The 141,844-nt window shown below is 40.7% G+C and overlaps 6 protein-coding genes across 13 annotated transcripts; 5 read left to right on the top strand and 1 right to left on the bottom strand.

Annotated features, from left to right (window-relative positions):
* Positions 1 to 15,844: 15,844 nt before the first annotated feature.
* On the top strand, positions 15,845 to 17,120 carry LOC133404277 (myeloid-associated differentiation marker homolog). Its single transcript, XM_061680023.1, has one exon. It carries the CDS (start codon positions 16,076 to 16,078, stop codon positions 16,970 to 16,972), a length of 897 nt encoding a protein of 298 aa, XP_061536007.1. The 5' UTR covers positions 15,845 to 16,075; the 3' UTR covers positions 16,973 to 17,120.
* A 743-nt stretch (positions 17,121 to 17,863) lies between these two features.
* Positions 17,864 to 43,322, top strand: LOC133404266 (testis-expressed protein 2-like). The gene is made up of 13 exons (XM_061679998.1): positions 17,864 to 18,025; positions 18,483 to 18,574; positions 27,423 to 28,926; positions 29,042 to 29,242; positions 29,393 to 29,699; positions 29,885 to 30,108; positions 30,266 to 30,430; positions 30,843 to 30,942; positions 35,324 to 35,441; positions 36,813 to 36,926; positions 38,316 to 38,531; positions 38,724 to 38,844; positions 41,716 to 43,322. The coding sequence occupies exons 2-13, from the start codon at positions 18,507 to 18,509 to the stop codon at positions 41,857 to 41,859; spliced, it is 3,282 nt and encodes a 1,093-aa protein (XP_061535982.1). The 5' UTR covers positions 17,864 to 18,025; positions 18,483 to 18,506; the 3' UTR covers positions 41,860 to 43,322.
* A 1,324-nt stretch (positions 43,323 to 44,646) lies between these two features.
* LOC133404269 (coiled-coil domain-containing protein 40-like) lies at positions 44,647 to 59,195 on the top strand. 7 transcript variants are annotated; one of them, XM_061680002.1, is made up of 19 exons: positions 44,647 to 44,710; positions 44,975 to 45,093; positions 45,203 to 45,290; positions 45,503 to 45,621; positions 45,893 to 45,976; positions 46,169 to 46,388; positions 47,547 to 47,704; positions 47,788 to 47,910; positions 48,569 to 48,690; positions 48,806 to 49,049; positions 49,127 to 49,309; positions 51,633 to 51,878; positions 52,334 to 52,547; positions 52,640 to 52,809; positions 52,894 to 52,985; positions 54,277 to 54,391; positions 57,202 to 57,390; positions 57,458 to 57,616; positions 58,366 to 59,195. In XM_061680002.1, the coding sequence occupies exons 2-19, from the start codon at positions 44,980 to 44,982 to the stop codon at positions 58,624 to 58,626; spliced, it is 2,901 nt and encodes a 966-aa protein (XP_061535986.1). In that variant the 5' UTR covers positions 44,647 to 44,710; positions 44,975 to 44,979; the 3' UTR covers positions 58,627 to 59,195. The 7 variants fall into 7 exon arrangements, with proteins under 7 accessions (XP_061535986.1, XP_061535989.1, XP_061535990.1 ...); XM_061680005.1 differs by having other exon boundaries at positions 44,648 to 44,710; positions 44,986 to 45,093; XM_061680006.1 differs by having other exon boundaries at positions 44,648 to 44,710; positions 44,986 to 45,093; positions 45,207 to 45,290.
* A 596-nt stretch (positions 59,196 to 59,791) lies between these two features.
* On the bottom strand, positions 59,792 to 60,866 carry ribc2 (RIB43A domain with coiled-coils 2). Its single transcript, XM_061680021.1, has one exon. The coding sequence runs from the start codon at positions 60,794 to 60,796 to the stop codon at positions 59,792 to 59,794; it is 1,005 nt and encodes a 334-aa protein (XP_061536005.1). The 5' UTR covers positions 60,797 to 60,866.
* A 7,577-nt stretch (positions 60,867 to 68,443) lies between these two features.
* On the top strand, positions 68,444 to 84,123 carry LOC133403716 (multidrug and toxin extrusion protein 1-like). The gene is made up of 17 exons (XM_061678894.1): positions 68,444 to 68,608; positions 69,258 to 69,395; positions 71,999 to 72,100; positions 75,803 to 75,871; positions 76,093 to 76,241; positions 77,316 to 77,358; positions 77,461 to 77,505; positions 77,599 to 77,696; positions 77,923 to 78,020; positions 78,469 to 78,650; positions 80,578 to 80,686; positions 81,859 to 81,934; positions 82,298 to 82,367; positions 82,448 to 82,580; positions 82,676 to 82,770; positions 82,855 to 82,921; positions 83,747 to 84,123. The coding sequence occupies exons 1-17, from the start codon at positions 68,444 to 68,446 to the stop codon at positions 83,971 to 83,973; spliced, it is 1,866 nt and encodes a 621-aa protein (XP_061534878.1). The 3' UTR covers positions 83,974 to 84,123.
* Positions 84,124 to 118,517: 34,394 nt separating this feature from the next.
* Positions 118,518 to 138,882, top strand: LOC133403578 (high affinity choline transporter 1-like). Of its 2 annotated transcripts, none has more exons than XM_061678551.1 (9): positions 118,518 to 118,898; positions 125,771 to 125,991; positions 126,089 to 126,202; positions 128,697 to 128,852; positions 132,387 to 132,535; positions 134,004 to 134,147; positions 134,353 to 134,506; positions 134,614 to 134,831; positions 136,082 to 138,882. In XM_061678551.1, the coding sequence occupies exons 2-9, from the start codon at positions 125,808 to 125,810 to the stop codon at positions 136,610 to 136,612; spliced, it is 1,650 nt and encodes a 549-aa protein (XP_061534535.1). In that variant the 5' UTR covers positions 118,518 to 118,898; positions 125,771 to 125,807; the 3' UTR covers positions 136,613 to 138,882. The 2 variants fall into 2 exon arrangements, with proteins under 2 accessions (XP_061534535.1, XP_061534536.1); XM_061678552.1 differs by having other exon boundaries at positions 125,795 to 125,991.
* Positions 138,883 to 141,844: the final 2,962 nt, after the last annotated feature.

Consider the following 141,844-nt stretch of genomic DNA (forward strand, 5'->3'; position numbering starts at 1 on the left):
AACCCAGATTAAGAACCACTGAACTAGAGTGATATTCAAAAACTAAAACAACCAAAAAGTTCCAACTCTTCAGGGTGGTCCCACTTATAAAACACGTTGTCATTATTATTACCTCATACAGTAGTCAGGTTAACCACTAATGTGTCATGTTGCATTGTCAAATAAAATAACAATCTTGAACACTCACTTAAGAAAAGTGAAGTAGACACTTCCAGAGGCTTTTGTCACTAATTCATGACAAATATTCTGTATAGTTGGATGATAAGGAGGAGACAGGGTGACTAGATGACAAAAGAAGAACTTACATGTAAATAGTATGAGATTTAATTTGTCTCTCATCTTCCTTCCTCCTCCTCCAGCTTTCAATCATGCGTCCCTCCTGCGTCGTTGCAAAAAAGTTCAGAAAGTCAAAGCATCTGTACTTTCACACAGGATGAGCTCTGTTTCTGCCTCAGCTTCTCAAAGATGAAACACAAATGGTATGTAAATGGAGTCTTTGATTCTGTTTAATGTATCTCAGAGACAAGCTGTAACGAATAAAGGGTTTTTTTTCTCTTCATGCTCGTACCTTTAAAACATTATAGCACCCCGTTACAGGACAGTGGACCCCCCGCTGTGAGAATTATAGGAAGAAATTGTTTTGGAGTGTGATGATGTGATAAGGGGAAAAGTATAATTTTTCAAAGACTTCATCTGGAGCTCATGAGAGAGAAATATTTGAGCGTTAATTAAGGAATTGCTGATTGTGAGTTGTACATCTTTGAAGTTTATTCTTTTCTTAGTAGAGCATGCAAATGAAACGTCAAAGAAGTCATTTTTCGAGCTTTCCGCATTGATTGGGACAGCCCTCAGAAACAAATCTGTAGCAACTTAAACACCGACCATATTTGTTCTCGCGTGTGTCACGATAGCAGCAAGCTCACAACTACCCACGGCCACGCCTCAATTTGCTTGCCAACCTGCTGTCTGATCCCAATCTCCTGATTACTGACCTGCCCAACTATTTCTATACCTCATTCCTTTTAAACCTTTATCCCACTTTGTCCATGAAAGTTTGACTGCAGCGCCACGTCTCCTTGCGTCTTTTCTCTACGTTTCGCCTAATGTTTGTTAATGGATTATTACTCTTTTTGATCCTTTGTCACTCTCAGTATTTTGTGTTGTAATTTTGTTACTTGGAACTTTACTTACCCTTTGTCTGGACTGGATTTTCCGTGAAGTTTATAAGGAACTCTAACTTTATAATTTTAAGGTATGTGTGAATGTCTGAAAAAGTTTGACCCCAGGAATGCCACGCACCCCCCATTTTGAGTTTAGTTAAAGTCATCAAATATGGTGCTTTTGACTGTAAAAGGTTGCCAATGAAAAACTATTTATTGAAAATCCAACTTAAACAACAGTTAATAGCACCAGAAAATCTAATCTTTTCACAGCCAACACTGTATGTTGCATTTACTTTGACGTGTTTTGAAATGTTTAAGATGACTTGTCTTAGGTGCCTTTATGTGAACATTCATAATGTCATCAGTAACTTGACATTTTCCATTGGAATCAGCATATTTCATATATAAATGTATCATTTAGCCACAATTGACCTGTGAGAAGCAATAAGACTTGGTTGACAAGAAATACCCTGGCTAAACACATTATGTTCATCATCCAAGATTGTGGGCATTTGGTTCATTAAAGCACTGTATTGTCTTGAAAACAAAGTGAACTGAGGAGGTGTAATTGGAAGAGAACGTATGCATGCTGAAAAACATGGAGAATCTTATCCTGAAATGCCAAAACTGTCATAAATTGGACAATGTATACCAATTCTCACATACTTTATGGTATTTACCTGGAAATATTCGGATATTTTTCCAGAAAAGAAATGTTAATATTTAGATGAAGAAACTTAAAATGTAAAGTCTGACTCAGACGCAAAAGGTCTCCCGCAAAACACTCGATCACTGCTTTCAAACTGCTTGTTTCGAACCAACAAAGACCGTGTGTCTCCACTGACAGGCCTGATCCAGCTGGGCTTGACAGCAGAGCACACATGAAAGAAAGACATGGAGGAATGGAGTGGTGAGAGCAATAGAAAAAAAGCAAGGGAGGAAGAGAAACACACACTGGGCTCCTGCTGTTCACAGCAGCAGGTGCAAGAGAGAGGAGAGGGAGGGAATTGATGGAGGGGGGTCCAAGCAGTTTTATTCAAAAGAGAAAAAGATTATGCGAGTTGGGTAGTCAGGGGCCAGTGGGTGCAACATATGCGTAGCGTTTACTGAATGAAGTGCCAAAGAGATCAATTCTCAGCATGGGTTTCTATAAATGGGATCCCTGTTTGATTTTGCTATTATGATGAAGCGTTTCATTACGATCCACTGAACTGGGGCTGTCTGATGATGTTTATACTACAAGAGGCCATAAACAGCAGGAAGGCAGACACTGACCTGTCATTTGCCACCACTCTGATGCCTAATAGAGGAAACACCCTGGTAAAAGCTAATGATAGTAAAAGCACAAAAAGAAGTCTTAGTTGATCAAAGTCATGTCTATGAGTATAGCTGCTCATTGGGAGGCTGCCGGTTCTAGGCATGCATACTGTACATGAGGGGGCAGGAAGAAATATGAAGGGGGCATCGTGCACCAACATATTTTTGTTGTTGTTGTTTTGAAGTATTTTCTTTGTGGGATTCAGTTGTTAGCGGTGTTCAACCACCAAGAAAAGGATTACCGTTTGTCAGGACTCTTCCATAAGACCTGCCCAGCTTGCGTGTCCCACATAACAGAGAGAAAGCTCCTGCTGGTATAACTCTTAAGGTCACTGAGGCATGCAAAAACCCCTGACCACAAGAAGACAATCCCTCAAAATATTAATAACGATGAATTAAAATAAGAAAAAGAAGAAACTATGCTTCATTAAAACTTGTAACAACCAACAACATAATTATCTTATTGGACAGCAATAGACAGCAAGTCTATGCAACTCAAATAGATTTTAAACCTAAAAACGATTTTTTTTTTTTTTTTTTTAATAGTACTATAAATCACCATGGATTTTCTCAAACAAACAAAATTAACAAACACAAAAATACAGACCAGGACATTTTATATTTGTTATTGTTTGTTTTTGTTTTGTTTTTTTGTAAAACATGAAACCAGAAGGCAGAACTATAGGCTGGGCGGGGCTTGCTGTATGGATCTGGCACACACGGGTCATTTGTCGTGTAGAAAATGAACGTTCCCAACACTGGTAATTATAGTCTTGTAACAGAAAGCCAGGATTTTAGCAGGTTTCACAAACAATATATATAGTATAAATATACTGTGTATAAAATAAATTTTGGTTTCCGTGTGTTTTAAAAAAAAAAAAAAGAATGTCAAAGAGCCCCCAGGATTTTTAGATATTTTTGTGACACTCGGAGGCAAAACTTTTGACAACCCTTCCGTGATGCTTGATGACCCTTCTAACTTGATAGCCTATTTTACTGTTAAATATATTTTATTATGCTGTTAAATAGGATAGCAGCAGGGCTAACATGTTTGTTTGCACTCCCTTGAGCCAGCATGTGCCTTAACAAAGATTTTTACAACCCCCCCAAGTAAAGCTAAGGCGGGTGGTTGGGGGGCATATCAAATTACAGTACATCAGTCTTGAGGAGAAGCATCTTTCTTGAAGGGTGGGTGTTGACAGACAGCAAGAGAATAGGCAAGGGGGGGATAGGCGCACATTTCTGCGTTTGATGAGACAGAACAATATCCAAATCCCCAACTGTCTCTTATTTAAGTTACTGAGGACTCTAAAAAAGGGAAGTTCTTCCAAAGTCGCTCAGAAGCTTGTACGCTTATAGGTGATGGGAGGGAATGGAGGGAGCAAGAAATAGAGGGGAGGGAGTGAAGAAGATAATGTTTATGCATTAGATTTTCAAAGCCCTTTTCTCTGGAAGGAAATTCAGATTCAAAGGTGTATTTCTTGCAGGAAGATCTAAAGGATTCTTTCTCCCTGTTATTGCGTGAGTGACAAAGTCTCTGTAGCTTATCCAGGACTTTGTATGCACACGGTAACTAACCGTGAGGAGGCCCTACATAGCAACACTTTATCCACTCGGGCAAGTGAGTGGTGTGTAACCGTATATAAAATATTTCATATTTTCGATCCTCAAACTACATATTTGACATCAAAGAGAAGACTAACGCCAAATAGAAACACCTTGGCTGTGCAATCAAATGCTACTTTTAAGCAAGCAACAACTCTGCGCACACAATGGAGTCTGAACTGTGTGTGCCCGTGCTTGTCGCTGCGAATTCAAACACGCTGGAACAATATTAGCTGAGACTTTTTCTAAGAGGAAGTTTGAACTTCACAACTTCAGAGGCAGAGCACTTTGAAAGAGCTGAAGGAGCAGAGATGAGAGTGTTAGGGCGTGGATGTGCGCGCTTGCGTCTAGATAGTTGCTGAGTGCAGCAGTCATACTTACGTGTGATTAAAAATTCAAATGAGTGCCTTTAGAATCAATGCGAGGCTTTGAGGCTTCGTAATGAGGCTGATATATGAAGTTTAAACATTCCCGTCTGCTGAAAGTGCCACCGTGGAAAAAGAGACAGAGAAAGCGAGGGAGGCAAAGAAAGAGGGAAAGATTTGCGGCTTTGATGCCGGGGTTTCACCGTGGGGCATGGCTGCTCGGCTGGCTGTTACCGGGATCCGGAGCCCATCCACTTTGCAACCCTCCCGAAGATACCATTTTGTGTAAATGTTCACCGAAACGCACGCAAAGCAAAGCGGAACAGATGCTGGACTGGAGAGGTGTAGAAGAAAGAGGATAGAACGGGAGCAAAGGGTTGAAGGGGAGATCGCCCAAGTAATGGAGGGGAGAAATGGGCCCTATCAACAACAAATTCTTCCTACTTATGCCTTTTGTAAAAAAAAAATAATAATAATGTGGCATTCGTCCAGTCAATCAAAAGACAAATAATAAAGGCTGAAAATGGTTTCTTAAAGTGGCTGTAATGTACTGCTTCTTCTGTGTATCCGAGTTTTCACAATGAGACATGAACATATTATTCTCAGGGCATTTAACCGATCACAAATTGACTGTTCTGGTTATCGTAGAATACTTTTCACCACTTCAGACTTCATCAGTTCATGCAACAAGACTTAGTTAGGATAGTCTCGTCTGAGTTGGTGTGGAGATACTCAACTATTTATCCCACATCCCAAACCACGGATGGTATAATTCTTTTGGAATGCAAAAAAAAGGACATTATCCCAGGATTTGGTATTCAATGCTGAAATTAGGTCCAGGAATAACATGTGCACATGGATGTTCTTCTCCAGGTGTGAAAGACTCAGGTGACGAGCGGGGGAGATGGCGTGAAGTGAAGTGTTTCATCCAGCAGGCAGACTGGAAGGGGTCGAGCACGGGAGGGAGACTGGAGACTTCACTAGCCTCTCAAAACACTTCATCGCCATTGAAGTTGAAATTTGGAATTAGTAATAAATTGAAGACAAAGAGTGGAATAGTTTTTTGTTAAGTATTAAGATTTTTTTAATTTTAAATAAAAAAAATATCACTCCACTCCGCATCCTCCCCACTTGCGCCTCTGACCAAAGCCACGCCCCTCTCAAACGTCAGCGTGCACTAGACGTGCATTGTACAAACGTTCACAATAAACAAGCCCATCTCAGCCAATGGTAGCAGTTTGATGTTGTATTTTGGGAAATGGACAATCAATTAGAAAGCTTTAGATTTTTCATTCACTTACCTGTTGAGCAGAACCGTAATAATTTCACATCTGTCGTAAAGTACTGGATTGTGTTGATTCTCGCTGCCCGATGCCAGTTCTTTTTTTCGTGATGCATGTTAAAATCCCTTGTTTCCCCTTACCCTTTCCATTTATTTATTCCCCAGAGCTGTCCAATTCCTTCTTTTTAACTTTTGTTACTAACCGGAGGTAACTACTGTAATATGGCCACAAAAACAAGTCTGCGTGAGCTTGCGGCTTGGGCTTTTTTTTTTTTTTTCAATGTGTTCATGTGCATGTGCACATCAATGGTTGAACAGTCTCTTATTGACTATTTTTGTCACGCCGTGCCCAGTTGTTGAATAATTATTCAGATTAAATTAGAGCCATAAAATGGCACCAAACATTTTAATAAAGTTCTACTGTTATAATAACATTCTAGTATCAGGTCATACAGAAAATTGTATATATATATATATATATATATATATAATCTACATAAAATATCCCATAATGGCAAAGTAAAAGCATATTTTCACACAGTTGTTCAAATTTATTGAAAATGTGTGCTTTTGCTTTTCGGGACCTTCAATGCTGCTGAAGTTCTTTTGTATCCTTCCCCAGGTTTGTGCCTTGACACAATCGGGTCTCAGAGGTCTGCAGACAGTTCCTTAGACTTCATTGCTTGGTTTCTGCTCTGATATGCACTGCCAACTATGAGACCTTATATAGACAGGTGTGTACCATTCAAAAGGATGTTTAATCAACTGAATTTACCACAGATGGACATTCAAGTTGTAGAAGCATCTTAAGAATTATCAGTGGAAATCAGATGCACCTGAGCTTACGTTTGAGTGTCATAGCAAAGGGTGTGAAGACTTATATACCTATTATGTTTGAATGTTTATTTTTTTTTATAAATTTACACAAATATCTGAAAATTTGTTTTTACCTTGTCATTATGGTATATTTCTATGCATATTTTTGCAAAGAAAACTATCCTCAAATCAGCTTTACAATAAGTCTGCAACCTGGCTAAATGAGGAAAACGTGAAGGGGTGTGAATACTTTCTGGTGGCACTGTATAAATATCAGCCCCTCTGTGTCTCTAAAGTGATTATTAAAGCTTATTTGCCCCACGGATGTTCACGAGTCACGACCGAAGCCGGGTGTTTGAGAGTTTGCTGCGAGAGAGATGGGTAGGTGAGAACTTAGCTTCAGGTTTGTTTTTTTTTGTTTTTAAATCCCCCCCCCAACTTTTCTAGTTTACAATACGTGACAACAACAACGCATAGTCCTTCTGTGAAGGTGTTGAGTGAACGTGAACCTCAGGGCTGAATCATGAACTAAATGAGGAAGCACTTGAAGGATTCTGTGAAAAAGAATTGAACGATTTGGTGAACGAATCTCTAGAACGAACATCTTGAACGAATCTCTTGAATGAATCTCTTGAACGAATATTGTGAAGAATTTTTTGAACAAACTGATTCTAATGATTCAGTACACTCAAAAGAACTGCCGTTCCAGTCACTAGTAAAGGCTTCTATATATTCGCGCGGGCGGCGACCGCACTGACGTCACTGCGGCTATCCTGTGCGCAGTTTGCCTTTATACTCGAGCGCAACCCACACGCGCAGTTTTGGAAATGTACTGCAGTTCTCCTCCAAGTCGGGAGTGTCGCTACGGCTGGTATTGGCTAGGACGCCAAAGGGTGGAGTTTCCTCTACATTCTTTGACCATTTCCGGAAGCCGTTTTTACTTTCCTTTCCGGAACAAGGAACAAAGCAACAACAGTGGCGACCGTGGAACAGTGTTTGCTAGAACAAATGGACCGAGATGACCACATGATACGTTTATGCTGCAAAATCGATCAAGAAGCCGGCGGCGTAGATGCTATGTAGAACCAAGGGGCACGCTGAGTACGTCATCACAGCATGTGACTAAAACGGACCAATCACGAGAGATGATTCTATGGGCAGCAACAATTTTTGCCAAATGCGCGTCAAGTGACACAGAGGGGCCGCATAGGGGCAGCGCGGGCCAATGCGTCGGTCACGTGATGCAATGCGGGCGTATAAGGAGGCCTTAAGTCTGTGCTGTGTCCTGGTCTAGACGCTCCGCTCCTCTTCTCTGTTCATCCCCCAGGTTTGAATGCATTCCACACATTTATCCTCCTTTTTTAAAATGCACTACATACACTGATTCTCTGGGGGGCTGCGTGGTTAAGGTCAGGAGGGGGCAGGTTGTAGGGCACATGCAGGCAGCATGCGCACACACACACCACACATTCGCACATGCATGTGCACGCACACACACACACACACACACACACACACACACCCTTCTATTGAGGAAACAGTGGGAGTCTTGTGCGACTTTGAACGTACCTACCATTAAAAGCCAGGAGACAGAGTTTTGAAGAGGCCAATTGAAAGGGAACCTGTGCATTTATGATGTAAATGTATTTTTCCAACCCTTTCTTCTTCGAACCCTTTTTTTTTTTTGACAGCCTTTGAAATTTGTCATATGCACATCCAATTTAACAGGCAGACAGACTTCTTTGGCCCCCTTTTTTTCTTTGGCCCCCTTTTTTTTCTTTGCAACGTTGAAATACAATCTAAACTTAAAAGGAAATGGCTGAATATTTGTGCTTGATTTTCTTTAATGGCAGCACGGTGGACGACTGGTTGGATCGTCTGCCTCACAGTTCTGAGGACTGGGGTTCAATTCACGGCCAAGCCTGTGTGGAGTTTGCATGTTCTCGCCGTGCCTACGTGGGTTTTCTCCGGGCTCTCCGGTTTCCTCCCACATCCCAAAAACATGCATGGTAGGCTAATTGAGGACTAAATTGCCCGGAGGTGTGAATGTGAGTGTGAATGTTTGTTTGTTTATATGTGCCCTGCGATTGGCTGACGACCAGTTCAGGGTGTACCCCGCTTCCTGCCCGATGATAGCTGGGATAGGCTCCAGTACTCCGCGACCCTTGTGAGGATAAGCGGCTCAGAGAATGGATGGATGGATGAATTTTCTTTAATATGGTCATCACTGTTCCAACCACACCACATGTTGGACTTTTAGTAAGGTCATTTTCTGTCAGATTTACTCTCATAACCGACTCATCAGAAAGGAAAAACAACCCATCTTGCAAAGTACTCCACAGCAGGTTGGTTTTTGACACCTTTTACTTTGTTGCATTTGGCCCGAAAATTTTCCTCCAGTTCTTTTGCGTTTTACCTGGTCAAAAAGATGTACGTGGTCAATGAAATTTTCAGTTTACATTTGCAGTCACAGCTAAGGTTTATTTTTAAACCAGACTTTACTGTAAATGAAACAGACAGGCATCCTTTGCAGTACCACAGGTCTGCATCCCGACTACTGGCAATGTGCCCTTGAACAAAGCGCCAAAGAACAAAGATGAAAATACTAGAAAATTGTAAATGCAACAAAGATTGAAGTTAAAAAAAGAGAATTGATGATCCTGTGCAGCTCATCCTGAAAAGTATTGTGACTACCAAAGACACATTATTCTATAATTAAATCCCCAAGCCAAAATATGCTTTTGGATTACACCAGCAGGACAAGAAGTTGGCGCAAATGAATGCGGTACTGGCCCAGCAATATCCAGTGTTGGGGAGTAATGTAACAAAATGATGTAATTTAATTACAAAATTGAATGTGTGTGTGTGTGTGTGTGTGTTGGTTGTAGATATCACCACCTGCAGCAGTGCTCTCTATCAGCAGAATACAGTGTGTTGACACTCTCTAACAAGTACATGCCACTTTAAGACATGAGATACTTATTAGAGCTGATGTGTTTTCACTTGCAGACCACCTATAGGTTTAGAGAAGAGAGAGACTTTGTGGTGTATTCACTTGCGCAAACAAGGATGCTGAGTTGTTGTGCCCGTCATTGGCAGTCGAGTCTTAATAAAGCCAAAACCCTGCCGTGCACGCTCTCTCTATTCCACAGCTCCTGCTGGTCATCAGTCTCAACAGTGTCGTAATTTACTGTCAGAAACTCCTCAAACTGGCCACCACACAGAGCGCTGAGGGGGGGACTGCAGACAAGGTAACAAAGATCACAGTCAAAAAGAATGAGTGAAAACATTCTTACTTTCCTCTGCTGGGGAAAAAAAGAATAAAGGCTTAAAAATAATGGAGGAGGAGGATGGAGGAAGAAACTGACTGAAACACAAACAGCAGTTTGCCTAGCTTTGTTTATGTTTGCTTCATTCTCCCCCTGAGAAGTAGAAAAAAAAGGGGGGGCAATTGCAAGGTGGTTGTCAACGGTTGAAGCTACAGCCGCACCTGGTGACGCGCGACTGGTCTTTGATCACTTGTCGAGTGAAATTCCACCAGTGGATTAGAGTGACTGAGGGAGCAGATGCGGGTGGGAGGGTTAGAGGAGTGACAAGGTGGAAACAGATAAGATCTGGTTGAATCATGGCCGAGATCTATTTCTACTAACTCCGTTCAGCCATTCTGGAATACAGAACAAACATTTGGAATGAAATAAGTCACATAAAGAAGTCTACTTATTTAAAAGACAGACCCATACTAGATTCCTTGTTGACAGTTTTGTGGCAATGCTAATCAAAACCAGAATCATCTTTCATGGCCAAGTACAGCAATGTGAAAACACACAATGAATTTGTGTCTACTGCTTCCTACTACTACTATTTTTGCACACAAAAAAAAAGACACTGTGACAAAATAGAAATTTCATACATATACATAAATGTACAAACTTTGTACTATTACTTTTTTTGTTTTTTTTACTTTTGTGTAGAAAGACAGATATCTCCTTGAATGTTCTGGTATACGGTAATTGCGACATTAAACAAAATGTTAACATGGAGCATTAAGTTCTTATTTCAAATGCCTGTTTATTAAATATTTCACACAGATCTCAAATGTTGAGTGCTTGTGGCACACAATTCTGTACTGGCATGAACATATTAAAGCAAGCTAACCAACTCTATTTAGGTGCTTTGTCTTCCTTCTCTTTTTTCCTTTTATGGTTGGCAGTTTAGGTTCTTTCCATGTTATTGACATGTCAGAGATTTTAAAGAAACATATTTTCATATTGTTTGTCCAAGTGTTTTGGGTGTAGGGATGCCTCCATGGTGTGTTATGCCTGGGAGCCCCAGGTCGGCAAACGCCCCTGTTACTCAGTACTGTAGTACAGAGTGATGAAAGTGAGTCGAGAAATACAGTTCAACCTTTTGGCCAGCAGATGACAGCACCAACAACTTTCTTGTCACTGTCTTGACATCAACAGGATCTGAAGACGAGATTCGTGTTGTTGTAGTTTTCAATTTTAATATAAATTGATCACTATGAGTATCTTGTGGAACAAAACTATAACGACCATAGAGGTGTAAATAGGAATAGATAAACATTGCAAATACTTCTACTGTGACATCTTTTCCATGAAATTCAGTAGAAGTACAATTTAGTGATTTATGGATGTAGAAATAAAAGCCAAATGTTATTTATGGATCTGTGGAAATCTGTATTTGTGAGAACTACAGTAATAAAATAGCAATCAATAGCAGGGTGAGACCTGTCAAGATTCTTGTTTCAGAGCATGCACAGGTGTGCCATGGGCTGGTCACAATAACAGGGTATTTAAATTGCCCGGAGGTGTGAATGTGAGTGCGAATGGTTGTTTGTTCGTATGTGCCCTGCGATTGGCTGGCAACCAGTTCAGGGTGTACCCCGCCTCCTGCCCGATAATAGCTGGGATATGCTCCAGCACGCCCTAGTGAGGAGAAGCGGCTCAGAAAATGGATGTATGGTTGGCTATATATGCCCACACACACACACACGTACGCGTACGCATACGCATACGCATGTGTAATGTTGCCATGATGCAGGGGTGTAGTAAACCCCATAAGCCCTCTCCACCTCCCTTGGTTCCATGGGAACCTGCGCGCTGCTAATCCTCCTTTTTGGCTGGAAAGAGCTTCTCCAAACAAATCATCCGGCTCTAAGACCCACTGCTCCTCAAGTGGGTCCTGGCTCTCTTTGCCAAGTCACCAAAAAAAAAACACAAAAAAAAAACCCTCTCTCTTTTCTTCTCGCTTTTCTCATACACCCCGCATAAAACAGCTACCTAGCGTGAGGCAAATCCCCCTCGTCTCTGTCTCTTTTCATCTTTGGGCCAGGGAAGGAGAAATGAATGGGGTGTGGATAAGACACACCAGCAGGTGATTGTCAAGTCGAAGAACTGAGATGACCTGTTTTGGAAAATTGGGCATATCTGAATAATGCTGTTAAAGAGGTCATTGTTTGTTTGCAGTGAAGAGGTAAGTGAGGATAAGAGAGGATGCAACTTATCCAGTACTTCCATTTAATTGCTTCAGTGTGTACACACAGTTATATACTGTATACAATATAAAGATCGAACTGCAGACCAATATTCTTGTATACTTCAACCAGTAAGGCCTCTTGGTCTTCCCTCTGAGTTCCTCTCACTGCCATCCTCCAGTCTTCCTAGTCATTTTTGTCATAGATTTCCAGTTCCCCATTCTACATTACAGTCCTCTCTACACATTATACTAGACTCAGATTGAAGATTACAGCCCCAAATTATATTGACCTTATTCCGGATTCAGACTCAGACTCTGATCTTAATTTCCCTGGTTCCTCACCTGGTGTGTTCTTCGCAACCCTGCCTGTTCCACAACAAAACTGTTCCGGCATCCAGATCCACCATTCTGCTTGACCATGCAGGCGAACAGGACAGAAAGAAAGACAAAAACAAAGACAAAAACAAATGTTACTTTCATAAGCCTGAGATTGGCTGGCAACCAGTCCAGGTTGTACCACGCCTCTCACCCAGAGTCAACTACGATAGACTCCAGCACACCCCTGACCCTAGTCAGGATAAGTGGAATTGAAGACCGATTAATGGACTTCATTAAGCACCGATAAGCAGAGGCACCGCAACAGGGCAGGCAAGGCAGGCAATTGCCTGTGGCCTCGACCTGAAGTGGGTCCGGGGGACAGCTGACATGATACCACATCAATGATAGAGTACTGCTTTAACCCTGCAACGACAATATGGTGCTGTCAGTAACTCCTGCGCAGGGTCTCTCACCGGTGGACCCCACCTCCAACAGATGGCTGGAATTGTTCCATATCAACGACATAACTCAAAACAGTCAGACACTACAATGACACACTGGGAATGGGAGAGCTCTCTAATGGTGTCAGCTAGTAGCAGACTTGTCTGCATTACAATAAGATTCAGTGTGCAAAAAGAAAAAAGACAAAACAAGAGGATGAAGAAAAGGAAAAAGGAGATATTGTTAAGTGTGTATGTGTTTCTGTTACACGAGAAAAGTTGTGATGCCAGTTTGTCCGACTCCCATCGAGCATTAGAGAACTTTACTAGCTTTTTTTTTTTTAAAGTTTATTAACTTTTTAAAAAAGTTTATTAACTAACATTTGTTAAACAGCAGACCTGCTAATAAACAAGATGGGACAAAACAATATACAACTCTTAGAATTTATTAACACAGAACAGGTACAATATATGCCATTGTTAGTTATTAACCATGTTGCAAGAAGTGAGTTTGTGCTGCCTATGATAATTTCTCCTATTATCAGAATAATGCATTTGTTGATGAATGCTAAAATTGATCCCAACCTAAATTCTGCTGTCAGCTTGGTGTCTCCAACCTGATACTAATATGGGTTTAGAGTAGAACGATATTAGATATCTCCTTGAATTTTCTGGTTTCCACTAAATGTGAGATTATACTAAATGTTAACATGAAACATTTAAGCCGTTATTGCAAATGGCTGTTTATTAATTATTCCATACAGATCTCAATTGTTGAGTGCTTTTAGCACACAATTCTATACTTGCATGAACATGTTAAAGCAAACTAACCAAGTATATTCAGGTTATTTCTGTTTGCTTTCAGAGTTGGTAGTTATGCTATTTGTTATTTTATTTTATTTTAAATGTCAATAATTTCATGTCAATGTCAATAATTTACATGTCTTTGCTTATGCATCCCATAGGGCAGTGGCTCTCAAACCTTTTAGGGTCTGGGACCCCCGCAAATTTTTGATTGAGCCTGAGGACCCCCTGAATCCAACATTGCAAATGGGGGTGAGACACTTATTAAAATGCAAAGAATTGCACTTGTGAAACAGATGGAATTCTATTTTTCTTTTTTAAGTCCTGTACACTTTGTAGTTTAGGTAGATAAAGGTCTCAGTCACATTTCAGTAAAATCACCTTATCTCTATAGATGTCATAAGATCTTTCTCAAAAAGGTGTTTTATTTTCTGCGATTGGCTGCCAACCAGTTCAGGTTGTACCCCGCTTCCTGCGCGAAGATAGCTGGGATAGGCTCCGGCTCGCCCGCGACCCTTGTGAGGATAAGCGGCTTGGAAAATGGATAGATGGTGTTTTATTTTCACTGAACCCTTGCAATTACACTGCGGAGCACTAGGGGTCCACGGACACCTGGTTGAGAAACAGTGCCCAAGGGGGTCTAGAAACGCCCCTGCTGATAAGGCATAGAGGAAGGTGAATTTTCTCGCTGGAGACCTGAGCCTCCAAGTCAGTGTAGAGATTTTATTTGCCTGTCCGCCATGTTGGCGGTTGAGATCGGGAGTATTATAAAGACTCAACTAGCAGTGGACAAAACAATGTTTCAACTACCAATATGGCAGTGAGTGATATTGCGGGAAAACTGTCTATTCATCATATGCTATGATTTAATGTAATGTACTATGTAAATAGGGAACTATATCACATTGTCCGATTTGTTGCTGGCATTTAGTCCAGGGTGTACCCCACCTCTCGCCCAATGTTTGCTCACTCGCGAACCTAATAGAAATGCATGGATGGATGCCAGTAAGAAGAAGTGATAAAGATAAACACTGATTGAAACCACTTTCATGTTTGCCACATGAATAACAAGCTCTATAAAATGTATTCCTTAAAGCAGCTCTTTCAAAAATTACATGTTGAAACATACTCCATCCATCTATTTTTAATACGGCTTGTGCTTATTAGGGTCACGGGTGAGCTGGAGCCTACCCCAGCTTAATCTGGGCGAGAGGCAAGGGGCACCCTGGACTGGTTGCCAGCCAATCACAGTTAAGATCATAAAGAAAAGATCAATATAGTGTGTGGTTGAAATAATTGTCTTTCCCAAAGTGTGCTTGTTTCATTTTTTAAGTTTCCTTGACTTTAACTGCTGTCTGAATATGGAAATTGTAGTCAATTATCAATAATTATAAAATATTTCATTGAATTTGTGTTGTTAACCGAACTACCCACATTCCATTCCTTCATAAATATGCAGCCCTTGGCGAGGTCCACCACTCGCTGCTACAATAAAACTTGTACTATATACAATTACCACAGCGGGGCACTAGTGTAGTGCAATTATTTTTTCCCCCAGGATTTTTTAATTGTTTTTATTTTTACAATTCTTTCGACGACTGACGTGATTAAAAAAGATTCATATTCAGGCATAGACATTTCCTAGGATCGCATTATTTTTACACTCTCCAGTATATTCTCAGAGCCTTTGAATCCTGTACCTTAAAAACTGGAAAGTTATAATTGTTAACTTGCCTCATCTTGCAGGTATTCTTTGCAGTATGCTGTACAAAATCCCGACTTCCTCCAGTTAGAGTGAAAACACTTTTTGATGTACAAGTTTGGCATGTAATGTTAAATGGATGGACTGTTCTAGTGACATAGAATAATCTCTTAGTATCCAGCAGATTTGCAGCACTCTTCACAGTGAATCTCAATATGTAAAGAACATTTTAGTGTCTAAAACTGTACCGTATTTTATGGCTGATTAGATTCATACTAGTGATGACAACATGCTCTTTATTGCAGCAATAAAGACGCTGCGGTCACAATGGTTTATTATTTCTATCAGTAAAAACAACAGCATTTTGTGAGAAGCAAGATAGCTTTGTTTGCATTTACCCTTTATTGTGGCCATATGCACCTTCTTTCCGTGAGACCTAGTGCGCACTGCTGAAACCGCAAAAAGGAAGTAGGCGAGGCTTATTTTGACAGACTGTGATGCACAATATATGTACTAACATTCCGTTATGTAAATTGTTGGTCAAACGACATCTTGCAGAGGTGCAATGAACAAAAAGCTTATGCATTTTTAATGAACTTTTTGCAAATTACAAAAATGTATTTCCTTGGTTTTTCTCAAGAGCACAAGTGGATTAACAATTTTGGAATCAATATTTCTTGGTTAACAAGCAAATTTAAGAAATATTTTATGCTACCTAGGAAACAGTAACTCTCAGATGTTGCATATCCATATTTAACTTTGTTGCAATGCCTGTTATTGTACTCGAGGCTAGAGACTTTGCCAGTCCTCTTTTTTTGGTGAGATCATGGGAGGTGCTATCCAGTTGTACTACATTCAGTCTGGTGACCGCACTAGAATCATCAGAGCTGACCAAGAATCTGCTGCATCTTCAACACCTCCACACCATCAGGATCTTTTGCATATTTACCTGGTGCTTCTTCTTCACACTTACCCTGCTGATCCACATTCTGAGCACCATCCAGTTTCACAGCCTCCTTCCGGTATCATGGAAAAACCTGACTGTGACTGTGGCAGTCTTGGGGTCACTGATGTGTCTCAACGCCGCCATATTTTTTCTATGGCTCATCATGGAACACCAGCAGGCCTGGCCACGTCCTGTGGCAGCTGCCATTACATCCGGCTTCACTTTCCTCGCCTATACCTCGGAATGCTTCATCCTGTGCTCCCAAGTCCAGGAGCAAAGAGGTTTTGTGGGCAGTATGCCTGGTCTTCTCAAGATTGTCCAACTGTGGGGTGGTTTTCAGATGATTCCTCTCTTCGTGGAAGCAGACCATGCCCTGGCCAGTGGACTACATCATTGGCAGCTGTGGGTGTCTGGAACGTCATATGGTGTCTGTATCCTCATGTCTGTTATCACACTTTTAGTAATATTGGGTGACTTTGCAGGGCAATGCCATCTGCCTTTTGACAAAGTCATGGTTGTCTTCACTATTAATGGACTGCTGCTATACATGGTAGCTACAGTGATTTGTTTTAACAAGCTAATACAGCTGAGAAATAGTGCTAACAAAAGTTCAGAGCTGCTTATAATGGAGACAGTGGTTACTTGTATCACACTTTTATCTTATACAGTGGACCTTACATTCTCGATTAAAATATTGTGTGACAGGAGTCACACATGAATTCACTCTTTATGCTGAATGTGTGTAGTATGTTTTTCTATGAATGGTAAAAATGTTAACTGAAATACATATTAGCAAGCAATGAATTTAATATTATGATCTTTATGTCAGTATTGTTTATGTGGAAATGTTCACACGAGGCAATAAATCATGAACATACAAAACTGCTGATTATGCTATCAATTTTATTTTGCCAACCTGAAGATTGTATTTACATTTCAAATGTTTATATTTAATGCAACAATATCTATCTATCTATCTATCTATCTATCTATCTATCTATCTATCTATCTATCTATCTATCTAATCAGTCACAAGTACACAAACGTTGAGAGACGTCATTATGTGATTTTACGTAAATGGTTTTGAACGTAAATTGAGTACGTCGATTATTTGAATGTACTACTAAACCATTACACTAGATGGGAGCATTTCCATTGAAGCGAATATCTAAGGCGCCTGCCAAACGTCAATGATGATCTAGAATTTATTTCATTCGTTATTAGGGCAGTTTTACTCGCAACAAGACGGATTTTTGTTTACTGAAATGTCATTTAAAAAAAAAAAAGCAATTGATCTATTTGGTGGCGAATGCAAGGTCATTTTGAAAACAAGATCATTTAGTATTTTTCTTTTGTTCATCGATGAGAGAAAATAACCAAACTTTACACTGTAACGTTTACACTACAATATTTGTATCCCAACTTGAACGACGCAGCATTGTCACATCTGCCTCATCTGTTCTTGACTCTCTAAATCGCTGTTTGAAACGTCGCTCGAATAAGACTCGAGCACACGGTGAGTCTGTGATCATTACTCGATGCTTGACTAGTCTGGCCTTTTCAACGTCCAATCGTTGTTTTTTTTTTTTTTTTTTTCCTATAAGGAATGGAGTCAGTTGTCAACAGGCTAAGCAAGACACCGAACATAGTTGGGCAACAACTGATAACACGCATTTGTACACATCATTGTGGTGCGGAAAGAAATTTGATTATTTTACGGACAGTCAGTTTTGCAAGACGTTTGTGAGGAAAATGAAGTTGCTTTTTCACGGTAAGCTGTTTTTTTTTCTTTTTCTTTTACAAGCCCGTTCTCATAGCACTAGTGTCGATGTAACCATCGACTTGCCAACACCGGATTTGAAGTTGTAGCAAGCTAGCCACTTTCTCTTTCATGCATGCATTGTGTTTGAGCTGAAGAGTTGGCCTAACAATACACGTCTGATTAACTAGTATGATATGTGAGTGTTGGCTGATATTTGTCAAGACTTCGAGGAGACATTTGAAGCACAATTTAGAAGGAAGGCAATTACCTCTCCTTTGAGTTCGAACGCGGATAATAGCTGCCATTGCCTTTTATTGTTTGCAAGAATGCTTGCTGACAACACTAACCAGTCATGAGGCCATTGCTGTGCATTAGTTAAATATTCAAAACAGTACTTTCCCCCAGAGGTGTCTATTTTTTTGTTAGTCCCACGTAATTATCGTTATTTCTGTTGACATTTTTACAGAAGCCGCCTGAGAATCATGAACATATGAAACTTGACTCTGCAGTGGGCCGATGTACGTCCCCTGCTGGATTGAATGGCAATGAGAATACAAGGTAAGCACTTTGCCAGTAAATGCGAACTCATTATCGATCGGTTTCCTGAGCTACAAATGACCTTATGTGAGGACAAAGTCCAGCTAGAGAGCGAAAAGAGGAAGAGTAGGATCAAAATAGACAAAAAGCAAGCCTTTTTTCTTAGAATCCTAGCACGTGTTAGGGGACAAAGTCCATAACATATCAATGTTCATGTTTTATACGTACTCATAAAAGGTTTTATTCAAAGTCATACAACTTTTGCAAGGCTTGAAAGAGAGATGTGCATAAATCTTGTGGAAATATAATAGGCAAATTAGCCCGCAGGAAACCTAGCCTCAAGGTAATTACTCTAAAATGTAGAAAGTTGCAGACCTGTGTGAATAATGACAGGGGGAACCTATCTCTAACAAATGTTTTCAAACAGAGGTCTAAGGTTTCCCCGGAAGCCAACATTTTAAAAGCGTGGATCGTAAACGTCAATAGAAGAAAGGGGTATATTTGCAAGTAACACGCTTTGCAATGTTGCTATCAAGAAGCTCACCCCATACTTGAACTACCAGGTTTTTATTCTCCCATACATGTAGCACGGGTTATGCCGTCACCTTCTGCCCAGACAACCTGGACTACATCGGGCTGATAATTTAGGCCACGGTAGACCTAAACTAAGCCTTGTGATGATTATTGATTGAGCACACTCTTTCGGAAGATAACATACACACGATGATAAGCAACAGAACAACATAATGCAGTCGAGCCTTGGCCAAATGATTTGGCAGTGACTCATATTTTTGCGTTTCTCCAACTATGCTGCTTCACCATTTTTAAAGAAAGATTTCCCTAATGATATGTTTCATTTAAATTTTAAAGCCATTATTGAACATTTTATTGGAAAAGTCAGTATTTACACAGTTGACCCGTATTCTAAATGTCTGCAATTCTGCTCAGGCACGAGAACTTTTTACCACTATTGTCAAAATATATGAAAACAGTTTTTTTTTTATGTTTCACAGACATAATACCTAAAGCCCAAAGTTATGAAACACGAAACTGAAAACTGAATAAGTTTTTTGAACACCAGACATTGCATCCTGAAACACCAGACATTACATCCTGCTTTTGGTACTGTGATCCTTCATTTATTGCAGCAGTTAGGTTGCCAGGCCACACCCCCACGATAAGTGAACTCGCCGATATGGTAGCCTTGTTTTTTTTTTTTTTTTATTAGTATTTATTTATTTTAAATTTTTTTTTACATAATAAAGTTGTATGACATGACTACGTCCTTTGGCTGGCATGGGAACGCCTCTGGATCCTCCCGGAAGAGCTGGATGAAGTGGCTGGGGAGAGGGAAGTCTGGGCGTCCCTGCTAAAGCTACTGCTCCCGTGACCCGACCTCTGATAAGCGGTAGAAAATGGATGGATGGATGGAGTTGTATGAATCTCTCCAGTCCCACATTTATTCTTTCCCACACGCTTATTAACTTCTGGCATACTCTTACAAATATTACCTATACTCGTAAATACGTTTTATACTCTTAAACACTTTTTATACTCATACATAATATTAGCAACAACAAATCTTACCAGGTTACTATACTCCATTGAAGTTGAAGGTGATGCCGATTTCGGATATACTGCACAGCCAGGTAAAGGTTTACTGTACATTATTACCCTTGTATTCTTTTTGTCCTTCTTCATGTACCGGACTGAAGATTCATTTATGCCTTAATGGCTGCCGACAACGGTGAACCTCCCTTCCTTCAATATGTAGAGAAGTTGTCTGTTCAGCTAGTAAGCGGCACCCATCGTTCTCTGCTGCTAACTATATACCGTTTAGAAGGCACAGAAAGTTTGGGCGGCATCGCAGGACTTTAAATAAAATATTCTAGATACAAGATGAGACTCTATTTATCCGACATATCATCTGACGTCGAAAAATAGGATTATGTCTTGAAACGGCAAATCAGATACCTTGCTCGCCTTTGTAATTTATTCGCTTACACAAATTAATATTACTGAAACTTTAGAGCATAAAGCGAAAGAACGCAAGCATGTTTATGTACAAATGTTAGGGCTAGCACTCTCTAACGAGTAATGTTGCCTGTTTGCGAGTCGTATTAAAAGCATGTGACCATTACCTCAAGCGATAATCCAAAATGTCCTCCGAAGCACCCGTGGACAACACCACACCTCTGTGATGCTCAGTGTGTAGCTTTTCTTATCACCATATGGTAGCACTTAGGTTAGCGGATATTCGTTGTTTATTTGTTTTACCTGACAATTTTACAGTAAACTACAGCTGGGAGTGACAAATAAATAACTTGAAGTAAGAACGTTTTGCTTCTTATTTGGAGAAGGTTTTGCGACCCTAAACTATTCACAATGCAATTGTGATTGGTGGAATGATGTGTGCAGTGCATGTTGGGTACCAGAGTTCTTTTCCCCCCTACATCGTCAGGACCTTTTGCGATGTGACTATTGCTTATGCGTACATCGCGATGATGATGATCAAACAATATATCGTGCTGCCCTAGTCAGTACCCTATGCGTTTCCCTGCTACAGATCAGACGGCACCAATATGGTGTGTGCCATCATCTGCGCTGTTAAAAATAGAGGCTTTAGTGTTATCTATTTAAAAAAAAAAAAAAAAAAAAAAGCATAAATCGAAATAGTGGGGGTGGATAATGTTCTGAGCAGCAGGTGAGGTGAGGAGCAATGTCACAGTTTGATGTCTCGAGCCAGTGCAGCCAGTGGCATATTCAAATGATTGAGTGAATCGGGTCTCTAATATCTGTTGATGAAAGCGAGTTAAAAATAAGTGTATGTAGGGTTTGAGTGAATGTGGCAGTTAGTAATGGTCGAATTACCCAAGCAGTTCAGTGATATGCAGTACTAGGTGTGCGGTCTGTTTGAAAGGCAAACAGCTGTGTCTTTGGTTCTTGAAATGCAGTAAAACAGGTAGTGGCAGTTTTGTTTTACTTGGGTTTGTTTTCCTTCTTGTTTGTCAAATGATTTGACAAGTCGGGCTCAGGCAAAACTTTGACCATCTGTGATAAAAATGGAGAGGTTTATTTAGTATTTCAGGTAATTTCTTTGAGCACAAAGCATTCCTTCATTATTTAACTTTTTATGTAAGCACAACACAAGATTTACCCTCCAGACACGCCTTTTTTTTTTTTTTTTTTTTTTTTTTTTTAAAGATGATCTTATGCAATCTTTTAAATCAGGGGTGTCAAACTTATTTTTGTCACGGGCCACATCGCAGTTATGACTTCGGCTACGACTGTGGACCCATATAAATGAAAGATTACCTCATATACTGTAATTACAGTATACACAATACATTGATGAATAACCAGTTTTGAAATCAGAAGGCTATAAAAACACGTTTTTCAACTATTACATTTCTTTTCAAAGGGGGATTGGTAACATAAAATGCTTGCAAATATCTTAATGGTATTACACCAGCTTTCGCAGCCCACATAAAATGATGTGGTGGGCCGGATCTGGCCCCTGAGCCACCAGTTTGACACCTGTGATTTAAATGATTGCATAATTCATCTTTTTTTTTTTTTTTTTAAATGAATTATGCAATCATTTAAATCACAGGTGTCAAACTGGTGGCTCAGGGGCCAGATCCGGCCCACCACATCATTTTATGTGGGCTGCGAAAGCTGGTGTAATACCATTAAGATATTTGCAAGCATTTTATGTTACCAATCCCCCTTTGAAAAGAAATGTAATAGTTGAAAAACGTGTTTTTATAGCCTTCTGATTTCAAAACTGGTTATTCATCAATGTATTGTGTATACTGTAATTACAGTATATGAGGTAATCTTTCATTTATATGGGTCCACAGTCGTAGCCGAAGTCATAACTGCGATGTGGCCCGTGACAAAAATGAGTTTGACACCCCTGATTTAAAAGATTGCATAAGATCATCTTTATAAAAAAAAAAAAAAAAAAAAAAAAAAAAAGGCGTGTCTGGAGGGTAAATCTTGTGTTGCGCTTACATAAAAAGGTGAATAATGAAGGAATGGCTTGGCTCAAAGAAATGACTTAAAAATGACTGAAACCCGCTGTATTTATATTCATTAAGGCATCTCTCTCAATTGTAAATATTTGAAAATAGGAGGGTTTTACAAGACATAATGTTCTAAGCACTAAGACACAACATAAATCATGGGAAACTTACGGTCGAGGGTCCAAATGGGACACTCGTTATTGGTTCGCCGATTTTGTTAGCCCCTTTCGCAACAGTATCGTTGGGATTTATCATCTTGTGCCTTTCGCACGGACACAACACAAAACATGGGACCAGACCAACACCTGTCACGTCCCGACCACATCCGATCACGTCCTTGGTCAAGGCGCCCTTCCATCGGATGATGCTGAGTCATCTTCTTGAAGGCGAGACATCTTTCTTTCTAAAAATTGTCCATCATACTAATGCAAGCTACAATGCAAAATACTAATGCAAGCTAAGCAAATAAATGATAACTTCTAAAATATATCTAACACAGAGTTTGACAGTTACAATATATATGCCTACCTTCTCCAGAATAGTCTTCACTTTCTGAAGTTAATCTGTCTGTATAATGTCAAAGGCAATGTTTTGTTTGAAAGTAATTAGCCTGAACATCAGTACACACTTACATTATACTCTTTCAGTTTACACCCAGAAGGATAGTGCTAGCCTGAACATCAGTAAACACTTACATTATACTATTTCAGTTTACACCCAGAAGGATAGTGCAGCAGTCTACTACAAAATTAAAGTCACTCAGTTAAGAATTTTGAGCAGTCATTCACCATGAGCTAAAGATTAGTTTTTAAAACAATGATATAACACACACCATTTTAGTCTCCCATGGGGTGTGCATTCATTTAATAACAATGTAGGCCTTTGTCGCTCCAGCTTAACTATGAAATGCTTTGCCCAATTACGTTGCCCTGACAACAGTGATGTTTTGTTAAGGTTGATTGGACATGGTCATGTGTGAGCAGTTGTGATATGAAAGGAAAAACCTTTCATACATCCTACTTCTATACAGCCACAACATTTCACTTATATCTCAGCACTGATCTTGTATTTATTTTTTTCCTCTTTAGGAAATAAACGATGCAGAAAAATACAGTAACAATTTGAAGAGTTTATGGCTTCATCTGAAGATCCCGGGAGAGAGAGGGTGTTTAAATGCACTGGGAAGTTTGACTGAGCTAATAAATTGTTTTCATGCTGCACTGAAATTTTCGTTTGCTCGAGTTTGACTAACTATCAAACGCATGTCATTAGCCATGACATCCGCTAGCCAGAGGCTGAGCGGCACTGTATTTGTTTATGAAGTAGACGTGTGACTAGGGCGCGAGGTAGTTAACGTTTGTCCCTTGCCTATTATCTTCGTAGGTGGGACTTGTTACTCCTCTGTACTGCACAGAACAATTTGAAAATGAATATGAATCCGCTGTTAACACCCCTAGTAATAACGTTTCTGATGCATGCCTGTCCAAAAATTTTTTGCAAACTAAAACACATGCCTGTCAAAACATTTTTTGTAAACTAAAACGTAAGTTCCCCTTGGATGCACGTTAAATATTTCACTGGACACAGGGTCCTTGGTTCACGAAGGAGTTCCATTCCTACGCCAGCGATGTGCTGTAACGTGAATTGTGACGCAAGTCGGAACACTCTGTAGTCTATTAATAACCTAAGCTAGTGCAATAATAAAGTTTTAATGATGTTGAAAGTTGCAAGTCAGACAGTGGGTGTCATATTCAGTCTGAAATATGAACGAGCACAATGGATGCAATACAAACTGCAATCTTTTAGTCGAATACCCTGCAGCTCAAAGCAAAAACCATGAAAGTATGACCATTTCTTTGAGGAACAATGCTGTTTTTTTTTCTAACTTGACATCATACTGGTTTGATTACTTATGGTTGTCATTTAAAGGGCATGTCAAATTGTCAAGGGAGAAATTGACAATGTTCCTCAATGTTATGCCACCCTAGTGCAGGAAAGAGCCAAATACAAAATAACATGCTTTACCCTGTATGTGTCAATTTAGCAGATGTGTTTTTATTTGCAATAACACTGGGGAACACAATTTTTGTTGAGTTAGGTCTGACAGCTGTTTTTAACTAATTTTTGGGTGCGGAATCCAAAACTGATGTCAGTTTTTCTCTATTACATCAAGTTTTTGAACTATAGATCCCCGTTTCCTTTACTGTAGTTAACAGATATGTGCTTGTTTTATCAAACTTTTCAAATATTGACATACAATGAAATATGGAAGAAGCGGGCATCCATGCAATGTTTATTTAACACTATTATCTTTTGGATAGGGGAGTGCGAATGGTTGTTTGTTTGTATGTGCCCTGCGATTGGCTGGCAACCAGTTCAGGGTGCACCCTGCCTCCTGCACAATGACAGCTGGGATAGGCTCCAGCACGCCCGCGACCCTAGTGAGGAGAAGCGGCTCAGAAAATGGATGGATGGATGGATCTTTTCGATAGGGGACAAATCCTACAAAATTCTGACTATGCTAGCTTTCTGTTTGCAGATATTGATAGTACCGACGTATTGGGAGCTGCACACACCTCTCACCGCAGTCTCAATTGTGACTGCACAAACAAGTTGCCATGTAGCTCTAGATGAGTGCAATCATAATCAACTGGCAAGTCTTACTACAGCTAATCAGTGGAATTTTGCTTATCTGGAGGGTAAGCTGTGGAGAAAAAAACGACGTGCTAGAAAAAAAACTGACTGCAATTTTGGAATCAGCATGCCAATTTTAGTTTTAATCAGCATAAAAATCTAACTCAGAATTTTTTTTTTTTTTTTTTTTTTTTTTTTTTTTTTTTTAAATTGTTCCTCAGTGTAACCAGTCAACAAATGACATCAGATTCAGCACAAGAAGACTACTGACTGTTTTTGATCAAAATGTTGTCTCTTCAACATTTACAAAATGTACACGAGAGCTAAAATAAAAATTAAATATACAGGTGGAGTGATTATGGTAATACTTGAGAGTAATCTACAGTCTTGAATGGTGCTATAAAATTCATCTTATTAGTAATTTAAATTTACAATTATACAGACTCCAATTCCAATGAAGTTAGGATGTTGTGAAACATTTTAATAAATACAGAATCCAGTGATTTGCAAAACCTTTTCAACCTACGGTATATGCATTTGCATACACTACAAAGACAAGATAGAGTAAATTATTTCTCACAAAGGGCTTCCTCGACCTCTGCTCCTGCAAACTGAAATTTTCTGCTCATAAATAGATACTCTGAACTCCAGTGTCTTTAAGAACTGATACTCTTCACACCACAATTGACTGTTCATTCATCTATAATAATACCTGTGACTGCCCCTGATCTAATTTTACAGTCAATCGCTGTACTCTTCTTACATGTATAAGTAAATACAGTACATGGATTTATTATTATTATTATTACATTCAACATTAGCGGAATCAAAAAAATCACTCTTACATAAGCTTGAATTGCCAGACACATTATTGTACGTTCCTCTACAAAGCGTCTTGATAAACTCTAAAATTAATTTTTCTATGGATGACAGCAATTCATCCAGGCCCTGTGATGGTCCTAAACCATCATGCCCCTTCGATGAGGTTTTGTTGATGGTGTGCTGTGCTTTTTTTTTTTTCTCCACACGTTCATTGTGTATTCCTTCCAAAAAAACTCAACTTTTTCATGTTTCATCTCTCCAAACAATTTCCAATCCAGGTGGTTTTTTTGCAAACTTCAAACATGCAGCAATGTTTTTTGGACAGCAGTGGCTTCTTCTGTTGTGTCCTCCTATGGCATCCTTTCTCGTTTCGTGCTTTACTTATTCAATACAGATGTTAGAGTGTCCCAGAGATGTCTTTAAATCTTTAGCCAACACTCTAGAATTTTTCTTCACCTCATTGACCATTCTGCGTTGTGCTCTTCTCCTACAGTCATCTTTACAGGACGGCCCACTCTTTGGGAGAGTAGCAATAGTGCTGAACCTTTTCTATTTATCAATCAATCTGTTTTACCGTGGACTAATGAGAATCAAGGCTTTTGGGGATATGTACTTTTGTGGCACTTTTCCAGCTTCATGCAAGTTTACAATTCTGAGGTATTCTGAGAGCTTTTTGTGCAAGGTATGGGCTACATCACTATGGTTATAAAGATTAGAAAACTTGCAAGTGTTGTTGTTTTTTTTTTTTTAATAGACCAGCACAGCTTTACCCAACACTTCCAATCTCGTCACCTTGATTGATCATTTGGCACTTCTGACTCCATTAGCTCTCTGAGCAGTCGTCATGCTAGGGGTTCACGTTTTCTACCCTTCACAGTGAATACGTGAAATTAGTTTTGCGAGTATGCATTTCACTTGCTGAAGACAAAACTGAAGAGAAAATGCCCCAAGAATAAGCAGAAACTGAAGATAGTTGCAGTAGAGGACTTGGTAGAGCATCATGAGAGATGAAATGCAGTGTCTCGTGATGTATGTGCATTCCAGACTTCTGGCTCTAATTGACTGCAAAGGATTTGCGACCAGAGAAGTAATAAAATAATAAAAAGTGAAAGTTATTTGTGATATTTAATTTTGTTTATTTCAATTGTGCAAAGTGGTGTACACACAAAATTTCTCTGCGCATGACTTAATGGTTCCCTGCGGGAACCATGTTGGCTGCTTCTGCTGTACATCATATCAAATGGAATCTGTGCATGGGGAAACGCTATGTTTATCAACAACCATGCATCTAATTTATTTTAAAAGTGTTTTTTAAAAATAACTGGTTATTTTCAATATTATTTCGGAATGCACTAACTTCAGTGTTGTCTTTTTCTTCTTGGCAGACTGAGTGGGAGTACTGCAATGACTAGCCAGCACCCTAGCCATGCAGAAAGCGCTTACTTCAGAGACAAACAGCCACCTGCTTTGGCCCCTAAACTCCATGTCCATCGATCAGAGTCAAATGAGACCCTTACTATCCATTTCTCAGCTCTTGGGAAGGAGGAAGAGGAGGAGGAGGAAGAGCTGTACACAACATCAGTCTCCTCCAAATCTACCACTCAGGATGAATTAAATATTGTGACAGGCGTTGAGGCTAGTGAGGAGATGTTTGAAGCACAGCAATCGGAGCATTCAGATGATCTGGCTCCCACACCCCAATCTATCAGACTTTCTCCACTTTCTACTTGTCACACAACTTCATTGCCAGATTTTGTCGAGCAGAAAGGCACAAGTTCCAATCCATCCCCCACAAAATCTTTGAGCTTTCCGTCAGCTGACAAGTCCTTTCTAACTTTGATGAAATCTTTTGCCTCTGACATTGAGACTAAAGATGGAGTCTCTTCTATTACCGCTCCCACAACAAGGCATAGGCATCTGATGAAATCTCTGGTTAAATCGTTATCATCTGACACCTCTCAGGATTCCTCACCCTATCGTCTTTCAGAGTCCCGCCTTAATCTGCAACTCTTCAAACAATTCACTCAGTCCCGGATGCAGAATACTAGTACATCAACAACTGGTGATTCAAAAACAGCCCCTTCTTCTCCACTAATCTCACCAGATAACCGCAGCTTCTTCAAAGTCTCAGAGGTTGAAGCACGAATTGAAGACACTAAACGTCGTCTCTCAGAGGCCATCTATGAACCACTTCAGCTCCTGAGTAAGATCATCGATGAAAAGAGCAGCAGCAGCCTTAGTCGACCAAAGGCTCTATCTGCCAGTGCATCCGAACTCTACAACCTGACTTCCGTCAGTGGCCACCTTGACAGCAACAACGACTGCATCAAAGAGGAAGAAGGCAATGAATTGGAAGGGGAAAGCCCAAGCACTGGGAACTCTGGTCCAGCAGATTCTCATGTGGCACCTTTTGACATGAAGAGCCCCAACAAATCATTCTCATTCCCAATATATTTGGACAAGTGCTCCATGTCTGCTCTTGCAAAACAGGAGGATGAGGACTTTTGCATTTTGTACAGCGAGGACTTTGAATCTTGTACTGACACTGATGTTGACGTTGGTACTGGAACTGGTAGGCAGTCTCAACTGCCTTTAAGTGGTAATACTGAACCTTGCAGCGAGGATGAATCTGAAGATGCTGAGCCCACACCTAGTGTTCCTCACTATACCCTTTTCATTCTTACTATTCTGGTCTATGGGTGTTTTATATTGCCTTTGCCGGACTACGTCAGAGGAATGCTGCTTGCCGTGGCATTAGGATTCTTTGTCGCAATAGGAGTTGTGTGGCTGACTGGACCAAAACCTGACAGACGCTTCAGAGATTCCAAACTCCATGGAAAATTGTGGAATCTTACACGATTAGACATTAATGAACCAGAAATCTTTAAGGTAAGTGGACACTTTTTTTTTAAATGTAATACATTAATCAATCAAGAATTGAATATTTTCTTGAGCCTAATTCCTTGTCAAAACTTTAAACCTGTACATTGTTTTTCCTCATCAGGGCTGGATGAATGAAATAACAAATTATGACCCAGAAACCTACCATGCCACATTGACACACTCTGTGTTTGTCCGCTTGGAGGGCTCCATCATCCGTCTGTCTAAACCAAACCACAATATTGCCCGACGTGCCATTCATAGTGAACCAAAACCGGATGTAACCTACATCAGCCAGAAGATCTATGATCTAACAAACAGCAAAGTATGTTATTGAATGAGTTTCTTCCACCATAAAACACACAGACACACTTTATTTGATACATGATCATTTCCAACTATCTTTAGGTCTAGGGCTAGCCTGCCATTCATAAACCTAACCCAACAACTACATGTAATCCACACCATCTTCTAGGTACATCTAGTGCCTCGGAGCCTGGCCAGGAAACGGATATGGAACAAAAAATATCCCATCTGTATTGAACTCGGCAAACAGGATGATTTCATATCTAAGGTGGAAGGTGACACCAGTGAGAGCAGAGGAGAGGGAACAGGAGGAACTCAAGAGTCAGCCCGGTCAATGTCCTCCAGTAGAGAGCTTACTCTCTATCTGTTTGGAAGGACTGGGAGGGAGAAAGAGGAGTGGTTCCAGAGGTTTATATCAGCTTCTATGCTTAAGGTGGATTTGAAAAAAGCTGCAAGTCCTGCAAGATCCAGAACTGGTGAGAATAAATTATTTCTTTTCATCCAAAACATTCTCAGTTACTTCCATACAACTGCCCATTTTAGTAATTGATTGATTATTGATTATATTTTTATCGTCCATAAACACATTTCAAGATCATCTTAAAAGGGACTGAAAACCTTTGATAATTCCCCAGCTTGTTCTTTTAATTGTTGCCCACAGCACTGAACTCTCACAGTCGAAGTAGTAGCCGCAGCAGTCTGGATGATGCCCTGGCATCACAACCCAAGACAAAAGATTGCCCAACAGCAGGCAGTGCCAAAACCCAGCTGTTGGACTACAGTGTCTACATGGCTTCATTATTGCCAAAAAAGGTTGCACTCAGCTCCCCTGCTACCAGCTCCGAGCTCCACTGTCCCCAGAGCAGCCCAGGAGCTGACAAGAAGGTATTACACATTCCACTCTGCTCATTGTCGATTAAAGGTATTTCCTTAATAGATGGCAAATCAGTTATCTTTTATATATCAATGTTAAGTATATTAGAATCATGACCTGTTGATTATCCTTAATGTGTGTTTGTTTTTCAACGTATTGTTCCTATAGCTTCAGAGCCCCACCTTAGTACAGGAGCAGCTCAAGGAGGAGGGGGAGGATCCTGTTGCCTGGGTGAATGCAGCTGTTGGCCGACTCTTCTGGGATTTTCTACGGGAGCCTTATTGGGCTGAACTTGTCTCCAAGAAGATTCAAATGAAACTCAGCAAGATACGGGTGAGCAGATTGAGGCCCATTTTACATTTACAATTTTACAAGCGTAAGAAATTCAAATTCAGGATCAAAATCAAACTCTGGATTCAGTCAGGCTTTTTATGGTTTGGTTTCCTGTCCTTTAGGCATTATTTGTTTGATAATAACATAGTTCTAGACTCCATAATGGTTCCTTCCAGTAATTTCTTTCAATGGTGAGGTTGGTAATATTGTAGTGTAGCAGTACGGTGCTGGAAAATGTTTGAGCACAGACATATCCACAAGGGACTGACATGTAGAGATGTGTTTTGTGTGTTATGTCTCTCTATCTGTGTTATATACTTTTTGTTAACCATTATTATTATTATTAATAAGTTATTCCCAAATTATAAAATATTTTTGGGGAGAATAAGTAATTACTACTTGTCTTTTCCAGTTGCCATACTTCATGAATGAGCTAACCCTGACAGAACTAGATATGGGTGTGGCCACACCAAGGATCCTTGGAGCGTCCAGTCCTTCCATCGACTATAAAGGCAAGAGAGAGAAAAGAATGCAAACATATGTATACGCTCAGCTGAAGCACTTGTGCACAAACTCTTAAATTATGACAACATTTTCATTGAAATCTTTTGCAAATGAATCATCTGCTCAAATTAACTAAAAGAAACCAACATTGCAGGGACGCATCTAGGCTATTAATATTGTATCTAGCAAGACAATTGTAGTTTTCAGCGAGTACAAAACGTCACTAAACAAAAAATGTATGTGTATGGGTGCACAAAAAAAGAAATCCCATGGTTGACAGGTCTCAAATTTTCTTTCCGCTGATGTTTCCAGTCAGGATATTTGGGACTTTGTGCTTCCAGTTGAGAAAAGTGTAAAGATGGATGGATGGAATTCAATTGGTTTGAGAACTATTCACTGAGCCCTACAGCAGGTCTTGTATGTAAATATTACATACTGTGTTGAGTATGTGTGCATATTGCCCCACACCATTGTCTTGAAGCATTTGTGTAATTGTGTTTCATGTTTTACTGTCATGCGCATGAGTGTCTCTAATGTCCATGCAAGAAGACAATCTGCATGGGTGAATGCGTTTTTTAGGTAGTCCACACTGTAGCCGTCTGTCCGTGTATGGCCAATGTGCAGGGTAGCTACTAGGGGTTGAACGACTTCAGATTTTTTGTAGTCCATGATAAGGTGATGATAGTCTGCTCGACTTAGAGTATTTGATGATATATTTTTTTCCAGTCGTCATTTCTCTGTGCGCGTTTCCAAACACAAGCTCTTTCACTCATTCTCGGCTGCACAGGACACACTCCCCGACTCATTCGTCCAATCACATTCAGATTGATTATATTTGAGGAGAGCGGTGCATATTTTGAGTGACCGTGCTACCTGTCTCATTTTTATTATGATTGTATCACACGCTTTTAGGCACTGCTGATTGTTTTCTACGCGGACTCACCACCTGTTAATTTCAGCGAAGCGTCAGTGTTGTCGCCAAAACATGAATGCCGATTAATCGACCTCATGCTATAAACGTCACTGGGAAGTCGACTAGTCGGTTCAACCCCAAATAGCTACCAACTGTGTCTTCAAATGCCCCCACATTAATTACAATGCATCACTGCGATGCCAATATATCCAAATATAATCGTGGAAAATATCCATATATGTCCATGACTAATTTTCAGTGAATGCTTAAAAATGGCTATGCCACTGTCTTCTAATGTGGCACTAACGACTGAAGTTATTGACATGATCATAATGTTAAAGGGAAACTATTATGGAAAATTGACGTTGTAATAGCTTGTATACAAATAGTTGGGTCTCTTGGTCATGGGTGGAGATGTGGAGGCTGTATTATGTAAAATTTAGAACACCTTTCTCACAGACAAATTTTCAGAAATAGTGAGCTGGCAGCTATTTGGTTGTTTAATTTCACACTTGATGGCTCTGTCCCCTTGGCATCATCTCATATGTTCTGGACACCATCGTCCCTATTCATTGTCTAATCTTTGCGTTATCTTTCTTTGCTTCAAAACAAATACCACATTTGAAGCCTTTACTTAACCTGACGTCATTCCATATGCATCTTGGAATGAAGAGAGAGAAACTGTTTGAGAAAGGCCGGCCACTCTGAGGAAAGTTGGGGATTGGAAGAACATTCTATTTATTACACGTGCGAATGGCCAATCAGATCAACCAGAAGGCTACCAAAGAGGTTATCATCACGAAGGTGCTCAGGTATCTTGCCAAGTTAAAACCGTTTCCAAAAGGAAAAACCTTTATTTTCTCAGCACACTTTACAAATCTAATCCAAACGTAATAAACCCGCTGCTTACTTGCTTCTTTGGGGATAACATTGTTCACAAGCTTGCACTTTAACTATGACCAGCACAACTAAATCACACCTGTGGTTGCTCAGTCTACTCCAGTATCATAAACTTGAATGACACTTTGAATGATGGATTGTGAGATAGCAAAACTAGTCTTCCCGCAGTGTCGTGTGGATTGGTAGAAGGTTAAATTGCATAAGATCTGCGAGATATTCCTGACCAATCGCATGACTGTATACCTGATGAATGTTTTTAAAGTGACAAAAATCTGGCACTGGCTCAAGTTTACTTTCTCTCATTACCTCCCCGTTTGACTTCCATCATCTGTGTACATTTGCTGCCCTCTTGAGGTTAACCAAGGACTGTTTACGTCAAAGTACATAAAATAGAATGGAATCTTGTCCAATTGAGATACATACAGTGGGTACGGAAAGTATTCATACCACCTTACATTTTTCACTCTTTGTTATATTGCAGCCATTTGCTAAATGATTTCAGTTTTAATTTTCCTCATTAATGTACACACAACACCCCGTATTGACAGAAAAAAAACAAATTGTTGACACTTCAACAGATTTATTAAAAAAGAAAAACTGAAATATCACACAGCCATAAGTATTCAGACCCTTTGCTCAGTATTTAGTAGAAGTAACCTTTTGCGCTAATACAGCCATGAGTGATTTTGGGAATGATGCAGCAAGTTTTTCCACACCTGGATTTGAGGATTCCTCTGCCATTCCTCCTTGCAGATTCTCTCCAGTTCTGTCAGGTTGGATGGTGAATGTTGGTGGACACCCATTTTCAGGTCTCTCCATAGATGCTCAATTGGTTTTAAGTCAGGGCTCTGGCTGGGCCATTCAAGAACAGTCACTGAGTTGTTCTGAAGCCACTCCTTCTGTATTTTAGCTGTGTGCTTGGGGTCATTGTCTTGTTGAAACGTGAACCTTCGGCCAAGTCTGAGGTCCTGAGCACTCTGGAGAAGAACAATTCCGTTTTTTTCTGTCAATATGGGGTGCTGTGTGTACATTAATGAGGGGAAAAAATGAACTTAAATTATTTTAGCAAATGGCTGCAATATAACAAAGAGTGAAAATTTTAAGGGGGTCTGAATACTACTCACTGTACAAAGAAAACAAGAAGCTCTTGATTGTGATTGGCCAACTCAGTGCAGATCCCAAGCCCAGATAAATAAATAAAGAGGGTTGGAGTCAGTCACACTATATTCAATATTATTATATCTTTAATATTATCAACATCACCAAATCACAATCCCTCCTTGAGCCTTATATCCTTGAGGAAAAAATTATGCTGCACTTGCTCATGATACTGTGCCATTCATATTGGAGTTTTTTAATTTCTCAGTGGGGCACTCTGCCATCATAATGATGCAATGAGACAACGATGTATGTCTCAGCAATATGTGTACTTTGAAGTTACAGTGGGGGAAAAAAGTATTTAGTCAGCAGTCACCACTTATGCAAGTTCTCTCACTTAAAAGGTCACAGAGGCCTGTAAGTTTCATCATAAATATACCTCACCTATGAGAGACAAAATGAGGGGGGAAAACCCCAGAAAATCCGTCTTTTTTTTTTTTTTTTTAAGAATTTGTTAGCTAAACATGGTCGAAAATAAGTATATGCTCAATAACAAAAGTTCATCTCAATACTTTATGTACCCTTTGTTGGCAATGACAGAGGTCAAACGTTTTCTCTAAGTCTTCGCACACTGTTGCTGGTATTTTGGCCCATTCCTCCATGTAGATATATTTTAGAGCAGTGATGTTTTGGGGCTGTGGAGACTTTCAACTCCCTCCAAAGATTTTCTATGGGGTTGAGATCTGGAGACTGGCTAGGCTCCTCCAGGAACTTGAAATGCTTCTTACAAAGCCACTGCTTCGTTGCCCAGGCATTGTCATGCTGAAAGACCCAGCCACGTTTCATTTTCAATGCCCTTGCTGATGGAAGGAGGTTTTCACTCAAAACTTCACGATACATGGCCCCATTCATTCTTTCCTTTACACGGATCAGTCGTTCTGGTCCCTTTGCAGAAAAACAGCCCCAAAGCATGATGTTTCCACCCCCATGCTTCATAGTGGGTATGGTGTTCTTTGGATGGAACTGTATTGCCAAGATGAAGCTGAGAGACACCACACTTGATTTACAGCTCCTATCAAAGCAACCTGAGATTCCATAACATACCAGCAGTGTCACAGGATGATCACGTCCATGCCAATTTTAATAGTAACACCTTCTTTGTTTTTGGTGATGCAGTAATCCACGCAAAAAAAAGATCCAACCAAGTGTTTACTTAATATGAAAGAACTATAAACCACTATATAAAAAAAACTTCACATCGCATAGTCAAATCTAATGGCAATTTATAATCTTCAGTTTCCCAACATGCATGTTTTTGGAATGTGGGAGGAAACTGGAGTACCCAGAGAAAACCCACAAAAACATGGAATATGAAACAAAATTCTAGGCGGTTGTGCTAACCATAGCTCCACATGTTGCCCTACAAATCAGCCCATTTTTTAAGTTGTACCCCTCTCATTTTCACTTTGCTCCTGCAGGTCTGTGGTTTGACTTGAACATTTCCTACAGTGGGTCCTTCCTGATGACCCTTGAAACTAAGATGAACCTGATTCGCTTGGGCAAGGAAGGAGAAAGCCTCCGTTTAGGAGAAGATGGGTAAAGAATCCAAACTCGAAACTATTACTAATTTAAGAAAAGGTCTGTGGTTTCCATGTTTGATTTATTTTTTTTCTTTAAATTTATTTTATTTTTGGGGATGTGGGGAGTTTCCCCTTTGCATAATATAAAAAGCTACTTTTCGTCTTCAAAAAATCACATTTTATTGAGCTAACTTCACCTGTTTCTCTTGATTTTTCTATACCTTCTCTTCCTCCTCTCTACTTTCTTGGATTCTGCTTTTATGCTGCTGTTAAATGGATACATTTCTGTTGTTGGTAAGTGCTGATTGATGGCATTAAAAATGATTTGCCTGTGTAGTTTGGGTTGTAGCATTTCATATAAATATGTGTAATAATTGCAATGGCATTATTTCTGAGGGGCATGTTATTCTCTAGAATCCTTTCTGAAAATATGTTAAGTTAATGAACAACAGCTATATTTAGCCACAATAGTCCCCTCCAAAGGTATTGGAACGGCAAGGTCAATTCCTTTGTTTTTGTTGTATACTGAAGACATTTGGGTTTCAGATCAAAAGATGAATATGAGACAAAAGTTCAAAATTCCAGCTTTCCATTCATGGTATTTACATCGAGATGTCTTTAACAACTCAGGGCAGAGCACCTTTTGTTTGAAGCCACCCACTTTTCAAGAGAGCAAAAGTATTGGAACCAACATGATTAAATTAACTTAAAGTTAATAACAAATAATATTTGGTGGCATAACCCTTACTTGCAATAACTGCATCAAGTTTGCGACCCATTGACTTCACCAGACTGTTGCATTCATCATTTGAAATGCTTTTCCAGGCCTTTACTGCCACCTCTTTCAATGTTTGTTTGTTTGTGGGGGTTTCTCCCTTCAGGAGGTAAAAAGCATGCTCTATTTGGTTAAGGTCTGGTGATTGACTTGGCCAGTCTAAAACCTTCCAGAGACTTCGTGAGAAGAAATATAGAGGCCATACCACAACAGGCTTGATGCAGTTATTGCAAGTAAGGGTTATTCCACCAAATATTAAATGTTAGTCACATTAAGTTAATTTAATAATGTCTGTTCCTATACTTTTTCTCACTTGAAAAGTGGGTGGCTTCAAACAAAAGGTGCTCTGTCCTGAGTTGTTTAACACATCTTGTTGTACTGTAAATACCATGAAATGAAAGCAGGAATTCTGAACTGTTTTGTCTCATATTAATCTTTTGATCTGGAACCCAAATGTCATCTTCAGAATACAACAAAAACAAAGGAATTTACCTTGTCGTTCCAATACTTTCGGAGGGCACTGTATTTCTGGATTTGCACAAAAACCATGTGTAGATGTGATAGGTGAATAAGGAGGCTTGCAGTAATACATTTCTGTTGGTGTGGCTATAGATCCAGACCCCGAACTTACTGCCTGGCTGACAGTGATGAGGAGTCTTCCAGTGCAGGCTCATCGGATGAAGAAGATGCGTCTGATCAGTCAAATGAAGTCCCTGGAGCTGAAGGGTGAGGAAAGGTCTCTAAATGTGTGTTACAACAAGCTTGTGTTGAGCACCTTGTCCTGCTGTTATACCAATGTATTCTATTAGATGTGATAGTGATTTTCTTGCACGTTACTGCACAGTGAGTCATCTACCACACTACTGAGTACATATACCATAATATATGTTTCAGCATTTCATTCTTTCAGTCACTTGCTCTACTGTGGAAGCAGAGAATTTCCTTGTTTTGGTCAACTTTCGAGCACTATTCTGTCCTCTACTGAGTAGAAAATGTAAATACTACATTACCGTTTGCCTGTGAAAATGCTAATTAATCCAGGGCATTTCATTCTTGTTTTCTAACATGAACTGATGAAGCCTGGTTAGATGGGAGGTGAAAGGTCTTCTAATACCCAGTACACACAAGGATTTTTCAAATCTTAAAAGATTTTTCTTATCTGTTACAGACCCCACACATTTAAGATTTAAAAAAAAAAAAAAAAATCTGGCATTTAACAGTTTTGGTCTTACTGTGTGTGGTCAACACAGAACACTACACACAAAAATTCTGTTCTACCATCGATCTCTAATCTAGTACGCCAAGACCAAAATCTCGTGTGATCAATGGACTCTATAAAACAAAGAAGACAAGCAACACAACATTGAAGAGCACACACGAGACGAGGGAATGATGGTGGCCTTAGGACGATTTTTATAGAAAAATCCCGAAGTTAATTTAAAAAAAAAAAAAAAAAAAGAGAGAGAAAGAAAGTGGAAAATCTTGGCTGAGATGTTAAATAAGCACTCTCGGACTGCCCACAGCTCCACGAGCTGGTCCTCTGTTTCTGAGGTTCACCAAACTTTGTGCTATTTTACTGGTATGCTGATATTTTGAAGGCCTAGTTTTACAGGTTACCGGATATGTTGCGCCGATGTTTTCCCGAGTGTTGCCGAAGGGACCGGAGGCAAGAGTGTTCTAGAATGGTGGCGTCGTCAATATAGACTTTCTTTGGAAAATACTTCTTGCCTTCTGGTGAACCTACTTATACAAAATACGGTAGGACATGTTTGTTCCTCCTTCAGGTTGCTGCTTGACTGGCTGCATTCAGTTTCACGTCACAATTGACGGAGTCATGACTTGGGAGTCGTAGGCTTTCTCTGCACACATGATTTTTGGTCGTAAATATTGAACAGGTGTGTCAGGTTTAAATGTAGATTATTTGTAGTTAATAAAAAATAAACAAACACAAAACACGACAAAGGTAGAAAAGGACGTGTTGCAATGAATGACTTGTACAGAACAAATCACTTTTTCATCCATTACTATCCCAACCAATAAATGCAATCATAGCATTGTATAATTGAGTAATTAAACAAATTCAGATTTTAAAAGTTATCTTGTGATTTTATCTAGATATACTTTTGTTGGAGGCCACAAACCCAGCAAGATCATGCGCTTTGTCGACAAGATCACTAAGTCCAAATACTTCCAGAAAGCCACAGAGACAGAGTTCATCAAAAAGAAGATGGAGGAGGTATCCAACACCCCTCTCCTTCTCACAGTGGAGTTGCAGAAACTCCAAGGAACTCTTGCAGTCAACATACCTCCCCCGCCCACTGACAGGATTTGGTACGTTCAAGACATTGGCATCTTCATGACCTGGGAAATTGAATGTCCTGCACTGGAAATGTAAAACTCCAGTGAGTTATCTGGCCTAGTGTATGTAAATGTAAAGAGTGTGTGAGTGTGTGTGTGATTTTGGAGGTTTAGGGACAGTTATTGTGTAAACTTTTTATTTTATTTTTCTCTCTCTCTCTCCAGGTATGGCTTTAGGAAGCCCCCTCACTTGGAACTGAAGGCACGACCTAAACTGGGAGAAAGAGAAGTTACTCTGGCTCATGTCACCGACTGGATTGAGAAAAAACTGGAGCAGGAGCTTCAGGTACTGATGCACCATATATTTAATTGGTGCATAGCATTTAGATTGCAAGACACAGTGGATCTTCTAAAGTCAAACTTCCCTATATGTTTACAATGACTGATATCATACTAGAAGGTGATAAAGTAAACCCTAATTTATCGCGGCAGTAAATTAAATAAATGAAGCATTGACCAATTACAGTGCCATGAAGTATTGGCCCCCTTCTCAAAATATCTCTCTCTGTCTGTCTGTCTGTCTGTCTCTCTCTCTCTCTCTCTCTCTCTCTCTCTCTCTCTCTCTCTCTCTGTGTGTGTGTGAGTGTGAAAAACGTAATGCGCCCCTAAACCTAATAACTGGTTGGGCCATCCTTAGCAGCAACAACTGAAATCAAGTGTTTTCTATAACTGCCAATGAGTCTTTCACATCTCTTTGGAAATATTTTGGCAAGCTCTTCCCTGCAGAATTGTTTGAATTCAGCAAAAATTGAGGGTTTTCAAGCATGAACAGCCTTTTTAAGGTCATACCACTGCATTTCAATCGGATTCAAGTCCTGGACTTTGACTAGGCTACTCCAAAACTTCGATTTAGTTTTTTTAAAGCCCTTCAGAAGTTAACTTGCTGGTGTGTTTTGGATCGTGATCCTGCTGCAGAACCCAAGTGCGCTTCAGCTTTAGGTCACAAACTGGTGGCTGAACATTCTCCTTTAGGGTTTTCTGCTAAAGAGCAGAATGCATGGTTCCATCAACCACAGCAAGTTATCTTGGTCCTGAAGGAGCAAAGTAGCCCAAGACCGTCACACTACCGACACTATTTGACTGTTGCTATGATGATCTTTTTCTGAAATGCTGTGCTACATTTCTGGCAGATGTGAGACACACCTTCCAAAAAGCTCAACTTTCATCTCATCAGTTCATATAATTTTCTTCTTGGAAATCATTAATTTTTTGCAGAAGTAAAACGAGCCTTATGTTCTTTTTGGTCAGCAGTGGTTTTCATCTTGGAACTCTGCCATGGATGCCATTTTTGCACAGTCTTTTTTTTCCCTATGGTTCGCTGGAATCCTAAAGCTTTAGAAATGGCTTTTGTAAGCCTTTCTAGACTGATAGTCAATTACTTTATTTCTTGACTGTTCTGGAATTTTCTTGGATTGTGTCATTTTGTTGCAGCTTTTGTAGATTTTTTTTGTCCGACTTGATTTTTTTCGGGACAATTATGTTTTAAGTGATTTTTTTATTGAAAATGTCTGGAGGTAATTAGGCTTGGGTGTGATCGGTGAAAATTAACCAGAAGTTGTGATTCGCCACAATTAATTCATGATTTAACAAGGGGGGTAATAACGTTTTCACACAGGGCCAGGTTACTTTGAATAGTTTTTTTACCCTTAATAAATGAAATCATTTAAAAACAGCATTTTTAAGTTCACTTGGGTTATATTTGTCTGATATTTACATTTGTTTGATGACCTAAAGTGGGGAAAGTATGCAAAAATATAAGAATTTGAGAAGTGGCCCAATACTTTTTCATGGCACTATTAACTATATTACTGTATAAAATTCACTTTACAGAGGTGCGGGCATTTTATTTGTCCACTTGAGGTATACACGCAAGCCTACTGGGCATGCCTTGCTTGAGTGACATGATCAACAGGCGATTTCCTGGGTTAAGCATTTGCAACGTTCCTCACACTGACTGTCTTGGAAATGTAGTGAGCAAAAAGTATTATGGGTACATTGTTTTCGACTACAGTACTGTAGTTGTAGAAATGTACTGTAGTAGTACTGTAGTTGTGCTAAATGTTCTCTTGCATTTGTTCCTGTTGATATTGATTTGAGTGTGTGCATTAGCTATTCATCGGGCTAAGATTGGTATTTGTAAATTTATTTCAGAAAATACTGACTGTTGATTGTGTTTTAAAACTGTGACTTTCTGGTCATGTCCTTTTGATTTACCAAATGTATCAGTTGCACATACTCGGTAAGGTTTCTTTTTCTGCTAAGTACAAGAGCCCAATTTGACCGCCTGTGAGTCATTGCTGCCACATTTAAATCATTTAGCATATAAAGCTGACTGCATTAGAAATCAGAATCAGATCAGAATCAGAATCAGAATCATCTTTATTTGCCAAGTATGTCCAAAACACACAAGGAATTTGTCTCCGGTAGTTGGAGCCGCTCTAGTACAACAGACAGTCAATTTACAGAACACTGGGGACATCAAGACATTGACAAAAAACAATTGTGCAAAAAGATGCAGAGTCCTCTAGCACTTAGAGCAGTTCGAACGACTAATATTGCAATAGTCCAGTGCAATGACCATTGTGCAAAGGGCGATGAGACTTCAAGGACTGTATGCGGTTTAAAGTGACGAGTAGTGCGATCATCTGGGACAATGTTGGTTGTGCAAATGTTACTGTGCAGGTGAGTAACTGCACTACACTGACCTTAAAAATAAATAAATCTGTGATGCACTGAATCCGCAATGAATATACTGCAATATAGCAAGGGATTACTGTACCTCAGTTCAGCATTCATAAAAAAATTCATTAGCGGTGTCTGTGTTTTATTTTTCTTTGGGTTTTGGTGGTCTTTGTTTTGTGACACAAAAGATGTAACACCACTATGGATGAATGACTTCACTAGAGCTCTGTTCAGCATAGGACAAAGAATTAAGTCTGGATCTGTTTGGAATTTCCGTGGCTTCCCTGATTGCTTGCTACAGAGATATTTTAATTATTGTGATAGAGATTTTATTCCATGCTTTCCTATTAGAAAATAATATGACTGAATTACAGGTAGAAGAGCTTCCTGGAATGAATTGTTTATACATGGGTCGAAATAACTAAATAACAACGAAGTCCAACAAGTGATCCCATCACTAATTCTCTTTTTGCAGAAAATTATTGTAATGCCAAACATGGATGATGTGTGGCTGACTATCATGCACTCTGCCATGGACCAACGAACTACTGCTGGACCTTCGGCTTGGTCTGCAGTGTCCCAAGAGCCTTTGCACCCGGAGAGGGATGGCACCAGCTAGCCACAAAGACTGCCTGTTTACAATACAGTATTCCCAAAAAATACAGATACTTAAGTTGGGGCCAAAGTTGATATGAGAAATATACCCTCACGATGTGAATAATTCTTACCCAACCAATTCAAAATGGAAACGAACAAGATATTTACCCAAATACTGTCACTAAAGAGAAGGTGTGTGCTGCTCAGTTTTATAGCATTTGTCATATCTGTGAAGGATTTTCATGTAAGAATGTATTGGCGATAGAATGGCTTGGTTTAAGCCAGTAGGGTGCAATGTGTGACCTCCTTATTGTGCTACACGTACCTCCTTATTGTGCTACACGTATAGAAGCATTCACCAGATGTCTTAAGGCCCCAGAAAGAGAGCACATAGTGTGTCAGTTGTCGAGAGTTAATGAAGATGTAAGCAGGTAAAAGCTCAGATTGTTGCTGATCAGGTGTTAACAGTATTCATTTCTGCTGTCACTACAACCTGAATGCCACTTATGCCAATATTGCCCTTTATCCCTGTCTTTACAGAAATGCTCAATGGCAAATCTTATTTAGAAGAAATAGATTTGACTGTGTACATTCCATACATGCGTGAACACAAGTGCAATGATATAAATGCTGCGTTGACTAATGAATGATGTGGTATAGAAGTCTATCGAGAAGTTTTGTTTAACAGATCTATTGAATGTATGTGTGGACAGTTTTTGTTCTTAATATAATGGAAGTGTCTACCTTTTTGATTGAGGTATGCACAAAGTAGAGTTTTCCTTTTCACATTATTGTGATGAAATGCAGTGTACAGTATGTCTCAATAATTGTGGCGTAATTATCATTTATTTTTAATGAACATTTAAGTGTTGGAGGTAGATTGAGTTAAACAACTTGAACAAAGATCGTGCTTGCAAAGAGCCATGTCATTTAAGTTTGACCATACTCTGATGATGCTAAGGTACTCAATAGTAAAGCCTCTCTTGCCAAGAATGTATAGACTTATAGGGCACCTTGCTGGGGGGGGGGAAATATCATACTTCTGTTAACCAAAGTCCTCCGATTCAGGCGGCATACAGTGCCAGTCCTCTCTGCTAAAAGGTACACTCATCCGTTGCGATGTACTGTTAGTTACAATTGCTACAACACATTTACAGGAATTAAAACTGCTTGTCCTTATTGTAAGGATACTAATGGGCTGCAACAGAATAGATTTTGTGGTTATTTACCCATATGCCTCATAGCTTTTTGTTAAATATTTTTACATGAGGTGGCATGTGGCTTTTGTTTTTGTCTACTTTGGAATAAATGGAATCGTGATTTTTTTTTTTTTTTTGGGGTATATGAAGATCACGGCGATTTGTATCTGTGAATTATTACTGACCTGTTAAAAATGGATGTGCAATTTTTAAGCCAAATTAAGTGATTGTGTATCTGCCTTGTTTATGAAGCAAAATCTGAAATGATTAAAAAAATAAAGAGAAAGTCTATTGTTTTTGTCCCTCGACATTAGCTTCCTGAATTAAGGTTTTTATAAATTGCACCAATCACCTTCGCTTGTTTATCCCTATCCATCCATCCATTTTCTGTACCGCTTATCCTCACCAGGGTCACGGGCTTGCTGCAGCCTATCCCAGCTGACTCGGCGAGAGGCGTGGTACACCCTGAGCAGGTGGCATTGATAATGTACACTATTTCAATCAAAGTACAATGAATTGCTGACTTTATGAACATGTGTTTCGGTGTCTTCACTCTACAGTATAGTATTCAGTATGTGCAGAGATACTATTACCAATGGTGGAAGTGGAGGAGTACTTCGTGAGTTGTACTTGAGTCATTTTTAAGTTAATGACAGTTTAATTTTTTCCTTCCCCTTATGACTTGGCCTCACTACATTTGGAAACAAATATGTAATTTCTACTCACTTTCTCAAAATAGGCTTGTTACTTTTCCGAAGTTGTAGCAAAGTCTGGACACTGAATTCATCACACTGCTCCACATTGGTTAAATCCACGTCACATGGTTTATGGACGCCATCTCGCTTTTCACTGCATTGCCTGACATTAGCCTGAGCCAGTTTTTGGCCTTTTTAAGTGGATTTTTTTTCTTTTTGGGGGGGGGACAATATGCTGTGGAGGTAATACTATATTTGTTAGTAATTAAAATGTAGCATCATTCACACTGAGGAGATGATGAATTTATTTTGTGTCAAAAATATTTTTGAAACTGGATTACTCGCAAACGCACGCCCCGCCCCCTTCTGACGTCGTTGGGCAAAAAAAAAAAGTGATATTTGGAGCCTATTTATTTTATAGTTCATTAACTGGCCATGATGATAATCTCAGATTAATATTAACATTATTATTCATTTATTCATTCATCTTCCGTACCGCTTATCCTCAGTAGGGTCGCGGTCTTATTTAAAAATCACATGCAAGTACGGTGTATTTTTTCAGTTATATCTAATTTAGCTTTTTCTTTAAGTGGGATCACAAAGGACTTTGTTTTGATAACATAAAAGTCGAGCTCTGCTCTAAAACATGCAACATGTAACGTGTTTTTTTTCCTATGTACACAAGGTATTTTGTAAATTAATAGGCTACTATTAATTGACAGTAACATTTAATTTTTTATTTTTCTTGTACGTAAATACACTATCTTACTTAGAGCAGTACTGTAGTTAATTACAGCAGTATTTTACACAAGTATACTTCTACTCAATTTAAGAAACCACCTCTGACTATTAGACACGCCAAATTGCCAAATTTGGTTTGTGGCAGCCGCTTCCTCGAGCGGAAGTTTAGGGTTGCCGAGCAACTCGTAATCTTCGGCTGTGCTATACGGACGCGAAAGGCTGTTGAGATAATATTAAGGTCGTACGTTCTCAATTAATACTGAATACTCGTGTAAGTTTGTTCAATATTGGCATGAATTGTGCGGATTTAAAGAGTAGTTACTGTACGTAGTTTGCTATGGTATGCTAGCAAAACTTATTGGCACGAGCCAGTCGTTAGCCAGTTAAACCATATCTCTTAGAATCAATTAATGCGTGCTATTAAACCATATGTCTTGGAATCAATTAATGCGTGCTAAAGTAGGCTAGCTCTAATTTTGTGGTTTCATTGCTGACTGCTCAGTCTCGATGCAGAGAGCCAAAGAGCAATTAGCAGTTGGGGAGGCAGAAGAGGAACAAACCGATCCGCTGGATGACAAACAAGGAGCAAACTACGTTGAAGAAAATATGTCTCCTCAACAGGTAAATATGTGGAACCGACAAACCAGAATGTTTCAAGATCCCCCCCCCCCCCTCAATTTCAACAATTCAATTAAGATCATGAGCACTTGATTCATTGTTCTCACATCAGCCAGAATCAGAACCTGTTGATGTAGGCCCACAGTCTCAAGCTGACAAGACTGGTGCTGAAGGAGACCCTTCTGCAACAAGACATACTGGTTTGTTTGATATAAAATCTCATGGATTGGAAGATTCCTTGCAAAGAAAACCATTGTAGTGTAAAACCGCAATTTCCATAAAGATCCCACGTGAGCACTTAATTAGAATATGGGATACAGTTAGAAGCACAATTGAGTTTTGCATAAATCTTCAGTACAGTCTTTTAACACATACTGTAGGGCGATAAAACAATGCTTTTTCTGTGTATCAGAGCAGGGCAATACTTCCCAGGCTGGGTCACCAACCCACTTTGCAAACTCATCAGACATGGAAGAAGAGGAACCACTGAATGAGGATGAGGAGGAACTCATTGTTCTTGACGCTGAACATGTTTGTAACTTCTTCAACATTTCTACAAATATATGCATTTTATTGTCAAACACAAATCATAAAATCCTATTCTGTTGAATTGAAATTTAGAGGGTTAAGGTGGTCGCACATTCTTCAAAAACACATTTCCCAACCTCACAAATAGTGTATGTACTGAAATGATGACCTCTGGTGTTTGCGAATCACTGCTGTGCAGAGGCATGGGTTCACTTGTGGATATCTTGCATACATAACCAGCATGACTCAGACTTCATGTTCCACCTGTCGACAGCCTCTGGTTGCAAAGAAGCAATCTGCGCTGAAGAATCAACTCATCAAGGAGCTGGAGAGGCTCAAACTGGATCTAAGGGAAGAGGTTAGATTATTTGGTTTTATAGTATACTGTGTTTAGACTTCCCCCTTTTGAAACAAAAAAAGTGAATTTACTGATCAGCTGAGCCCCAGGCATATAATGTGTAGTTTACATGCACATACAGTTAACAGTTCCCTGATCTCTCATTAGATGTTTTATAGACTTTTGCGTGTGTTATTTCTGCTACCTGTGCAGGTGGGAGTTGAGAAGGCAGAGGTGAGCCAAACAGAGGAAATATATGTGCAGTTGTTCAGGGAACAGGAGCGCCTAAAAAGACTCCAGACAAGACTAGATGGCCAACAGCAGACCAAGATGTTGGCTGAAGGCAAATATCGACAGATACAAGATGAAGTTGAGGCAGTAAAGTCTTTCCAGTCTTGCACAAGCAGCCAGTGTAAGAAGACTAGGGCCAATGGTGAGACGCGCGCATTGCTTTTCCTAATCTCATTTGATCTAACACCTTACATAGAGTTGTTTTGATGTACAGTGTTGCCCCACTATATCACATTTAATGGTTCACGCCTCTGCTATATAGTGTTTTTAAAAAAAAATGTTTATTATTATTATTTTTATATAAAAAAAACTGCATTCGTCTGACACCACACGGTGACAGCAATTTATCTTTTTCCGGGCTCACACATTTAAAAAGGAACTAAACAAAAGTACACAAGAAAAATGATGATGCCAAGTAATGTGTTTTTATTTTTGTAAACCACTCACATTTATACTTAACAGAACAAGAATAGGACCAGATCATTTTTTATTGTGTTACTCTCCTCTTGTGTTGAGGGTTGTGATTGCAGTTGGAATTAATTACTTTTGTGCATTGTTTTTGTGGTAATCGTAGGTGACTGAATTAACGATCGAGGGGGGGGGGGGGGGATTCCTCTGTGATCAAGGTGGATTTCCTGAGTGCTCCTACAGATGAGACAGTGGCGTTTGTGGTGAACAAATTATTTTGCCAGCTTTCTCTGTGATGCGTGAGAGTGGTTTTCCGTTTGCTGGTGAGGAAGTTGTACCAGTATGTGATATAGAAGGCGAGAATGGATTGTATGAGTGACTGGTAGACCATTATCAAAATATTTTTACTGACATTAAAATTCCACAGCTCCCTGAGAAGATGGAGAGGAATAAATGAAAATTATGTCAGTGTGTTTGGAAAGACAGGCAAGTGTCCATCTGTGTCCTCACTACTTGAAACATTCCCTCTTCAACCTGTTCTCCCTGAAAAGACAAAAGGTTTTTTTTTTTGTCCTGTTCGGCTGTTAGGTCAAGCAGAATGGAAAATCGGTATCCCTTTTATGCCGGAACAGTTTTGCTGTGTCGCAGTGGACTTTTTAAGCTTCCGCTGTGGTATTAAAATTGTGGTTTATTGAGAATCAGACTTGATCAGTCGAACAGAAAAAAAGTTTCTAGAAGGGAGAGAGAAACAAATTCAATTCAGAGTCTTCTCTAACCTAATCTTTGTTTTTGGAATGTGGAAGGAAGCTGGAGATGTGTTAACCACTTGGTGACCGTGCTGCCAATTATCAAATCAACTTAATTTAAAAACATGTACTTTTCTTATCCATAGTATCCGACCTACAAACGGAGCTAGACAAACTGCAATCGCACCTCCATTTTACACAAGAAGTCAGTGAGAATCTCCATTCTAATGTAAAAGCCATGAGGAATGTCACACGCAAAACAGCAGCTAAGAAGTCCCAAGTCGAAGACCAGAAACTCAAGCAGGTGGGGAGGTTTAAACACAATAAACAGTATCTGCTCCATGCATGATCAGTGTTGACTGATTTATTTGATGACTCTCCCAACAGGATATCTATGTAGAGCGCCTCACAAAGGGCTTGGAGAGACTCACACAACAGAAGGATATGTATGGGGTCCAGACCAAAGTCCAGGCAGAGACAACACAGGCAACCAAAGAGGCTCTTTCTGAGGTATATAATACACACTGCATGACATATCTACAATTGCAGACTGTGAATTAATTATTATTATGCACTATTCACAGTTTGCATTTAAAACAAATAGAGTGCACCCCTGCATACTCGCAGTTCATCACCTGTGGACTCAACTATCTGCAGATTTTCTTTTCATTTTATTTTCCAATTTTTTAAAACAATTTTTAATTTCTTTTGGGTGGGGCAACCAGCCCGGAAAACTCTTAGTGGCGATTTATCTCTGCTTATTCAATAATTTTGGGGTTTACAATGCAGCTATAATGGGTGCCAATTATCCACAGATTTTTGCTATTCGTGATCCAGCCCAGTCTCTATCCCCCATGAATAGCGGGGGACCACTCACTACTGTAATATTATTTAAATGACTTTGTTCCACCAGTAGAGGCCATACTGTATACTGTACTGATGTGCTGATATTTCAAAAAGGATTTGTCGAAGATTATAGGTTGCCGACACATTTAGGTTAAGTTATTTTATTTATGTATTTATTTATTTTGAGGTGACATGTTCCATTCTCTGTCTCTGATATTATGAATCAGACAAAACTCGGAGGTTAATCTTTGAAACTCTGAAAATGTGGTAATCCTGTTTGGCATTGTTGTATCATTTTGTGTGTGTGTACATTCGTGTTTAGGCAGAAATGCAAATGGTGTCTCTGACGATGTCCCAGAAACAGCTTTTACAGCAGTGGAACAGGAGCCTGGTGGATTTGAGGAGACGAGATGAAGACTTCGGAGCTATGCAGGAGGCTATTAGGTTGCAAGTCTGTAAATAAATACAAAATAATAACAAAACTACTGCTCACACGGTACAGACACGAAGGTGAAGCCATGCACCAATTTCCCTCATTCAGGAATTGTGTTTTCCACAGCATGGCTGAGCATCAAGTGATCGTGCTGGACAGAGAGATTGAAGGCATTAAGAAATCCATCTCTGAGCTACAGGAGGAAAGTGAGACTCTGACCATGCTGCTTAACTGCGCCCAGATGGACTGTGTAGTCTCCAAAAAGATGATCAGTCAGAAGCAGACCCAGCATGAAACTCTGCAGTCCCAATACAGCACCTACCTCCGTGCTCTGGGGCAGACAGAGCGCACACTCGCAGAACTCACAAAGGTTATCAGAAGATTTTTAACGAGGCAGCTTTGATTTTATTGACCAGAGTGTTTGTATCTTGTCCTCTCTTTCTTTAGGAGGACAATGTTCTTCAGGCTGAGGTGACTGATCAGAGACGAAAGCTGGAAAAAAACAAAGATAAGCACCTGGAGTTAGAGAATTGCATCATGACCCAAATGCTGCAGAAGCTCATGGACAACAAGGCTGCTCAGTACTATCAGCGACTTACCAACAAGAAAACCTCACTCAAAAAAGAGAAGGTAAACTTTCAAGACGCATCAATGATATTGGGACTGTAATGGTTGGATTTGTAAACTCGGGTTCAAACCCCCGCATAAATTTTATATTCAAATACAACCAGTTAAAGCTATAATCTGCGGTTTTTGGCGCCCCTTACTACTGAATTCAGAAGAAGAAGAATCACCTTTTATTGTCATGAACATGCATGCATGCATGCATGCACACGAAATTTGTTCTCTGCATTTTACCCGTCACAGTGAACACATACACATATTAGTGGAACACAATGGGGCAGCTGAAGCACCCGGGGTATCAGTGTCTTGCTCAAGGACACCACAGCCGTGAGTCCGGGGGATGTTGGCGGATGGTCCAGTCGGGGTCTTGAACCTAGGTCCCCCACGGTGGCAGGCGATGATGAATATACACTAATGTAGTGTATAATAGAGCTGTTAAAACCCACGAGGTAAATAAAACGGGCAAGATAAACTGTCAATAGTTCAATATCCAGCATACAAATACGTTCTGTAAACACTGCGGCCTTACAGTACCTGTTCATGTGGAGACATACACATACATTTCCAGGTTTCCCCGAAACCATTTAAATAATAATTAGAAAACTAAACATATTATTGTGTTTTACAACAATACTTAACTATATTTATGATGTACCTTTGGGTAACAAAGCGAAGCTGTGGCCAAAATGTACACAGGCGTTATACATACGTAAGTTTGTGCCTCTAACCGGCCGTTCAAATAAGCGAGCATCTTTTAAAACACTATTGCTCCCGCGTCCTGATTCTGTACCAACCTGCTTCTTCCAACTATTCATCTGTCTTGTTTCTGATAAAGTACAATATACTGTTTGTGCAGCATCAAACGCCCGTCCACATATCCAATGGCTCAATGTGTGGTAGGAGAAGGGGGGTCGCTTCGTGGACGTTTTTTTCGCCTGTTATCCTGCTCTTCTTCCTCTTTTCTCATCTCGATCATGCTTTTCGTGTCACAGACCTCAGCTGTATGTCACCGGCAATCGATGTCCGCAGGGAGATTCAGGAAGTCGCGGCAGTCGGCTGGAAGAAACTCTCCATGTCATGACAAGTGGTGACGCGGCAGCAGCGTTACAACACTCAAATGTTATAATCAAGTCGATAAAAGTTGTCGCAAACAACATCGCTGTGTCACAAGCAAGTTAACTTACACACACACGTTAAAAGAAATTAGATCAACAAAAGCAATAAAAACAGATCAGTAAGAACGAGAAGAATGCTGGGTCGTGACCACGTTACCACCTACACAGCTGCTGGCAGGCAACGGCTCCTCGAAAAAAGGTAGATGGTGTTCATTGGGGGCAATTATTATTATTGTTTTCGTTCAAACTAATTATTGTATGGGTGTTTTATTCCACAGAAACGTAAAATAATATTTTTAATAAGCATTTTACAATTATCCTCTACCCATTCTTCTTTTCCTTTCTGCTTGTCCCGTTAGGGGTCGCCACAGCGTGACATCCTTTTCCATGTGAGCCTATCTCCTGCATCCTCCTCTCTAACACCAACTTCCCTCATGTCTTCCCTCATGACATCCATCAACCTTCTCTTTGGTCTTCCTCTCGCTCTCTTGCCTGGCAGCTCCATCCTCTTCATCCTTCTACCAATATACTCACTCGCTCTCCCCTGGACGTGTCCAAACCATCGAAGTCTGCTCTCTTTAACTTTGTCTCCAAAACAATAATTCAATGCAGGGGCAATTTTATAAAAAAAAAATCATTTTAAATTGTAATATACTCATTTTGATCCCTTAAGGTGAAATTCAATTTGCATTCTGCACTTTTATTGTTGCACACCACACAGAGTAAGAAGCAGATTTTAAGCAGATATTTCTTTTAATTTTTTATATATTTTGAAGCTTCATGCATATAGCGCGGCATGGTGGGCGACTGGTTAGCAGAGCTCCTTCACAGTACTTAAGACCCGGGTTCAAATCCGGCCTCGCCTGTGTGGAGTTTGTGTGTGCCTTCATGGGTTTTCTCCGGGCACTCCGGTTTCCTCCCAAAAACATGCAGGGTAGGTTAATTGAAAACTCTAAATTGCCCGTAGTTGTGAATATGAGCGCAAATGGTTTACGTTACCGTAAACTTGCAGTTGTGTAATTTAAGCCAGTTGTACTTTGCAATTGTACTTATTTCATTAAGGGTGACATGATCCCATTCTCTCTCTTTTTACACTATTACCTCCTCTTATTGCCATGTGAGTCTGCAGTAATAGTCTGTTTGGAAAAATAATCACTGCAAAACCCACGATATACTAAAAAAAAATCATAATTCTTTCTCTCCTATTACTGTAGGTCTATCGGCTGTGGAATTTGGAGAGTGAGGTAATGGCGGCTACAGTGGAAAGCAAAGTGATCAACGAGAAACTGGAAAACTTGACCCGATCTCAGAAGGAGCTGGACGAGGAAATCAAAAAGTACAACCAGGTGGTCGCATCGAACCAGGCTGACGGTTCTTCCATCGATGCACTCATCACACAGAAACAGACCACTATCGCAAATTACAACAAAAAAAAGGATCTCATCGCTGCACGCACTGGGGTAAGGAATCCTTGATTGTTTACATGAGTGTATATTATTGAGCATTTAGAACATTGGTTTCAAGCTCTGGCCCATCACATTCTTGTATGTAACCCATAAAAGTGAATAAAGGCTTCATGTTTCTTGCTAAATGGAATTGTTCCTTTTCCATTTTGGCAGGAAATCTGTACCATATTTGTGAATATTCTTCACTTTTAATAGTGATTACAAGCATTTTTTAGGACAATCCTTTCTTAACAAATGTGAATAAATGTAATAATGGTTGTGCATAAATATTCGGTTATCAATATGTTTCATGAGTGCTGATTTCAAATATATTTTTGGGGTAAACATTTACATATACATACATAATAAGTAATAGAAATTATATAAATAGAAATTAGTTTGACACGCTATTAGAATATGTCTTTGCTACAGAATATAAATTTTGAAAATGTGTGTGTCTGTTTTCCCAGCATGAAGATCTCAGTCCTCTGCAAATCAAGGTAGAGGCAATGAAGACTCAAACTGAGGAATTATCCGAAAAAATCAAGAATGATCAGCAGCTATGGCTGAAGCATCAGGGATCACTTGTTGGAATGACCGTACAGATTCAGGCGCACAACAGTGAATACAAAAAACTTCAGGCAAAGTACACTGTGATCTGTCAGAAGAAGATTTATCTGGAGCGTACGTTACATATTTTATGACAAGCATATTGACAAAATATAAATAGAATAAATGTAATTATTGAGTTGTAACACTGACTCCAACCCCACCAGGTCAGCTTGAAGTCATGCGCCGTGAGGAGAATGAGGTGGAGAAGCGCAATAAGATGCTTGAAAGAGACCTGCTGAAGCTCAACACTCTTCTGAGCAAGAATGCCCATCTGCACTATGCTTTGGAGCAGGAGAACACTGCGATGGAGACCGACTTCCTTCACAAACTTAAGGCATATCCTTTCTGTTTGACATCTTCTTGTTCTAGTTCAACTGGTGTCGCAAAATGTTTATGCTTAATAATAATATGTGTTTAGGAGGCAGAGCGGGTGTCTATAGAGATGGAGGTGAAGCTGGAGAAGACTCAGGCAGAAAAAGAGAAACTTCTCAGCAGTTTGGTGGAGGCTGAGTCAGTTGTTTCTTTTACATCAATTTTCTAATCAAGTAGACTTATGTCTCTGGAACGCATGCATTATTCACCAATGCATGCAGTGGGTACGGAAAGTATTCAGACCCCTTAAATTTTTCACTCTTTTTTTATATTGCAGCCATTTGCTAAAATAATTGTAGTTCATTTTTCTACCCACATTAATGTACACACAGCACCCCATATTGACAGAAAAAATGGAATTGAAATTTTTGCAGATTTATTAAAAAAAGAAAAATTTAAATATCACACAGCCATAATAAGTATTCAGACCCTTTGCTCAGTATTTAGTGGAAGCACCCTTTTGAGCTAATACAGCCATGAGTATTTTTGGGAATGATGCAACAGGTTTTTCACACCTGGATTTGGGGATCATCTGCCATTCCTCCTTGCAGATCCTCTCTGGTTCTGTCAGGTTGGATGGTGAACGTTGGTAGGCAGCCATTTTCAGGTCTTTCCAGAGATACTCAATTGGGTTTAAGTAAGTCTCTGGGTGGGCCATTCAAAAACAGTCACAAAGTTGTTTTCGGAAGCCACTCCTTCGGTATTTTAGCTGTGTGCTTAGGGTCATTGTCTTTTTTGAAGGTGAACCTTCGGCCCAGTCTGAGGTTCTGAGCACTCTGGAGAAGGTTTTCGTCCAGGATATCCCTGTACTTGGCTGCATTTATCTTTTCTTCGATTGCAACCAGTCTCCCTGTCCCTCCAGCTGAAAAACACCCCCACAGCATGATGCTGCCACCACCAGGCTTCACTGTTTCTATCTTGGTCTCATCAGACCAGAGAATCTTATTTCTCACGATCTTGGAGTCCTTCAGGTGTTTTTTAGCAAACTCTATGCGGGCTTTCATGTGTCTTGCACTGAGGAGAGGCTTCCGTCGGGCCACTCTGCCATAAAGCCCCGACTGGTGGAGGGCTGCAGTGATGGTTGATTTTCTAGAGCTTTCTCCCATCTCCCGACTGCATCTTTGGAGCTCAGCCACAGTGATCTTTGGGTTCTTCTTACCTCTTTCTGTCTCTCTCGAGTTAAATATACGAGTGTCACAGCAAAGTGTCCGAATACTTACGGCTGTGTGATATTTCAGTTTTTCTTTCTTAATAAATCAGCAAAAATGTCAACAATTTTTTTTTTCTGTCAATAGCGGGTGCTGTGTGTACATTGAGGAAAAAAATGAACTTATGATTTTAACAAATGGCTGCAATATAACAAAGAGTGAAAAATTTAAGGGCCTCTGAAAACTTTCCGTACCCACTGTATGTGTGTGTTATGTGACAGGCGACAGATCATGCTGTGGGAAAAGAAGTCTCACCTTATGAAAGAGACACGTTTAGTTGTGGAAGAGGGTCATGGAGACCTCCAGATAATGAAGGATGACATTCACCGTATGGAGGTACATGCACTGCTTCTCCTGAAAGATGTGTATGAGTGCTGACTCCTTACTAAGAGACGCGATTATACAGTATATCCCCTGTATGAGCTTCATTACTGTTTCCCTCTAAAATCTAGCATGCTATAATTGTTCTAATTTTCCTCATCTACAAAAATCTCAACGGGCATAAAATCTAAAATCAAGATGGCCCTGGGTAGAATAAGAACAAGCTTTCATCTATTAGTGGTGAGAAGTCAGGGTCACCAAGGCTTTCTCTGCTGACCTAAACAGTCAGAAATACTGAACTACATATGCAACCTAAATTCTAATAGTTGTTCCATGAACTTGTACTCATTTATTCCCAACGGTCTATTCTCATGATTTCATATTCGATCAGATTAGAGCACAGTTTGTTAACAGCCAACTTCGACTGTTTTTTCTGTTCTTGTCAGATTAGCTCAATCTTGATTCTGAACCGTTCCACATGATATTGGTGGCTGAGTTGCACACTGTTATATTCCATTTTGATTTCTATATAATTGCAAGGTGGTAGTGGTGTATTAAATTGGGCAAGGCATCACTGAAAGCCCAAGTACCAGATGCATGGCCCAAGGCAAGACGTAGTCATCATCATTGAAGTGGAAGAAAACACTTTGGCAAAAATAATACAGTTAAGGAAACTAACAGAGAATGAGAACTTTGCAAACATCCTCCTGTTGAATGAGTAAGATCGGAGACGTGTCTGGAATCTGAGACATTTGTGTACCGAACTAAGCAAGCAACTGCCATGCACTTAGATAAGCTCGCTGAGACATATCCAGCATGGGTGAAATAGCCGTTGACGTTTTGTGTTGCGACAGCAGATGTCAATGATGAGTACCTCGACAAAATCATTGAACTTCAGCACAGCCAGGTTCAATGCTCTCAACCTTTGGATGTCACCAAATCATAGCATAGTCTTTTATTGCAAAGAAAGCCCTTGAGATACTCATGCCATTTGTTACAACATATGCAAGCAATGCTTTTCAAGAATGGTGAGTAGGGAAAGTATTCAGACCCCCTTAAATGTTTCACTCTTTGTTGTATTGCAGCCATTTGCTAAAATCAAGTTCATTTTTTTCCTCATTAATGTACACGCAGCAGCCCATATTGGCAGAAAAAAAACTGAATTGTTGATTTTTTTTTTTGCAGATTTATGAAAAAAGAAAAAAAAATCACACAGCCATAAGTATCCAGACCCTTTGCTGTGACACTCGTATATTCTGTCCATTTCTTCTGATTATCCTTGAGGTGGTTATACACCTTCATTGGACTCCAGCTTTGTTTGATTATACTGATTGAACTTTATTAGGAAAGCCACACATCTGTGTATATATAAGACCTTACAGCTCACAGTGCATGTCAGAGCAAATGAAAATCAAGAGGTCAAAGGAACTGCCTGAAGAGCTCAGAGACAGAATTGTGGCACGGTACAGAACTGGCCAAGGTTACAAAAAAATTATTCTGCTGCACTTCAGGTTCCTAAGAGCACAGTGGCCTCCATAATCCTGAAATGGAAGACGTTTGGGACGACCAGAACCCTACCTAGAGCTGGCCGTCCAGCCAAACTGAGCAATCGGGGGAGAAGAGCCTTGGTAAGAGAGCCAAAGAACAACCCAAAGATCACTGTGGCTGAGCTCCAGAGATGCAGTCAGGAGATGGGAGAAAGTTCTAAAAAGTCAACAATCACTGCAGCCCCTCCACCAGTCGGGGTTTTATGGCAGTGGCCCGACGGAAGCCTCGCCTCAGTGCAAGACACATGAAAGCCTGCAAAAAGAAACCTGAAAGGACTCTTAAGATGGTGAGAAATAAGATTCTCTGGTCTGATGAGACCAAGATAGAAGTTTTTGGCCTTAATTCTCAGCGGTATGTGTGGAGAAGACCAGGCACTGCTCATCATCTGTCCAATACAGTCCCAACAGTGAAGCCTGGTGGTGGCAGCATCTTGCTGTGGGAGTGTTTTTCAGCTGCAGGGACAGGACGACTGGTTGCAATCGAAGGAAAGATGAATGCGACCAAGTACAGGGATATCCTGGGCGAAAACATTCTCCAGAGTGCTCAGGACCTGAGACTGGGCCGAAGGTTCACCTTCCAACAAGACAATGACCCCAAGCACACAACTAAAATACCGAAGGAGTGGCTTCAGAACAACTGCGTGACTGTTCTTGAATAGCCCAGCCAGAGCCCTGACTTAAACCCTGTTGCATACTTATGGTTGTGTAATATTTCAGATTTTCTTTTTTAATCTGCAAAAATTTCCCCCCAAAAATTGTCAATATGGGGTGCTGTGTGTACATTGTGGGGGGGAAAAAAAGTAATGATTTTTAGCTGCAATATAACAAAGAGTGAATGAAAATTTTAAGGGGGTCTGAATACTTTCCGTACCCACTGTATATCAAGGTTCACTTATTGCGGATTCACTGCATTGGGGGGGAGGGGGGGGGGGGAACCTGAAAGAAAATGTATGTAATGTACAATACTACTGTGCATTACTGTGTTGGGAGTGTTGGGAAGATTAACTAGTCTGAAGAGGTTCTTACAGCTTTAAAAATATGTATAAAAATTACAAAAATATGTGGCTGCTACTTTGCGAATTTCACCTATTGTGGGGGTGGTCCGGAACCTAACCCCCGTGATAATTGAGGGATTACTGTAGTTCTATTATACTGTTTATTACACATGAATACAACCAATGTGTGGGTTACTGGTCTCTCAACTATAACTATTGCTAAAATGTTTTTCTTCTAGGGTGCTATAGTTTTATGTGCCTGTGTCATCAATGTGCTTAACAGCGGCAGCTCAACCAGCTGATAAAGCAGCAGGAGCAGCTCGTGAGGATGAGTGTCGCAGTCGTGGAAAGGAGGGGAAACATTATCGAGCGCAATGATGCCCTGGCCCGTAGCACTAAAAAGCAGATGACGAAAGGCGAGCTAAATCTCATGAATGATGGCTTGCGGCGCAAAATCAAGGAAACACAAAAGGTGGTTACATTTTTTTTTGTCTGTAACCATTATTCGTTGTGTAATTACCTGCTTTTTTTGTTTTTAGATGGTCAAAGAGTGGGACCGGGAGATCAAAGAACTGCAGGACAGCCAGGTGAATCTGAGCAACATTGTTGCACATCAGAAGCAGCAGCTGATGGACCTGTCAGGAACCAGTGGTGTCCTTGAAACTGATCTAGCAAAAATCCAGAATACCAAAGGCAGGGTATGGCGCAATTACTCTTATCAGTGTTGGATTTATAAAAAATGTTTTTTCATTAAAGCTCATCTCTATCCTATACATTTTATTTCATCACACTTTTCATACAAAAATTCATTATGTGACCTCCCCGACAATGCAATGTGGCTATTTTATTATCATATACATTACTGTATTTTCCACTGGTTGGGTACATGTGGCTGCCGTTCAGACTGTGCAGGTGAAATTCCCGGTCAGTGCCCCAGTACCCACCCACTGCTGGTCCCAAGCCAGATAACTGGGAAAATCTCAACAATGTTCATTATCGTGGTGTTTCCCAGCAGTGTTTCCCAGCACTGATAATTTCGCATGGTGTGCCACGTGAAATTCCATAATTGGTCTATTTATTCACTACAAATAATTCTCCACTAGATGGCAGCAGGTACAATTAATCTGTATTCCTGTTGCCATTCATACAAATGTGTTCAGATTTCACAAAGGTCAATTTGTCAGTAAATTGAATACTTTTTGTGATGTTTTTGTTTGGTGGTGTACTGAGAGATTATTTTTAATGTAAATTATGAGCCTTGGCTCAATACATTTTGGGAAACATTGCTTTTTTTTTAAACATTGCCTTTTTAAAAATCATAGAATGACATGAGACTGAGCTTCTATTGCCTGTTTTTTCCACCTTATCTTGCCACATTTGTAACCAGTGAAAAGCATACCGTTCACATACTGTAGTTTAGTACCCATCTTTTCCACTTCCTTTCTAGGACCAAGCTCACCTGATTGAATTTCAGAGCAAGGCTAAGAAACTCCAAGAGGTGACTGATGGAACGTATCGACCCTCATCCTCATCTAGTCAATTGGTGGAAGTTGCTGCACACAGCCTAATGGAGCGCGTGCGCGCCATCGGCACTGTTATTCACAGTGTGTGTGAGGAGTTCCCCGATCACCGAGCAGCTCTCCGTGCTCTGTTACTATCATTGGCAGCAGGCGCACACGGTCCAGAGCAGGAAGCAACATGTGAGTGAGATGCAAAAATACAGAGTACCGAAGAGCTGCAGGGAAGTTGCGAGGCAGTTGTGATGTCTACAAGTGTTAAACTTAAACTTTCTCATATGCAAGCAGGCTTAAGCTACCAATTAGGTCTCTTGAACTCCTGTTCATCTTAATCGGCCCGTACAATACTTACGACGACGACCAATATGAGTGCCGTAAGAGATCAGGGGTGCAGCAGAAAATGTTCCCATTTCACAAGATTTGTCAGCAAATATCATGTAATAATTACAAATATACATTTGTTCATCTTTTATACCAGTGACAAGCAAAACAATTAAATGCTCTTCCATTAGATGGCAGAAGGTACAATACACCTGTTGACCGCCTGTTGCCATTGATACAGCAGAATAAGTCATAGCTTTCTGCAATTATTCACATTGTGTTCAATTTATGCCTAGGTCCTGAGTTCACAATGAAGTCATTTTGTGAGTATACTGAGAAGAGATTGTCTTTATTTTATTTTGACAGTTTTGTTTGGTGGGGTGCTGTGAGATCTAATGTACTGTAAGATGGGTGAAAAAAAATAAAGTTTGGGATACACTGACTTAGTCTTCAATTAACCTAAACCCAATATTCATGTTTTTTTATTTACAGTAGGCCTGTTGGAGGAAGACAGAGAAAACACACAAGCACAGGGAGAACACGTGACAGACTGCGGCGTGTTTGGATTTACGTACAAATTCAGGTTACGATATCGCCATAAGAACAGCGAGCACCCCATGTACATAATGAAAAGGTCAGTCTGTGAAGGGTCAAATGACCGCAGCCAAAACTACGTTACTACGTGGAAGGCATTTTAGAATCAGCTCGGCGGGCGGCGCTGTCGAGGTGTCTCGTCAAGCTTCTGTACTCTTTGCTGGAATCATAAAATTTGGGTAAATTTGGTTACACTTGATACTGACAATTTAGATTTTTTATAGGGGGTTAAAATTCATTTGAATGGATATTTTAAACTAATGACAAGACCAGGTGTCTTTTTAAAAAAAAAAAAAAAGCTAAAAGGGCAGTAAAACTGAGCAAGGCCTGAGGGTTAACAGTGTTTGTCCTTTTTACAATAGTAGTCGAGCTTGTTAATATATATGACCAACAAGAATATGTATTTTCCATTGGAATCGTCAAGAAGTCTTCAGTGTTGCTTCAGCGACTGCAAGTGTTGAACATGGCAAAGAAACTTTCATCGATTCGTCCTCTTTTAATGTCGGGTCTGTTGCGTCTGTCAAATTCAGCAGTGGTGCTGTTGTTGTGGTCCAGTTCTTGCCGCAGCTCCTTCTTCTGTCGTTCCTGCTGCCTCTGTATGATCAGAGCCGTACGTGCCGTGTTGGAGCACCAACGAGCATATTGTTGCTTTTCTCTGATCCCCTCTAACTTTGTCATCATTTTCTCTTCAACTTGAAGGTTCCAGAACTTTTTCATTTGCTGATAGCTCTCGGGACGTGGCCTCCTATCATAGCTGTGAAAAATACCAGGTACTCCCACCTGACTCGGCTGTATCTCTCTGGGGTCGTCTGTGAGCTCCCGTTCTTGCCGTTGTCTCTCTTCAGCCATGGCGTGATTGAACTCATTCATTTTGACAGCGTTCTGTTTCCGCATCTCCATTTCAGTGTTTTCCAGCTGCAGAGCTACATTATCCATATGTACTCTGAATTTTTCATTGTCCAACTTTTCCATATTCTGTCTTTCTTTCTCCACGGCTTGCTCTGTCTGTTGCTGTAACAGCCACTCCCTCAGTTGCTCCTTCTGCCTGTATATTCGGCTTTCGCTGTCCGGGTCCTCACCTGCCATTCCCGGAGGCATCATGTGTTCAACTACTTCTTCAGAGTCGTCCCTGTCCAACTCCTCCTGCCTTGCACGCTCATACTGTTCCAGTAAACTGGTCTTCTCCTTTGCACGTCTCTCCTTTTCTTCTTTCTTTTGAAGAAGGTACGCTTGCTTGCTATTATGTAGAAATTGGGCCTCAAAGGTGTCCTGTTCAAGTCTTTCTGCATCCTTCCCTTTCTTCTTGTCATCCAGCTGCTTGTCAAGGCCTTCCTTGTCAATACCGATGGTTCTCAGTTTATCGTTAAAAATTCTCTCTTTTCTTTCTCGCTCATTGTTGCGACGCCTCTCTATACTTGCCAGTTCAAAGCGAGAGCCGTTCAACATTTTGGCTGACAAATGTAGAGTCTGTTAAAATGATAAGCCTTTTTAAGAGTGTTTCAACAACACATTGATGTGCAGTCCACTAGATTTCTGTTATGGCTGGTTCTGAAACACGAAACAAACAAAAAAAAAAGCATACACCAAGATTTTCTATAGGTAAGCCCCAAATTGGTCATACGCTGAATTTTTATTTGCTGAATGTGTGTCTTCTGGCTGGAAATGAGACAAGTTTAAAAAATGTGTATAAAAATTACTGAAAATATTTAGCATGTTTATTTTTTTTTTAAATGTATACATGTCCCTGACAATTATGAGGATTTGTTTTGGTTTTTTTGCAACATTATGCTTTTAGTATAATCTACAAGAACAACGATATTTAGAGAACATTCAATATGTCTGTTTTTTTATAAAGGGTATGAGTAATTTTAAGAATTATAATTTTGACACGGGACTACTTCTCAAAATGAATTAACCAATCAAATTAGCGAATATTTCATCAAACAGGACTACTTCTCAAAATGAATTAACCAATCAAATTAGCGAATATTTCATCAAACAACATCTAACGTATTGTGCCACTTTCGTCATTTCCAGCCACAGTTTACTCATTCAACCAATAAATTTACTTGAACTCAAAATGTGACCATAGCATGAATTATTTTGGGCTTAAATGTATGTATAACGCCATTGAGCATGGTAAACATACAATGTATGCATAACCACTGAACAAATAAAAACTTCAGTGTAAATAAGAATGGCTTACCTCCTCATGTTCTTGTAGTTTCTGCATTTTAAGATTTGAAAGCTGTAGCATCTTAAAATTGCTCATTTGTATCATTTGTGTGTGATAAATAACAGTGCTGTGAAAAAGTATTGTTATATTTTTGCATAGTTTCCTCACTTAAATGTTTTAAGATCAGCAAAGAGCAAATATCAGACAAAGATAACCCAAGTAAACATAAAATCCCGTTTTTAAATGGTGATTTTATTTATAAAGGAAAAAAACTATTCAAAGCTACCTGGCCCTGTATGGAAAAACCAATTGCTGCTGAGGGTGGCCCAACCAGTTACTAAGTTTAGGGGGCATTACTTTCACACAGGGCCAGATAGCTTTGAATAGTTTTTTTTTCCCTTAATAAAGAAAATCACCATTAAAAACTTCCTATTTTGTTATTTTTTGTCTGATATTTACATTTGTTGAATTATCTTAAACATTTAAGTGGGGAAATAAGAATTTGAGAATGGGGCAAATACTTTTTCACAACGCTACAGATCACCACATCAAAAAAACCCATCTATTTCTAACATCATCATTTGTACCTTTTCTAGAATGTTTCAAAGATTCTAACGCAATAGCGGTGGTAGTCGATTAGACAGTAAGGGTGAGTTGCATGCTCCCAATCAGTACTGTGCAAGGGCCAAAATATTCAAATTTCTTGAAACATTTTCAAATGAAATGATCGTTGAATATCAAGAAATTTAGGGATTATTAGAAAGCTTTATACAGTAGAACCTCGGGAGAGAAGCTGTTCTGGGACTGAATTTTTTACTTCTGAATTGCTCATAATTTGAAACAATCTTTTTCATAGAAAATAATAATTAAGTGAAATACTCTGTTCTCATATTTAAAGTAACATTATTAATAGTTAAACGAGTGTAAAAAGTAAAGAAGTGCACTGAAATAGTAAAGTCTTGAATTTTAAAACAAAACTCGACTTCAACTACAGTATGACAACAAAACTGAGTCACGTAGTAGATGTCTCACACATCCGTCTCACTATCAAACCGCATAACATTTTGAATGGCCTTGTACTTAGGTTTTGCACATTTTGAATCAGGATGTGTTTTGCAAACAGAGCTTTTGCGCAACTTTTAAGAGAATTCTGAATTATTGAATTTTGACTTTTGGTTCCACTGTACGTTACTTGACATTCCGTAACCAGCTACAATTTTCAACTCATCTAGAAAGTCTTGCGTGTTTTGTTTGAGTAAGAACACCACTGAATTTGAATTATATCCATTCCCAGAATTGTTTACACAATGTGCATTCATCTTGTTCAATATTAAGAACTCATCCCTCCATTCTTAAATTGAACGACAGTACTTCTTTTTGCCATATTGTCTAATATCTAAGATATTATTTGATTCACATCCACGCCAAAAGTCACTTATTTCCTTGACAACTGAATCCTGCAAAGCTTTTTAAACATCAACATTGAAAAACAGAGGCTAACTGTGATACTTAAATCATCTGTTTTTGTCTCACCATAGGCAACACCGTGGTCATTGCCTGCCATTGTGTTAAAAAAAAACCAAAAAAAAACACTCGCTTGATCCTGGAATGTCCCTGACATGCTCGTAGTAAACAATTATCACTATACTTCCTCTACCTCCTTTTTTTGTTTCCACCCCCTGCTTTTGTACTCAATAATCTCTTGTCCTTAATCAACTACAGAATATACAGAACTCATTACATCACCTCCAAATTCAAAGAACGTCACTGTCACCCTGTTGAGTAAAGAATTAACATCAGTCTTGTACAAAGCCTTATCACTACATACCTAACCAGTAATAATGCATACTTCATGTATTATTACTAGTAGCGTTATCATAAAGTTTTCAAAGTATTACATCATGGAGATGAATAACCATAACATATCACAAAGGGTGATATCATAGAGCGAATAAAAATGGCCTCAACATGGAAATTTTCATGTGGAAACAATTTCAAATGGATGTGGACAGTTTTTGTTTTCATTTGTTGTGCCACAAGTTACATTTCACACAACACTCAATATGTTTACATGGTGTAAGAGAAATATTAAATAAACAAAATAAAGACGTGAGAGTGACTGGACTTGTACCATTTGAACGACAAAAGTTATATATATTTTTTTTTTAGCTGGAGCTGGGTCTTCATTCAAGGTGTACACAGTGTTGGGGAGTAACTAAATTTCAAAAGATTACATATTTTTACTACAGAATTTATGTCATTGTAATCCATTACTCTGGGAATGTGTAATTACATTACAGTTGCTTTTGGAAATTTCTATGATTACAATTTCAGTTTGGAAAATGAAACCACGCTGCAATGGAAACTCTGCGACTGTCGACTCCATATACAATTTTCTGTATGTTTTTTTTTTTTTTTTTTTTTTAATTGAATCACAAACACATGGGGTGATTGTCATGGAAGAAGCATATACTGTAGTAATAAAATAATTAAATAGAATGTAAAGAATACATTTGAACAATGAGATCACTCTGATGCTGCAGAAGCTCTCTGCAGACCATGGCTTGTGCTGTAAGACGTGACTACGAAAATGTCAGGAAAAGCTTACTAAAACATCTGAAATGTATTTGGGGTTGATCACAGTTAATGTATATGGTGGCAGGTGTTTGCTGACTCCCATTTAACATGAGTTTGAATGCGATTGCTTGCACCCTAACAGAGACACATTTCCAGAGGGTGTGCACACTTGTGAGACCACATTATCTCATTTATTTTACTTCTGCTCAAAAATAAATTTTTCAGTTGAGTTGTAAAGGTGATAGGTCACATTAATAGGGGGAAAAGTTTTAAAATCGTTTCTTGTCACATTTCTTTACATGACAAAAACCTAGCATTTAGACAGGGGTGTGTAGACTTTATATATCCACTGTAGCTGTGTTGACTGTGTTAACAGAAATAAATACATACTACAGTTTTTTTTCTTAATTGTATGAATCATTTTGGCAAGGGGTGTCCTTTTTTTTGGGCTCGAGTATCTGCCCACAAAAATGTCTGCGCACGTGCTTGGGCATCAGAACATCAGTGACGCTCTCCCTTCTTCTTTTGTATTTGGTAACAGGTAGGTTTACAATTATTGTCAATCACTGATCTTTTTTGGTTACTACTTACAGTAAATGAAGCCCAGTGCAGAACAACAGGTGCTAAATGCTGTTGTGTCAAAATAATGTTTTGGTGCTTTTTGCTAATAAATTCTACTCTATATGCTCTCTGGTTACACATTTTGATCAGGGTCAACAGTAGTCAATGCTTTCTAACATTTGTATTGTTAACAGTAGTTTTCTGCAGCTTGTTTTTACAATGTTATCAGAGAGTTTTACATTAACCAGAACTCAAGACTCTCGAGCGTCATTGTATAATAAGCTTAAGTGATCCTTAACAGCCGTTTGACTCCAAATACTTTCTGTTGCAGTCCATTTCACTCATTTCTTCCCGAGAGAAATTTTTAATGGCAGTTTTTTGATGCATTAAAAACTTTACAAACTACTCAGATTGACACTGGAGCACAATATCCACAAAGTGTGGTCTTTTAAAGAAAATGTAATGTTCTGTCATTTATGTCCCTGCCCTTCAATTCGAATAATCGCTCTCTTTAAACATAATGCCATTGCTGCTCTCACATTACAAATTATGCCTGCACAAATTACATATGATTCTGTCACACATTCACCGCTGAATTTATTCTATAAATGTATGTACACATTAATTGGCGCTTATAAGAATATTTTCCCCATGTATTAAATGATGCCAAATGTATCATGCTTCAGTGAGTACACTTAGTGGGGGTACTGCACAGAATTAGTCAAAAGTATCAAAGAAAATGTGTTGGTTGGACTCCCTGACATCTCCTTGCTTACTTGCTCAGTAAGTCAAGGTCATCTAATTGTTGGATACTAATCTAATGTTATGCAGGCACATGCACAGACATTTTCAGGCACAATGTGCTAAAGCCAAACAAAAGAGCACCCATTGCCAAAATTATTCATACAATTAAAGGTCACATATCTGGGCTAGCGGCACGGTGGACGACTGGTTAGAGCGTCAGCCTCACAGTTCTGAGGACCCGGTTTCAATCCCCGGCGCCGCCTGTGTGGAGTTTGCATGTTCTCCCCGTGCCTGCGTGGGTTTTCTCCGGGCACTCCGGTTTCCTCCCACATCCCAAAAACATGCATGAATTGGAGACTCTAAATTGCCCGTAAGCATGACTGTGAGTGCGAATGGCTGTTTGTTCGTATGTGCCCTGCGATTGGCTGGCAACCAGTTCAGGGTGTACCCCGCCTCCTGCCCGATGACAGCTGGGATAGGCTCCAGCACGTCCGCGACCCTAGTGAGGAGAAGCGGCTCAGAAAATGGATGGATGGATATCCGGGCTATTTAGACCTCCATAGACTAATATGGACTTTGTATAAAATTTCAATTTCCTTTCAAAAAGCACCTTGGTTTTGTCATACAAATGTCTAGAAAAGGTCTCTGACAGCTACTACTGTTTTGTATTCATTTTGTCCATATTTGGCTAAGACCCCCCCCCCCCCCACACCCCCCCCTTTACTCTCATTGGTTGCCTCCGTGTAGAAGACCACCTTGTGAGACCACACGTCTTTTTATCTTGACAGCGCTAGGTTGGAGCTGGGAGGTAGGCGGAGCTCTTCGCGAGTGACGTAGATAAACTTGAGAAATTGCAATGACCTGATTTCAGGCCTCAGCAGAAAAATGTCTGAAACTCAGAAATGCTTGGATGATTTTAATTCATTTTTCACGTTTACTGAGAGACCATAGAAACAATATAATATCCCGAATAATATATAAAAAAAAAAAAAAAATGGTTTGGTAAAATATGGCACCTTTAAAGTGGCATGAGCAGAAAGCTGTGTTTTGTTTCTAAATGTTTCTAATTTCTAATTTCCTTGTGTCAACCGTCGAGACCTTCAAGTTCCTGGGAATTACAATCTCTCAGGACCTGAAGTGGGCGACCAACATCGACTCCGTCCTCAAAAAGGCCCAGCAGAGGATGTACTTCCTGCGGCTTCTGAGAAAGCACGGCCTGCCACCGGAGCTGCTGAGACAGTTCTACACAGCGGTCATCGAATCGGTCCTGTGTTCTTCCATCACAGTCTGGTTTGGTGCTGCTACAAAAAAGGACAAACTCCGACTGCAACGGACAATCAAAACTGCTGAAAGGATTGTCGCTACCCCCCTACCCACCATTGAGGACTTGCACGCTGCCAGAACTAAGACAAGGGCGTGCAAAATCCTCTCGGACCGACTGCACCCCGGTCACCGGCTCTTCCGGCTCCTTCCCTCAGGTAGGCGCTACCGATCAACGCAAACTAGAACTAGTAGACATTCCAACAGCTTCTTCCCTCTTGCGATCAACTTCTTAAACACCTAACCTATAATTCCATTACAACAAACTGGCAATTTTTTGACTTGAGTTCGTTGTCACATTTCTGTGGGGCCAATTATGTATTACTCGTGCACTCACTGTAGTTGTCTCGCCATGCTGCACTATTTGCATATACTGGCCACTCATGCCAGAGTAGCATCTGCTCCATTTGCACACTGATTGAGGAGTCTCTGTAACATTTGCACAACCATCATTGTCCCAGATGATCGCACTACTCGTCACTTTAAACCGCATACACTCCTTGAAGTCTCAGCGCCCTTTGCACAATGGTCATTGCACCGGACTACTGCAATATTAGTCATTCGAACTGCTCTAAGTGCTAGAGGACTCTGCATCATTTTGCACAATTGTTTTTTGTCAATGTCTTTATGTCTCCAAAGTGTTCTGTAAATTGACTGTCTGTTGTACTAGAGCGGCTCCAACTACCGGAGACAAATTCCTTGTGTGTTTTGGACATACTTGGCAAATAAAGATGATTCTGATTCTGATTCTGAACAAGGAGACACAGGAGTCAAAAAAGGCAACGCAGACGAGAGTGATTTACGTGAGGTAAATCCATTCATTCAACACGCCCACAGCGTCTCAGAGCCGAGAGGTGGCCGTTATTATACAAGTTTTGAAGCCTGATATTCTCATTTGTCGAAACTCATCACGGTCAAACTCATGTTAAATGGAAGTCTACACTCAACTGCCACCATTTAAAATGCCTCTGATTAACCCCAAATAAATCTCACTTGCTCAAGGAGGCCTTTTCTCCCCTTTTTCTAGTGACATCTTGCAACACAACCCACGGGCCGCTGAGAATGTCCGCAGCATAAGAAGCGTGTCATTGTTCAGAAGAAGGGAACCAAAAAATCCAAAAGCATCAATAATCCGGTGGCATTGCTGACAAAGAAGGTAATTATGTTTTTTTTTTAAAAAACATTAATGAAAGAAGAAAAATGGGGAGCAGCAAAAATGGCACTTTTTTTTCATCCAGGGCAAAAGGGCATGTGCTTGAGCACCACTATGTGTTCATGTGCCTGATGTTATTATGCCTATGTTCGTATTTCATTCTGTTTCGGTTTTCACAATGGGCATAAGTTTGGAACTATTGAAGCCTATCGAAGCAAAAAGCAAATCACCTTGATAGTTCCATATCGTGTCAGAATTTTAACTGTGAATACTAAAGTCCTGATGCGTCTGCGTACGATGGGTCCTGAACGCACCATCCACGTGCATCAGAGACAGTGAATTTGTAACCGCGCCGGGTGAGCAGGAGGGAGGAGGGAGGGAATATTGCGTCCGCGCTCCAGGTTCACTTGGGGTTTGATTTATAAACGCATGTCCACCCTCTTCTCCTGACTCATCCAATGACTACAGCAAGTGCAACTAATCCACATCCAAAACCAGTCACTGAAACTGCACGAAGGACGCTTCAAAGTAACCTTGATGAGAGCTCCCACTCTTGATCATCATGGACGTCAACGTGAAGACATTGACAAATTCCGAGGTGGTAAAGGCAGATTCAGAGGCAAAGGAAACGGCTTCTTGGGACTCGTGTTTGGGACGCATTCGCGACAGCATCCCGCTCAACTACCGCACTGAACTCATTCAAGTTCTCAAGCTCGCGGGACCGGTGGTAAGATGGCCGGATGTCGTGAACGCAGCACCAGCTTTCCTTGTATTGGCGCCTTTATCAGTAGGCTGCTGTGCAATTAAGGTTAATTGCATAATATACAATAATAATCTGTCCACAAGGTATCTTTTAAAATATGTTAATCACATGTGTTCTATATACTCCGTTGTTGTGAAAGTTGTTCACACATTGCATTTGTGTGTGGTTCTCTTAAGTCAACCTCTAAAAATGGCTATTCAAGAAAAGGCACAAAACGTATCGTAGTTTATTGAAACAAAATCGGATCAACAGACTCATCAAGTTTCTTTCATTCTTTCCATTTTCAATGGGTAATAAAAAAAAAAAAAAAAAAAAAAACATGAAATTGATACATTACTATGTAATTAGCTTTTAACAGGTCATAGGACTGAGATGATTTTAATTTGAAGTGACTCGGAAGTTTGGCTGCAAGCATGAATAAATGTATGTTAATGTTAGCTGCCATAATGAGTCCATGGCACGACCACAAGCCATCATTCGAACTATCCGCCATTTTGTTGTTGTTGTGTCAGAAAAGTTCCAGAAATGGTGTTGCAAGATCTTTTTAAATCCCAACTACACGTTTTCCCCTTCAGAGCAATCAATCCCCGTGGAGTCTAATGCAATTTCCTAGCCTTCTCTGCCACACCTTCATGCACTCCTGAAAGGACTCTTCCGGAATCTTGACGTCATCCACGTCTTCCAAAGCGGTCCCCTTGATGACCCCTTTGAATTTAAGAAAGAGGGAGAAAATCACACAGCGTCAGATCGGGTGAGTAGGGAGTTAGCTCCAACACGTCGATGTTGTTCTCAGCCAGGAACGGTCGGATGCTCGGGGGCGTTGCGAGCAGGCACGTTGTCACGGTCGAGCAGCGACGAGTTGTCGTGCCGCAAGTCTCAGCTCTTCTCATGCACTGAATGATGCAAAAACAACAGGATCTTTTTCCAGATGTGATTGATGGTTGATCGTCTGGCCCACATTAAAGGGAAAACCCCGTAGTCTGTAGTGTGGGTTTGAAATACTGTATATCTTAACAGTATTAGTAGTAGTCGTGGAACTTTTCTGACAAACCTCGTAAGTCAATGCAAACATGTTTGAAACGTCATTGTGATCTTTTCATATCTTACATCTGTCATCAGATATGTTTTTGCTGCAGTGAGAGCCAGTTTGGTAATGTTTTCCTTCTGCCCAGTCAATCTGCACCATACTGTGCAAGAGTATGAGTGCCCCAACTTGTGAGTTTTTTTTTTAGCTACAAGCCATCGCTTGGTGCTGCCAGCCAAAATTACAGGCACAAGAGAGCTTCAGGTATGACACTGCTCAAGAAAAGTGGGAAAAAATGTTAACATTTAAAGTACTGTAAAGCCCTTGTAAGGAGAGCCACAGTTCCGAATGGCTCTTCGCACGTTATCGTCCGCGTTGCCAGAAAGATGGCTAGGTCTTTTCTGGGTTTGAAAAATGGCTGTGTTGAATGGCTACACACCGTGTTTAGAAGACTAGCCCAAACTAACTATCACAGTCAGACACACATTGTCTTCAGCCTTAAAAAAGATAGAGCTCCCTTCCAAAAGAAAGACATACAGCACCATTGAACGTGGCCGTGCTTCAACGCGCACATCATCATTCAAATTCAAGTGCTTTTGAAGCTACCACAGATTTCATGGCGCACTATCCGCAATGGCTGTGATGTCACGCCGTTATGTGCAGGAAGCCCCTTTCATGATTGAATGGGGCAAATCATAAAATACACAAAGTGAAAAAAACGCAACTCCAGCTCCTGACATTACTTACAAGGCCATACCCTTTCAAGGCACACACCCAACACATGAATACTCCAGTAGACGCTGTAATTACACTTTATAAAACCAGTTTATTTCTTAAAATGCTCTTTTCTTATGTTTTAAGAAATGCAGTGCTATTTTTCTGTCCTACAAACACTCAACATAAAATTGTGTTTGTTTTTGTTTTTTTTACGGCTAGAATAGGTTAATGGCATTCCATGGGTAAAACTGATTTCATGTACTGTACAGGTCAGGGAACAAACGGTTCCACTGTATTGACTTTTCTGGGGCCACATTCCCAAACTAGACAGAGACAGTAGTACCAACGGTTCGCTGCACACGGCAGTTAAGCGAAGACCAAAAATAACGGTGTTGAATTGATGTGTCTCAAAGAGTGGTAAAAACATTTCTTTTGTGTCGTAATGCATGAAGCCGATTACAACAATGATTCAAACTTGTTTGTCCTCGATGTAGTACGTCCGATGGAGTGTTCATTTGGTGGCCGTGGTCCCGGCTGATTGTGACAGCTAACAAGCAGCTAACAATTAAACCAACATATTTTTTTTCATTTGTAATAGTGCAAAGTTCCAGGTCACGTAAACCTGACTGATTAAATATTAAAATCGACTCCAGTCCTTCTTCCATTTGTATTTTTGATCAGAGCCTAAATTATAAAAATCTGGCATTCTCCCCCCCCCCCCTTTTTTGTGTTAGATTAGAAAACAAATAGTCATCTTTTTAAATGTTTTTGTTTTTTCATTTCTCAACTGAAAATGGTAAGAGCAAATGATACATGCTTTGATTTCTTTCTCGAAGAGTAGCCATTCTTTTGGAGTTGTTAACAGAACTTATTTCATCAACAGGGTACCTCAAATACACAAATGCAATGTGTAAAAACGTACCAACTGAGTAAATAGCACAAGTCTGATAAACATATCTCATCAATTTCTTTTGTGATTTATTATTATTTTCAATTATTATTGTATAGAGACTTTGAAGACACCCTGTAATTCTGCCACACTAGGTGAAACTGATGGGCTGTCAATTAAATAATGTCAGAAAAGCGGATTACAAGTGTATACACTGTCATTGTTAAATATACAATAATATTAATAATCACATATATTTTTAGTAAAGTACAAAAAAAGCTTGTAATGCACTTGAGTTGAAGGCATTAACTCCCAAACTCATTTTACGAACTTTAGACTTAACGAGGTCATTGATTAACGTTTTCAAAAAAGATACTAACCCTGGAGATCTGCTAGACAAAAATACAGCATTCTTTGTTTCCCAGTGACACCGTCTGAGGAGAATCGATGCCCACACAGTCCCACCATTTAAGATCAACCTTTCCCCAAGCAAATATCAGTACATTATAAAATATAGATATTTTTTACAGAGGTCATGAGCAGAGTCTGAACATCGCAGTTGGTACCATTTTGCTTTTGGTCCCACAATTTACATAATTACTGAATATTTGTGTCACTTTTCACCACCTATAGCTAATGATCTAATGTGTGTTTTAGGATAACATTATGCCTTTGAATAAAAAGTAAAACAAGTAAGGGTCTTGTTTTTGTTTTTCTACTCCAGGTCATTTCCCAGATGATGATCTTCATGATCAGTATCGTCAGCACGGTGTTCTGTGGGCATCTGGGTAAAACAGAACTTGCAGCTGTATCATTATCAATTGCCGTAAGTATATTTGCTTAATTGTCTATGATCAATACAGGTTGTGTCTGAAAATATGTCGACATTTTAACTCACGCTCACGGGTGGAAAAACTGCATTCACAGGCTGTCAAGGGCAAAAGCAACATTTGGTGCTCTACAATTTAAAAGTATGGCAACTTATTGCCTGACCAAATGAATTTCCAGAAAAGCCACAAAAAGAACAATAGCAAATTGTAAACAGTGAATCATGCAAACTGGATGTGGATGTTATCATGAACGTCTCTCTTGAATATGAAGTTAAATATATATATATATAAAAAATATTCACATTATTTGACCCCACCATGCTGGAAGACTAGCATGTAGACTTCTATTTACAAGTGTAATTCGGTGACTTGGTGATGAAGTGCTGCCTTCATGAGTGAAAATACAAATTATGTTTTTCCTTGCTCTATCTGGGGGCTCGCTTTCTTCAGATTCTGGGTTGCTTGAGAACAGGTTTCCGCTTGCCTCGTCGCAATGGTGTAGCTCAGCCCCGGTCGTCATGGCAATGAAAGCTGTAAGGCATTTATGTCACACTCAGGCCTAGGGGCCAAATTTGGCCAACGATGTAATTATATTTGGCCCGCAAGACCATATCAAATGTGTATTAGAGCTGGCCCGCCAGTATATAGCACATGCGCCACTAATATTACAAATCCCAGAATCCTTTGCTAGTCTTTTGGCCCATCAGTCTAGACCGGCGAGCGCCCCTTCCCTTTCTGTTGCAGTTGTTAGCAACTATGCTACCAGTCTCCTCGAGCAAATTTACACTTCCCCTTCCCAAAAATCGACAAACGAAAGATGGAAAACAGTTAACTTCCAAGACAGGTGGGAGGCACATTGTCTGTTCACTAAAGTAAAAGACAGACCTGTTTGTCATGTGCGGAGCAAGGTGGCTTTTAACAAAGAATATAACATAATTGAATAGTTTGTTTTAATGCCCTTTTTAAATTCTTAGGGAGGCACTGTTAATAGTTGTTTTGTTGTTGGCCTTTGAAAAAGATTTCCATCAAAAAGAAAGGTAGTTGGAGATAGATAAATAGAAGATGGAGAAACAGAATAATTAATGTTATCTATTTAAATACAAAACAACAAACAAATACCACGGATGTCTTTTATCGCAAATTTGATTTCTCGTGTTTATACTATTAAAATTAGTTTATTCCAGATTCAGTGTTTAAGCAAAATTTAAGTTTGTTGCCATATGATAAACTTTAACGCTACATTTCTGCAGAGAAGGGAAACAAGCACATCGCGGTGATTTTTCATTAAATATTGAGTTTGGCCCGCGACGTTGTCCCAATTTTTTATTTTGGAGAACCGTGAATTTGAGTTTGACACCCCTGCTGTAAGGTATGGGGCGCGGACCGTCTCAAAACAGCCCAATTTCAGCGCCGCAAAAATAACAGGAAATAAAATATAATCCTTTGTCCTTAGGGTCCTTTGGGTATTTTGATGAGACTATGTCACAGACATGAAATGCTCTAAAAAGCATGAGAAAAATGAAGAGGTTTTAACCTGGACTTACAAACATTCACATTTGGGGCTGACGTCACTTCTGTTGGCAACGTATTCCATTTGTGTGCAGCATAATAGCTAAATGCTGCTTCACCATGTTTGCTTTGCTTTCGATGTCAGAGCCCTACTGGGTTTATATTCCATGAGCATTTTTTTCATGTATTCAGGACCTAAACCATTTAGTGATTTATAGACCAGTAGCAGAACTTTAAAACTTTTAAATCTATTCTGAAGCTGACTGGGAGCCAGTGTAAAGACTTTAGAATATGAGTAATATGCTCTGACCTCTTTGTTCTGGTCAGAACCCAAGCTGCACCATTCTGAATGAGCTGCAGCTGTTTAACACTCTTTTGGGGAGTCCAGTCAGAAGACCATTACAATAGTCAAGTCTACTTGAGATAAAAGCATGGATGAGCTTCTCCTGGTCTGCTTGACACATGCAAACATTCACTCTGGACATGTTCTTCAGATGGCAGAAGGGAGTTTTAGGAATTGATTTGCTATGACTGTTGAAAGTCAGGTCGGAATCTATCAGTACAGCAAGGTTTCGGACTTCGTCTTTGGTTTTTAAAGACAGTGACTCCAGGTATTTACGAACAGCAATCCTCTTTTCTTCACTGGCAAAAACAATGATCTCAGTTTTGTTGTGGTTTAATTGAAGAAAGTTTTGGCTCATCCAATTATTTGTCTGTTTTAAACAGTGACACAATACCTCAATTTAACTGTAGTCATCTGGAGGCACTGCTAGATATAACTGTGTGTCATCTGCATAACTATGATGGTCAACATTAAAGTTCCGAAAAATTTGACTCAAGGGTAGCATATACAGGCTGAACAGGAGGGGTCCAAGAACTGACCCTTGAGGGACCCCATAGGTCATTGCCATTTGATGAGATTGAAGACTTCCAATGGTTACAAAATAACTCCTTTCCTCCAGGTAGGACCTGAACCATTTAAGGACTGTTCCATTTAGTCCTACCCACGTTTCCAACCTGTTCAGCAGTACATTATGATCTACCGTATCAAAAGCCACACTGAGCTCTAACAAGACCAGAATTGACACCTTTCCTGAATCAATATTCAACCTTATATCATTTAGCACTTAAGAGCAGATTCCATACTGTGATGAGTTCGGAAACCTGATTGAAATTGTCAAAAAAAAAGAAAAGAAAATAACCTTCTCAACAATCTTGGCTATGAAGGGGAGATTTGAGATGGGTCTATAGCTTGCCAACATGGAAGGGTCCAGCGTTCTATTTTTTAGAAGAGGCTTAATGGCAGCTACTTTAAGAGTTTTAGCAAACTCGCCTGACTGAAGTGAGCAATTGATTATTTGCTGCAAATCAGCTAGCACAGACTTTGCAATAGCTTTGAAAAAGTCAGATGGTATTGAGTCAAGACAGCTCGTTTATGGTTTCAGCTGCTGAACCGTTTTCGCGACAGTGTTTTGGTCAACTGTATCAAATTCTGACATGGTAATAGAGTTTTTCCTGGGTGGCTTCAGATGTAGTATCATTTTATCATTTTGGTGATTTGTGCTGATATTTAACCTGATTGACTGTATTGTTTCACTAAAATAACAAGCAAACTCATTGCATTTATCAGCTGTTAGTTATGGAGCTATCTGATTCGGGGGGTTGTGAGCTTGTCAACCACAGCAAACATTGTTGAAATTTCCTACTGATGATTTCAGAAAAGTGTTGCTGTCTAGCCCTGACTAACTCTTGGTTAAAATTACAAAGACTGTCTGTAGAGGTCATAGTCAATTTGGAGTTTAGTTTTTCTCCACTTACGTTCTGCTTTCCTACACTTTGATTTAGAGGTATTTACCATCATTGTGCTCCTCCACGGTGTTCTAGGTTGGCTCAAAGACAAATTGCAATTTTCTTGAAGGAAGACGAGCAGACAGGCGATGCCATTATGATTATGAGGAGTGGACTGGAAATTAAATGGGCAAATCCATTACGATATTTGCACTTTCATCCAGATCTTCAACAAAATGTAATGGCTTTTTGGTCCATAAGTAATACCTCTGTTGTTGTTGTTGTTGTTTTTTGCCACCAACTTCGATCCTACCATTTAATATTTAGCTATGACAATAAGACAACATGTCAGCAAAGTACTGAATCTACGTGTTTCATTGACAATGTCTCTTGAATTACAGGTGGTTAATGTGACTGGTCTTTCCATTGGGACTGGATTGTCATTAACTTGTGATACCCTCATTTCTCAGGTAGTGTCCTCAACGAAGGCTGTACTTTTAGTTTATTTATATTATTGAAACAGAACTACTTTGACTGGGCTCTCAGATTATCTGGGGTCCATTTACAAACAGTGCAACAATGAACTTTTGTATCAAGTTAGTTTACCTTTCATCTACAGTATCAAACTTGTAATTATTGGTGTGCTTTTGGTGTTTCCTAACACTGCTTATTTGATTCTGCCTTTGTGTAGACCTTTGGGAGCGGAAACCTGAAGCGTGTGGGGGTGATCCTCCAGAGGGGGGTTCTGATTCTACTGCTGGCTTGTTTCCCCTGCTGGGCTGTTCTCATCAACACTGAACCGCTTCTACTCGTTGCCAAACAGAGCCCAGAGGTGGCCAGGTAAGTCATTATTCAACCTTCAGCATCTTGGTCATGATATTTTTGGAGAGGCTATTGCTCTCATATAATATTTCCACAACTCTTTTTTAACAAAATATAATCTTGGATTTCCTTTTATTGGGTTTGCAAGATCATTTGGATGCCAGGATGCCCTTTTTCAAGCTATTCTGTTTGGTATGAAATGCCTGGCAGATGAGACAGCTTGCTTTCTAACTTATATTTGATTTGTAAATAAGCATTGCTCTGATTGGATCATTGTTCTCTTTAATTTGAATATAGAGAAGAGCTTTACTCTAATTGCTTGTTGGCGATATCTCGGCATCTTGTCACTGCCAAGCGTTTATAGCGACGTAGCGTTTTGCTCCTCGGCTCTTACTATCATTGTAAAGCAGAATTCACCAAGCGTTAGATTGTTCCAGGGCTCTGCACTAACTTTCGCGCTAGTAGCACTGGTGCAACCAACTTTTTCTGTTGATTGCACCAGCACGTGATTTGGTCGCACCATTTTTTGAGGAGGTACAGCAAGAGCATGGCATACCATAAGTTTCGATTGACAATGACTTGAGATATGATATTTGCAAAATATGCTACAGTGAACAAAAACTTTGTCCGCAGCAGTAGCATAAAAAAACAGGTAAATTAAATTTAAAAAACAAAACAAAAAAACAAATGCTTTACTTTAATTTGATCATTTGTTCGACTCAGAGGGGCCAGCTTTAATAGTGAGGACTCCTAACCCTCTTTCCCTGGGAAAATCGCTTATTTTGAGCATTACCACAACCATATGATTAACTTACATTTATAAATGATTGCTTAAGTGTACCACCACCATATAAAAGTATCATTTACGATTATTGACACTATTTTCAAAATTATTCACTAGCAAAACAAACCAATTTACCTATTTAAAAATCACAGTCCCAAACAGGACTTTTAACTTAGCTCATACAGTATCTTCACATGTCTATGTCATGTTTACAAAGAGAGAGAGAGAGAGAGGTAGCTAGCTAGCTAGATAGCTAGATAGATAGATTTGTTCGCACAATTTGACATGGCTATTTGTGTGTTACATAGTCTGTCGCAACTTTATGTGAAGATCGCCATGCCTTCTCTGCCGGTGAGTTCACATTTGTCTTTGTATGCATGAGTTACTTGAATTAAAAATAAATATATTTTTGTGTGTGCTTCTGCCGTGTAAGATTATCATTTCCCCCTTCAGGCAGCATTCATGTACCAACTGCAAGGGAGATATCTTCAAAATCAGGTCATCATCACTGATATGAAAGTTATTCACGCACATATAAATAACAAGTTAATTAATACCAGCATATGTTTTCTGTTGTTTATTTTTTTGCAGGGAATTATTTGGCCACAGGTCATAACTGGTGTAATTGGAAACATCTTAAATGCATTAATCAATTACATCTTCCTCCATCTTCTGCATTTGGGAGTTGCGTAAGTTTTCCTGAATCATTTTAATATAATTTTTCATTTTATTTTAGAAAACAAAGATAGCCCGAATGTGTTTTGCCAGTACAGTGAAGATATTTTAAAACTCTAGGCCAATAAAGTAGTTTCTTGATTAAGACCACTTGTTAGAAAGGGAATAGTTAATCTGAAACAAATGTTCTATAGTGTTTTTTGCTGTGTTTAAAACATGCTGTGTTTGTCTATGTTCTAGTGGCTCTGCTGCAGCAAATTCAATCTCACAGTACGTGTTGGCTGTGGTCTTATTTGTTTATATTAACTTGAAGGGGTTGCACAAGGCCACATGGGGAGGTCAGTTGCCCTCTCACTCACCCTAAACTGGATGATGAATGAATGATTAGTGTTCCTTTAATATTCATTTTCCTCTCCAGTTGCACTATTTCATTCAAAGTTGCAGTACCGTTGTGGTGAAGGTCCAATGTGTAATCTTTTAACAAAATTGGTTACACTCTGTAGCTAAATAATGCAACAGATACGAGGTGATGACTATCGGTTTCATTATTTGTCTATCAAGAAGCACTACAAATTATGTAATATTTTGCTTACAGTTTACCAAAGATTGTTTACCGTATTAAACATATTCAGTGATTACTTTCTGGGCTTGTTTCATTTTAATGCATTTGAGTGCTCAACTTGATAGGTGAATGATAGTGCTTAAACATGATAACATATATTCTTGTGAAAGTCATGTGTTGATGTTTTTAATATATGGCTTGACTGACAGCTCTTTGATCTACAGGCTGGTCACTAGACTGTTTAAAAGAGTGGGGACCCTTTATCAAGCTGGCCATCCCGAGCATGCTCATGCTTTGTCTGGAGTGGTGGCTGTTTGAAGTGGGAGGATTCATTGCTGGTATAATTAGTGAAGCTGAGCTGGGAGCCCAGTCCATTGCATATCAGCTGACAGTTGTAGCTTACATGGTAACTGAAATCAAATGAATCTAAATCAGGGGTGGCCAACTTGATCAACATCATGAGCACGGGGAGCCACACAACATATGGATGCCTGTATGGTATAACAGTATAGCAATATACTGTTATCAATAACAGTATCTGGCAATGGCGGACACAATAGTACACCTGCCCAATCTACCTACAGTAAAATACACTTGGGTAACATCATCCATCGTGATGTGCGTTCTGTTAGTCATTTCAAGTACACTACAAGAGCAAGTGATTTTATTTTCTCGTCAGTGTGGGGTCTCTCACATTTAACAAAAAAAAAGGTTAATTTTTAAACTCATGACAGTGTAGATATTTAAGGCAAAGAAATCTGACATCGAGTAAGGCCACCTCGCCAGGAGTTGCCGCTACACTGCGGTTTGACACATCGGGAATCATCATGAGCGTCAGTAAAAAAGAAAGGTCTTTGTTCACAATTATCTGTCATTGTGTTACATGGAATTTTATGTATCAAAAGTACTAGTGGTATTGATAATGGGTACTCGGTATGAGTGAGTACTCAAGAGTGAATACTTGTACTGGTATCAGTCTAAACAAAAAAGTGGTATGCAACAGCCCTACTGTGAACCCATGTACATGTATGATCGCCTAATATTATTACATATAAACAACAAATGGACGGATAACTAGTTTTGAAATCAGAAGCCAGTAAAAAAAAAAAAAAAAAAAAATGTTCAACTATTATTCAATTTATTTGAAAAGCGGGATTGCTAACAAAGAATTGCTTGCAATATATCAATGTTATTAAAAGTGAAGACAATCCGCAATTTTGGTTCAAGATGGAGACATGAAGTCGACGCACGTGATTTGCTTTCCACGGGCCAAATAAAATGATGCGGCGGGCTGGATCGGGTCCCCGGGCCATGAGTTTTGTCCCTGTGGCATAGTAGAAAAATAAAAAAATAGAAGGAGCTAGGCTAACTGCTAGCTTATCTAGCAACGAGATTGCGGTGAATAACATGGGAAATGCATAGAAACACTCAACACAACCAGTTGCGCCTCTTTTTGTTTACGGCAACAGTGTGAGTTTCAGGTCGCTTCCTAATCCGCTATATGCGGAGCGTCCCGTGACTCAACACGGAACACAGGGTAGCTGACTTCCTGTGTATGATATGCTAACGATCATAACTAGCATTGATTACATGATTGTTTGAAGCTGAGCTTGCTACAATTTGGTTTTCTTTATGGCTGGTGTCTTCGGACAAAAGCTAAATGCACGTACAGGATATCATTTATTTATAGAATATATCTATCGTAGGTGTACATACTTCTGTGGTGATATTTAGTGTTTAAAAAAGACATTGTAGACATTTAAAGTTCCTGCTGGTGCTTTGAAACGGTCCCCTTCCCCATTCACCCAAGCGAGGAGAAAGTGCTTTTACCTGGTTTGCTGAATGCGGAAGGAGTTTGCGCACATATCGGATTGGCTATCATTCTATTTCATGTCATAATAACAATCGAGTCCTTGGCTTGGCCAACATTGGTGTTCATTCATAGAAGGATTTGCTTTTGAAAATATTGAACAGGTTTAACATTTATGATGTCGGCCCGCAAAGTTCAGTGAAGAAAACGAGCCTGTTTTTCAGAGTGAGTGTTTAACATGTTTACATTGGGCTCGCAACATCCCTTAATATCAGTGTGAAGTAAGCTGAAATGATGGTTTGAAACCTTAAAACGCAACACAGAAGTCTGGAGTAGGAAACAGGCTCGCTCTTAAAAATATACTATTGGATATACATTTGGATGATGAGCTACGAGCCACACAGGGGCAGCCAAAGAGTATGCGTCTCATTAACCTTGTGTTGGCCACACCCTGATATAAACAATTTTATTTCATGGAATTCTGAATGACTCATATATTTTTCTATACATTCTATTTTTGCAGTTCCCACTTGGAATTTCTGCTGCTGCTAGTGTTCGAGTAGGGAATGCTCTTGGTGCAGGAAACTTTGAGCAAGCTAAGATATCTAGCAAAGTTTCCATCATCTGTGCATGTAAGAGACCTTATGATTGCGCTTCATTGTGGTAAATACAAATAGGTAGCAGTAAATTTACATTTGTTAAATAACAAAGATAAGGTTAAAAAAAAACAGTAGACACTGCTAAATTTTAGATTGTACCACATGACATGTAGTAGGTGGGTAACTGAACTGGCAGGTAGCGGCAAGGATAAGAAAATACTGAGTGGGACAGTCAAATACCTTTTCAAAGTCCACAAAGCTCATATGGACTGGTTGGGCCAATGAGAGCATAAAGCGAGTGTAGTGTTGCACAACTGTGATGAAATTCCACATTACACCTCCTGGAATGAAGTTGAGGTTCAACTGATGGTTGACTCTGTTCTCCAGCACTCACATATAGAGTAACAAGAGTCTGAACACCTGCAGTTCTATACATTCCCAGGGGGAATACCATCACAGTTTGCCAATGCAGAGGTATTGTCCCTGATCCATGCTACAATCATGACAGTCCCACCACATCCAAAGCCTGAAAGGCATAGAAAATGGAAGTTCTTGGAAACATTCATGGCTCAAACACCTGTTGTGAATGTTGACATTCAGCTACTTGTTGGAGAACAGTAAGTTGTGCAAAAAGTACTGAAACATTGAACAGTTGGACATACAAAAGTTTAGAGAAGGTCAAATTAGGTTCACCTGTAAAGGTTATCGTGCATTTTAGGTTCAACCTGAAATTTGACCAGCAAGCCAAATATCCCTAACCTTTTGTGAGTGGTGTATATCGTCAGTTTAGAACAGCAGGCTTACCATCTCTTGGGGTGTCAAGGCAGTTTGCCAGAACCTTTGAGGCCAAAATTCGGGCAAGACTAACACCAACCATCTTGCTCTGATCAGCAGCCCTCAACATTAGAGGACTTGATTGTTTCAGTGCACAGTGCGATTACTCCTGGATATATTGCAATATCATGATTTTGTCCCACTAAAAATCAACCAGCCAAGGTAACGTTAATTATGATCCAGCTAGCTTGCTGACTAAACGGCTTCTATAAAAAGAGGAATAGGAAAGACGTTTGATCATTCTATCAGTGAGCACCTTCACAACACTAATACATTTAGGACATGTTTTCAGGTTGTGTTACCCTTGATCAGATTACTTTATTGTAACATTATGTGTTACTATTACTCATTCTGTCTCTTTCCCATTGCAGTCATAGTGGCCTGTTTTGTTGGAACAAGCATCACCCTTTCCAGGAATGTAATCGGCTACATTTTCACCACAGAAAAGTGAGTTATAATAATATTCGTTTTATATAAGCTCAGCTCCGGCCTTCAGTGTAGTCACATCAATATGGCTGAAATAATTCTTATTCTGTGCAACCACGTCAGTTGTTTTTCACATCACCCAATTGTTTGTCCATTGATCTCAACCACAATGTAAACAAGTGTGCAAGTGGAAACAAATGACAAAGATCTCAAACTCAGACTGTGGCTTGTGAAGAAATTTTGAAGGATCTTTTCTTTAGTCATAACTGTGAGCGACACTGGCGTTTGTTTACATGTCTGCACCTCACAGGGCTTCTTGCTCTTCTCTAACTTGAGTATCCATATTGTATCTATATTAGTTTAATAATTTTACCTGTCCTTCAGAGACATTTTGGGAAGGGCTGCTGATGTCTTGATTATTTTCGTCTTCATGCATCTTTCTGATGCTGTCGCGGTGAGAATGAGTTTTTTTATGACATTTTAGGAGAACTTTAAAATGTTCTTCTTTGTATAAAACTGCAACACTCACTACAGGGTGTCAGTGGAGGTGTCATCCGAGGGGTTGGAAGACCAAAGGTCGGTGCTCTGTGTAACCTGGTGGGACACTACTTCATTGGCTTTCCCATTGGTGTGTCCTTAACCTTTGCAGCACAAATGGGTATCGTTGGTAAGAAGCAACCGTTATAATGGACTGACGTATATGATCTGCAATCACAATTTGTCATATGAGATTCAGGAACGCTGCTGTTGTTTCTTGAACAGGACTTTGGACAGGACTTACCATCTGTGTGTTAATGCAGGCCATTTTCTTCCTGGTATATTTGTACAAACTTGATTGGAAAAAGGCTGCCGAAGAGGTGTGTAACTAATTTCCATGAAATCACACGTGTGATGTAATTCAAGCGATTTTGAGTTTAACATTTTTGAATATCTCTGATCAGGCTAAAATTAGAGCAGGGGTCCAGGTCACTTTTGAAGACATGATCAAGATGGAAGATTGCAAGTCAGGCAAGTCCAAGTTTATGAACTAGCGGTGGGAATTTCATAGCACGACATTATTCCAGCAACAACCATGTCACCATACAGCATTATGCAAAGTATTCTTGCACATTCAGTATACACAAAAATACTGTCTCCCAATATTTCTACAATATTAGTCCGCTCAAGCGGCACGGTGACCAACTGGTTAGCACATCTGCCTCCCAGTTCTGAGGACGGAGGTTCAAATCCGGCCTCGCCTGTGTGGAGTTTGTGTGTTCTCCCCATGCCTTCATGGGTTTTCTCCAGGTACACCGGTTTCCTCCCACATCCCAAAAACATGCATGGTAGGTTGATTGAAGATTCTAAATTGCCCGTAGGTGTGAATGTGAGTGCGAATGGTTGTTTGTTTATATGTGGCCTGCGATCGGCTGGCAACGGGTTCAGAGTGTACCCCGCCTCTCACCAAAAGATAGCTGGGATAGGCTCCAGCATGCACACGACCCTTGTGAGGACAAGCGGTACAGAAAATGGATACATGGATAGTCCAATCAAATGCTGTTTATGTTTAATTAATGATTTTTCAATAGTGAGTAAAAAAAGAAATCACATATTGTTGTTAGACAGAAAACACAGAGATTCTAAGATCACTTTAAAAACTCAAATTCAACATTAAGTTGCAAGTACACATACTTGGACGTTGAACAGCAATATCTGATCCTCGAGTGTCAATACTGTACCATATAGTGAGAGATTACAGTGTGATATATCGTAATATGAATATTTTGTCACAAACTGAAATAAATGTTTTTGTCAAGTTTTAGTATAACTCACATTTTATTGTTACATTTTTAGACTCAAAAACCAACCAGGCCCCGGTTCTTGCCACTACACCCAGGCTTGAGAGCGCTGCACAGGACCAAGACATTCCAGACCAGTATGAAACTGCGACCACCATCGTCGGAGATACTCTCACATTAACACAGCTGCTCTTACAGCGTGGCTTAGTTTTACTTTCCTTGGTTGTCATCTTTGTAGCTGGACTCTTTGCCAGTCACTTCCTTGTCAAACTGCTGCAATGAGTCTTGGGTTGGTTTGTAACTAACCGTCATCAAGTGAACACTGGAGTAGCCAACAGTGGTGAAAGAGCAAAGTTCCTCATTAGTTGCTCTAATATAAAGTAATCGCTTATGTCTTGAGTAAAATCATCACGATGAGACCCACTGTCATAAATGTACAAATAAGTATGTAGAAGCTATCACTATGTATTGTATCAGGTTCATTCAGTAATTACTTAATAATGTTAATTTTGGGCCTTTGAACTTGTTTTCATGTTTCATGATTGACATATTGAAGGACCAGTGATTGCATCAATAGTGACTGAAAAGCCATGCAGTGACAAGTATCGTCAGACCGTGTAGGAAGGTGGAGCTTATAAAAAAAAAAAAAACACTGTGAATCAAGGATACTGAGAAAGAAAAGACAATCAAGCTCTGTGTGGGGGAGGACGGCAGTATGCAGCAGCTAGAGAAGGCAATCCTCGCATCCTCAAATGAGATTCAGACACAAACGATCCATCGACTTGCAAATTCAATGGATGAGAAAGTTAAAAGATGATCTCGACGAGGGGATCCAGATCTGCTTCCTGTTGTCTCTTCACTGCCGCTGTCTCTAATCCGTACATCGTGGATGGCCTCACCACTGTCTTATAAACTTTGCCCTTCATCCTAGCAGAAACTCTTCTGTCACATAACACACCTGTCACCTTCCGCCACCCGTTCCAACCTGCTTGGACCCGTTTCTTCATTTCCTTACCACACTCACAATTGCTCTGGACTGTTGACCCCAAGTATTTAAAGTCCTCCACTCTGACTAGCTCTTCTCCTTGTAGCCTCACTCTTCCCCCACCACCCCTCTCAGTCATGCACATATATTCTGTCTTACTTCGACTAATCGTCATTCCTCTCATTTCCAGTGCATGCTCCACCTTTCTAACTGTTCCTCCACCTGCTCCCTGCTTTCAATGCAGATCACAATGTCATCTGCGAACATCATGGTCCATGGGGATTCCAGTCTAACCTCATCTGTCAGCCTATCCATCGTCACTGCAAACAGGAAGGGGCTCAGGGGTGATCCCTGATGCAGTCCCACCTCCACCTTAAACTCCTCTGTCACACCTACAGGACACCTCACCACTGTTCTGCTGTCCTCATACATGTCCTGTATTATTCTAACATACTTCTCTGCCACTCCAGACGTCCGCATGCAGTACCATAGTTCCTCTCTGCCATAGACTTTCTCTAGATCTACAAAGAGAGAATGTAGCTCCTTCTCACCTTCTCTGGACTTTTCCATCAACACCCTCAAGGCAAATAAACCATCTGTGGTACTCTTTCTCGGCTTGAAACCATACTATTGCTCGCAAATACTCACTTCTGTTTAGCCTCCACTACTCTTTCCAATAATAATAGCCTGTCTCACCTCTTCTCAAAAAGCCGCACAACCTGCGTGCTTCTACCTTCGCTCTTGCAGGTCACCCTATGTTTCTGCCTCTTCTGAAAGTGTTCACTACAGCCATTTCCATCCTTTTTGCAAAGTCTACCACCATCTGTCCCTCCAAGTTCCTTTCCTGGATGCCAAATTTACTCATCACTTATTCTTCACCTTTGTTTCCATCACCAACATGTCCATTATAATCTGCACCAATCACAACTCTCTGTCTGGGATGCTCAGAACTACTTTGTCTAGTTCCTTCCAGAATTTCTCTTTCACCTCTCAGTCACATCCTACCTGTGGTAGCCACTAATTACATTATACATAACACCCTCAATTTCAAGTTTCAGACGCATCACTCAATCTGATACTCTTTTCACCTCCAAGACATTGTTAGCTAACTCTTCCTTTAAAATAACCCGAGTCCATTTCTCTTCCCATCCACACCATTGTAAAATAATTTGAACCCTGCCCCTAAACTTCTAGCCTTAGTGCCTTTCCACCAGCTCTCCTGGACACACAATACCCTATATCAAGTTTTCTCCTAATCATCACGTCAACCAACTCCCGAGCTTTTCCTGTCATAGTCCTAACATTCAAAGTCCCCACATTCAGTTCTAGGCTTTGTGCTTTCCTCTTCTCGATCTGCCTAAGAACCCAGTTTCCACCTCTCCTTCGTCTTCGACCTACAGTAGCTGAATTTCCACCGGCACCCTGCAGGTCAACGGCGCCGGTGGCCGACGTTATCGCGGGCCACGACTGATCCAGTATGGAATTATTGGAATAAACGCTCAAATTTGTTTGACCAAGTTTTAAGCCGGATGCCCTTCCTGACGCAGCCCTCTGCATTTATCCGGGCTTGGGACCGGCCTACAGTTTGCACTGGCTTGTGCCCACCAATTGCCCCCAATAAGGAGATATACAACTAAATATTACTGATAATTTCAAATTCTTTACGACCTATTGTGCACAATAATTTGGAAGTTTCTTTTGATAAATAAAATATTGTCATGATAATTTTCATCAATAAAATCCTAATTATTATCGAAGCTCACATTCAGTAACTTTTGCTGTTTAAAAAGGCCTTTACTGTAAATCACATTGAGTATATCTTTTAGAGTATCTTTACACTTAATCAAAATTTTACAAAGAGCTAACAAAGATTGAAATAGTTTTGGGACAGATCGAACAAAGCTACAATAAGGTGTAAGAGAAAAAGTGTGTGTATATATATATATATATATATATATATATATATATATATATATCCATTCTCAACACCGCTTATCCTGTTCATGGTCATGGGGCGAGTCACAGCTGACTTCGGTCGAAAGGCGAACTACACCATGAACTGGTCGCATAAAAATTTAAATAAATAAATATATATATATATATATATATATATACATATATATATATATATGTATATATATATATACATATATATATATATATATATATATATACACACACACACACACACATCATATTTCAGTGTGAGGTAAAGTTCAAACAGGGCGTGTTTTCAGTGCATTCAGTTGACACGCCCACAGCCTTATCTTTTATGATTTTAGAGCCTCATTATATATACTTAGTGATTTTTTTTAATTATTCATTCAAATTTGGAAGGCTTGTTAACAACACTCATCTTTTTTCAGAGTTCAAAATTTTTTTGTTACTGACAGAAATACAAATCTCATGATCTCGTCGCAGTTTATTGATAATGCAACACACTATCGTTGTTTATACATTTAAAAAATTATGTTTGTTTGTTTTCTGTGGAAAACGGTTGAAATGGGTCTTTGAGTATTTAAGGTTGCCGACCCCTGGGATAGGTGGTAGATAATGGTTGGATAGACAAGTTCATATTTGGATTTACAGAAGAATTTAAGGTTCTGTAAATGTGGCTTAAAGTATTGTGAAAACTTGGTAGTTTTTATATAATTCTATTAGCTTACAGACTAACAGGCAAAAGTCAATTAAAACAACACCTGTAGCCAGCTCTTTGTAATTAGGAAATGGCGCTTAACTGTGTGGTCACCTCGGAAACGAGCGCTCTAGTTATGTCTGTGTTTTGTGTTTTTCGTTCGTTACGTGACTTACTTACACAAGGGAAGACGTGCTGTACATTAGGGAGTCTACTTCGGACTTTCTTTCACCAAATTTTACAAGTTTTTTCTCGGAGTTACTAACCGGTGAAATGGCTGTGATCTACGGCACATTGAGGTGACACCACAGGGGGAACCAAGCCGGAGTGCTGGTCAAGCTCCGGAAGAGAGGATTCCAAATGCCGCTCCCGTCAATTCACCTCGCAAATCTCTGCTCTTTACCCAACAAAATGGACGAACTTCATCTTCTCACAAAGACCAGTAAAGACTTCGGATGTTCCACACGATTTTGCCTCTTTCATCCTCGCGGGGGTACATTCCTCCCAAGCTGACATGAACGCTGCACTGCTAACACTCTCTGAACAAGTAAATAAAGTTGAAAAAAGCACCCAGATTCACCCCTCATTATTCTTGGGGACTTTAACAAAGCTAAACTCAACCACAAATTCCCTCAATACAAGCAGCACATCCCACCAAGGGAACATTCTAGACCACTGCTACACCACGCTATATGACACAAACCGTGCTATACCCCGCGCAGCTCTGCGCTCGTCTGATCACTGCTTAATTCACTTAATACCAAAATACAGGCACAAACTTAAATGTGCAAAGCCTGTGGTGAAAACAGTGAAAAAGTGGACCAAAGAAGCAAAGATAGAACTTCAAAGCATTTTAAACTGCACAGACTGGAGTGTTTTTGAAACTTTAACTGGTAGCCTGGATGTTTCTGTGAAGATCTATGTGTACCAACAAAGACATTTTGCATGTTCAATAACAACAAGCCGTGGTTCACTGCCAAATTTAAGCAACTTCGCCAGGCAAAAGGGGATGCCTATTGAAGTGGGGATCAATCACACTGCAAAATCAGCTGACAAAAGAAACATCGCAAAGAGAAATTATGCAGAAAAGTTTGAAAAACAGTTTCCTGCAAATGACTGTAAGTCAGTCTGGCGAGGCTTAAAATCGCTAACCAACTGCAAGCGAACCCCCCATCCCAGGCGGAGAACAAAATAGGACTAGCTGACACCTTCTACTGCAGATTTGAAAAGGGCACTTTCACACCCCACATCCACCCAGCCGCACCAATGACCACCACGGCACCTCTGAATTCCGCGTTAACCATTCATGAACAGGATGTGAGCTGTATCCTCAAACAACAAAATATCAACAAGGCCAAGATCTTGTGCCCCCTTCCTGCCTGAAAGTCTGCGCAGACCAGCTCACTCCAGTCTTCACACAGATCTTCAATAGTTCAATAGGGGGGGTTGGAGGGCATTTTAATTACTAACTCATTTTTTAAATCGTGTTTCCTGTTCAAACTCACATATTGTTGCTGGTTTCTTCCGATTCCTGTTATTTTTGTACATTGTAATTAGTGTGGTTATAACGTCTAAACATTCTGCTGTGTTGCACAAGTTTTTTTTTTCTTTTTCCTGGAGGTTCAGTCAAGGACACAGGATATAACAGGGGTTATATACAATGTGTTCCATGTATTTTGCTGCTTCAGTTCCATTCGCATTACTTCTATATTAGTAAAATTACTAATTATTTTTCCATCCATCCATCTATTCAGCCATCTGTCTTCGACTGCTCAGCCTATTTGGATCAGAAGCAAGCTGAAGCATATAACAGCTGACTTTGCCAGGGTACATTCTAAAATGGTCACCTGTCAATTACAGGATATTTACTGTATGTGTAAAGGAACAACCATTCACATTTACATTCACACCATACATTCACATGATACAGAAAGGTACGAGATGAGATTCAACCTGGCCACGATTCTCCATTTTCTGTAGCGCTTATCCGAATTGGCATCGCGGGTGAGCTGGACCCAGCTGACTTTGGGCATCAGCCAATTGCAGGACACATAAAGACGAACTACCATTCGCACTCACATTCACAACAATGGACGATTTAGAGTCTTCAATTAATCTAACATGCAAGTGAAATGTGGCAGGAAGCGGAAGCACCCGGGGAAAACCCACACAAGCACAGGGAGAGCATGCAAACTACTCATGAGAAGGCCTGAGCTCGAGATTCAAACTGTGAACCTCAGTATTGTGAAGCAGACGTGTTAAACCACTAGGTGACAGTGCTGCCCACCCGCAAACACGGAGAGAACAGCCAAACTCCTCACAGGAACGCCGGAGAACAGATTTGAACCCCAAACCTCAGAACTGTGAGGCAGACAAGCTAACCACTAGGGTAAACAGTAAAAGACGAGGTCAACTCGAAAATGCGGAATGTGCAAGCAGTGCCGTGATATCAGATAATTATATGACTTTGTTGCTACCATGTGAGGGTGAATAGTTTGGAAGAATGCGTGATGTAAAAAATGCCGACGGTAGAGTGGTCATTCTGAAAGAAGTATTACTGAGACAAAACTAGTGCTTCTTCAGCTCAGAGGTCAGATCAGCAGTAAAGACCGTCACGCAGTCTGCAGCAATCTGACAAAGGAAAAACTATCTGACTGCTGCCCTTAGATGTATCCAAGAACATTCATTGTATTGCTACACTTGCAAGGAAGTTTCTTCTTCAGGGTTACCTTGATAGGTTTCGGTTGGGGCCTTCTTACAAAAGAGCCAAAGAGAAAGTAGAAAACAATGTTTACTGTTTTACCTACAATAAAACAGAACAGAGTAGAATAAGCCTTTGTTTGCACTACAATAGAGGACTAGGGCGGCAAAGTGGACAGTAGCAGCACACGAGAATAATAATCTTTATTTTATATACTGTATATGGAGTATATGCATATCTATCAATGCTACTATTTCCCTTCAAATGCATCTGTCATGATCTGTGTTTGTGGACCTGCGCATTGTCTCTGTCATAGTGAGTTTATCCCCAGTGTTCCCGTATTGCTTTGAACTTGCTTTGTCTTTTTTGGCACTTTGTTTATCTAGTATTTGAATTTTTTGGGATGCCTTGTTTGCCTTTTTGCGTTTTGAAAATAAATTCTCATTTGAGATTCATCCTGCCTTACCTCCGTTTTCCCGTGCTGGGGTCCTCCACTTTTTCCACACTCACCACAAAACCATGACAGTATTATACATTATTGATAATAAAAATACATGACTTAATGGACACCTCTTAGTCAGTTTATAAATACAGCAGTGCAAAGTATTTGGTATCTGTAAATGTGATTTGCATGAAAAAAAAGAAAAGAAAAAGGCTGTGCATAGGAAATATTTCATTGTGAACGTACAAACAGACAAAAAGCCGGGCTTCATTTTCTTGTCTTGCACAATGGGAAGTCTGCCTGGGAAGTCCCCCGTCCCCCCGCAACTGACTGGATTGGACCATCAGTGTGTCCCCACCGTGTCCATCCAATCAGCGTCCGTCAGCACGGCCCGTCCCCTCAAAGAGTTCCTGGAAGCTCTCGGAAGACCCTACCCGCCACGAGGAACGCAATAATCCAGGGGGAATCTTCCATACCCTGGTAGTTTTTTTCAGTGGAGACACAGGAGAAACTCCAGCTACCACGGTAGCTCGGAAAGTTCCTGCAAAGGTTCCTGAGGTAGGAAAGCCCATAATACAACAATGAGTTGACAAAACCCATGTGATTAATGTGAGCGGTATTTCCATTGGGACAGGCTTGTCATTAACTTGTGATAGATACCCTCATATCTCAGGTAGTGTCTGCAACAAAGGCTGCTCTTTTACCTTATTTATCTTATTGAAACAGAACCTCTTTGATGGGGCTCTCAGGTTGTCTGGGGTCCACTTACAAACAGTTCAAGAATAAAGTTATATATCAAGTTGTCTTTTATCTATCAAAACTGTAATTATCAGTGTGCTTTAGGTGTTTCCTAATACTGCTTATTGTGTAGACGTTTGGAAGTGGAAACCTGAAGCGTGTGGGGGTGATCCTCCAGAGGGGGGTTCTGATTCTCCTGCTGGCTTGTTTCCCCTGCTGGGCTGTCCTCATCAACACTGAACCGCTTCTACTCGTTGCCAAACAGAGCCCAGAGGTTGCCGGGTAAGTCAGTATTTTTGGGATTTGCAATATATGTGCAATAAATTACAACTGTTGCGGTGAGCTGCAGCCTATCTCAGCTGACTTGGAGCGAAAGGTACATATTCTGAGATCAACAACCAAATTCACACCGATGGGTAATTTGGAGTCTCCATTTCACCTCACATACATGTTTTCTGGACTGTGGCTGGAAATCAGAGTACACATCACATGCAAACGGCTGATCTGAGAACCCCAAACCCACTGGATGTAAAACAACATGCTAAGCACATGCAGCACCGTCCAGCCGAGCAATGTCATTTCGGAGAATTTGATTTGATGACCACAGGGGTCACAACCATAGACCACGTGTTACCACAGCAATCCAGGACCACCACAACAGGTTTCTTTACCTGCGATTAAAGCAACCCCCAGAATGTAGGCTGAATCAAAAATTGTATGATCTTATATGCATTTGAATATACATGTTCCACTGTATTATTGTCATATTTTTATAATATAAAAATGCACATGATTTAATGCATGTATAATCATGTGTTGGTGACATGGTGAGCGACTGGTTAAAGCATCTGCCTCGCAGTTCTGAGGACCGGAACTGTTCAACAATCTCCGGGCCCGCCTGTGTGGAGTTTGCATGTTCCCCCCGTGCCTGCGTGGGTTTTCTCCGGTTTCCTCCCACATTCCAAAAACATGAATGGTGGGTGAATTGAAGTCTCTAAATTGCCCCTAGGTGTGAATGTGAGTGTGAATTGTTATTTGTTTGTATGTGCCCTGCGATTGGCTGGCAACCAGTTCAGGTTGTACCGCGCCTCTTGCCCGAAGATAGCTGGGATAGGCTCCAGCACGCCTGCGACCCTTGTGAGGAGAAGCGGCTTGGAAAATGGATGGATGGATGGATAATCATGTGTTCATGTTTCCATACCACAATTGCTCACGGCTATTTGTGTGCTGCATAGTTTGGCTCAACTTTATGTGTAGATCTTCATGCCTGCTCTGTTGGTGAGTTTACGTTTGTCTGAGCGTACAAGAGTTACTCGAATTAACGAGTAAGAACTGTATATACCGTGTGCTTCTGTCACGTAAGATTATCATTTCCCCCTCCAGGCGGCATTTATGTACCAGCTGCTGGGCAGGTATCTTCAAAACCAGGTGCTCCGTAGCAACACAATATCATTGATATGAAAATTTCAAAATAAGTATAAATAAGTTAATTAACACCAGAGTGTGTGTGTGTGTGTGTCTTTTTTTTTTTGTGTGTGCAGGGGATTATTTGGCCACAGGTCATAACTGGTGTAATTGCAAACGTCCATCAATTATGTCTTCATCCATCCCATACATTTGGGAGTTGCGTATGTTTTCCTAAATCATTTTGATACAATTAGTAGTTTTATTAAGTAATTTACAGTTAGTCTGCTAATATTCAGTTAATACTGTTAAAATGCAGAGGTTTTTCCAGAATCATCCATCCATCCTTTTTCCTTACCGCTTCTCCTCACTAGGGTCGCGGGGGTGCCGGAGCCGATCCCAGCTATCTTCGGGTGAGAGGCGGGGTACACCCTGAACTGGTCGCCAGCCAATCACAGGGCACATATAGACAAACAATCATTAACACTCACATTTCCACCTACGGGCAATTTAGAGTCTTTAATCAACCTACCATGCATGTTTTTGGGATGTGAAAGGAAACCAGAGTACCCGAAGAAAACCCACGCAGGCACGGGAAGAACATGCAGACTCCACACAGGCGAGGCCGGATTTCAACCCGGGTCCTCAAATGATTGACATCTCTTTGGCCATACCTTCTGTCTCTATAACCAGTGATAGGCTATTGTTGTCCTGCCGTGACCAGTTGTAAAATAATAATAATTACAAGCATTAGATGGTGCTAGAGAGGGATGATTTTTCAAAAAGGGTTACTTTTACACATGGTTTATATTTACTTATGTTTCTGTCTCTCTCCCATTGCAGATGTAGTGGCCTGTTGTGTTGGAGTGAGCTACACCCTTTTCAGGAATGTAATTGGCTACATTTTCACCTCAGACTCGTGAGTTATACCCATTTACAACCCCAATTCCAAGGAAGTTGCGACGTTGTGTTAAATAAATAAAATAAATAAAAACAGAATACAATGATTTGAAAATCATGTTCCACCTATATTTAATTGAATACACTACAAAGACATGATATTTAATGTTCAAACTGATAAACTGTATTGTTTTTAGCAAATGATCATTAACTTAGACTCTTTTGGCTGCAACACGTTCCAAACAAGCTGGGACAGGTGGCAAAAAAGACCGAGAAAGTTGCGGAATGCTCATCAAACACCTGTTTGGAACATCCCACAGGTGAACAGGCTAATTGGGAACAGGTGAGTGCCATGATTGGGTAGAAAAGGAGCTTCCCGGAATTGCTCAGTGATTCACAAGCAAAGATGGGGCGAGGTTCACCTCTTTGTGAACAAGTGCGTGGGAAAATAGTCAGACAGTTTAAGGACAATGTTGCTCAACGTACAATTGCAAGGAATTTAGGGATTTCATCATCTACGGTCCATAATATCATCCAAAATGTTCAGAGAATCTGGAGAAATCATGGCATGTTAGCGACAAGGCCAAAAACCAACATTGAATGCCCGTGACCTTCGATAACCTCAGGCGGCACTGCATCAAAAACCGACATGAATGGATGTGTCGTCTGCACAAAGTAGTCACTAATTAGCAAGAGGGGGGAATCAGTTGGAGTTCAATATTGCCATCCGTTCCTGACAAAACACATTCATTGCAGCAATAATGAGGAGATCGAAACCAAAATGCCCTCAAAATAAAATTAGGCAAGTAGAGAGTGCGTTGCATTGTGGGAATTCTAATGATAACGAATCAGGAAAAACCTCTTCATTTTAACAGTATTAACTGAGTATTAGCGGACAAATTGTAGGTTTGGCTTCACTGTAACTGCAAAGCATATTTGGGCTATTTTTGTTTTACAAAATAAAACTACTAATTGTATCAAAAAACTTACGCAACTCCCAAATGCAGAAGATGGAGGAAGACATAATTGATAATTGAAGTGAAGATGTTTCCAGTTGCACCAGTTATGACCTGTGGCCAAATAATCCCCTGAAAAAAAGAAAAACATACATGCTCTGATATTAATTAACTTATTATTTATAATGATGGTTTTAACTTTCATATCAATGATATTGCATTGTTACGGAGCACCTGGTTTTGAAGTTATTTGCCGAGCAGTTGGTGCATGAATACCGCCTAAAGGGGGAAATGATAATCTTACACAACAGAAGCATACGGTTGATACTTACTCGTTAATTCGAGTAACAAATGTGAACTCACCGGCATAGCGGGCATGAAGATCTTCACATAAAGTTGAGGCACACTGTGCAGCAGACAAATAGCCGTGAGCAATTGTGGTATGGAAACATGCGCACACTGTTATACATGCATTATTATATTCTAATAACGTGACAATAAAACAGTGAAACATGCATATTCAAGTAAGATTTTTAATTCATTGTGGAGGTTGCTTTAATCGCAGGTAAAGACACAGGCGTGCTGGAGCCTATCCCAGCTATCCTCGGGCAGGAGGCTGGGTACACCCTGAACTGGTTGCCAGCCAATTGCAGGGCACATACAAACAAACAACCATTCGCACTCACATTCACACCTGCGGGCAATTTAGAGTCCACAATTAACCTACCATGCCTGTTTTTGGAATGCGGGAGGAAACCGGAGTGCTCGGAGAAAACCCACGCAGGCACGGGGGAGAACATGCAAACTCCACACAGGCGGGGCCGGGGATTGAACCCCGGTCCTCAGAACTGTGAGGCAGACGCGCTAACCAGTCGCTCACCCTGCCGCCAACACATGATTATACATGCATTAAATCATGTGCATTTTTATATTGTAAAAATGTGACAATAATACAGTGGAACATGTATATTCAAATGGATATAAGATCATACGATTTGTAATTCAGCCTACATTCTGGGGGTTGCTTTAATCGGAGGTAAAGACACCTGTTGTGGTGGTCCTGGATTGCTGTGGTAACACGTGGTCTACGGTTGTGACCCCTGTGATTGCACATCAAATTCTCGGAAATTACATTGATCGGCTGGACGTTGCTGCATGTGCTTAGCATGTTGTTTTACAGCCAGGGGGTTTGGGGTTCTCAGATAAAAAAAAAAAATGTATCCAGCGTTTGCATGGGATGCGTACTCTGATTTCCAGCCACAGTCCAGAAAACATGAGATGGAGACTCTCGATTCCCAGTAGGTGTGAATTTGATTGTTGATCTACAGGTGTGTATATATATATATATATATATATATATATATATATATATATATATATATATATATATATATATATATATATATATATATATATATATATATATATATATATTTCGGTCGCCCAAAGTCAGCTTAGATGGACGACAGCTCACTGCAGCAGTTTTATTGTGTTGTGTGGAATAACTGCAGGTTTTCGAACAGCCTTTTATTACGACCAGTCTCGGCCACATCACAGTCAGAATCATGTTCTTTAGTTTGCGCCTTGACATCTCACATGCCTGCTTGATGGATTGTCTTCTTTATATACACTATTTCAATGAACTTGAAACAAATTTCCACATAATGAAATCCTTTTCTTTTAGCATTAAGCATTTCTGTTGGTTCATCTCAATGGACTTATGTTGGGTCAACATAATTTAATATGGTTCATGTAACTAAATGACAAGGATTGCGCCCCACTTAATTTCTACAAATATAATTATTAAGATGTGGAAGGTGTTCTGAGGACTGAATAGTGACTTACCCGGCAACCTCTGGGCTCTGTTTGGCAACGAGTAGAAGCGGTTCAGTGTTGATGAGGACAGCCCAGCAGGGGAAACAAGCCAGCAGGAGAATCAGAACCCCCCTCTGGAGGATCACCCCCACACGCTTCAGGTTTCCACTTCCATACGTCTACACAGTAAGCAGTATTAGGAAACACCTAAAGCACACTGATAATTACAGTTTTGATGGGTGGATGAAAGACAACTAACTTGATCCAAAAGTTTATGCTGGTACTCTTTGTAAATGGACTCCACACAATTTGAGAGCCCAGTCAAGGTCGTTTTGATTTGATTTGATTTGTTTTATTTGGTGATAGCAAAGAAAAGAGTACATTAGAACTTTCCGACATAGCGTCAAGTATCATCACCAAGGATAAAAACAAAATAAAGCCCGAGGGCTTCTCATTGTTGTCCTCAGATGCAGGTTCTGTTTCTATAATCCATCCATCCATTTTCTGAGCCGCTTCTCCTCACAATGGACGCGGGCGTGCTGGAGCCTATCCCAGCTGTCATCGGGCAGGAGGCGGGGTCCACCCTGAACTGGTTGCCAGCCAATCGCAGGGCACATAGAAACAAACAACCATTCGCACTCACAGTCATGCCTACGGGCAATTTAGAGTCTCCAATTCATGCATGTTTTTGGGATGTGGGAGGAAACCGGAGTGCCCGGAGAAAACCCACGCAGGCACGGGGAGAACATGCAAACTCCACACAGGCGGGGCCGGGGATTGAACCCGGGTCCTCAGAACTGTGAGGCTGACGCTCTAACCAGTCGGCCACCGTGCCGCCTTTCTATAATATAAAGTAAAAATGCATCCTTTGTTGAGGACGATACCTGAGACATTAGGGTATCACAAGTTAATGACAATCCAGTCCCAATGGAAAGAGCAGTCAGATCAACCATCTGCAATTAAAGAGACATTGTTAATGGAACACATATGTTGAGTACTATGCTGATTTGTTGTCTTTATATCCCCTTTTCACAACGATTATTTTGACATATCGCTCAATTTTAAATAGTAGTATAGAAAGAATGGTTGCACAAACGAATTTATTAAATGTTTTTTTTTTGTAGAGTTATCACAGTTTTGGTGAGGATCTAGATCAAGGTGTGGACACAAGACTATTTCTCACTTCAAATGGCACTGCCCATCTACCTGTCATCCTCCAGGAACCAATAATGATCATATTAACTAACAGGCACTTCATATTTAAAAAAACAAAAACGTTTGTTTCGCAGTTGATGTGAGGTGAGCGCTCTACATTAGACTTATCTGTGGTCATTATAGTAAACGAGCACAATCATTTTGTGTGAAATTACGGTACACACTGTATAAACTGACAGCTGCACCGTCAACAAGATGGAAATTTGGACCTCACAAAAGATTTACCTGATCGCGTAATTGTAACGGCTGCAGGACCGAGCGGCTAGTGGGACAGCCTCCCTGTGCAGAGTTTTCATGTCTCCTGCATGCTTGAGTGGCTTTTCCCACATTCCTAAAACATGCATGTTAGATTCATTGAAGACTCTAAATTGTCCATATCTGTAAATGTGAGTGTGGGGATCTCCCCTGCGATTTCAGATAACTAGCGAACTGTCCGGACTGGACCCTGCCTCTCGTAAGTTAGCTTGGATGGGCCCCTGCATTGGTTTTCTGAAGTGTTCCTGAGCCCATGTGGGGATATCCTTCACACGTTGATGACGGTTTTTGATGCAGTGCCGCCTGAGGGATCGAAGGTCGCGGGCATTCAATGTTGGTTTTTGGCCTTGCCGCTAACATGCAATGATTTGTGAAATATCCCATGAACATTTTGTCAGAACCTACAGTACGAGCTCTCAATATTCTCCACAGAAAGCATCTGTTGACAAATGAAACTAGAAGTTCCCAGAAGGAGGGCATCTGCAAATGTTTAATAATTCTTTTTGAAGTAGGCTCCAACTCTGATTCCGAACGCTGATTATGTGTACCCTTCTCGTGGCGTGTTGTGTTCTTTGCTGACTAAGGATGTTGCTGTCATTGTCAGGAAATTCTTACTGGATCAGCTGAACTCATTAGTCACTTTTGTGTTAGAAGGTGCATGATGACTCTTACTTATCAGGAGTTTTAATGTTAATTCTGAACACCAGTGATAACTGGTGAGCAGCGCAGGATGTTAGTCTGCCTTTACCTCAAAGTCAACTAGGATAGGCTCCAGCTCCCTGAACCTGATAAGTGGTTACATAATTATACAGCACTTTAATTGTTGAGGGTGGAGGAGGACATGTTTACAGTTATAAATATCTGTAACCCATTACTGTATACAATGTAATATAAGAACGTTGCCAGGACAACATTTTACCCATCCAGCAATTCATTTTCTATGTTGCATGACCAATTCAGGTTAGCAAGTTGCTGCAGCCTACACAAACTGGCTTTGGGGTAAAGGGAGACTACACCCTGGCACGGGCGCCAGTTAATCACAGGACACATGTGCAATGAAGACATAAGCATCCACACTAACATTCACAGTCACACCACCACGGAGTGGGAACTGAACTCATCCTGCCTGCACGGCAATTCAGCGAGTGAACCACTGCACCATCCGCAGTTGCAAATGTACTTCTCTTTTTTTATTTTTAGTTTATACTCGTCATCATGATCCCTCATGGGGCATCACATGGTTAACACATCTGCCTCACAGTCAAGAGGTTCTGGGCGGAATCTCTGCTATGGCCCTCACTGTGTGCGTTTGCGCTGATTTTCTCAGGGTATTTCCTCTTTTTTGAAATCCCCCCCCCCCCCCCCCCCCCCAAAAAAAGCATGTGGCTCAGCCCACCTTGGATTAGATTAGATTAATAAAAAAAATCATATTTAGTACGGCTCTGTTGTCTCTCGAACAGGACTTTGGACTGGTCTTACCATCTGTGTAGTACTGCAGGCTATTTTCTTTGTCACATATTTGTACAAACTTGACTGGAGAAAGGCTGCTGAAGCGGTGTGTAACTAAGTTCCCTGAAAACAAAAATGTGACATGTAAGTCAAGTTATTTCCATTTTAACATATTTGAATGTTTCTGACCAGGCTCAAACGAGAGCAGGGGTCCAGGTGACTTTTGGAAACATGGTGGAGATGCAAGACTGCGAGCCAGGCAAGTCCAAGTGTACAAACTAGCGGTGGGAATTGCAGAGCAAATCATGATGACGATATCGAATATATATATGATATCACAATGTAGCAATTATGCATTAATCTTGAATTGAACGTGCGAAAATTAACCAGGTAAACCGCAAAATCTATCCTCATGTTTCTCTGTTTCTAATAATAAAGATCAGTAAAACGACATCCAGCAAGCAAGTAACTGGGTAGAATATTCTTTAAAAAAATATGTAACAGAATGTTTTCATTGGTTGCTAACAGAATATGGAAGTGAATACAGAGATTTGGAGATTACATTAAAAAGTCAAAATTGACATCGTCGTTCGGCCTACTGTATTGTAAGATCATTGTCCATTAATAGCTGTGAATTATATTGTGTTAATTTGGTGATGATTTAATAATCTTCTGCACCTCATCCAGCCATGCATTTTCCGTCCCGCTTATCCTCACTAGGGTCACGGGTATGCTGCCGCCTATCTCAGCTAACTCTGGGCAAGGGCGCCAGCCAATCTTATGCACTTTTTTTTCTTTTTAAAGGTATTGTATGTAATTCGATATAGCATGTGTTTCGTTTTTGTTATTGTTTAAATGCTCTTTTAAAATATACTGCAAAAAAATATGACAGGTTTAGTTGCCGAAGCGGGGTACTAACACATAATGATTTTTATTATCGTTAGACTCGTTACCAATTGTTAAAAAGTGAGAGACCCCACAGAGGACGAAGAGAAATTTGATTTAGGATAACCAACACAGCACAGCACACATACAGTAAACGATGTCTTCTGTACCACCAAGACCGATCTGTGAGTGGCAGCATGGAGCCACACGGCATCCAGACTGCAGTCCACAATTTTGTGGTCAATGACTTGTGAGACACGTTATACTAACACTTAACACAACCATTGCTCTTCTATTTGCGCTTCAGGTCGCTTCCTAATTGGCCGCCGTTCCGTTTTCCGTCACAATCACGGAATCCGTGGCTCAGCCCACCTTGGTTTTGACCACACGCATAAGGATTTGTGATCGTATATATTAAACAGGTTTAAGGTTTAAGATTGTTGGCGCCAACCATTTTCCAAGCAGATTGGGGAGAAAAGATTTCTTGTAATGCACCCACACCACATGATAGTCAATCAGATGCAAGATGCATGCAAGAATCTAGATTGTGATGACTTTGATCGCAAAGAGGGTGAATGCTTGAATATGACCCAATTGTAGCCTGCTTTATACATAAACCATTAGTTGTTGTTGTTGTTTTCATCTATTGTGCATATTCATTTGGAACATTATATTTGGAGTTATTTGGCAAGAAAATATATTGTTGTCACTTGTCATCGTCGTAGTTTTGTTCAATAACACGCAGATTATTACAGAAGCTAATATAATTGTTGATGTTTGAAAAAATGCATTTACATGTACTGTAAATCACACCGACTATTTACAAAACAGCACAAGCACACTAACCAAATCAAATAAAAACAAAAGCTTTATAAAATTGTTATGATCATAAGTATTTATAATTATTTTGATGATCTAGTTAGTAAATCCATGAAAATCCTATAATGTAAGGTATATTCTACTGGACGTCCACACAACTATCCGTTTTCAATACCACTTCACACAGGGAAACAGCAGCCTATGCCAGGTGAATTCGTGAATTGAGTAGACCTTGGACCGATTACCTCTCAATCACAATTGTAAATGAGTCACTGGGAATGAAAGCCAAGTGAACCACTATTCTGCCAATGACCCATGCCAAAGATCAGAAACTGTACATTTTATATACACACACACACACATTATATTCTGTGTATAGACCTACATCAGCGACTTCTGTATGAATTGGTTGTCACGTTGTCTGGAGACATCGCCGAGACATCTTCTTGGTGAGAGCGCAAGCAATATTTTGGTCTCCCAGGTCCTGGAGTTGCCACGAATGGTCAGCCTCGGCGATGTTTCCCCAGTGAGATATGGCCAAGGGCTGAGCCCCTTCTTTTCTCCGGTAAGCTCCATATGGCGCGAGTGATGTGAATGAACACAGCCACGGCATTGATGCAATGTATCTAAAATCTAACTACAGTACTGCAATGCGTAGTAAGTAGGGATGTCACAATATCCACAATATCGGAATATCGTGAAATTAAAAATGCATCGATAGGGTCGTGGTCGTGTCTCGGTATAACCTAATGAACCGTGGTGCTTACAATTTTTTTTTTTTTTTTTTTTTTAATTTTTTTTTATGCAACCATTACTTTAGGTAGTGTGTGAAAGAATGACCTCTTGGTCAATTTCTTCACAAGAGTGTGCCCATCAGGGTGTCAACGGTCTAAAGTTAATGAGAACCAACTTTGGCAATGATAGTGTAGCACGCTAAATAAACACACCAAATAAATAATCTGTATGATTTTCAGCATTATGTTGTAATTTTTCATATTTCTCTGTGGTATAACAATACCTGATTGTGACATATTGTCAAAGTCGAGTCTAAAGTCATCAAATTCATGACTCGACTCGAGTCCCCACCTCTGTCTTTGATGCAATGCATACCTAATTTTCTGCTAGTTGTTGCCCTTACAATGATGGAATATACGGTTAAAACAATCATCAAAAGCAGTTGAATGTAAACGCTAGTGCTTTTTAGTCAAAATACCCACGTCACACCGATATTTCTGGATGTGATTAATACAGACATAATATAAAATATTATTTGAGCATCGCAACAGTTACACTGGTCGCTGTAAACACGTAAAATACATCCATCCATTTCCAACACCACTTATCCTGGTTAGGGTCGCGGTTCTGGCACGCCGCGACCCTAACCCCGGTGACCGCACCAAAGTCAGGCGAGTGTACCGCTACACCATCAGTGACCACGTAAAAGCATTTTTAAAAATACTTTGGTTTGGTGCTTACCTGTATCCAAATCTCAAGACAAAAACATTTATAATCATCAGATTAAAATTTACAAACCGTTTTGTTGCCTATTCGTTTTCCAAATATATTAGTCTGCGTGTGTGTGGGTGACTGAGAGGCATGAACTTTGTGTACTTTGTAAGTTGTCGCGTTATGTTACGTTACGTTTTGTCTTTATGTGCCCTGTGATTGGCTGGCAACCACTCCAGGGTGGACCACACCTCTCACCCAAAGTCAAAGTTAAACCATGTCAGGCAACAAGTCATGTACGTACTATAGCTGGCCCAGTGATTTTCAAGATGACCGACAAGAAAGCAAATGATTTATAATGGAATGTTTAAGATCTAAGATCGTTGAATAAAGCTACTTTATTATTAGATTGAATCTCATATTTTGTAAACCACAAATATTATGTAAACAATTATTTGTTATTATCAGACCGTCACCTTATGCTGTCCCTCTGACACAAATTGATGAGATAGTTTACACCCCAAAAAGGCTGCTGTGCTAAGATATGGATCAGCGTATTTTAAAAGCGCATTTACTTACATCATATATCTAAACGATACTTTGCCACGCATTCTACTTCGTATGAGAGTGAATGGTCACTCACAACAATCATGTAACTGCGGGTGTCTATGGTTCAGAAAAAAAAATGCTCTGCATGTGAAACAGTTGATATGAAGCCTATGTAAGAGGAACTGAAATTTTATAAGGCATATGTATTGCATTCATACATTATGAAGAAGAATCATCATCTTTATTGCCATGAAACAGTGTGTGTGTGTGTGTGTGTGTGTGTGTGTGAGAGAGGAAGGGAATATACTGTAGTAGGTGGCCTGTACCCCAGTAGAGCTTTATGCCTAGCAACACCCCTGCCCCTGTAATTTGCTGTTCACCAGTCCAGAGTGCTAAAAAGCAGGTAGATGCTCCAGATCAAGCGGTATGGAGAGTCACCGGATGTATTAAAGATTTTGAAATTATGAATATACACTGATACACTAATCAAACTGTTAATTTATTTGTAATTTAATGTAAATTTGTCTGACAGACTTTTATGCTATATACAGCGGCTGAAATAAGTATTTAACACGTCACCATTTTTCTCACTAAATATATTTCCAAAGGTATTATTGAGATGAAATTTTCAAGAGCTTCTCCAAGAGCCAAGGATCACCCGTGGAGAGCTTCAAAAAGACCTGGAATTAGCAGGTACTGTTGTCAAAAGGAAAACAGTGAGTAATGCACTCCGCCGCCATGGCCTGTATGCAAACTCACCACGCAAGACCCCATTGCTGAAAAAAAAAGCACGTCGAAGCTTATTTAATGCTTTCTGAACAACATTGGGACAAGCCAGCTAAATACTGGGAGAATATAGTCTGGTCTGATGAGAGCAAAATTGAACTCTCTGGATGCCATAATGCACACTAGGTTTGGAGGAGAAATGGCATGCACATCCCCCTAAAAACACCAGAACATGGTGTGGGGCTTGTCACGATTTGTAATCGAATGGTTTTGATTGGACCCAAAAGCAGGCAGAGGCGGAGGAAGTAGGTTTGGTTTATTTGAGGAATAGCGCAGGGTCTGTATATCCAAGGTGTGATGGTGGTCGTGCAGGAGGCGGGAGCAGGTGGAAGAGCTCGATGGCGTGGCTGGAGCGGGCAACGAAGCGGGAGACATGGGAGGAACACCGGAGGCGTTGGAGACACAAGAGGGTCAGTACATAAAAGGCAAGGTCAGGAAAGAAACAGGGTCAGTTCTTACGTGAGTTCAAGGAAATGCAAAGGAGCTCTGGGACGTGATGACAAGGTACAACGAACTGGCGATTTCACAGAATTAAACACCAGGTTATATACAAAACGTGACAACGTTCAGGTGTGGGAATGCCCAATCAGGAGCAGGTGCCCACAAGAGAGGGGGCGGGGTAGGGCATACACGAGACAGACGTACAATACTGTACAGAAAGAAATAAACACATTCACTTTCATTGACAACATGTTGTACAACATGAGTGCAGCCCACGCAGCCATTGTGAGTCTACTCATGTAAACAAGAATAGTGGCTGCACTGAACTGCAAGACAGCATTAATTATATGGTAAACGGGTGAAAAATAACGTGGAAACAAACAAAATACAACAAAACTCACAGAGGTATGCATGGAGTTACTTACGGTACAACAGTTTCTTCTGCACAACTGCTAATTAGTTCCACGCAGAAAGGTGCATTTTGCTCTGCGAGATCTCAATCAGAGCTCATAACAATGAACGAAAGCTGTCGGGAGCACATCACACGGTAAAATACAAAACGTGAACACCTAATTATCAACTATTCCAGACCGTCAAAGAAACTTGACTTACCACACTGCACATGTGGAGCGGAGCAGGCGACGGGGCTCACGAAGGTCGATGCTTAAGGTGGATTTCACACGGGGAGTTCATCATCCATTTTGCAGACCATCATTTATAGTCATCTAAAACTGTCGTCATCGTGTCCCTAAAGCATCTCCACACGCATGATTCCTCAGTCTAGTAATGTGGCATCGGCATCGCGACACCGATACCAGATACTAATGCATATCGGTATCGGCTCTACCAACTGTGCCACAGCCACCTAGCAAAATCAACATGCTGCTGTTGGCCTCCTGGTAGCTGGTAACACCAACGAGACCAACATTTTATTCACCAGCTACCAGCCTCAAGACCTCAAAATCTCAAACCATTAACTCATTCGGTGCCAGCCCTCCCAGTTAACATGGATATTTGACTTCTAAAACAGTCAGTGGCACTGAATGTGTTAAGATGATTCAATTAGTTGACCATCACGGCAATGCGGACACCAACCAGCAACATCGGAATAAGTGTGCTGGTCAATCACGAACCAGCATCACATACTGTTCCACTATACATCCCATGCTGGTTACCAACATTCCCATGCTGGTGCACCAGCATTGCAATGCTTAGTCCACCAGTACCACCAGCATCAGACCAGCGCAAACCAGCATTAACCAGCTTACACCGGTATGGAATCCACTCTGGTCTATGCTTGTTTTTTTGTTGTTGTTTTTCTTTTTTTTTAGCAGGGTTGTTGTGCTGCTTCTCGTGCAAAAGATGTGAATATGCAAAGGGTCCGTCTGGTGTTTTGGTGATCCTGACAGCACTTACAGTATCGGGGTTGACTTTTTTATGTCAGATAATTTGGGAAGTTCTTTAGCTTCAGCAAGTGAGCTTCGAATATCTCATGGTCAAATACAACACTGATAAGCTGACAGGTGATAGAGAAAATGTGACACCCGGTCACTGCAAGGACAACACATTAGTTCAGTGACACAACTCACAAGGACAGTAAAATTCCACAACACGTTCAGGTGATCACAGTTCATGGAAGTCTGTAATACAGTGGACCCCCGTAAATGTGTTACGGTTCGGCATTTGCAAAGTCAACTATTCACAGACTGTTTTTGGAACCTAACCTCCGTTTTTCACTGAAAAACTGGCAATTTACGATTTTCTGTAATGTGGCAAAGTCTGATTTTTTTTTCTCATAACAAAATGCTGTCTAGAGTATGTATGATATGTATTGTATTGTAGCATATATTTCATTAAGACAAAGAAAGGTTACTGTGTGCAGTAAACACGCCCAAAAAAACACCAAACTACTTGTCTGCTCAACCAAACTTCCACAGTCGAAGGCAAAAGGTGCATGTTCCGCCTACACAATCACTCCGCTCCCAGCCCCTGACTCGTTCATTAAATCACTAATGTAACATGATATTGTCGTGTTTCTTTAATTGAGTCGGAAGAAAAACATCAAACCAGCTGTCAGCTCATCACACTCCCATGGACCAAATAATAACAGAAGAAGAGCCGACAAGTTCCAAGGAAAACACAGCTGCATTTAAGACATCAGAAGTCCTACTTAAAATATGTGTTTATCACTGCAGATGATTCTCACACACCAAGCCTGCACTGCCTAATACAGTATGTGGCAGTGCAAAACCATGCTGCCCTCTCCACCAGACTTGGTTGGGATGAGGGTTTGATGGTGGTGTGCCGTGCCTTTTCCCCCCCACACATAGCGTTGTGTGTTCATTCTACACAACTTAACTTCAGTCTCCACAGAATAGTTGGCCAGTGGCACTGTGGAACATCCAGGTACTCTTTAGCAAACTTCGTTTTTTTGATTCTTCGCGGAGCATACAGAGACAATGACGCCTGACGACGACAATGAACCGACGAGAAACCAAGGAACTAAATACAAACAGATTGACGAGGCAACGAGGAACACCTGGGCAAGACACGAGTGGCTGGAGGGAGCTGATTGGTCGACACAGAGTAGAAGGTTGATGAGAACAGGTGGACAATAACTAAATGAGCGCACAAGACATGAAAAATATGGAACACAGGAAAGCATGAAACAAAACCAAACACAACCCAAACCAAAACATAGACCACGACAGCTAGGGGTGTAACGATACGTTTTAGCAAGGATGCGATTCGTACCACGATTCTTGGTTGCTAATTCCATTCAAGGACAATATTCGTTCATCGAGAACGATACGATCCGAATTGATTCAGTGGATGGAAATCGATTTAGTAACTTTTTAGCCCAAAATTCATCCAGTGCGACAGTGAAATAAATACCTACATACTGGACAGTCCGGGTGAAATTTTCTTGTTGTTTCTTGTAAGGGAATCGGGTAAAAACTAATTATGGTCGTTAAATACAGTATACAGTAAGATTTTCCTGATGTGCTTTCCTTTTACGTGTCATATTGTATACTCTACTGTTCTCTAATGTATGTGTTCTCTTATCGACTATGTGTTTGCTTAAAAAACGTTGATTGATTGTATTGCTTTGCAATAAAACAAAGGGGGAAAACAGCAACTTGTTATTTATATTATTTCAGCTATGGTTTTATTGTTGTGACATTCTTTTTCTTCTACAAAAGAGAACCTTGGAAAAATGTCTCCACTGAAAGGAAAATCAACATATATACAATAGATTTGCTCTTGGAGAAGTCATTAGCATTGGGTTTTAACCCTGACACATCTCATGTTCACAATCATGAAAGTAATAAAGTAAAAATATTGAAAATGGATGCTTGACTGTCAGCCTCACAATGTATTTAATAAAACAGGTTTAAATTGAATAGACCTGTAATCCCTCAGGCGGAAATTAACCTCACAATGAATATTTGCGTTGCACACCACAGAACCAGATCACATCACACACGGAGGCAAGGAGAGATGTCAGAATTAAAGGGGCGCGCAAAGAGTGCTGTAGCTCTTGATCTGGGTTTTGGGGGCCAGGGCAGCTCAAGAGTAGCCAGGAACTCCAAAAACTGTTTCCAATTTTGCATTGGTGTGCAGTGGGATACAATGACATGACTATGAAAGTTTGGCTCTTAGCATCTACTAAATAACCTCTGCCAGATACAGCACATGAGCACAATACATTAAAGCATGGGAAAGTAGAGATGATGACCAGGGAAATAGGGAGACTGAAAGTTTTTTTTGGGTGGGGGGGGAATACAACATGGTATAAAAGTGAGAGAAACACATTCACTGACTATTCTAACCACTTGCATAATATAATGATATTCAATACAAGAGGTGTATCAAATACAGAGGAGACAGAAAGTATTCAGACCCCTTCAATTTTTCACTCTGTTATATTGCAGCCATTTGCTAAAATCATTTAAGTTCACTTTTTTTTCCACATGAATGTACACACAGCACCCCATATTGACAGAAAAAAAGGAATTGTTTACATTTTTGCAGATTTATTAAAAAAGAAAAACTGGAATATCATAGAACCATAAGTATTCAGACCCTTTGCTCAGTATTTAGTAGAAGCACCCTTTTGAGCTAATACAGCCATGAGTCTTTTGGGGAATGATACAACAAGTTTTTCACACCTGGATTTGGGGATCATCTGCCATTCCTCCTTGCAGATCCTCTCCAGTTCTGTCAGGTTGGATGGTGAACGTTGGTGTGCAGGTTGTACTTGGCCACTTTCATTTTCCTTCGATTGCAACCGGTCGTCCTGTCCCTGCAGCTGAAAAACACCCCCACAGCATGATGCTGCCACCACCATGCTTCACTGTTGGGACTTTATTGGACAGGTGATAAGCAGTGCCTGGTTTTCTCCACACATGCCAATTAAGGCCAACAATTTCTGTCTTGGTCTCATCAGACCAGAGAATCTTATTTCTCACTATGCGGGCTTTCATGTGTCTTGCACTGAGGAGAGGCTTCCGTCGGGCCACTCTCCCATAAAGCCCCGACTGGTGGAGGGCTGCAGTGATGGTTGACTTTCTAGAATTTTCTGCCATCTCCCGACTGCATCTCTGGAGCTCAGCCACAGTGATCTTTGCGTTCTTCTTTACCTCTCTCCCCAAGGCTCACGTTTGCTCAGTTTGCCCCCGTTTGCTCAGTTTGGCTGGACGCCCAGCTCTTGTAAGGGTTCTGGTCATCCCAAACATCTTCCATTTAAGGATTATGGAGGCCACTGTGCTCTTAGGAACCTTAAGTGCAGCAGAATGTCTTTTGTAACCTTGGCCAGATCTGTGCCTTGCCACAATTCTGTTTCTGAGCTCTTCAGGCAGTTCCTTTTGACCTCATGATTCTCATTTGCTCTGACATGCACTGTGAGCTGTAAGGTCTTATATAGACAGGTGTGTGGCTTTCCTAATCAAGTCCAATCAGTATAATCAAACACAGCTGGACTCCAATGAAGGTGTAGGACCATCTCAAGGATTATCAGAAGAAATGGACCGCACCCGAGTTAAATATATGAGTGTCCCAGCAAAGGATCTGAATCCTTATGGCTGTGTGATATTATATATAGTATAGTAGTATAATATAGTATATATATATAGTTTTTCTTTTTTAATAAATCAGCAAAGAATTCAGCAATTCCATTTTTTTCTGTCAGTATGGGGTGCTGTGTGTACATTAATGAGAAGAAAAATGAACTTAAATGATTTTAACAAATGGCTGCAATATAACAAAGAGTGAAAAATCGAAGGGGGTCTGAAAACTTTCCGTACCCACTGTATTCTACCAATACAAAGATGACATAAAATGCAATGTGTTCATTATTATGGAACTGAACTAGAACTGTTCCCAATATGTTTGACTCCGAAACAACTGAGGTAACCAAAAATTGGACACAGTTCTCTTTGTGAGAGTTCTACAGTCCCAAGTAAAGAAATTATTGTTAGCTTAATAACCTTTTTTACAGTGTCAATCAACAGCATTATTACATTTACGAAGTTATGAGTCTGACTTTGGATTTACGTACCTCAGAATGCTCAATGTTCCTCCTGTAGCGCTGTGATGTATGAATGTTTTGTTATCATGTGTTTAATCCATCAAAGTTCTACCTCTTATCCTGTTTAGCGTCATGGGTGAGCTGGAGTTCATCACAGCTGGCACCCTGGAGTGAACACCAGTCAATCACAACTGGATTCAGATTTTATTTTAAAAAAGAACTTGGTTTCTCACCACAAGTCAACTTTTACAATGCTTTATTAGAAGAGCATCTTATTGACCCTTTGAAGTCACTGCATGTCCTCCAGCTAGGCCAAAATGAAGCTGTGTCAGAACAGGACGACAAAACATAGTTGAACAGCATCCAGCACCCATCGCTACTAGCTAAAAACTAGTATACTTTGGTCTGTGGACCACTACCACATCAATTCTTTTGGCACATTCCGCACCTCTTGTGGGATGGTTGACCAATGGCTAGCACATCCGCCTCACAGTTCTAAGGTTGGGGATTCGAATCTGGCCTTCTTATGTGGATTTTGCATGTGTTCCCCATGCTTGCACGAGTTTTCTTCAGGAACTCTGGTTTCCTCCCACGTTCCAAAAGCAGGCAGGTTAGGTTCATGGAAGATTCTAAACAGTTCTTAAATATGAATGTGTGTGAATGGTTGTTTGTCTATACTCTGTGTGCCCTGCGATTGGTCCAGGGTGTACACCACCTCTCGGCCATAGCCATCTGCAGGCTATAACAACATTTCTCATTTTAACAGCCCCTTCGGAAAAGTCCCAGCGCCCAAATGACCAATCCGCCAATGCAAACATTTTACTAATTTTACTAAGAGGAAGCTTAGTTGTTCGCCAACTGAAATCTTCTGTAAGCCCATTGAAACACTCTCATTGCACACTGGTTGTGACCTATCTAACTTGAATGTTTTGAGCAATATGTTCAAAAGGAAGTTTGGATTTTGGTCAATTAACCCATTTCCAATCCGAGGTTATCATTTGGAAGGTAAAGACACCTGGCAAAGAACTGCAATCAGCATGTGCGGTAGTTCCCTTAGCAGAGGTGTCTCAAAGACCACATTTTGCCATGATGAAACAAACCCACAGAATGAGAAGGTGTTAACAATACCAGTCACACCCTGTCCATGCTAGCAACAATAATAGTTGCAGTGACCTTATGGGAGCTATTTAATTGCGCAACAACGAGCCAAACACATTAAGTGTGGGTGACTCCAAGCACACCTGTTCCTAACGATATGAAGGTTAAGGAATACACTTCAGAGTAAACATGGCAAAATAAACCATCATTTTGGGAAAATCACACAAAGTGGGGCTGTGGAGCATCGAATGAACCTGCATTGTTGAACTCCTTCCTGCAAGCTCTCCATCCCAATAAAATCTAGATGGATTTAAAAAAAATCTAATAAATAACTCGTTTTAGAGAATCTATGCGACAAATAACGCACGGAATATCTACTGGCAGCATGGTGAAGTAAAGGTTATTGTATATACCTCAGTCAAGACGTTCTGGGGTCAAAACATAGGCCCTACTACAGTATGTGGAGTTTGCATGTTTTCCTCATGCTTGCGTGGGTTTTCTTGCGGTACTCTTCTTTCTTCCTCCCCCATTCCAAAAATATGCATGTTTAGTTAATTCTAAACTCTCCATTGGTGTGAATGGACGGCTGACTACATGTACAATATGATAGAGTGGTGACCAGTCCAGGTTGTATTACACCTCTTGCCAAAGTCAGTTCCAACTCACCCACGAACCAAATGAGGACGAGCGCTATAGAAATCGATGGATGGATCTCTACAATGGTTTTATTTACAAGCCCTAAAAATACACTCTATAGTCTTTTCTTCTCTGCCCCCTTTAATCATTTATTTATTTATTTTTTTGCTGAGAGGAAATCGTTTACACAAAAGTCAGTCTAAACAGTGCAAAGGGCTGGGCTGAAATCCAGGAATCGGACACAATAAAATCCCTGACTTCATTCAGCACTGCTCCAATACTTATTTCCACCTTGGCCAAGAATTGATCTCCATTGTTTCACGTGTTTTTGTTTTGTCTGGAGTCATTATGTCTGTTGATTCAGTACATTTTCATGAATTGCTAATATCCCTTTTTCCTATTTTGGTTGCGTTTGCTGTTTGTCTGAATCACCAAATGATTAGCAGCCTTGACTTTTGACTGTCAAAAACTTGGTTCACTTTTAACTAGATTGTCTGAATGTTCTCCTCGTGCCTGTGTGGGTTTTATCCGGGCACTCCGGTTTCCTCCCACATCCCCAAAACATGCGTGATAGGTTGATTAAAGACTCTAAATTGACCGTAGGTGTGAATGTGAGTGCGAATGATTATTTGTTTATATGTGCCCTGCAATTGGCTGGCGACCGGTTCAGGGTGTACCTCGCCTCCTGGATGGAGGGATGAATTGTTAAAGTGAAGCTTGGCCTGTCGCCTTACTTCTTCATCGTACTACTTTTGGAGAACACCCAACAATTTTTCTTCTCGAATGTTATGTTAATTGGTTTATCCATCCATTTTCTATGGTGTTTGTCCTCATTAAGGTCGCAGGTGAGCTGGAGCCTATCCCAGCTGACCGTGGCTGAGAGGTGAGGTCGCACCCTGGACTGGTGGCCAGCCAACCGCAGGGCACATATAGACAAACGTCCATTCACACTCACATTCACACCTGTGGGCAATTTAGATTCTTCAACTAAACTAACATGCAGTTTTTGGAATGTGGAAGCCAGAGTCAGTGTCAGTTTCTGGTAGGTGCAATGTATGTGGTTAGACAGGGCGGTATTTCTAGGGTGGGCGAGAAAAAAAATGCAACATGAAATGGTTTTCTTTTGGCACCATAAGTTGGTGTTTGTATGGGGAATTTTCATGCCCTTGTGGAGCCATTGTAAGGGGTCTTCAAGGATTTTGCCAATAAATATTGACTTGAGAGGTTATCCATGTCAAGGGAGTATGACATGTTTGTAGTGTGAAGATCTCTATTTGGAGAAGGGGTTTAAGTTAGCCACGTGTTTGTAGAAAGTAAGTGAAACTCTCATGGCCGCACGTGTATATTCTTGCTTAGTTGGGTCTCGCACAGGGCGTCATTGACGTTAGGACCGCCACTGGCTGAAGTACTTACAAAACTCATAAAAACATGCGGAGAACAAGCAAACTTCACACAGAAAGGCCGTGGGTGAGAATCAAACCTCAGAACTGTGCGGCAGACATATAAACAACTATGTTATTGTGCTGCTTTTAAAGGTCAGAGGACAAAGATGTTATGGGGTCAGTTAACATTTATATTTGCATTGTTTATATGTTATGTAATACATGCACGTCACTTCCAGCAAGTCGTCAACTGTAGTTTAGCTAAAAATGAGGCATTTATTACGCGTATTGAGCACTCCCCGAAAATACTTGAAGCTCAAGACACCAGGGTGTGGTTCCTGGAATGTGGAGTTTCCTGAGAAATTCAAATGCCATTGAAATCCATCCATCCATCCATTTTCTGAACCGCTTATCCCCAAGCGGGTCGTGGTAGTGCTGGACCCTACCCTAGCTAACTTCGGGCGAGAGGCGGGGTACACCCTGAACCGGTTGCCAGCCAATCGCAGGGCACATAGAAACAAACAACCATTCGCACTCACATTCACACCTACGGGCAAGTTAGTCTTCAATTAACCTACCATGCATGTTTCTGAGATGTGGGAGGAACCCGGAATACCCAGAAGTTAATCATCACACTGCTGATGACGTGTCCACCGCTTCATTCGTAAGCAAGACTGTGCTGGTGATAAGATGTCACTGGCATTTTGCACGTTTTGATTTTTGACATTATAATGGGAAAAAATGCGAGTGTGAATGGTTGTCTGTCGCCATGTGCCCTGTGATTGACTGGTGAGCAATCCAGGGTGTAGTCTGCCTTTCACCCAAAATCAGCTCGGATAGGCTCCAGCTCCCTGTGGCTATGAACAGGATACGCGCCATAGAAAATGGATGGACAGATGGATGGTTACACCGAGAACCATCTTACATTTTAGCCATCCTTCAACTACCAGCTCCAGAGAACATTTTTACTGAAGGCAGAGAACACACTGAATGGACCATATTCAGATGGTCAGATTGAGGTCAAGAAGGTTGTTACACGTTGTGGCAGCATTCTCGTGACCTCCTGCACAAATGCAATGAAGGAGGCCGTCAAGCAGGGAGCGACCTGTCATGGCCTGTATATCTATATCTATATCTATATATTTGTATATATATAGTTTGAGGATTAATGCATACATGTAATTCATTGAGGATTTGTACGCGCACACATACATACCTACATTTGATAGCTTTCATGAAACATGCAGAATTCTAAATTGTACGACAGCGTCACATGTAAAACCATAGAAATTATGTCTAGATACGCCAGTGCGCCTGAGTAACCCAGCTCACCAACGCACTTATGTGGCGGCCATGTTGGGGAGCTCGATGTTCCCATAGAAGGCAACGCATGGACACTGAAGTTAAGTCGTAGGTTGCTCAATTCTAATTCTCCGCTGATTTTTACGAGGGTTACCGTTTTGTCAACGCCAGACAGTATGCTATCAATACAGTACATTTGAAAAATATATATAAAGTCGTTTTTGGTAACTTCTGAAAGTGACTCCCAGTTCCCTTGCCGTAATTGTACGGCGTTTTACGCGACCGTATGCAGCACAACGTACCAGCATGCTCGGTCTTTTGGTTTTCTTGCCGTCCACACAATGGAATGCGCTAAAGACTTTAACCTCCCTATTTTAGAAACGCCGTCGGCACGGAGCTCAAAATGGGCGTGTCGTATCTTCCTCTTCTAATCTGTGTGTAAAACCCAACAAAGTTCGGCACGTTACAATGATAGGAGGAATGATCAAATCTTTTCACAAATCGGCACTTCGTTTTTATTCAAGCATTGGGGGAAACAATGGTCAAGTTAATATATTAGTTAATACGCAGGCATGAATCACAGTGCAAAGATGATCTATTATTCAAATGTGACGTTTAAGGGTCAAATGACGAAAGTGCCGCTTAAACAATATACGTCCCAGTTGACCAGTGACGAAGGAAAGGACGAAAGCCTTTAGATGGTGTCATTAAAATGTAGGACAAGACATAACCGGCACATGTCGAAGCTGACAAATATGACCACACAAGTTTTAACGCGACACACATTCTCCGCGCTAACAGAAAGAGTCACGTCGATGACCTAATCCCCTGCTTCAGAATGCCACTTAGCTGCATGTAAACGTCTTTCAAAAAGGGAACGAGTTGCTGTAGTCAGCAAAAACTTTACGCATTCAGGAATATAAGCAGAAATGTGAGTATGACTGACTCAAACGCAGCAGCGCTACTGCTTGCTATTGCCATGGAGAGTAGCCATTTTGGCTGTGGGGAGGGGTGGAAGGGTGAGCCGGAAGTCCGACCGGACTAAATTTGGACAATATACTGTAGAGCAGTTTCTAAATAAACGTTTGTCCAAATATTGAGAAATATTTGTTAAGTACATCTGTATTTCTCTAGTCATCAAAGTAAATAATTACCTATATCTGAATTTAAAATCTAAATATATACTAAACTACTGACCAGCGGAAATACCAAAACACAAATAATCTTTAGAATCCGTGCCTCCACGTCCGATCGGCACAATATTAACTGTTGTTGTTGATTTCAGTAGTTGAATTCAAAACGTGAAAACAGAAAGAGAGAGCGAGAGAGATGGACATAATGAAAATTATTTTCATATCGAAATTTAGTAGGAATTGGCCTTGTGAAAAGTATTGTGTCATTTGTTTTATTTTGAATTCAATTGCTTAAATATATGAAACTTTGTACAACATGCTAATGAATTTAGGTGTACCTGTAATACATATATTGGCAATTTCCATTTGGAAGATTACCTGTCAAAGTAGCACTTTCAAATGTTACAACTACTCTAGATTGGAAAATGAATAGTTTGCATTCAGTAAATTAAGTAATCTTAGCAAGTAAAATTTACTTCATCTGCCTCACAGGGGTTCAAAATTCGACTCAGACCTTCCAGTGCCGAGTTCATAATTTCTCCCCCAAGCTTATGTGGGTTTTCATGCAGTTAACATGCCTGCTGGTTATCTGAAAACTTAATTAATTACTAATTTACCACCTGGTATAAGAATACTGTTTTATTATTATATTGTATGTACTGTGTATATATAATGTAGCACAAGGAGGCACACCCACTTACCGCCGTTACTTATAGTACAGTTTTTCCATTGGATTGTTTTATATTTATGACCCAGAATAGTTTTCATACAAATATTTACTGCTATTACTTTATAACTACGTTGGCATAGGTTAGTGATTGACTGTGGCGTGTTCCGATTTACGTACAAATTTTGGCTCCATCGCCACCGTTGGAACAGAACTCTGTGGTAAACTAAACAATGTGTGCCCATAGCTTTGCTAATGTTGTGAAGTGATTCGCCAAAAAAAAAAACCACACTTTAACTGTATGTGTTTTTTCCAAATTCGACAGCGATATTGGAAGAAAAGCCTGTGGTTTTTAGGCTGGCATAACACAATGCATTCACCACAAATCATTTTTGAAGCCATCAACATCAAACAATTCTCTGTAATAAGGCCATGGATGGAGAATATATTGCTTCTCAATGGTTCACATTCCTCCATGTCACCTGTCAGAATTGGAGCTTTGGAGTCGGAGGGTCGCAGTTCAAGTCCCACTGTGGGTGGAATGTCACAATAGCAACTAGTTATTAGAGATGCTAGTCCCTTGCTACTGTCAAGGTGCCCTTGAGCTAAGCACCATCGCCAGCCCCCCCAGCTCAAGTGCCGCGGCGCTGTTTGCGCGCCTCTTCCACTCTGACATCTCTCATGCATGCCTACATGTGTGTGACATGGTTCTGTGATGCACAATGCAAAATATACAGCAGAGTGAGTTGTAGTTCCCATTTGAAACTAGCTTTGTTTCAGCTCTGATACTTCTTACAGTATGCCAATAGGAAAATCTCTCACACAATCTCTTTTCATGAACCTTATTTCTTTTTAACTACCTACTAAACTCCCCCCTATTAAGTTACATATATTTAATGTGGACAACTCATTTCGCACCACTGGTGACTTTAATGTCCTTTGCGTTTCAAAGTATCTTACAGTCAATACTGACTGTTCTTTTCAAGGTCATGGCACGTATCAAAAGTAATGCCTGCTGGGAAGTTGTTGACTTGTAAATTTCCATCGGAGCGAGCGTTCCACCTCAGTCAGCTGTGGTGCCAGGGCGGTGCCTACGTTACCTTTCACAGTTGTTTGTAATTTTTGTTTAAAGTTTGATCGGATGTCGCAAAATGAATTATGTTAGTGTTTAGCATCTGCATTCATTGACTCGGCTTTTGACAAGATTGTTGGTTGGTGATTGTTGGACCTACAGTATAAACATATTGAACTGTGTAATCACTGCACGAACAGAGGGAAAATGGAAGAAATACTGTATATAGTGTCGTTGGTCGCCACTATCTTAAACTATTCTGTGTGACCTTGCTTTGTACACTGGAATAGAAAAGGGCCTTCCCCTAACTGTTCCCACAAAGTTGAAAGCTACTAAATACTTCATTCAGAAATGTATCTGGATACTTTACACAGTGTTTGGATTAGTGTTTGCAAGGCAGATATTACAATTGAAATGTTTTGATCATGTGGAGCCATTTATTGATTTTTTTTATTTTTTTTTGCAAAATTGTCTTTAATCTTCCATCCATCCATTTTCAACACCGCTTATCCTGGTTAGGGTCGCAGGGCCCTGGAGCCTATCCCAGCTGACTTCGGGCGAAAGGCGGACTACACCCTGAACTGGTCGCCAGTCAGTCGCAAGGCACATATAGACACGGACAACCATTTACACTTAACAATCGCACCGTCACTGAGTGGGAACTGAACTCACGCTGCCCGCACCAAACGTCAGGTGAGTGTACCGCTACACCATCAGTGACTGTCTTTAATCTTGTGAACGGAAATTTAAAGTTGAGTGGTGCAATGATTTTTACCGTGTAGGCTGGAGGCAAAAGATTGAATTTTTATTTTCAAGTGAAAGGGGGGAGATTTGCCTGGGAGAACGCATTTCTTTCGCGAACGCGTTTCTTCACTGCTGCAGCAAAGTTTCTCCCCATGTGATTTACTCAATACTTCATGCACAAAACCATATGGACAGAAACAAGGGGGGCTTTGTGGAAGTCCTGAGCAAGGAGGCACCCACATCCACACGCTACGCACCAATCATACTGAAAGGGGGCAACAAAGTGGGCAGTCTGGGAGAGGAAATGTTTTTCTCCCATATGTTGTGGGTGTGTGAGGATCTTGGTGGGATATGTCAGGCTGGCTGTTCAGTCACTGTGAAACACAACAGGTAGGTGAGACATTGAGCTAAGTGCTTTATTTTATGTTTTAAGGGAAGGAAACATTCAATAATTATAGCTCCCTCCAAAAGAGATGTTCTTAACATTATTTGAATCCATTTGAGAAGGGGATGGTGTGTGTGTCTGTGTGTGGGGGTGGGGGGGCTGACTGCAAGAGTGTGAAGCAGAGAAGCAGGTTAATGAGCTGATCATGAGCAGCGAGAGGTGCCATAGTGTCACTCCACAATCAAGTCATCCCCATATGGATCGCTGTTGCACGTGGGCCGAGCCTCCTATGCATTGTGCACGCAGATAATTGGCTGTCGACAGGCGCTTCGGACCAGTCACCAATCAGGTCGGAGTAGTCGCGTACCCCCCCCCCCCCTTTTTTTTTTTTTTTTTCACTCGGCTGCTTGGTCACGCCCCTGGAGAGCTTTAAAAGAAAGGCGAGAGTGCCGCTTCCAGAGAGTTCCAACCTCCCTCGTTGAGTCTTCCTTATGAGTGAACCTCAACTCGTAAATCATCATTTTTATTTTATTATATATATATATATATATATATATATATATATATACATATTAACAAAAGACCACTTAATCAACATTTAGTTAAATACATATAATTCTTTTTTTTTTTTTCATGTCTTTGTTTTCTATCTGAGCAGTGAGTGACACCAGTCCAGTTGAATGCATGATTTTGTTTTGTTTTGTTTTGTTTTGTTTTCTCTCCCTTTTTGGACGGACTCGAACATCTGTTGTCCTCTGTGACCTGCAAGAATAGCATCTCTCTCTTCCAGCCATCCATCGCAAAGACCTGAGACGATCTGAGTGACGCCGCTTTTGGGTTAGTATCCTATTTTGTTACATTGCCGTGCGCATTACAGAGTTTTCATGTTGCTCTCATTTACATGGTTCCGTATGTCCGTACTGTACATGGCCGCTTTATAGTTCTTATCAAGTTGGGGCAGCACACATACCTTTGCTCTAAATAGCCTTGAGTGACACTGTTGCAGCCACATTGACTCTTGCGGCCTTCCCTGCGGTGTCCAGTTTGTCTATCTTTTTGGAATTGTATCTCGCAGTGATTGTGATTAAATTTCCACTGCATCTCTCGGAGGCGGGAACTGACGTGATTTTAGACTGGGGGGGATAAAAAAAAAAAAAAAAAACACAAAAAACTGTTGATAGGCTTGGAGGGCACCCTTTCATAAAACACAAATAATTGGAAAAGCTGTTACAGATTTCAGTGTATTAATCCAACCTCTGCCAATTCCCAAACTGATTAGAAATGTGATGTGACTGGTGCTTTTTGTGGTGGGTTTATAGCTTGCTCACAAGTGTAGGCTATATTTTTAACTTCAGTGGCGGTAAACGTCTTATTCCTAGAAGTAATTCATGTCTTACCAAGATAACAGCTGTCTTGATTCTAAAGCAGCTTCTCAAGCTTTAACTAAGATGTCTTGGGCTGGATGTATCCCAAAGAAATAGTCAGTAAATCAATTAAGATAAAGGTTGCGCGAGAGTAGTATTTGTCAGTCCACGTGTGAACAATTTTGTTGGCCCTTATGTATTCTTTCTCTTAAAAAACAATGGAGTTGGTGTTTAAGGAACACATCAACAGAAAGCATAGTTTTGTCTTTTTTTGGTGTGTATAATAGGCGCGATTGCACATATATCTTCGCACCGAGTTTGTCGGTACAGCAGCGGATAACCTATCTGGACGGTTGCAGACGTGGGGATGGAGAAGTGGTGAGCAGCAGCGGAAAAGTACTGAGAGGCAGGGAAATGGAGACGTGTGGCTAGGGAGGAAGGTATTCATAGAAAGTCGTAGCTGGGCTTTGCCAAGTCACCCTTCTGCACCTGTATCAGAAGGACACGGCTTATTTAGACAGACCGTGTCCTCATGTCTAAAGATACTTGAGTTACATTGGCAATAAATAAATGCTGTGCCAGCTGTCTGCCAGCCAAACATTGCCGAAGGTTACAGTGAACCCTCTGATGCAACAACTTCAAATGTCACTAGGTGAAGCCAAATATACCGTGTACTGTCAACAGTCGATATGTCCAATTGCTGCTGCTCTGCATGGGGATGAAAGACCTGAAATGGATTGAGGCTCTATAGAGGGTGAGCCAAAGCCTTTAGCAGTCACTTTTTTCTTCTTCTGTATTTTAACCGAGCTCAAAACCTTGCTGTCCTATCTAAGTAAGGTGTCATCTGTCACCTGGTGGATAACTTTTGCACTGCAATAATTCAGAAATTGTTCGCATGGTACAGTTCCAAAGTGGCTGAATCCCTTTAGCGCCCTGCTGGTCGTGTCAAGGAATTTAGCACATTGCTATTTTGAAGACACTAGTGGGATTTGGGCGGCACGGTGGGCGACTGGTTTGAGCGTCAGCCTCACAGTTCTGAGGACCCGGGTTCAATCCCCGGCCCCGCCTGTGTGGAGTTTGCATGTTCTCCCCGTGCCTGCGTGGGTTTTCTCCGGGCACTCCGGTTTCCTCCCTCATCCCAAAAACAGGCATTAATCGGAGACTCTAAATTGCCCCAACCAGTTCAGGGTGTACCCCGCCTCCTGCCCGATGATAGCTGGGATTGGCCCCAGCACGCCCGTGACCTTAGTGAGGAGAAGCGGCTCAGAAAATGGATGGATGGATGGATGGATAGTGGGATTTGCCTTGACAATAGGATGGACGCGCTCATTTGACGCACAAGAACTTGAAGCATATTGCTTTCTTGATCGCTCAGTTTCTGCTTTGTTCTCAAGTTTGACAGATTATGGAAAGTCACTGATGATGTTAGCTGGACAGGTATAACTTTAAACAACTATGACTATGAACAGGGTTAGGTTAGTGTCATACCATAACATTTTCCTGAAATAATTTGATTGTTTTTAATAAGAAAACTTTGTTTTCCTAGATGTTTCTATCAAAACTAATTATTTTTGCTTCAATTTAGATTTGGACTTGGTGAGTTCTTGAATTTTTATGGAACAAATTAACCAAACTGGAGAAACTACAACTTCTGGTCTTTGTAGGTAATGCTAACGCTAACGACTCTTGTGGTTACATTATCTACAGTATCAGGTGGTTTGGTTTCATTGTGAAACCTGTATTAACAAGATTAGAGTATAGCCAACTTTGTACCAAAGTGTCAACAGATGACTCATCAACCTAAAAGTTCCAAACTATTTTGATAATGCTATTAAAATTATGTAATAATATGTCGTAAATAAAAATTGCTCTATCTTTGATGTCAAGCGAACCAAGCAGAGCAAACAGAAGTCAAGACAGCTGCAGGGGAGTGAACCTTGTGAATCATGCATTGCGACATTCTTAACTCTCAGTTGAGTAAACTGCCAATCACTGATGGTGTAATGGTACACTCGCCTGAGTCTGTCACGTCAGGAATCTGTCACGTTAGAGGCTTGGTCCTTTCCACCTGGACACGCAATATATCAACCTTTCTCCTAATCATCATGTCAACCAACTCCTGAGATTTTCCTGTCATAGTCCCAACATTCAAAGTCCCCACATTCAGTTCTAGGCTCTGTGCTTTCCTCTTCTCTTTCTGCCGAAGAATCCGCGTTCCACCTCTTCTTCTTCTTTGACTTCGAGCCACAGTAGCTGAATTTCCAAACCAAACCAGAACACAGACCATGACACAGTCTGGTGTGGGCAGCATGGGTTCAGATGCGACTCAGCGACGGTGTGAATCTGACTGCGATTGGTTGTCTGTGTCTATATGTGCCTTGCAACGGAGTGGCGACCAGTTCAGGGTCTAGTCCGCCTTTCCATACGCCCGAAGCAACCCCCCACCCCCAGATCCTCCCAAGGGACACGGTCGATCCTCCCAAGGGACACGGTTCTCCAAATCCACAAAGCACATGTAGACTTGTTGGGTAAACTCCCATGCACCGTCGAGGACCCTGCTGAGGGTATATAGAGCAGGTCCACTGTTTCACGGCCAGGACGAAAACCACACTGCTCCTCCTGAATCTGAGGTTTGAATTCCAGATGGAACCTCTTCTCTAGAACCCCCGAATAGACCTTACCAGGGAGGCTGAGGAGTGGGATTCCTTAACTATTGATGACAAATTATGTCATCTTGATAATGTGGGGACAGATGTGCAGTAGCAGATTACGCGGTGCCTCGAGGTAACTTCACATTAACCAGGACAGGACAACTTTAGTGTGCATGTGCTAGTCAGATAGAGATATACATGTGGAGCCAACACAAGACTTGGGGCCAGACTGTGAGCGCAATTTATAGCTACAGAGGTAGTACAATTAAATATTATTTATCCCACGTGTGTGGTGGAGCATACACGTGAGAGTGCCGCCAGCTGCCCTGAACATGTGCCTCCATAAGTGGTAAATGCTTACTGTATGTATGACCGTGAAAGTGACAAGAAAATAATAATAATTGTCCCAAAGATAAGATGGGCACTGTTTTTATTTTAACCCAAATCAATCATCTTTCAACTGGCCAACATTCAGAAGACGTCTAGAGCTTTGGATTTATAAAACATAATGAATGGTTTACTTACTGCTGTTTTATTAGCTCTGTGGTTAAAACACTCCTTTATTGTAATTTTGCAGCTCCATTAGTCATTTTCAGCTCAAACAAGAGACTGCGTACATGTTTTTTCCCTTGTTCATCATCCATCCGTCCATCCATCCATCCATCCATCCATCCATCCATCCATTCATCCATTTTCTGAGCCGCTTATCCTCACAAGGGTCGCGGGCATGCTGGAGCCTTTCCCAGCTATCTTCGGGCAGGGGGCGGGTTACACCCCGGACTGGTTGCCAGCCAATCGCAGAGCACATATAAACAAACAACCATTGGCACTCACATTCACACCTACGGGCAATTTAGAGTCTTCAAATAACCTACCGTGCATATTTTTGGGACGTGGGAGGAAACCGGAGTGCCCGGAGAAAACCCACGCAGGCACGGCGAGAACATGCAAACTCCACACAGGCGGGGCCAGGATTTGAACCCCGGTCCTCAGAACTGTGAGGCAGATGTGCTAACCGGTCACCCACCATTCCACTGTTCATCATCATATCTTATAAAAAAGTGAGGAAGGAATTTGACAGCCAATAGCTCAGCCATGTGACAGCCAGGGTTCTCTTTGACAGCTGATAAGTTTATTCAAGAAACATGTTCAACAAGACCAAATGAGACCATTAAAACCTACATTTTCAAGTATGATCCTGACAAACAAATAACGCGTGGTAACACACTATGACCTTGCCCTTCATGTCAGTGGGGCACTTGGAAACCATTTCCAATTGTTTGTGAGAGACAGTCAGAGCCACATCTCCCCATAGCTTCTGTGCATCCATTGTAGCGAACCAGCTGTATTTTATTTGAATTATTTTATGCATGATAGTACACCAATTCACATGGGCTGAGGGATTATACTGTCAAGAGGCATGATTAATGGCCAAAATACATACTTTTGTTTTCAGTTCATTGACCCCAGTTTTACAGCTTGGCTGGAAAGTTGTCTCCAGCACATGTTGGTTAAATAATAACTTGGCATCATTTCAGTCGTTTTCATGATTCTCTATAGGATGCAAATATTGGAGTTATTCAACTTCTATTGAATCCAGACTTGAAAATCAGCACAACCTAAAGATGAAAGAGTATCCAGGATGCCAAAGGATATGTGACTGAATCACTTGAAATACTTAGGGCAATACTTTTTTTGTGTTGTATTTCAAGAAGACCGTAACATGAGTCCTGTATATCCAGTCTCACTGAGAAATGGCAGACGATGCACAATCACTGGCCAGGTCCTGCTGTGTGTGGAGTGTGTCACGAGGGAGACATACAAGGGGAGTCCCCCTTCCTCTCAACTTCTAAATAGGTCCAAACCCCAAGAAGGAATCCGGGGCTCACGCCAACGTGAAATATCTTGCGTACATACAAGGAGGAGGCTCTCTCTCAAACAACATAACCATATGCAAACAATAAAATGTGCACTTGTTTAAATGCAGAAAACCACAAATACAAACATCATTTTCAATATTAAGATTCACCAGTTCAACTTGTAGAAACCTTGACGCAAATGTGCAAATACCTTATGTGAGTACATAGGCTGTAGCAAACATTGTTGCTATTAAGTGTGTTTCTTTTTCCATTCAATAGATGTACATAATTCAAATGTGGTTGGCAGAAGGGTGATTGTGTCACTCGTTGTGAGCTGTGCTTTACAAGCTAATAAAAAATAACAACATTTTAAAGGGAATTCTCCTTCCCCTGCACGTAGGTAACACTGCTCTTTGACTGATTCCAGACATTGTTTTTACTGTGCTTTATTCAGTTAACTTTTAAAAGTAGCATACCAAGTATACCATCACTTATGCAACACACAGTCAACCTTTTAATGTGTTTCCAATGTGTTTGTGCCAATACTTCGACTGGAACGTTTCAAAAGATTTTAATGGCGCTATAAAAACATTTTCTTCTTTTTGTCCCGCATAAACATAGTGCACTAACTCCTGCTTTATGAAATAGACACACATGTACAGTTTTGAGCTCTGTAATGCGTGCTGTGATAAAAGCTGTACAGTCAAGTGTGCACACGTACACGCTTGTAGATCACACAGGCCACACGAGTGAGTTTTTCAAGCATTTGTTGACTTTGGCAACTGTCCCAGCTCCTCATCCATTCCTTCCATGCCTTCACATAAACACGCACACACACACACACACACACACACACACACTCACACACACGCTCATTTTGGCTTGTGTTTTGCAATCCCTTCCCTTGACAAACATTTCCTTTTTTCTCTTATACCCATTCTCAAGTGAATGTCCATACATTCTTCTGACAGCTGTGAGTTCTGAGTCAGAGCTTACACTAGTATTTTTTTGTGAGAGAGTTATTGGAAAAGTGTGTTGTTTATTTCATTTCATTTTTATTGTTTTTACTGAGCCTGGGGCATGTCTTGTTTTGTTTTTGTTTGAATTCGTGTCTGAAGTAGAATTTTTAAAAACATGTTTTCCAAGACAGTAATTCTGATGGATCACGGAAGTTGTTTTGGATCTCTAACAGTTGGATACAGTATATGGTCGAAATTGACAGAGAAGAACTTGACCGTGATAAATAATGTACATGTCCCCATCTCATGAACTAATATGTCTCTTGAGTTGTGTCTACTTCCCTGTGTTCGGGTTCAAAACTTGGGCCATCAAACCACTGACGAGAGGGACAACAACTGTCCACCAATTCTTTTAAGTACGGCCACAGACAAAGCGAGATCCACTTGGCCAGTTTTGTTTCTCATTGTTTGCCCAACAACTACAAATATGTTTTTGTTTTTTTAAATCCCCTCATTAATACTGACTTCACCTTACCCCATACTCCTGTCTGCCAAGAAAGTAGAGCCATTTCATTTACATACGGCTGCTCGTTGTTTTTTCCTTGTTGCATCTCCTGCCGCTTTTCATAGAAAACTTGTAGTTACTCTTCCACTTTCATCCTTCCCTCTGTATTCATGTTTTCATCTACACCTTTCTTCCATGTGAATATTTTTAACAATTGTCATAAGAATTATCCTAACTAAAACCCACGACAACCACTCCCCTTTGACAGTATTTTTCTTTTCTTTTTTTCTTTTTACCAAGTTAAGACATATTTTGAAATAAATTACATTTTCTTTGCATGAACGCATCTGCAATTTGTCTGTTTTGTGTAGTTACACGGCGTTCCTGTCCAACAGAAAGACACTGACCATGACGTTGAACGTGGAGGGTCTAGTGGTGATGGCAGCCTTCTACCTGCTGATCCTGGGAACTGGCATTTGGGCTTCCATGCGCTCCAGGAGAGAAGAGAAAAAGTGGCAAGGAGATGGAATGGAGATCACACTACTGGCTGGAAGGAAGATCAACTTACTCGTGGGCATCTTCACTCTTACAGGTAAAAACCTGGTGGTCTGTCAGTATGAAGAAAGCCAATAACAACTGAATGGTATTTAAAAAAAAAAAAAAAAAAAAAAAAAAACCTGTCTTTGCAGCCACATGGGTAGGAGGAGGTTTTATCCTGGGTATAGCTGAAGCCACATACAACCCGACATTAGGAGCAGTGTGGGCTCTCATGCCGGTGCCTTATGTGGTTACATTCTTCTTGGGTGAGTACTACTCCTTACACAAAGGCTGAAGCCAAGAACTAAAAAACTCAGTTATCCCAATCTTTGACCAACGTCTCCTGATGACTAACTCGGCCAAATGATAGATGGCACAGTTGGACACAAGTGTGAAGGCTTTGGAATTGACACCAGCAAGCAGCAGGAAATGCCAGTAGAATTAGATGCTGACAAGCATGTCCTGCTGTACATTATGTAACCTCTAAACTCCCCTTTGTGAATGCAACTTGATCTGGAAGATTTTTTTTCAAGGGGATGGGATTCTCCTCTCAAGTTGGTCTCTTTCGAATTCGTCATCATTCTTCGTTTCACAGCGTGTTGCAGTAGGATAAAAAATAAATCGGTGCAAATCTACACAAATAACCATGAACAAAAAAAACTTTACGACTTGGTTAAAAGCAATTTCATCCATTCCATTCCAAACTTATGTTTTCTGTTATTTATATAAATAATAGTGTTGACCACTGACAGACATCGGCTATTTGACTGCACAAACCTATAAAGGTGTTGCTGTATTAAAAATAGGACCACGAGAAATCAGTTTAGGATGGTAATATGAGGCAACAGGTGCAAAGTGATGACTTGTACCAAAGAGACCTCTAATTGCTGACCGTTACACACACGCTGAAACATTTGCAACAGGTGACATGACCAACACGCTAGGCCAATGTCACAATGGTCAGCATAGTGTGAGCGTTATGAGAAATTGGGACCGATAACGTGCCCTGCTCTGTTGTTGGCCGTCGCCTGGGTTCAGCTGATAGCATTTTATTATCTAGAGAGAACACTTGTTTTCCTTAATGGGTGAGCAACTTAAAGGACGTTGGTGGTCAAAAACATTTGTCAGTGCTACCAGTGAGCTACAAAGGACCATGCACTTCCTAATCAGATGTATGACAAAAATGCCACTTTAAATATGAACAAAATATGTGCACACCGTACGTCTTTTTTTTAAATTGAACTAATATACATCAAATTATCATAATATATTTTATGCTCATGTATAAATGATCCATTCTTCAACAACAAAGGGTTTGAAGCAAACAACAAAATAACCAGATATTGTGAATCTCTTAATGGGCCGGCTCACTCGCCTGTGTGGTACAGTGCGGTATAGAGCAGGAAAATTCACTCTGTTTTGTTGAAGGAGCCCTTGCAAAAGCCACTGCGTCTCCCTTGCATGCCGAGTCCGCCATCCGTCCCAACAGCTGCTCGTCCACCATATGGGTTTGCGTCGCTTTTAATGGCGTTACATATGTCCAAGTTTGTGGAGGACACAACTCCTCATGCACTTTAAACGAAATGTCAAATGGTTCTAGTGCAGAACAACAACAAAAATTGCTGTCTGTGTACTTTTGTTGCGATTGGCCGCTCTTCAGTTCCCGAATAAGATTGTTAAACATTCTTTGAATGTGTTTATGTGACCTGCAGTACGTTGAATGTGTGTTTTAATTGACTGTCGGGTTAAATTTATGTTGCATGTTGTTACCATGGAATCGTGACAAAACCATGACTGACTTTTGTGCGTGACAGTAATATCCCAGTCAGTTCAAATGCCGGGCAAAGGATAGCATTACCGAGTGACTGACCAGGCTATGCTAGTGTGCATTTCCTGGTAATTATGCAATCAATTCTTGTTCTTACACATGATGAAACAGTTTTCATTTACTTGAGCGACTTACCAGCATGGCAAATGTAACATTTGCACAACCAACGTTGTCCCACTACTGATTATCGCACTACTCGTCACTTTAAACCGCATACACTCCTTGGAGACTCAGCGCCCTTTGCGCAATGGTCATTGCACCGGACTATTGCAATATTAGTCATTCGAACTGCTCAAAGTGCGAGAGGACTCTGCATCTTTTTGCACAATTGTCAAAAAAAAAAAAAAAAGTACCGGCATTACCAGATAACTAGCAACCCTTTACTGCTCAGTGACTGTTTTTTTTTTTTTTGTCAATGTCTTTCTGTCTCCAAAGTGTTCTGTAAATTGACTGTCTGTTGTCGTACTAGAGCGGCTCCAACTACCGGAGACAAATTCCTTGTGTGTTTTTGGACATACTTGGCAAATAAAGATGATTCTGATTCTAATTCTGATTCTGAAATGTTATCATGGCTGACCATATCGCTATATTCTTCTCTATTGGACAAGAAACTGTGGAAGTGCTACTATGCAAAGGCTGCCATTTAGTTTTGAATGGTGTTACAACCACTTAAAACTCTTTATGTATGGTGGAGGAAGCATTTTTATAATGTTCCAAAATTAATGGAGGGGCCACTCCGCTTGTGGGTGTGGGCCACATGTGGCACGCGGATTGCCAGTTGCCCATCCCTGTTCTGTACTATGTCAACATTTTCCTGAACCCTCACTTGCCGTCTTCTGATTCTGGATTCCGTTGATAGAAATATGATATGTTGTATCTTTGGTATAGCCTAACACCAGTATGTCAAACCAATGCTTTCTTTTATGGTCCAGGTGGCTTTTTCTTTGCAAAGCCCATGAGAGAGAACAATTATGTGACTATGATGGACCCTTTCCAGAAGAAGTATGGGAACTTCCTGAGCAATGCTCTGATCCTTCCTGCACTGATCGCTGATGTTCTGTGGGTGTCACGCACACTTGTCAGCCTGGGTGAGTTCCATCATACTGCAGAACTGCATGCGTCATGCAGACATAAACAAATCTAGGCACACAACGAATGCTACACTTGGACAAAAACAACTGGATGATTATTGTCAGCGTAGTACACGTAGAATGAGGTAAAATCCTCAGGGATAGGATTCTCTTTTAATTAGGCCATAGCAAGGCGGTACGGTGGGCAACTGGTTAGCACCTCTGCGTCAGAGTTCAGAGGCCGTGGGCACAAAACCGGGCTCCGGCCTTCCTGTGTTTTGTGAGTTGCATGTTCTCCCCGTACCTGCGTGGTATTTCTCCGGGTACTCCACTTCCCTGCCGCAAACATTTATGGTAGGTTAATTGAAGACAGAAAATTGTCCGTAGGTGTTAATGTAAATGGTTGTTTGTCGATATGTGCCCTGCGATTGGCTGGCGACCAGTTCAGGGTGTATCCCGCCTCTTGCCCAGAGTCAGCTGGGATAGGCTACAGCACACCGCAACCCTAGCGTGGATAAGCGTTCTGAAAATGGATGGATGGCTAAAGCCATGCCATTGATGTAGTGGTACTCAAATGTGCATGGTGAATGGAGTGTTTATTTTCTATATTTATTTGTTTATTTTATACTTGTTGTAACTATGCACACAGGACTAAATCATGAGTACCTTTATTTCTGCTTGTGTGTTAACCTGTGAAGTCCTGCTGTCCAGTATAGTATGACTTCACTTGCACTGATGAGATTTTTACAATGAACTGTAATTTGTTATTACATTGTTCCTTTATGAGCTATCATATTTTGTACTGCAATTCCCACTGTTATTTCTGTATGCTGTATGTTGTATGTATGTGTGTCTATGTGAGCATTATGGTGGATGTAAGTGCAATGCTGTGCAGTGCGAATGTGCTTGTGTGTTTGTACGTGATGTTTTTGTGTGTGTGTTTTAATGCTGTCTTCTTTTCCAGTGGTATTTGAAAAAGCAGGTTAAACCTCGAGCAGCCTGTTGATTGTGAAAGGTGATCAATTATTCAAACCAGGTTGTTCATATCATGAGAGTTTTCTATTTGACTGTCAGGTTCAATGATCCCTGCCTTTACATAACGTCATGTAGGCGGGTGTGTGTTTGTAGAATGTTTATTCATGTGAAATCTTTGTTTGAGACACCATGGTAGCTCTGTTGACTGTGCTGACACTCCACAAAAGGAAGAGTAAATAGGACTGTTCATGAGACGTTTTTTGTCCAAACCAATTAAACCAGTTTAGCCTCTGGGTGGACCCCTCACTCCTGAGTCAAACCTCCTGACATTTGGAGGACTGCTGTGCATCCCAAGTTTGTGCATAGCTTGATACACAGTTGCACACACAGAGACAAAAGCAGATGCACACAAAGCGCTCTAGACTAGACCGTATGCTCAGCTTTTGGCTGAGGGTACTGTAAACTACTGTATCTGTTCTATACACTAGGCATCATTGGTCTGCTTTTTTTGTATAATGGTTTAGTGTGAGAAAGAATTTTGCATGAAGGCAGACTTCATATGCTCTCAGGGCTCATCCAGTATCAACAGTACAAAGCCAGTCAAATTTCTGCAGGGAAGGAAATGGGTACCGAGCACATACTTATGAAGAAGGTAGAAAGTAGTGTATGTTTGTGTGTGTGCATGCATGTGTACATGTGTTTGTTCACCCACACAGACGCGTATCTGGGTAGGCAGAGGATCTAAAAACAACATGGGGGTATTTGAGTAACCCCTTTTCTCTGGCCTACCCTCGTGCAGCCCACGGAGCCAAAGAGGGCCCCCGATTCTCATTCACCTTTTTTTTTTTTTTTTTTTTTTTTTTTTTTCAATCCTAAATTTAGTGCTGCGGCAAAGGGCACAGCTCAACACACAAGCGATAATAAATATGCCCCTAAAACTGGAAAGGATACCAAACAGGAATGATCAATTAGGTAATAAAAGAAACGGAGGTCTTACGTGATAAGAATGTATCCAAAGTGATTGAGTTCACAGCTGGCATCAGAATAAAACCTCACTTTCCTTACAGGATATAAATTCAAGAGGTAACTATGACTGTTGGTAATAAAAAAGTCATGCACAGCATCATAATGATGGCATTCAAAGTTAGGTCAAATATAGCGGGGCCACACAGATTCACTGAAGTGAAAAGTGTTTTCAGGGAAAAACTACTGCTGTTTTTCATTAGACTTCTCTTAAAGGCATCTAAAAAACATTATTGGGGCCATTTGATCTATTTATTGGCGTCTACCTGTAGCTCAGTGCCCTGCAAGAAGACAGCTTTTGTCCCCAAAACGTACGTACACTCACAATTGGGTTGTTTTATATGTACAATATGAATACTTTAGTTAAAGGTAATATTTATTTTCATTGAGGAACTTGGAGTGAGACAGGAAATTAATATCCCCCCCACAGCAAATAAAGGTGGCTGTGGCATTTTGGAGTCTTGTCACCCAGAGTTTCATTTTATGTCACTCAGCACATGTGAATGTGGAGTACACAATGTCTTGTGCTTTAAAACCATTACACTGAGCTCACCTAGCACATTTTGGCATTTTAGTGCCAAGTGTGAACAAACTATTGATGACTGCAGTCAAAGTTATGTAAAGGTTATTAGGCAAGGGATTGTGTAGATGCGTAATGACTAATAGACTAATATTACTAATGCATTAAGTGGGACGGGTGGGTATGGACTAGAAGAGTGAACGATCCAACTGTAGCAGTCAAGTTACCATTAAATACAAAGAAGTGAGAAAGTGCTTTGTCAATAAGTGTGTTGGGATCAGTTAGGGGTGGGTACAGTAGGTCAGAGGGTGGTAAGTGGCGATGGTGCAGATCTGACACTTCTCTGTTTAAGGGCATTGTTGTGGTGTGGCTGCAGGCTACGGCTGGGGGGACCCTGGCAATGTGGGAGAAGAGACAGTAAAGGTAGTGACGTTTTGCTTGCCTTGTTTGAGTAACAAGATGTCTTTTTTTACTCACTTATTTGCATTCACTCATTCTTTACAGTTTCAGTTGTTTCGTTACTACAAACCCATCTTTATTTTCCATAATTGTGTTTTGAATTTGTAATGATCAGTTTTTATTATGAAGGGTTTTGGAGTCACAATCAATAGGCTGCTTCTGTTCTTATGGTTCTGTTTTTAATATTATTGCTTTATGTCTGCTTGTTGCATTAGGATTTGTTTTAAAGATGTTTAATACTCAACTTTCTCTACCCAAGTGTAACATTATTGACCTAAATGACTAGTAATGCAATGCTATGTTATGCAATTGTAATACGTTGTTTTTCAGCATATGAATTAAATAACAAGACCAAAAATATATGTAATTACATGGCTCATTAAAAGTGGATGCATGCACATATGTTGTCTGTGTGTCTGTGTGAGAGAAACGATTTAAAAGCAAAAGAGAGGTTGAGAACATAATAACTGAAACCCGTCACAAAAATAAGTTGCATGTGTCTCCAGTGATAAATGTATGTGCAAGTGTTGCCCCATCCGTCCTCTGGTGCTCATCACTATGCTGTGTTGTTCCAGGTGGAACTATGGCTGTGATCCTGGACCTTTCTTACGCCTATTCCATTATCATCTCCGCCGTGGTTGCCATTGTGTACACGCTCTTGGGAGGGCTTTACTCTGTGGCTTATACAGATGTGATCCAGCTCATCCTCATCTTCGTCAGCCTGGTACGGAGCATCTGTTCATTCTCTTACAGTCACTAAGTCAGACAACCTTGTCTTCTCTGTTGTCTGCTGAGTATTATCAGAAAACACTCAATAAAAAAAATGATAAATATTCCATTCACACAACACTTTCACACTCTTACTCGGCAGTTTTACCTGTGGCGAAGAGTCAATAGAGGGCGCGAAGAGTCAATAGAGGGCGCGAGGGCGGCGCCCCACTGCTGAATTTGATTGAAACATTGAAAAAGACAAAAGTGAAGAAAATGAAAGAGAATGTTATAATAAAAGATTAAAAATCATGTGTATATATTTTTAGATGAGCAGGATGAAGAAAATAGTTAATGATGAGTAAAATAAATGTGTTTATATCTGGTTGTCTCATCCTATGACGTCACTTTCAGTTTAGGGCGCGGAGACGTTTGCCGTAACGGGATCACATTAAATGTGTGACATGTGCAGTGGGGCCACGGTGGACGACTGGTTAGCACATCTGCCTCACAGTTCTGAGAACCCGGGTTCAATCCCCGGCCCCGCCTGTGTGGAGTTTGCATGTTCTCCCTGTGCCTGCGTGGGTTTTCTCCGGGCACTCCGGTTTCCTCCCACATCCCAAAAACACGCGTGGTAGGTTGACTGAGGACTCTAAATTGCCCATAGGTGTAAATGTGAATGTGAGTGTGAATGGTTGTTTGTTTGTATGTGCCCTGCGATTGGCTGGTGACCGGTTCAGGGTGTACCCCGCCTCCCGCCCGAAGCTAGCTGGGATGGGCTCCAGCAGCCCACGACCCCAGTGAGGATAAGCGGTAAAGAAAGTGGATGATGACTTTGCTAGTAGATGAACTCACTTATTCTTCAGCTTTAAATAGCTCCTTTAAAATGTCTGAGGGAATTCCCGTGTATAATCCACTCAAATATTTCACCTCCAGGGTCTCCATTGAGCAATATGTGGTCGAGTAAACAGGCTGGGCTGGTTGGTAACCTATTTTAGGTGCTGACTAGCTAATCGCTAACAATGTCGCCATCTAGGAACAGCTGTCACAGTAGCTCTTATTTTCTATTTTGTTGCTCACCATAGCAGTCTTGCGCATGTTCCCCGCATGATTAATTAGCCTAAATAACGTTTGAGCTGAAAAGGTCTTCATCATCGTAACCGGAGCTGATCGACGAACCCCGCCACAGGCTATATTTAGTTTCTCTCGGGAAAGTTCATGATCGTTATGAGCAGATGCGCTTGGCAGAGTTGTTGTTGAATTGAAAGCCTTGATATTTTCTGAGATTTGTTAGCCTGACATGAGTTTCACAGTTTGGGAAAGTTCTTCCATCAACCCCGTGATTCTTTGATAGTTGTCACGAAACATAGTGTAACAGTCGATCATAGCCTGGCTAAGACTTGATTCTAATTTCCAGACAGACCGCAAACATCCTCCACTAAGTCCATAATCAGATCATCTTAGTTTTGTGTTTGTGTACACAGTGGGTGTGTGTCCCTTTCCTGTTGACCAATCCTCACTCTTTGGACATTTCGCTGACGGCCTACAACCAGACCTTCCAGGCTCCCTGGGTTGGCACGGTGAACCTCGATGAAGCCGGCAAGTGGTTTGACGACTTCATGCTCCTGGTGAGTCATGGAGGACTTTATAAATACACATTGGACAGTGCAAATAGCTCATGAGACGCAATATGCTGGGTTTTATGACTCTTGCCTCAAAAGGAGCTTCAAACGAAATTGATGCCAGCTGTTAATTCCCAGGGTTCATTAGGTTGTGGATGGAAAGAAAAAGGGCAGCGATAATATTTTAATGTATATTCACTGTTTGTGACAGGCTCTCGGTGGTTTGGCCTACCAAGCGTTCTACCAGAGGATCCTGGCAGCCTCATCTTACACCCAGGCTCAAATAACCTGCTTTGCCTCCTCTGCCTTCTGCCTGGTGCTGGGTATCCCCTCTGTGCTCGTGGGAGCAGTGGCTGCATCTACTGGTACACCTAAACATATTTGAACTCTTTATTGCAGGAGCATTTAAGCCTTTTCTATTTGTAACTCTTCCTTATTCCTGATGATATCTCCTCATCTAACCATTCCCTAGATTGGAACTCAACACGCTATGGGCTGCCAACTCCATATGAACGTGGCGAAGTAGGTTCTATCCTCCCTATCTCCCTGCAGTACCTCACGCCCACCTACGTGTCGATTATCGGGATCGGAGCTGTAGCTGCTGCTGTCATGTCCTCCATGGACTCAGCCCTGCTGTCCTCTGCGTCGTTGTTCTCGTCCAATATCTACAAGAACATAATCCGGAAGCAGGTGAGAATATCAACGGTGTGTGTCCTAGGATAGGTTTTTCTTTTTCTTAAAAAAAAGGTGCACTTGCTAGAGTGTTATTAGCAAGCCGAGCATGCAGTTGTGTGTAAATCGTACATTTCATTGCTTACTGCATTAATATAAAACAGTTTTTGTTGTTTTTAGTTTAGGTGTATTTATTTGAAACACATCACATTACTATGTATCCTTCGAGTATGTTTAATGTTTTAATCTTCTTACTGTAAGTAACCCAGACACATTGCCTTTATACAGATAATAATGTTCACTTTTGATTGACATTGTCAGAGAGCAGTAATTTAATTCATTAGTCATTATTGTGGTTTTAGTTAGAACTTCAGTGCTACATACTGAGCTGTTCCGAATATCGTTGACTCTATGTACGTAACTGAGTTAACCAAGATGTGAGAAACAACCCTCAGTATGAGACACTGATGTTATACGCTACTGCCAACTACACTGAAAGTGAGTATTATTACCTTGATAAAGGCAACATTTTAGCTGCAGCTCTTGAACTGGATCTAAGCGACTGCAACTATACATATCGTTATGGCTGGTATGCGACTATATGATCATAAGTAATAGCTATGAATGGATAATTATGTTGACATTGAAATCAGCTATGCGTAGCCACCTGATTTGGACCTGTAAACATCAGACTTCATGAATGAACCACTCGGTTCATTCAAGTTTATCTTCGGAACAAAGACGGTTTGTTTGTATGTATGTGCCCTGCGATCGGCTGGCGACCGGTTCAGGGTGTACCCCGCCTCCTGCCTGACGTTAGCTGGGATAGGCTCCGGCACGCCAGTGACCCTTGTGAGGGTAAGGGGCTCAGAAAATGGATGGATGGATGGATAAAATAAACATTGAGTCATCACTATACAGTTTTAGAAGTGTACGCATTTCCCAATGTTAAAAACTCAATTTACCCCACATGGACATAGTTCAAACACTGAAAAATGGTACTTTGTAATATCTGGTGATGATAAAACAAAGCAACTATTCTGTAGCTATCAGCATCGCTTGCTCACATTGAATCTTGTTTCTGATATTTTCTGTCTGACAATGAGCGGCTCTTTCACGAGGTCTCTAAACAATGTTCCCAGTATTGAGACATGTTTACTGTTCTGGCTTATGTTTGGTTATTGAGTCTCTGTTATGACCTCTAGACTACAGTAGATGATCCTGCATTGAAAAACACATTTTGAAGCGCTGTCTCTCTCTTGTCTCAGGCGTCAGACCGTGAGATGCAGTGGGTGATTCGTATCTCAGTGGTGGTTGTCGGTCTGGCTGGCGCTGGCCTCACCTTCTTGGACAGCAGTGTGCTGGTCTTCTGGCTCGTGGGTGTGGACATGTCATATACCATCATGTTCCCTCAGCTGGTCTGCGTCCTCTTCTTCAAGCAGTCAAATGGCTACGGGGCCACTGTGGGCTTCCTAATGGGAATCACCATGAGAATCCTGAGCGGGGAGCCGCTTGTCAGCCTGCCGCCCGTCATCCACTTTCCCAACTGCCGGCTGGATGCTGAGGGCAAGCTCACCCAGTTCTTCCCCTTCCGCACCGTGATCATGCTGGGCTCGCTGGTCACCATCATCGTCATCTCTTGGCTGATGGCTCAACTTTTCAACAAAGGGCTTTTGCCGGAGAAGTGGGATGTGTACAAGGTCAAAGACGAGCAAAACAAGCCTGTCGAAGAGAGGACCCCTGAAGACAACGAAGAGCTCTCCGTATCCAAGCAGCTACTGGACACCACCAGCTGCTGAGGGGCCTCACAGGCTAAAGATGGGCCGTGACGGGAGGCAGACACGATTGTCTGCTGGCCAGGAGTTGGCAGAGGGCCATTAACAACAAGGGCTTAACACTGTCAATAGAATCTGGACAGAATCAGTGAATTTGTGTCACATACTGTACAGACCCACATTGGCAATATGTCCCCAGAGTCCTCTCGCACCCATCTTTATTATCAGCTTCCTTCTACAATAAAAAAAAAACAAAACCAAAAACAACACAAAATGTCAACTTAGCTTGTGTATGATAGTAAAGTACCCATTAACCAGTATAGCATAGAATGTGATTTATTAAAAACATCCAATAATTACTGAGCCTTATCAGGTAATCACACATCTCTGAAATGGACAGAAGGAGCGCAGCCTTTTAAAATCATTTCCATTTGGAAAAGATGAGTATTGGAATTTATAAAGTGTTTTGTGTTTAATGGATTTGGGATTTGTACAGATCTGTAGAAATATATTTTATCACACTAGAAAGTATATTGTTCCTTTTTTTTATTCAAATGTCCCTTGACAAAAAGTGCACTTGCAACACTTTTTCGGCCGTCTGCACCAAAAAAAAGGAATATTCAGTCCAACTGAAAAAGAAATGAAATCGTTTACAGTTCCGTGTTACAATTTTACAGGTTCTACAGGTCATTTGTTTCTTGCAACGTACCAGTCCAAATTGTCACTCCAGAAACAGAACTGCAAAAGGCAATCTTTATTATGAAATGAATTTCAGTGCAGTTAGCGTGTACTTGTATTTGCATTGTCACTCCAAATGATTTCATGAATGCTGCAGCTGGCTCACATCAGGAGAAACACCCCTACCAAACTAGAACCTGTGAACAACCTCATTGTTTCTACATGTTGCATTGTAGCCTTGCCAGTATAAAACAGCAAGGTACGCTGATTTGAAAATAAACTTGACGACTTGTTCTTTGACGTGCAATGAAAGCATCACCAGTTATGTGAACATGTCCAAAATGTGAATACATCGTTCTCAAGCAGAAGCACTGTCAACAGCCGGGCCAGTTGGAAAGCTCCCATTGTATTATTACCTCCCAGGGTGTCCCACCCTGCCTGATGCAGTCAGTCACGTTGCCGGCTGGGCAATGTAAACAAATATGAACACTCACATACTGCACACAAATGTGCAGAAACACGCTATTTAAACATTGTTCTGACATCTGTTTAATTTAACCTGTTTTGATATGTTTTAAGGAGCGAATTCCCATTGTGTATATTCCTTTTAACTGATGAGCCTTCACTTTGTTTCATCACTGTATTGTTCTGAGCCTCCAAGCATTTTATTGAATAAGGCACTATTGTGTGTGACAATCTAAACTACCATTTACGTGAATATCACTGGAAACTGGTCTCCCTCGCCTGTTAGTGTTGATTCAATTGATACTATGAAACGGGTGTATACAGAATACCTTGTGTAGCGGCTCCACACATGACTCTGAATGCCATTCAAAACAAATTGTCAGATGGTCAAAATCTGTTTTCCAAAGACTTCTTGTAGAATCAAAACAGAACTCATTGCATGCATCTTTTTTAGAGATGTGAGTTCTAAATGTATTATACACTTGTACAGCCTAATCACAATTTTATATATTGACTCTTGTTATTTTTATATCAAGGTGGATTGCCATGCGTTAGTTTTAGAGGAACAACACAAATGTGTATTTCTAGCTCAAGTGAACAATGTAAAATTTACCCTCAATTTTGATGGAAAATGAATGTAGACCTGTTATCACTTTATGTTGCAATTGGCCTTTTATGATTGGCCTGCACTTTTCAGCAGTGTTGCCGCATGTTACATGTCGTTATCGTCATCACAATGAACACTGCTCCCCATAGCACTACATGCAACTTCAGATATTCAGCCAGCAGTCCTTACCAATGGACAAATATGCCTTAATTGTGGAGTATTTGTGTGGCATTTTGCATTTATTTGATCACTTTTAGAGTAGTAATATTTTATTTCCAATGTTGGAGTTTTCCAAAGGTCATCCATTGACACCTTTAACTGGTTTTAGTTTTTTAATAAACAGTAAGCTCTACTTTATTTCTCCCTCCTTGTCTGTATGTGGTTTTATACTATTATGCATGTCTATTGTCGGTAACTGTATGTATACTGAACTTTCGCGAAGGCTGTTCTCTCTTGCCACTTGGCAAGGTCCTACTTTGTAATCGATTAATGTAAATCCCCATGGGGTGAGCTTCTGTCAGAATAAAAGCTGATTTAAAAATGACTACGAGTTACTTTGCTTTCTTTGTCACGACTGCAAGGAAATGTCTTTGTGTGGGGGGGGGGAAAAAGGGTGGGAGTGAATTGGATTAATGAACTTAATAAAATAAGGGGTGTGAAAACATATCCAAGTTGTGTCAAATCAGTTGTATACGTTCGAGATAGGCTCATTGTCTGAAAGTGATGCAACACACATGCCAGGCCAGTAACTGGCAATAGCACTTAAAGAAACACTATGCTGACAGCACAGTGGATTAATGGTTATCACACCTACCTCACAGGAGGGGCTGCCCGTGGCCACCCAACATGCTCGGAGCCCTGGGATGATGAACATGTGGTCTATCACTTCTGAAGCACTTAAATGACTTGTAGCTGGAGGTTAACAATCAGCTAAGTCGAGAGGTGTCGACTGTATATTATATTACACATATTTGCATGAGAAACGTCTGCGGCTGACTGATAAGACAGGCTGCTGCTTGTCCTCTTTAGCTCAGACTTGTCAAATTTGTGTCTTTATCTGCTCTCCACAGTCCAAAACATTGTCCAGAAGAAGATAATGCCACAAAGTCTAACACATGTATAGAGAGAAGAGGGCAAAGAATGCTAAAATGTCATGTAATGACACTAAAAAAAGGCTCAGTATAAACGCTGAAGACAGCATAAAACAAGCTGAGCAGCTGTTTGATTCAGCACTGACTTCAAGGCGGAGGTTTGAGTGGAAAAAAACAGCTCTTACTTTTTTTTTTTTTTACTTTCCTTCTATTTATAACAGGTGGATGCAATCAACAAACGCCTCAAATAAAGAGAAGCGGGCTCAAGTTTCACAGCATCTGCTGCTGCTGCTCCCCAGCTTGCGTCAGCTCATCTCAGTGAAGATCATTTCCCTAGAAAGGAACTATCATACCTCATCAATATCTATGTATTCTTTATTGGATGGGCTTTAAAGGTCCCACATTTGAGCTATTTAGACCTCAATAGAGTGACTCCCTAACATGGACTTAGAATAAAAGTGTCAGTTTCATTTCAGAATCTGATTCAGCTGGAAATTGCATAAGGAATTGTGCAGAAATACATCCATTCAGGCCTTTTCAACAGTGCTTGTCGTCATTAGGGTCCCAGTCTCGCAGGTAAGCTGAAGCCTGTGCCAGCTGACTTTGGGCAAGAGGTGGGGTACAGCCTAGACTGGTCACCAGCCAATTACAGGGCACATTGCAGCAAACAACCATTCTAAAGCATGCACATCAGTCATAAAGTCCAAACTGTAGATATCAAATCTGCACTGTCTGGTGTGACTTCTCCTTCATATGTTGGTAATGGATAAACATTTGAGCTAAGAAAAACGGATTCTTTGCCCCGAACAAGTTCCACTGAGCTTGAATCCATTGACTCATGTCGATGTGCTTATGTGCCATAAAAATCCATCCATCCAATTTCTTTAGCGCTTGTCCTCGTTACGGCCGCGAGTGAGCTCCAACCTTTTCCCAGCTGACTTTTGGTGAGAGGCCGAAGTAGACCCTGGACTGGTTGCCAGCCAATAGACGCACAACCATTCGCACTCATATTTACACCTATGGACGATTTAGAATCTTCAATTGACCTACGGCGGGAGTTTTTGGGAAAGTGGGAGGAAGTCGGTGTCCCCGTGGCAATCACATGGAGAACAGGGTGCAAACTCCACACAGAAAAGCCCAGGCCAGATTCGAACCTGTGGCTTCACGACTAAGAGGGGGACGCGGTAATCGCCTTTGCCGCTGCCCTGTCAAAACTCATTTTGGCCAGGGTATAAACAGTAGAATGTTAACTCCAGTGAAAGTTAATAATTGTGTTGTGGTACACTTGCCTGACTTTGGTGCAGGCAGCGAGGCTGCGTTTCCCACTCATTGGCTCGGTAAATGGTTGCCTGTGTGTGTCAACGTGAAGAGTAAGAATCCTCTTTATTGTCATGAAAGCATGCAAGTTCATAAGCTCGGTCCTCTGCTTTTAACGGTATCGACACACAGCAAACGCACATTTAGTGGCACAAACTGGAGCAGGGGGCGATTTAGCACGTTGTCGAGTTGTTATAATGGCGTCTCGGTCATGGTGTCTTGCCGTGAAGTCACCTCAGCTGTGGATCCGGCGGATATTGGGGGTGCGTTGCCCATTGCTGTACCCTCTCCAACTGCAGTATATCTCTCCATACTTGCTGGGTTTGAGGTTTCTGTGCGAACATTCTTCTGCCGGCCCGACGACTTGAACCGGGATCCCCGGCTTGCGCTCTGCCTTCAGCACAGGAAAATGGATCGGAAACTGTAGCAACAGTAGGGTGCAGTTAGGTTTTGTTTCGGTTAGTCATAGGCCATCGCTTTGCAGAGTAAAATCACAGACTGGTAGCCAGACTCTTATGTTAATCGATCACAAGTGCACATCCGTTCCAGGCCCATTGAAAGACAATGCTCGTCATCATAGGAAGCACGGCAAAGTACGAGTCATGCAACATGCTCTTGCAACATGAAACAGATGTCTGGGAACAAGTTTACTGCTGAGATCAGCACAGGAAAGGTGGAGGATCTTTTCTAAATGTTGCATAAGTCTCCAATGATTTAGCCGAATTGGTTGAACTCCATCACATCTTCAGTTGGACAGTGTCTCCTTTCTCATTGCCGTAACACATGTTCTTTTTCTCTCAACACTCACAGGTAAAGAATTAAACAGCCACGATAAGGTATATCACAACCAATGCATTTTTCATGTCTCATGATGTTGATCATTGTTTTGCTTTTCAACGCGACAGTACGTCCCCACATTGATTACCTTGATATTGTGGTTGTTCTGTAATGCTTTCTATCTTTGTGGGTGGTGTGGCGCAGAGGGTAAGTGTACGCCCTGAAACCAGAAGGGCGTGGGTTCGCAACTGGACTGGACCGGACTATTCCGGTTGTCTTACTACCAGAATAGTGCAGTTGCGAGGCCCCCTCTCAATGCCC

Source organism: Phycodurus eques, chromosome 6 (genome assembly GCF_024500275.1).
Source record: "Phycodurus eques isolate BA_2022a chromosome 6, UOR_Pequ_1.1, whole genome shotgun sequence".
NCBI classification, from domain to species: domain Eukaryota; kingdom Metazoa; phylum Chordata; class Actinopteri; order Syngnathiformes; family Syngnathidae; genus Phycodurus; species Phycodurus eques.

Excerpts from the sequence above, each read along its gene's own strand:
- LOC133404277 (XM_061680023.1), top strand. The coding sequence starts at position 16,076 with ATGCCTGTTATTGTACTCGAGGCTAGAGACTTTGCCAGTCCTCTTTTT.
- LOC133404266 (XM_061679998.1), top strand. The coding sequence starts at position 18,507 with ATGAAACTTGACTCTGCAGTGGGCCGATGTACGTCCCCTGCTGGATTG. Across the intron at positions 30,109-30,265 it reads GCCCAGGAGCTGACAAGAAG|CTTCAGAGCCCCACCTTAGT; the intron begins GTATTACACATT and ends TTGTTCCTATAG. Across the intron at positions 38,532-38,723 it reads CCGCCCACTGACAGGATTTG|GTATGGCTTTAGGAAGCCCC; the intron begins GTACGTTCAAGA and ends CTCTCTCTCCAG.
- LOC133404269 (XM_061680002.1), top strand. The coding sequence starts at position 44,980 with ATGCAGAGAGCCAAAGAGCAATTAGCAGTTGGGGAGGCAGAAGAGGAA. Across the intron at positions 52,810-52,893 it reads ACTTCCTTCACAAACTTAAG|GAGGCAGAGCGGGTGTCTAT; the intron begins GCATATCCTTTC and ends ATATGTGTTTAG. Across the intron at positions 57,391-57,457 it reads AAATCAAGGAAACACAAAAG|ATGGTCAAAGAGTGGGACCG; the intron begins GTGGTTACATTT and ends TTTTGTTTTTAG.
- ribc2 (XM_061680021.1), bottom strand. The coding sequence starts at position 60,796 with ATGTTGAACGGCTCTCGCTTTGAACTGGCAAGTATAGAGAGGCGTCGC.
- LOC133403716 (XM_061678894.1), top strand. The coding sequence starts at position 68,444 with ATGGACGTCAACGTGAAGACATTGACAAATTCCGAGGTGGTAAAGGCA. Across the intron at positions 75,872-76,092 it reads GTGATACCCTCATTTCTCAG|ACCTTTGGGAGCGGAAACCT; the intron begins GTAGTGTCCTCA and ends GCCTTTGTGTAG. Across the intron at positions 80,687-81,858 it reads AGTTTCCATCATCTGTGCAT|TCATAGTGGCCTGTTTTGTT; the intron begins GTAAGAGACCTT and ends TTCCCATTGCAG.
- LOC133403578 (XM_061678551.1), top strand. The coding sequence starts at position 125,808 with ATGACGTTGAACGTGGAGGGTCTAGTGGTGATGGCAGCCTTCTACCTG. Across the intron at positions 134,148-134,352 it reads TTGACGACTTCATGCTCCTG|GCTCTCGGTGGTTTGGCCTA; the intron begins GTGAGTCATGGA and ends TGTTTGTGACAG. Across the intron at positions 134,832-136,081 it reads AGAACATAATCCGGAAGCAG|GCGTCAGACCGTGAGATGCA; the intron begins GTGAGAATATCA and ends CTCTTGTCTCAG.